This window comes from Watersipora subatra, chromosome 8, assembly GCF_963576615.1.
Source record: "Watersipora subatra chromosome 8, tzWatSuba1.1, whole genome shotgun sequence".
NCBI classification, from domain to species: Eukaryota; Metazoa; Bryozoa; class Gymnolaemata; order Cheilostomatida; family Watersiporidae; genus Watersipora; species Watersipora subatra.
In genome coordinates, this window is record NC_088715.1 from 52967434 (window position 1) to 53106098 (window position 138665).

The window sequence follows — 138665 nt, forward strand, 5'->3', positions numbered from 1 at the left end:
ATATGTATATATATATTTTTTTTTCTGTCCAACTGCGCAGATAGCACAGTTGGTAAGGTATTGGGACCGTGATCATTAGGTCCTCGGTTCAAACCCCAACAACTGCACTTTTCTGGTGGTCCTTGGACAAGACCCTTGCTTGTATAACGTCTTCAACCTCTATGACGAGTGCAATAACCAAAGCCATGCCAGCTCGGACGTCGCCCGGTCAAACAAGGTTCGCGCTGCCTGTAGCTGAACCAGGAAAAAGCAGTGAAAAATGGGCTACTGGTTCAAAACGGATGAAATGGACTTGGACTTGGACTGATAACACGGACCTCATGCAGTGCTACTTTATGAGTGAACCTCAAAAGTGGGGCTATATGGAAAGGATGCGTCAACTGTGGATAAACATGCGCCCTGAATTGCCACTAACCGCTAAGCAACTTGTAGCTCAGAGGAGTAACATAATCAAGCGACACCTCATATCGGAACTTGAGGTAGATGAAATTAGGGAACAGTTCACCCAATTAACCTCAACCAATGAGGAGTGCATATCATCACACACTGTCACACAAACACGATCATGTGTTGACTCATGGGTTGAAGAAGACATGCACTTGGACCTATTTTCCGCAAGCTCTCTCATCCAAGGGTGAAAGAGCTTGCGGAAAATATCATCAACAAGATGTCAGCTGCTAATGATTATGGAAGCAGGGTACCATTACGAAGAAGTAGCAAGGCCATACCTAAGAAACTGTTAGAAGACATTAACATGGCACTGGAGTCGATCTCAACTGGATCAATCAGTGAGACTAATGCCTTAATCATCCGTCATACAGCAACCGTCATCTTGGAGGAGATGGATATTAAGCCAATGCCAACAAGGCTTCAAGCCATTCCATCCTGGCAGCTGAGGCTACAAAATAAGATCAAGGACTTGCACAAGAAAGTTAGTAGGCTCAGTGAGAGATCTAACCACAGTTTGGAGCGTCCAAAAAGGGAAGCCACAATAGAAGCTCTAGAATCTGCCAAACAGCAGCTAGTAGCAATCTCGGCACGACTGAAGTGGTACACCAAAGAGCGGGATAACAAGAGAATGAACAAACTGTTCATCAATAATCCATCTAGAGTGTGTTCCCAGTTCAAAGGTGAACTGCAGAGGCCAATGTCTGAGCCTCCCCGATCTAGCACTTCAAAGTTCTGGAAGGACATCTGGGAGAAAGAGACTACTCATAACACCACTGCAAATTGGCTGAAGAGGCTTAAAGAGAGCCATCAACACACTGTGGCTCAGCAAGGACTCACCATCAGCAAAGAAGACATCAAGTGCAGAGTGCAGCGTATGAAGAACTGGGCAGCACCTGGCCATGACATGATTCAAGCCTTCTGGTTAAAGAAATTGACATCACTTCACACTAGAATGGCTAAGCAGATGGAATGCCTAATAGAACAAGGTGACCATCCAGAATGGCTGACCAAAGGACGAACTGTACTTCTGATAAAAGATCCAAAGCAGGGGCCGATTCCTAAAAGCTATCGACCAATAACGTGCTTGCCAACCACATGGAAACTGCTCTCAGGAATAGTTGCAGACAAACTGGAAGAGCACATGAGTCACTTTATGACCAGTACTCAGAAAGGAATTGGGAGCAACACCCGAGGAGCTAAACATCAGTTACTGGTGGATCGGACGGTCTGTCAAGACAGCAGGAGAACGCAAACCAATCTTGCCATGGCTTGGATTGACTACAAAAAGGCCTATGACTCAATTCCCCATAGTTGGATACTTGAGTGCCTCAGTATGTACAATGTTCACCCTGCTCTTGTGGCATTCATCAAGATGTCAATGACCAAATGGAAGACAGAACTGGAAGCTAATGGCAAAAAGCTGGCGAGTGTACAAATTAAACGAGGCATCTATCAAGGTGACTCCTTATCACCGCTGCTCTTCTGTTAAACCCTCTAAGCAATATGCTGGAGGAGACTCAATATGGGTACCAGTTTAAGAGTGGCACCAAGATAAACCACCTCTTCTACATGGATGACATCAAGCTGTACGTTAACAAAGAAAGGGACATTGATTCGCTAATACACCTCACTCAGGTATACAACAAGGACATCGGAATGACCTTCGGTATCGAGAAATGTTGAAGGCTAATTCTTAAGAAAGGCCATTTTATGCTCACAGATGGCCTAAGAATGCCAAATGGTACCATCAGAGATATAGAAGAAGGGTACAAGTACTTGGGGATTATGCAAAGCAACATCAACCACGAAGCTGAGGTACGTCACAAAGCCATTACCGAATACAAGAAACGCCTTCAGCAGGTCTTACGGAGCCAGCTCAATGCCAAGAACCAAGCCATGGCAATAAATACCTACGCACTGCCAGTAATAAGATATCCAGCAGGCATAATAAAGTGGACTGAGGAAGCCATCAAAAAAACAGATATAGCAACTCGTAAACTGCTGACCATGCATGGAGCACTCCACCAAAAATCTGATACTACTAGATTGTATCTTGATAGGAAAGATGGCGGTAGGGGACTCAAAAGTGTACAGCAGACAGTGAAAGAAGAGGAGCAAAGCATCAAAGCATATGCAGCCTCCATGGCCATCTCAGATAAGTTGCTAGCTGAATTTCAATCGGCTGCTCTTACAACGGACCTACGCCCTGATGATGAGGAAATTGACTGGCACACGAAACCTCTTCATGGTGCTTACCACCAACAAATATCTAAGGTTGGCGATCTTCACCAGACATATATGTGGCTGAACAAAGGAAACCTAACGGCCAATACAGAGTCGCTAATCATGGCAGCCCAGGAGCAAGTGCTCTCAACAAGGCAACTCCAAACGAAAATCTATCACACTAGAGACGATCCTAGATGCAGACTGTGCAAAGATGCACCTGAGACTATCCAACACATCATCACTGGATGCAAGCAGCTAGCAGGGAACGCATACACCGAGCGGCATAATCATGTCGCAGGTGTTGTGTATAGAAGTCTATGTGAGGAGTATGGCCTTAATAAACCACAACACTGGTGGGAAGCTCCTGGTAAGGTCAATGAAAATGACCGGGCTAAGATCATCTGGGACTTCTACATCCAAACTGACAAGCATGTCCTGGCAAACCAACCAGATATAGTGGTGGTAGACAAGGAGAACAAGAGGGCTACTATAATAGATATAGCAGTACCCAATGACTACAATATAGCCAGCAAAGAAAAAGAAAAGGTAGAGAAATATCTCCCTCTTGGAGAAGAAATTGAAAAATTCTGGAATGTAAGAACAACTGTAATCCCAGTAGTCATTGGGGCACTGGGCGCAATAACACCAGCGCATAAAATGTGGCTTGCCCAAATACCAACAGCAATCAACTCAGGTGAGTTGCAGAAAAGTGCGCTATTGGGAACAGCTAAGATCTTGAGGCGAGTGCTCAAACTCCCAGGTTTCTGGTAGGAGACCCAAGTTAGAGCAGAATTTACCACCCATATGGGGTATCCGGGGTGAGGAAACAATTTTATATATATATATATATATATAACATATATATATATAAAAAAAAATTGTTTCCTCACCCTGGATACCCCGTATGGGTGGTAAATTCTGCTCTAACTCGGGTCTCCTACCAGAGACCTGGGAGTTTGAGCACTCGCCTCAAGATCTTAGCTGTTCCCAATAGCGCACTTTTCTGCAACTCACCTGAGTTGATTGTTGTTGGTATTTGGGCAAGCCACATTTTATGCGCCGGTGTTAATGCGCCCAGTGCCCCAATGACTACTGGGATTACAGTTGTTCTTACATTCCAGCATTTTTCAATTTCTTCTCCGAGAGGGAGATATTTCTCTACCTTTTCTTTTTCTTTGCTGGCTATATTGTAGTCATTGGATACTGCTATATCTATTATAGTAGCCCTCTTGTTCTCCTTGTCTACCACCACTATATCTGGTTGGTTTGCTAGGACATGCTTGCCAGTTTGGATGTAGAAGTCCCAGAGGATCTTAGCCCGGTCATTTTCATTGACCTTACCAGGAGCTTCCCACCAGTGTTGTGGTTTATATATATATATATATATATATATATATATATATATATATATATATATATATATATATATATATATATATATATATATATATATATATATATATAGATATATATATATACATATCTATATATGTATATATATATCTATATATGCATGTGTATATATTATATGTATGCATATATATATATAATTATTCAAAATTCTTTTTTTCTTTGTTTTATGTATATTTTGCTGATTTTTTTCTTCAAAATAACAGGCAGCTTGGTACTAATAAAATCTAATATGCTGTGTACATTCCCTATAATTTGATCATGAGCTATGCATCAAGAAAATGATGAAAGCATCGTAGCAATTCAACAGCTAATACTCACTGACTACCCTACACAATAAAATATCAGATTGTCTACATTTAGTTTAAAGATAATTGATTTATTAACTTTATTTGAGTTTATTATGATATAAAGTAATGTGCATATATATATAATATAATATATTTAATAATATATATACTTTAATATAACATTTAAAGCTATTAATGCTCATCCTTATGATTTTATATGCATTTTAGTTCTAATAAAAAAGATAGAATCTTTTAGCTATTTTAGTGCTACAAGCTACAGCATTTTAGTGATACGAGCTGTATGCTTTGAATAAATGGCTACAATCAGTTTTTAACAAACATCAAACATTTGGTTATTAGTCACTAGTGTTGTTGTTACAGGCCACCAAGGTCATGTGCCGAAGTTGCCATCAAAATTGTTTAGGCAAGGCTGACTGCCAATGGTTTTTTGTTTAGTATGAATCCGTTTATGTTCCAGTTTATGTAGCTGTATGCATTTTTATCTTGTATGCTTTGAAAAAAGTTACTTTACCAAGAGGATTTATAGATACTTATTTAAAACCATTTGCTGAATGAGGACATGTAGATACATACATAGATCATAACTTACAAATGTGTGATGTATTAATAAGTACAGTAAGTCAATGTGAACCATGCATAAACATAAATATAAAAAGCACGAATGTTGAAAATTTATAAAGTATTTATACAACTTTCTTGATATAATGATAGCCTCACATTATTATAAATATGCTTCAGAATTGAATAATATGTATTACAACTACTCAATGGTTTTAAATTCAGCACCTGGTTGGAGTTGAACTTTAGTATATACTATTGGCTCTTGTAGACAGAGTTTCATTCTCTCTGAACAAGCTTCAGCTATCTGTTCATTTTTCTGTTGTTTGTCGCTTTCGCTTTTGGAATCAGCAGTTGTGTTCTCTTCTATTAAAAGTGCTGAGAGCTGATTGGTGCGCTTAAGGTGTAGTAGATAACTCCCAAAAAGAATTACCTGTAAATAAATTTTAACAGCTACTAGTAATGCTTTAGGCAAACTGTTTTTTGTACTACGAGGTTCTTATTATGAAGGAACTCACATTTAAAAATTGTCCTTTCCAAAACTTGAGAATGTCTCTAATATTATGCAAATCAAATGTAAATGCTTTTAAATGATCATGCTTTGATTAAAACTTAGTTGATTACAAAAACAAACTTTGAGTTACTTATTGTTGTTAAAATTGAGGTTTGGTAAACAATTTTCAATGTCTAAAGGTCTCCGATTTCCAGTCCAAGACCATTTGATTTATCAGAGAAACGAACTACATATTCCATTTGAAAATAGCTTACATGTAGCAATCTTGGGTGTAATAGTTAGTTGACAGCAAAAAACCTGGGATGAACAACTCATACAAACCATTAAAGCAATGATGGATGATATTACAGTTTGAGTCCACTCAAAACCAAAATTGTCTACAACAACTCCAGACAGAATTGGACCCAAAGTGCTGCCTAAACAGAGACCACTGTTCATAAGTCCAGTCAGCAATCCATACGTATGCAGGCTGTCTTCTGGATATCCATTTATACTAAAAAACACAAAAACTGTTTGATTAGCTTATACGACTGCCATGATGACCATTGTTGATGCTTGCACTAACATATTGCGCAATCTCCTGCCCTCTGATTACCACGTCAACATAAAAAATGTATTAGCTAATTCACCAATGATGAAACTGCTCTGCTTGCGTGCTTATTTTTCTTCTCGTTAGAAAATATATACAATATACTTTCTATATTTTATTAGCCTTTGCTCTGCTGCTTTTTATTTGTTTTAAATAGTATGTATTGTTTTTTCAGCCAGATCACTTTTTATTAATATTTTTTCTTGTAAGGCTCTAAGCAGAATAAGTGAACTGAATGTTTTACTGTTTCACTAAGTTTGTCAAAGCCCACACTGATACCAAATCAATTGTTTATCGTGGCCAGTCAGAATATTAACAGGGCTAGTTAAAAATGGCATTCCACAATATTTTGATAATATTAGACAGTCACCGTCAAGCTGATACAAGGATTAACAAACAAATAGTATTCATTCGAGAAGATGTTGCAGAGTCCAACTTTATTTAGTCAAACAGATAACTGGTGCGGATAATAATTTCTTTTCACAATATAGTTTGGTTAGTATTCAATTTGCTTTATTCAATTTAGGGAAGCTCATGGCTTTGCGATTGTTTCCTCTTTAAGGAGCACTAACAAACTTATTAACGTTTTTGCTGCCGTAGACACATTTATGCGTTTTCTATGGTTGAGTGCCGTAGATGCATTTTTGTGACTTTCCCAGCAATTGAATAGTAACTTAATTTTATTATCCGTTGATAACATTACCCACGGTCTTCATGAATTTTATGGTATTGACAGCATTGTCTGAAGATTTCTATAAAAATGGCCTAAAATAATAAAGCGATTTAAAATTTTTGCTTGCGAATTTTCCGACCTAGAAATGAACATTTTTTGTTAAGTACCGCGCGAGTCAGAAAACAGATAATTACTTAAGTTGATGGCATTATAGCCAATTCAGATTAAAATTTTCGTGATTATACAGATGCTTAAAGTAGCAGTGGTAACTTTGATGGCGGTGAGAGTAATAGTTTTGTAAGTGTAAGGAACATTGTGGAGGATCGTTTTAGCTTTGTAGCGATAGTAGCTTCACATAGCTTTATCATTGCACAAAATATACGTAGATACATTGATTTTTTTGCAAAGCAGTGTTGGTTAAAATTTTGGCAAAATAAAATACGTAACAAAAATGTTCTACATAAAGTTTGAAATCGAAAAAAATATTGTATACATATTATGAAGCAATATCGGCAATTTTCGGTAAAATGGCTGGCAGTAGGCCTATGGCTAAACTTGTACATGGACGGCAGTGAAAGGGTTAAGCTACAGAAAATATTTAGTTTTGGCAATAATTGCTGACTAATTCAACTATGGAAGCTCAAAAATGGTATGTGTCTTATGCCATTTGATTTGATAGCTTTTCAAAGTAAATGAAAACTTTTTTTTCATGTGTTCAAAACGCCAACACACTATGTTGGCGTGTTTGCCACATTGTTTGTCAATGATGAATTATGCAGATTGCAAGTCAGTTTTTTAGTTTAGTTTTTTTTCAACCTATTTGGAATAGTATTTCATTTGGTTTATAATTAGTTTACAATATATAGGTTGTTTTCTTTTTTAGAAAGTATTAATAAATTACTAATTAATTTTCAACAACTTTATAAATACTAAATGTTTTGTGCTGTCTGATTTAACAGTTATGCTAGAAAAACAAAAACTCTGTATTCTCAACTGTCAAATCTACATATTCTTTTGCTGGGTGGTTTGATTGAAAGGCTGTTTACCAATAGTTAGTTATTAGTGAGAAAAACAAAAACACCTTTCACCCTTTTTATTCCAAAAATGATTTCCTAAAATTAAGGACTGTATCTGGTGAGATGAAAACACAAAAAAATTTAGGGTTTTGCAAAAGCATTTTACAAATGTAGTTACATAAGAAACATTATCGAAAAGACAAAAGTTGTAAACTTTTTTATTATATTAGTAAGAGTTTCAAAACTTTATTTTTTGGTATTTAAGATATACGTGAAAACCTCTAATTGACCGCCACCTCTATTTGAACGCCACCTCCTATTGACCGCCACTATGAGAAAAGGGTTAAAAGATTGACTGCCACTTTCCAATTGGATGCCTATTCCATTTGACCGCCACTTTAATATTATTTGATCTTTACGGGCCCATAATATCAACTGATCAGTAGAAAAGTGTCCACAAAATCATATTAATAATGAATCAATTATATCTATAACAATTATATTTCTTGTTGTCCAATTCCAAAGCTTTTTGTTTCTTTTTTTGTTAATACTTTGATAGCAACACCATAACAATAACCAATAACGGTCTCAAGCTAGTAGTAGTTCTCTATTAACGCTGTCTTCCTACTTCGAAGTAGCCTACATATAAAATACGGCTTAAAGTTGTGATGGTAGATGAACTTTCAAAGCAACGCTAAAGAAATAATTACTGTCTCAGGCTAATATAGTTCCTTGTTTAACATGGTCCTGATACTTCGAACTACATGTGCATACATAAAAACGGTTTAATTTTGTGAAGGTAGATGCAACTTGGAAGGCAATGTCATATAAATAACTACTAACTGTCTCAGGTTAAGAGTTTATAGTTTAACGACGTCCTAATACTTCGAAGGACTTGCCTATAAAAACCGGTTCGCAAGTTTTGGACCAAATGTTATGTTTAGTGAGAAAACCTTTTACGCGTTGCATTAGTGCTAAATGCAGTGCACGAAAGCTTTGCTCTTCGAAAAAATTGTTTGGACGCTCACATCAACTAGATCAGCAGCGCAGAAGAAAAGTTGAGACCTGAAGATATTGTGGATGGTATTGGACAACTAAATGATGTTAGTTCCATCAGAAGCAAAATCTAGAGCGCAGCTATTTGAGCAAACAATAGAAATATTTTTGTTTTGAAAAAGTTAATTTTTGTTTCTGTATGTAATATAAGTATGGTTCATTTATGTAACTTGCTCATGAATAGCTAATAATCAGCTAATAGATTATCATTATATAACTTATAAACATGCTGATTGATAGCATGTTATTTAATAGCATCTTTGCGGCTATCTTACAACAGCCCACAATGGATCCATGCTCTTAACTCCACTTCTATTCACATAAAAAGCTAGGTTTGGCTGCAGACATATCAGTAAGTCCGATGAGCTTTTATTCAACAATGTTAAACATACAATATAAAGTATGCCTTCAAATTTAGAATAAGATAAAAATTGAAATACCAACAAATTGCAAAGAAGGACACAGGCTATAATATCATCGAAGGTCAATTGCGAGCAATAGATTGCAACTGGTAGAGATATTTCTCGGTTTCTCGATGCACATTTATTAAAAGATCTTTGAAAAGTTAGAGGTAAATTAACAGATTTGTTGCATTCAAAATGTTTAATATCGGTACATCAGAAAAAAAGAGGGAAAAATATAGGCAACATTCGCTTTGCCCATAATAGAGCTAAATGTATTTCTTGAAACTTCTGACGAGCCGTTGGAAAAATAGACCTCTAATTGACCGCCACTATAAGGGAAAGGTTGAAAAATAGAACACCATGGTATTCAATTAAGGGTTTTATGGTATATTATATGTACATTAGTAAACAATATAATTATTATATACACTCAAAATATTTTCGATTTTAGGTCGGCTTTGAATTTTTGAATAGACAAACTGGGTCGCGATCTCAGAAACCATGGTTAAGTCACAAATCACGAAGTTGAGTTATCCGATTTTGAAGCTGCACTAACTGAATTCATAATATTGGTAACGATTTTTTCAACGCATGCATCCGGACCAATCAAAAAGTGAGATTTCTGAATCTGAAGTCAGTTAGACCAATAGAAGTCTTCAACCCTCGGAAAAACCCTCTTAAACTGGTTGCTACGCTAAACAAGAAGTACTGAAAAATTGCGTCAGATGAAAGTAATCAATATTTTTTTGCCGATTTTAATGATAGCTTTGACATTTTGGCCACTTTTAATGAGTACTTTAGTATTTCAACTGATGCCAAAAGCATAAAAAGCAAATGGAATAACAATAATATATTTCTAACGATTCTTATAAAGTTATTATAAGATTTAATTATAAGAATAATTGTTCGATTTTATCAGATTATTATAAGATTTATTACCAAAAGAACTATTTGAATTTACAAGATCAGAGTAAATAGTGTTAGACAGTGTGCGATATGTTGCTGTTATTAATTTTTTTAAGGTTTTTTTGGTGACACTACAGCTGTGCCCAAAATCGCTATACTGCCCAGCCATTTTTAATGTCTGCAAAATTAAAAATGCGCAATACGTTTTCTGATAGATATACAGCTATTTCTATGACTGCCAGCTAAAGTGTGTTTAGATTTTTAAATTCAGCATAATTTTTGTATATAAATATATAAATGTAGATAAATATCACAACTTGTTGATATTGACTGCAATGACATTTGGAAATGTAAGCATAATTGTGCGTTGGTTTTCGTTTCTCAAACTTTAATACCAGTTTTCTCAGAACTATGTTATGGCACAAATGGTGAACGTGCATTCAGTATATTGACCATAAAATCTGCTGTAATTAAGCTAGAATCAAAATCTTCTTTGCAAAATGACTGTGAGAATTTTCTCCTTCCGCTAGTTTAGATAACTCCAAGTTTCACGCACCCGACTTAACCATGGTTTCTGAGGTCATGACTCAATTTATTATTGTAAAAAGAGTAACTATATATTTAAGCAGAAATTAGTCTTCGAAAACTCTGTTATTAATATTAGTATATGGAAAGAACTAGAAAAACTTCTAAAACTCAAGCTAGTAAAAAGTTTCTTAAGGAATCAAGTAAATACGACAGATGATAGGCTCTTACCGAGCAAGACGAAGGGCAACAGAGAAAGGAAGGATGTATAGAAAGCTTCCAGCTAAAGACACTATTCCCACTGCTACGGTTGTCATCATGAAATACCTAAAGTAAACATGTAACCTTTTACATACCTGAGTAAACAACTCATGCTTGATTTACTGATTTTTTAATCATATTCTTTATAATTTTAAATCTTTATGCTTGTGAAAGGATTTAATATTTTAAATTAATGTTTTGACAGTATATACCTGACATAGAGCAATTTTTAAATACATATTAAAAAAAGCCGATGTTTGAATCGTTAAATCGAAAGTTTTTTTCAAAATTTGCAAAAGATATGCACTTGTTAGATTTTATTAACTGTAAATTTAATTAATTCATCACACCTATGACAACTTCATCACATCTATGACAAGTTCATCACTTATATGACAAACTCATCTATAAAAAACTCATCATATCTATACAAAAATCCTCACCTATGACAAACTCATCACATAATTTTTATATAGCAGACTCATTACGTCTATGCTCGGTAGTTTACCAATCTAACTTTTTCCTCCATCCTTAATATCAATATAAATATTGTCTTTAGGTACAAAATAGAATCTTGATTTTAAGTGTCATAATTAATATTTTTCGTATTTTTCAAACAGAAAATAGCAAAACTTTAAGCTTTTGACTAAGAATAATCTTATAAGACCTCATAAAACTAAAAATGTTTACAAAATTGAATACTAACCGTTTGCCAGCAAATAAGTAGCTTATAGGTGGAGATGGCAGCACAAATACGCAAATAGGAATAAAAGCTATCCATGTCACCAACAATACATATGCCGCATAGTTCTACAATGAATAAAATGAAAAGGAGTTTTAATGCAGAAATGCTCATATTAATGCTTAAATCACACCTTAAAAATTTTAATCTAGTGCTACACACTAACTATGCAAAAATTTCAAATTCAATTCATTTCACACGCTTAAGCTCCCTTCAGCTCCACGCTGTTCATTGTTGTTTGTTGTGTCGTTACTTTTAATGCTTTATGACGGAGATTCATGTGAACACTTGACATACCTTGTTGACTAACTTTGTGACAGCTGTCATACCACCAATACATAGTAGTGACCATATACCATAGAGTACACCGACGGTAGTTGGAGATGTACCAAACTGTAATATAGACACAGCACTTATAGTTGCTTTAGTCAAACTACTTGATAATAATTGGTAATTGATATCTGTAACTATCCACTTTTTAGTGAAAGGCATGAAGGAGCACAAGCAGAATGTGTCGCATCTCATAGCTGTCGCAATATTTTTAAAAGACTATAGCTATCAAATTGAGTGAAACCATTTATAACACTTTAAACAAGTAAATATTTTTGAAAAACCAGACCGAACTAGGTCATTGGCTATTCAAGATTGATGGCATTCCGATAATCAGAAAAAAGCATGATTTAAATGATCATGCTAGAAGAAAAGGTGGCAGTTCAAGATCATGTCATGGTTTGATGCTCATACTTTGAGCAATGCCAGCCATAGTATTTTAAGACCGGTGTAAACTATTAGCTGCTATGACGTCATTTTGCGATGAGTGGCCAACGTAATGGTTACTAGCAACGATGCGATGGACTTTTAACATGTTGAGCTTAGAGGCCAATGATCACAACTGTTAAGCCTGGTTCCCATGTACATCGCAAAGCACCAGCGACAGACAACACCGCAGGCTATTAGCGGTGAAATGGGAACATACGCGCCGGGAACAGCATCTTGTTTGACTGCTTGTTGACCGCGTCAGATCCAATTTCAACAGTTGTGGAGACTGGTCTTAATTCATATTCACAAGCGTGGCATGAATTGCATAATCAGATAACTGAAAGATAACAAAATGACCGGTGATATCTCGTAAGCAATTTCGTAATTGGTTGTTGTTGTTGACAAGCAAACACCTACAGCTAATCACTCATAGTGTGTACACCTTATGGTTGGTGATGACTGTGAAAACAGCTAATCGTTGCAGTCCATCACACAGATAAACGTTGATTTGAGCGATAGCGTGCAAACTGCGTGCAAGGGCCTTTATGCTAGACATGATTTCACAAAAGTCTCTATGTGCCAAAGTGAAATTCTAATATTTGAAGGTCAAAAATCGGCGAAAATCACATGAACAAGCCAGTAACAAGGCTAGTAAAATTGACTGAGTAGTAGATTGGTGGAACGTCACAACTGAAGACCTTAAAATTGATATTGTTGAAAGATAGGCTATTCTTTAGTCATTACCATATATAAATGTTGAGCGAGTCTGTATTTACACAGCTACAATATTTAGCTAGCAAAGCGGTTCTTTGATCTTACACTTATACAACACTTTAAATAAGATGTAAATAGATTATGGCCTATTTTGGCAAGAGCGGTTACTATGCTGCTACTTTTTGAGATCAGATGACAATGCAAATGCAAGGCATTATTGGTTAAATAAAACTTTTATTGTAATAATATTTATGAAAGATATCAGGAATGACTAGCCAGCCATGTTTTTTGCTTTATACAGTGAAATATGATTAGGAAACTATTGTTAAAATTTTTTGTATCATTGTATTAAAAAAGTATTTGTTGCTGTCTAGTCATTAATAAAAATGATTTTAAAAATAATTTCAGCTGTTGGAATTCCCAAAAGCTTTATCTTTTTCTTTTAAAAGCATTACACTAACTTTATGTTTACGCAGTGAAAAGGCTCTAAACACGCTCTAGTTTTCATCTAAAACTTTTCATGCCCAAAATAATTTAGCAATATGTTTTAGACTGCACATTTATATAAAGTTTATAAGTAGATAAAGCTCTTGAAACTAAAATGAGGAGACTCACAAATGTAAGAGTTTTGATAAACTTAAATCTGACAAGGACTTACACGAACAAATAAATCACAGCATCTAACTGGCTAAAAATAGAAAAACAAGACTGAGCCATTTACATACAGGTTTTGTAGTCACTTACAGATATATAATAAAATGTTGTGAGCTCAGTGGTTCGGCTTGCTTCGGATAGCTTTATTGTAGTCCAGTTGAGAAACATTATAAACAGTCCAGGAATCATGAAGAATGATAAAAAGTTTTTACTTGAACTCCTGTTTTTATCTTCTGTAGAAAGAGTAAATGTAGAAGATCTTAAAAATTGAAGTGGGACAAATAAATATGCGGAAGCACCCAAATGGCTTGAAAAATTTATTGTAAATTTTAATCCAGCAAGCATAATATTGTGCTTACCAGATGTGAAATTCTAATCAAAAAATGCTACTTGCTTATATAACGCCTATGAAATGATTTGTAAATGAATTATTTCGTCATTATATTTGTCTCAAAAGCCATTTTATTAGGTTACCTATTTTTTTAAACTATAGCAGGTAAAATTTCTATCTCCGATGCTTAATGAGATATCACATTTATTTAGCTAGTAAACTAGCTCAACTGGAATGATTTGGTATATTAGAGGTGAATCAATAGTCTTATTCTATACTCGAGTGAAAGTAAGGTGACTTTCTAAATCAAGAACTGTATTAGTGGTAATATGATATAAGCTGAAGACAAAAATATTTATAGCCGCAAGCAATCAAGTATGATTTTCACTCACCAACTTTAGGAACAATGCAGCAGAATACAGGAAGTAGAATCAACAGACAGGCTCCAGAAATACAGAACATGTAAGTGTAGCCTACAAACTAAAACAGAAATTAGTTGTTCATCACTTGTTGCAATGTTCATGATAGTTATTTACTGGTTTATTAATACAAAGCAGATGCTGAGTTTGGTGTAGTTCAATCACTGAAAACCTTTCACAAAGGTGATAAGGTCAAACAAAGAGCTTCTGATGGTGCCATGTCATAATTAGGTTATGCAGTTATTTAGACTTACTTGATAAAGAAAAGCACCTACAGCAGGTCCCAGGGCATATCCAACCATATTTCCTGTTTCCACGAAAGCCTACAAACAGATGACTTAAAGATGATGAGACGATCAGTTATGAGGTGCCTTTAGGTGATCAGAGGTAGCTTATAACCATGAGTCTGACAGACCATCACCAAGCTGAGAAATAGTTGGTAAACTGATTAGGTACTTCACGTGACTCTACTGCTGGGTTATGAGGTTGCTAAGGTCAATGCCAAAGGGACTTTATAGCCAAATGAAAAGTTCCCCTTTAATGGTTTTTTATAAAATCTTTTATAAGTCTCATAATAAAATTATTTCATTAATCAAAAATGAATCAAACCCTTAAATGAACCAGCAGGTATCAATAGCTGGTCAGAGCAATAGTAATTACTACTGTTGTAAAATGATTCATTTAAAATTTCTACTGTGAACTTTATTATACAAAAATGTAGTTTTATGGCTCATGGTATTTACTACTGCTTCAACAAAATATATTATATATTTTTATCAAAGGTTTCAAATTTTTTACAGCTCTCCTAATTTATTAGTTAAAAAATCAAAGGTCAATAGGAACAAATATATTAGCGGTTGGCTAATATATTAGTCTTTGGAGTAAAATAAGCTGACTACGGGGAAAAGCAAGGCATCACAATAAGATGAATAATTATTCCTCAAAAGTTTCATATTCAAAATGAATTACAAATTTTTCAACTTATTGACACATATAGGTACTACAAGAATATATTCCTTATTAGTAAATCTTTTTGACTAAGTTCAAGCATAACAAACCTCTTATTAACATAAAAAAACATTTATAAAAAAGAACAATAAAAATTAAAATAGTAAATACGGGTAGTTTTTAGACAATTTACTCAAAGATAAAAGCAAGTAAACTCTACCAAAGTATAGTTGAAACTGTTGGTAGATACATATTGCTACATATGTGTATTTCTCACCACAATAGTGGGTGAATCGTAGCCTGAGGCCTTCATTAATAGGCTAGTTCCTGAGACGTTCAAGATAGCGGATCCTATACCAGCCACACATCTGATAGCTAAGCAGCTAATGAAAAAGATACTTGTGGAGTTGATTGAGCTGGTAATCCTATAATATAATTATTACCTAACAGTGTTAAATTGTGCTTAAACTTGGGTGGATAACCCTCAAACTTTGCAGTACCAGAAACTTTAAAGAAAAATGAATGATAACTCTTCTCGGTAAAGAGTGAAAGTTTTTGTATTAAATTGAGTGCACACTAATAATTAATAATATTAATTAATAATAACACTAATAATTTGGGCAAACTCATAATTTAGTAATCGGGTGGATTTGTCTAAATCTCAATCAGCTGAAAAATTGACTGAATTGACTTAAAATGGTTTCAACTTGAACTGCTGTTTAAACTTGCCAAAATTGCAACCATGTGTACATTTGCTCAACCAATCATATCATACCACTCAGTTGCCCAACCAATCATATCATACCACTCAGTTGCCCAACCAATCATAGCAATATGAGTACAGTTCAATTATATCTTACAGAGCAAGCTAGTGTGTGCTCATCTTTGCTACAATGAGAATCTGTTTTTTTCTTGATCTCTGACCATGGTGTCAGTCTGTTTGTCCATCAGAAGTTGCAAAGTAAGATTGTATTATGCAAGAATGATGTAGGATTGACTTTCACGAATGTAGATCGACGCGAACATCTGCGATACAGCACTTTCAAATTGCTGTATTGCTGTATTGCTGTGTGCACGCTTATTCACTGCGTTTCATCAGCTTTTGATGATTTCGCATGGTACACTAGACTGTCAGGGTACTCACCAACCAATAAGAATAGGTAAACACATTTGTGGGCATGGAATATTGGCATGTTCCTATAGATCTGTCAAAACAAACTGTCTGCATCGAAAAAACAGCTATAAGCTGACGTCTTATTGGCTAGGGTAAGTGATTACAGGCAGACTACAAGTAAATTACATTCAACGTAAGTGCTGGCATTGTACTAGTTACTAAGCATTTTGTTTGCATTTTAAAAATACTGACTTTTAGAAATTGACTCATAACAGCTCGTAGATATCCTTTGTGTATAAGTTTTAAATGTGTTGCTATGTATGCGTTCACACATACTAGTCATGCATTTTGAATTCAGCTAGCACCTGCGAGTTTGCGTCAATCACAGTAATATTCGTAGAAAGTGAAGTTCTGTGAACAGCATCTTGTATGCTTCTAGATGCAGGCGCTAAAACAAATACTGAATAATGGTAAAGTTGCAGTGCACATTTCAAGCAAAACAGTATACCAGGTACTACTGCGTGGTAATAATTAGTCCTACCCACAGTGCTACGTGAGCCACTGACTATGGTGTTTTGAACTAGATTTATTTGACATACAGTGGTAGTCTAAAACATAGAGATAGTTGGCAATTACTTGTATCATCATAGATATTAATCTTCACCTTACTTATATTCTATAATACCCAATTAAGACTTTAATCTGACCAAAAGAATTTCTGCGGGAATTCGCAAGCTCGGCTAAATGATTTATTGCAAAGTCACTTCGTCTTGGTTAAAAGTGTAAGATATGTTTAATGTTTACAGACTTCTATTAACTGGGTCAAATCTCATTGAATGTTACTACGGTATTATTTAAACAGCCTTAATCTGAAAGTTATCTTGTAGAAAATTACGCGTCTCAAAACTGTTTACTCAAAATAATTAACAAGAAAGCTTATGATTTTTTTGCTAATCCGCTATTCAACCTAAATAGAATTTTAACTACTAAAAAGTTATACAATTACAAAGTACTGGTAAAACCACGCAACACATTTTATAAAACAAACCAAAACAGGACGATAAGACATTTAACTACTCGTCAAACACGCATAAACCTAAAAATACCATTGCTTAAATCAAAAGCTGATCAATGTTGTTTGGATTATCAGGAGTCATTGCTATGGAATCTACTACCGGTTACACTGTGTTAAATTGTAAATGCTAATTCTTTCAAAAATGAACTGAAGCGCTATCTCAAACAGCCAGACTAGACTAAACTAACTAGACAGACTTCTGCTGACTCTACTTTCAGGTTCCGCGCCTTGATTAGCCTTGCTATTGCACACAGGAACCTCATCATCACCTTCCCTGGAATGACATTTTTTATTTTTTTATTTTTTTTGTTCTTTTATAGTGTAAGAAACACTCTTCATATTATTTTCTGTAGTTATATTATAGATGAAAATAAACAAACAAACAAACTTTCACTGCTGACCTGTTATTAGTCTTTTAGTGAAACAAAGTGATGAGATATTTACTATGTGTCTGAGAACATCGACCGACCTAAACTGACAATTGAAATTCCATGGAAAATGAATTCATCACTCTTTTGCGCATTAGTACTTCCTAGCTTGTTCTATGCAAAATATAATACTGTGTACATATTTTATAGCCATTTTTTTAAATACAATTTTATATGTGTAACTGCTACATTAAAAATTCTTTGGACAAAGGATAGCAACACATGTACATGTTATTTTTCTTAGCAACCAATTACAGGTTATTGTAAAAGTGAAAGCATTGTAATTAGAAATGATGAAATATTTAAAAAAAAGAGACTTCAGTAGAATTATAACATAAATAAAACTGCCTTTTGATTATTAGGCTAATGAAAGTTCTGTCAAAAGGCTATTAAAGACTAAAGACAAGTGAGCGTAGCACGGTAAAACTCCCATAGCCAACTTTATAAGCGTTACGATACATATGATATTTTACCATCCATATGAATGATATTAGAGCAGGCAGATTCCTTTTTTTGGAAAAAAAACTGATAATGTGTCACTGTTAATCAATTTGAATTTCAGTTAGAAATGATGTAATATTTCAGATCAAAAATGGTACCTAACCAGGGTTACTACAGAAATTAAATTAACTTCTGATCACTAAGCTGATGCGAATTCTGTCAGAAATTTATTAAAGAATAAAGAAATGGGAGAAAATCATGGTAAAGCAAACAAAGTCTAATTTATGAATGAATGATTTTAAATAGTATGTAAGAATGACAATGAAGCAGACAGATTACACTTTGGCAAAAAGGTCCTATATGTGACTTTGACTTTCATGATAATAGTGCAAAAATAAGCCAAACATTCTGATATGCATTTGATAAAGTTCCTTAAAAGATGTTATAATTTAGAGAGGACTAAAAGCCCATCAGATTGCAAGTGGAGCTTTTGAATAAACAGACAGCAACGACATGAAATACTGTTTTATAAATAAGTGCCAAAGTTAACTCTAACTAAACTTTTACATATACTAGGTATATGTCGCAAGATATTCCACAAAATCTAAAAATAAAGCATGATAGCTTTATCAAAAATGTATTAGTAAAACAACTGATAGAAAAGTTATCTAAAAGCATTCTTTGTCTTTTGGCTTTTATTAACATTTAATTAAAGGTGCCCTAAAATGAATATATCACTAGATGACTAGGAAGCAAGCGAATAAAAATTCTTGTCTAGAGGCAGCAAAGGTTCACCTTTTAGTACTCTACCAAATATTTCACGATTATATTCATGAGCAGTTACTCTATTTGCAAAAAAATCAAATGAGTATTTGAGACTTACCCGAAAAAGATGCACGCTGTCCCAGCCGCAGTCACACCTATGGCGCACAGTTTCTTTGGGTGGCATCTACTAAACTGAAAAAGCAATTCAAAACATCTTCAAATAATAACTTTACTGCTATAATCATACAAAATTGTTCATGTAAAATCATTTTTACTATTCATTCACAGTCATTTGTGAATAAAGGAACCGTAGCTGCTACCATACTGCGTAAGGTAATCAACCCTATTTAACAAGTCGTAAACTAAAAACATCATAGATTATAACTACCCACACAAAAAGTAAGGTTTTCTGTTAAAGCTCAACTACATTGAGCAGCACCGGTGCAAATGCTGTTGAGTTCAAGTCAACAGAAATTTAACAAGCTTAAATATTTTATTTGCACCCCTGTATTTTTCACTATTCTTGTATTTGTGAAACCCTATTAACTAACAGTCTAATAAGTATTTTTGATGTTCTGTCCACTATAAACAAAGCCTATATCTGAAATAATTTTTTAGAGTTCAGATATGTAGCTACACCTAATCTAAGAGTACATATAAAATCGTAATACTCAAAATAAATATGTTAGTTTAGCGCTAAATTAGTTGAGTTCTGCACTAAATTCCTTATCATTTTGTAGCAGTGAATGAAGTCAATCAATCTGAAGGTTTAAACTGTTGCAAAAAGGATGAAATATTCACAGGTAAAGTTTTATTTGGCTTGTTTTGTAGTAGTATTAAACCCAAATGGTAATTACCCTTAAGCAGGTAATACTCTGACTCAAATTTTTGTGTTCATTTCATAGCATTTAGAAAGCAATTTTGGCCTTATATTTGTTCACTTTCTAAGATCAGATTCACAGGTATTCTGTTTGGATATCAGACTACAATGAATTATTAGTTTAAGTCTTTTTGTGACTCAACTTACTCTGCAAATGATAAACTGACTTAATCACTAAGCTTTCTTATATAATGCGCGAATTGACTAACTTAACTTAATAAGTCCTGAAATATGTTGACATTTGAATCTTTCAACTAGTTTTATGTTATTTTAATCGGTTAAATTAACAATATATTTTTACTCAGTTTTTTGTATGTTTTGAACAATAACAAAATTTGTCTAATACAAAGTTAGTTATTGTTTCATACAATAACTATTTCCTATACAAATATTTCCAGTGTGTTTATGTAAACAATAATTGGGTTTTGTAAACTCATTCCAAAGTAACTTACCATTGATCCAGCGATTGGAGCTGTTACAAATCTAGCAAAATCGAATGCTGAGAAGACGACTCCAACCTCCGTTAGTAGCAAACCTTTGTTAAAAGCGACATCGGGGAAAAATGGAACAAGAAGAGTGTCGATGCAAAATGACAAAAATATCAAAGCTATAATAATTACAAGCATAGAGTTATGTTTATCTCTAACTGGTGGTAATTCTTCAGTTGAACCAGATTCAGTAATTTCAGTAAAGAGTCTTTCATATTCCTCCGTGTTATCTGCATCGTCTCTTTCCATATTGAGCTAGTGAGCAAATGAAGACCCTACTTTATGTTAGTTACTTCATGGTTAGAACTAGTGGTCATGCGGTTAATGAGCGTTAAGACTTCGTATGACTTATTGACCTGTACTTTGACACGGCGGCTGATTTATGTTCTTCACGATAGGTAAAATTATAGCTTAGAAAAGTTGCTAGCAACAGCTGTAAGAGCCTTGAACAAGTATAAAGTATTTTATGATTTGTGACACTCTGAGCTAATGATAAGTAATATTTAACTGAGTAAACCTTTAGCTCATTGCAAATTGGCAAAGATATTTTGATGGTGTTTAAGCTAATTTTACAGACCATCATAATTTGAAGGTTCGGCTAGCGGAAAGGTATTGACTTGTTTGGCTGCTTGCATTTTTCACAAGCTAATACTAAAATTATTAATTCGATAATTTCAGTGTAAGTGTTTATATGTTGTAATTGAAAATCAAAATGATGTTGCGGTTATTAACATTTAAATGATTTGTTTGCCAGCCACTGTAAGCTTAATGCATACAGCTTCATGAATCATCCATTCACTTTAATAAATGGATTCATATAGATACACGTCTGCCAACAAAAACGTCACAGCACTCCAAAACTATTTTTATTACCGTAAACTATCTTAAACAGTTAACTTTAATACAAAAAACTAATGCAATGATGCTACATTAGGACAACATATCCGAGAAGTTTGTTAAAAATTCATTCAAAATATTTGAAGAACGAAAAAGTCTTACACGTAATGTAGCTAAAAAAAACTTCTAAAATACATCATACATTGTACATCATGCATTGTACACACACTCCTATCTCTATCCCTATCTCTCCCTCTATCTTTCCCTCTATCTCTCCCTCTCTCCCTCTCTCTACCCCTCTCTACCCTTCTCTACGCCTCTCTACCCACCTCTCTTTCTACCTCTCTTTCTACCTCTCTTTCTCTCTCTCTCTAACTCTCTACCTCTCTCCCTAGCTTTCTACCTCTCTCTCTTGCTCTCTCCCTAGTTCTCTCCCTTTCTCCCTCCCTTTCTACCTCCCTTTCTCCCTCTCTTTCTCCCTCCTTTTCTCCCTTCCTTTCTCCCTCCCTTTCTCCATCCTTTTCTCCCTCCGTTTCTCCCTGCCTTTTTCTCTCCCTTTTTCTCTCCCTTTTTTCCCATCTCTCCATCTCCCCATCTCCCTATCTTCCCATCTCCCCATCTCCCCATCTCCCCGTCTCCCCAACTCCCCGTCTTCCCGTCTCCCCGTCTCTCCGTCTCTCCGTCTCTCCGTCTCTCCATCTCCCCGTTTCCCCAACTCCCCATCTCCCCAACAACATTTTTACATCTTAGTGCACTCTGCTTTCTAGATACTTTGTCTAGCCTGTATCATTTAAAAAATTTGACAACCAATGCTTTGACAATGACATTAATGACATTGAACATTGAATAATGACATTAGCAATGACAACCAATCATTGCTAACTAGAACTTGGATCACACCATTCAATACTTTGTAACTGCAGTTCTATGAAATAACCATATTAGTAAGCAATAAAAATAGTCCCTATGATAAAATAGCAGGAAATTTGCCTTGTCAGACCTGATCCTTAATTAAAATCTTATCCCACAGTTTTGTGATTTTTAATCATAAATTATATAATGCATATAAATTTTTAGAGGCTATATATATATTTCTCAAAGTATGTTTGTCATTCCGACTATAGCTATAGCACACGCGGATTGTTTTACCGATGCAGCCATCCGCTGTGATACCCCTGTTAAAGAAATACTTTGGCAAGGTTCAACTACTATAGCTGGAGTTAAGGCCAATCTTTCTCACAAAGACAATTGTATTGTCTCTGTGGGAAGAAGCTCAACATGGTCTCTCAGACAAAGACAGTACGATATCTCATTTTTACATTTGTACATTTGCATCAGTATCGAGAGGTACCAGTATAGTATTTTTTATAGACATACACACTTGTATGCACATTATTTTATTAATAATTCAACGTACTTATTCATGATTTTTATTTCATTTTTTTTTCAGTTTGCATTAATTATATCATTACCAAATCATCTTTTAATTTAATTGCAGCAAAACAGACTTAATTTAGCTATTACTTGCAAATTATTTCAAATTCACATCTGAATCTTTTTATAGTCGTTTTATTTTTTGAAATTCATTTGACCTGCACGAAACATTTTCTGCATGACAGGAAGTTTAAAAGTCGTTTGACAAACTTTGAAAACCTTTACAGTTGTTTTATTTTCTCTCTTAAGTTATTTCAATTGCTCAAAAAACTTTTCTCACGATATGTAGCTTGAAAGTTAGAATGGAAAATGTTGTTATACGTTAAAAACATATAAATTTTTTGTCCAAAGACTTTTTTATTACCCAGCTAAGCCGGGTTGTTCAGCTAGTGCTAACTTAAGGTGCACACTTTTGTCTTTCTACCCTAGCACCACAAGAATGCTTAAACCAAGTGCTATTGATTAAAGTTGATGTCTAGAACTTTGACTGCCTGACTTTTTCTCGGATTTGCTAGAACAGTTTCAAGACAAAAACATTTTCGAATCTTTTTTTTTTGAAAAAATCGGAGCAATTGACTTAAGACCTTGTTACAGTAGTAAACGGTTCAAAAAGTATGTCTTGCTATTTTATCTCCCACATCAAGTGATCAGTGAACCTTAAATACTCCAGCACCTTGCATGATTAATTACAGGCTTGTTTCTCCCAGTATGTGAGTGAAAAGTTATACTTGCCACACTAGTCAAATCAGTATATTGAACCACACCAGGTGCAATCAACTACTGAACAAGCATGAAGTAAGATGACTGCAGAGTGTTTCACCAGGCAAGTTAAACTATTTGGAAAATAAAAATGTCGTAAACTTGCAGCACATGCAAAAGATCTCTAAAAATTAGTTGCGTCCAATTGAAACCATACAGTTTTAAAGATCTACGTGATTTAATCAAAAAAGCAACTTTGCACTGCAAAGCCATAAATATAGTCAAAAACTGCAAATAAATAGGCGTATGAATAAATGGACGAATGATAAAACCAAAAACTAATGAAAGCAAAATAAATGTATGCAATATTTTAAATAAACAATTCATGGGACATGTCAAAATTTTAACATTTGGTTCTGTTTAGAAAGCGTAGCACTAGTATGTCTGCATTGTTAAAAAAGAGTCGAGGAATGATTAGGTTGAGACACATTTGCAGTATCAAAAGATTCAATGACTGCATTGTGCCATTTTATGGCCTAAATTATTACTAATCATCAGGCTAACTCCGATAAGTGATTAATGAACTTTTAATAATTTTAATGAATGCCTTATATATTTATGTGAGTGCAAAGTTACATTTGCCACTTATCAAGTCAAACTGCTGCACCGCACCTGACATAGCGAACTGCTGATTAAGTGGGAATTTTACTAACTGCATGTTTTATCTAGAGACTTGAGCAGTTAAGAAAGAAAATAGTCAGAGACAGGCACCACCAAAACAATGTGTGAAAGCTGCATCGATACACGTGATGTCATGCAATTTCGAAAATCCACATGATTTGACCAAGAAGTAGAGGTAAAATTTAACAAAAGATTCAATTGCCATGAAGTCATTCAAAAATTTAGGTGAAATGTTATTTGACTGTTGAATACTTGTGAGGAGCAGCTCATACAAACCATTAAAGCAATGATAGATGATATTACAGTTTGAGTCCACTCAAAACCAAACTTGTCTACAAAAACTCCAGACAGAATAGGACCTAAAAGGCTGCCTGAATAGAGACTGCTGTTCATGACTCCCGTAAGCAATCCATATGTATGTAAGCTGTTTTATGGGCAACTATTTATAGTACAAAAACAACTAAAACTCTTTCATTAGGTTGCATAAAAGTCGTGGTAAAATTATAACAGAAATAATTTTAAGATTTTAAAAGTGGTGAAGCCAAACCTATATATTGAGGTATTAAAATTAACTGTCTCTAAAATTGTTTTAATTTCAGAAAATTATAATGCTATGTAGCGACCCCTTTCGCTTTCAAATTGTCCAAGTCTGTTTACATCTAACAATGCTGCAAAAGTATGTCTAGGAATCGTTTTGCCACAGACATAACAAAAACTAAAATTTTTGAAATGTGAAGTTTAGTGTTTGTAAACAAAACTGGCGGTCAGCCACCTTTGTTTTAGAGAAGATACTGAAGCAAAAACGCCAAAAAGTACTAGAAATATATATTTATTTTATTTATAACTAGATGAATGCCCAGTGTTGCATGGGCAATAAAACAATTACCCAATGTTTTTGGGTAAATTACCTGGCAAGCCAGTAAAGATTAGCTTAGCTTTACTAGAACAATTACCAAGTTTGCGAACAACTTAATAATCATTGTACCATGCGTATCTGTCAGCTGTTCTAGTCAATGATCCCAAAAGGTTCAAGCCTAATTATTTTATCCGATGTAATGAATGTGCTCACAGCCATTGACAGCTTTGCTATTGCAGTATTGTGAATGACATTACTGTTCGCTGACCAGGAAGTTCTGAGGTCAAATCATCGGCAATGCAAATGTTTTATTCTCAGGTTTTAATTGCTACAAATGGACATGCGATGAAATTTGATATACATTTGTTTGAGAAGATCATAGCTAAACTGTGACTCTGTGCTGTGACCATCACTCTGACTTTACTTTTATGTTTTGTTATAAATTCATGCTTATTTCACCTACTTGTAACAGTTCAACCTTTAGTTTGCCATGCAGTTCGCGTATTTGCAAGGCAACTTGTCAATACCTGCATTGACATACATGTACTGTGTAATACGCCATTTATAGGTTGTATTTCTGTTTCATCTTTTCTTGAGTCGTTGTGCTTCATACATATCAGGGTGATACATAATTTCAAGTCTTTTCGGAAATATTAAAACGCTGGTGAAGTTAATGGGTTTAGGTGATACTTATTAAGATAGTGGCAATGGTGACTTTGGTGACTGGGTAGATAAACAGGGGGTACACATGGGTAGCGACATCTGCTATATAGAAGCAATTAGCAAAAGAGAAAAAAAACTATACCAAGCTAAAAGCAACACTGCTGACAGCATTTAGCATTGAATGACTTTACTGAATATGAGCAGAAAAGTTAAAAAACTTTGATGGACTGTGAAAGAGTTGAAGTGTATTTAGCTGATTTACAGCAGCTAGTGGCATTATTAGGACAATCAAATGCTAAGCTACTTCAGACGTGTGCGCTCATGGCTGAACTACCTAATGATGCAGCTTCTCAACAAAAGTCTATCAAAGCTGTTGAGAAAATGGAGCCCAAAAAATTAGTAAGCAGAGGCAGACTGTTGCTCACAACAGAGAAGTCTAGAAGTGTTACTTGTGTGACTTTGTAACTGATACACAGGAGTAGTGAAGTGCTACTATTGCACTATAGCACACAGATTATTAAATCAAAATAAACCCTGTATTAGCTAGCTAAATCAATAAAGTTCTAGTTCTAGTTACGCTGTTCTAGTTACGCGCCTGCTCTTCTTCTCTTCAAGTACAAACAATCTAATCTTTATATTTTATTAGACTGTGCTCCAGTTCTCCTCATTTTTTTGAAAAACTGTCTCTACTCTGGAATGCTAGCAAGCAATTACTGCCTGAAACTTTTATCGATATCTCTTGACTGAGCCATCTACATGTACAATCCATCGAATCTGCCATCATGCCATCTCAGTGAGGTAAGCTTAATGATTCGTTAAAGGGAATGTTGAGCCAGTTGAGGCCCTGAAAACAAGCAAAAGCAAATGTTTAAAGAGCCTCCTAAACTTAAATGTGGAGAGCTTATAGCTGTGTTTCAAAGCATGGACACGGCAGACTCAGAAGAGGCAGTGGGATCCTCCACTGAAAAAGAGTAGGGTGGTGGGGGGAGGCTTGGCCATGCTGACTCTGTGAGCAACCCTGATTTTAACAACAGAGAGATTTTCATTGGGTCACAATTAGTTGGCACTTAAACCTACAAGTAAACTCAGACTAGCTGCTTCCATGTTATCGGGGAGTTACTCCCTCGTGCTTATTTGTCTGTATTAGTAGCAGATGACAACTTCTAGTTTGCATTTTGTTTCTAGCCGATCAAGTTTTGATGGAAGGTGCTTTTATATACATGTTTACCTTAAAAAAAACTTGCTGAATCCGTTTTTCGGAAATAGGTGAGTATTATTTCAACCATTACAGCTTAAAACAATTATCCCTTAGCTATTACACGAGACTATTAGAGCAAAAACTCATATTAAAAAAATGCAAAAAATTTGCAACATATCTTTGTAACAATAACAAGCAGCAATAGGAATACATGCATTTCATATATATGTTATGAATATATTTCCTGGTGTTACTTAGGTAACAATAGGAGAAGCAATTTTACGTGTGTGTGTGCGTGCGTGCGTGCGTGTGTGTAATACACGCATTAACTTTCATGTGCATAATACACGCCATGAGCACGCCCTCGCACACGCCCTCGCACACCCACACAATCATGATGTACATATGTCATAAATATATGTATTTATGACATATGTATATCATATGTGTATATCATATACACAAATGATATATATATAACATATAAATACTCTTACATATACAATATAAAAGATATGTAACATACATATAACACATAGTATATATAAATATATACATTTATATACATACGATAAAAAAGTTTTTTAACCAAAAAATTATTTCTAATCTACATTCTTGTTTCTTATGCTCCACATTTGTTCCTGATTTAAAACAAGTTATAGGCAGTGACAGGTAATCTGGATGTTACTGACTAGGTTTTTTTACCTAGTGAATATGAGTAACTTAAGCTAGTAACATAAGCTAGTCTAAATCTTTACTTTAACAAGAGCTGTGTCTGAAGCCGGCATTAGAACATAAGTGCGCCATGAGCTCTTACGGAGTTATGATTTTGAAGCATGAAATATTAAAAATTAAACATTAAAGATAGGTAGGTATAATAAGTATGACCACAATTATTATGTAGTACAGCTAGATAAGCACATAGTGTAATGGACAACGCTTCTATTTGCCGTACTATTGTTTTCGAGTTAAATTTCAGTAAAAAGAGGGTTTTTTGTTTGTAAATTTTACTTTGCCTTCTCTGGAAAAATAAACAACAACAGATCAACAGACCAACAGACAAACGAACACTGAAATTTTTATATATACAAGTATCCATATTTGTATAAATACCTTACATGTATATATATATATATTTAACATATGTATATATATGAAACACAGCATAACTCAATACCACAATATGCAACACTGCCATATGCAATATCGTAATATGCCAAAAATGTGCTGCAAAATGCAACACTACAATATGCAATAATGCAATAGGCAACACTGCAAAATGCAATACTGCATCATATAGAAATGTTTAAAAAACCTGAAGGGGAGTTTTACAAAATATGATTCATATCCATATATATTATCAGTAGACTTATAATACTGCAAACACTTAAAATATTTTGTCATTCATAAAGTAAATTTTATTTGTGCTCATGGTAGTTATAAGTCGGCAAAAAAAAATTTGGCCATACACCGAATACAGCTATAAAAATTGTTTACAACTTTTAAAAATACTTTGATTCGCTAAGCAAGAGTTAATTTAAAGAATGAGCTCATCCAAACTGTTTACACAATAAATATATGCTATTTATTGTATTGAATTAAATGAAAATACACTTTATCTAATCAGTATCTGGTTCTAAATCTGGCTGTGGCTGAACCTTCATGTAGACTGGAGACCCATCTAGACAAGCTTTCATGCGTTCAGAGCAGGCCTCAGCTACCTGATTAGCTACACTGTGTTCACTATCTTCAGTGTCAGCAGCTTTATCATCTTTCCCTAATAATGTTGATAGCTGATTTGTAGACTTGAGATATAAGAGAAAACTTGCAAGTAGTATTACCTGTAACATTAGAAACTATCTGTAAGATGCGGCTTTTAGAGACATTATTACTTGACCTGGTAATAATAAACTGTTTTACTACCCAATAAGTTTTTTCACAATCACATAATTACATACTCAGAGAAACTTAATATTTTATATTGAAACACATAAGCTGCAAAGCTTTTTAAAACATTAAAGCTATAACCAAGAGTTTGATGCTTAGGTAATCAGCATAAAGTATAACATAAGCTGATTCTATAAAAACCTATTTAACAATGGGTTACCAAAATGAGATAAAACCATTTTTTGGCTCATTTATTTACTACTATAAATAACAGCTTGAGCATGTTCCAAGCCGACATAGTTATGCATTTTACTACAGTTCATAGAATTAGTATATTTTGGTTAAAAATAAAATAATCACTGTCACTAATACCATCCTTTAAAAGATAATCATCAGAAGTTTATTGATGTCAAACTTCTGGAACCTAATAATTTTCCCTTATAATGTTGATAGCTGATTTGTGGACTTGAGATATAAGAGATAAGTACTAAAAAGGATCACCTGCAACAGCATGAAATAGTTGCAAATTAAAAAAAAAGTAGAATTTTGATTCCTTTTTAGAATAAAGCAACTGAATTTAAAAATTCTATAGCCAACAGGCAAATAAACATTTAAATTTAAAACATAATATTATTAGGACTATATACATGTACATAAAATGTATATACTAACGGTACTACTCAGCATTGCCCATGTAATAAAAAAGCCTTTGGACAGAAAATTTATTTGTATTTACCATATAACAACATTTACCATTCTAACTTTCAAATTACATATCATGAGAGAAGTGTTTTGTGCCATTGAAATAAATTAAGAGAGGAAATAAAAACAACTGTAAAGGTTTTCAAACTTTGTCAAACAACTGTAATTTTCAAACATCATATCATGAGAAAATATTATGTTTTGTGCAGGTAACATACAGTAAATTAAAAAAAAATAAAACAACTATAAAAGGGTTTAAATGTAAATGCAAAATAATTAACAAGTAATAGCTAAATAAGGTCTGCTTTGCTAGGATTAATATAAAAGATGATTCGGTAATGATACAATTAATACGAACTGAGAAAACAAAATAAAAACCCTGAATATGTTGAATTAATAATAATAATTCTTGCATAAAAGTGTGTGTGCGCGCATGGGCAGATGTGTGTATAAAAAGGTTACTGTTCCACCAGAAGCTATCTATCAAAACTTGGAATACGATGATACTGGTACCTCTTGACACTGATACAAATGTAAAAATGGGATATTGCACTATCTTTGCCTGACCAAACCATGAGAGAATGTAGAGGCCATTCCTACTTGAGATTATAGAACAGTTCACATGAAAAGTATCGACCTTCACCGCGACTAAGCAATTGAACCTTCCAAAAACCGGAAATAGAAGTTCACGAACACACGAAAAAGCATCATGTTTCATAGAGTTTCAAATTATACATTATTTAGCGTGTGCATTTAGTGTGTACATTATAAGTTCTTTGATCAATATGCCTTATATAGCTCAGTGGTAGAGTGCATGGATTTGGATATTGCAATTGCAATCGTGAACTCAATCGTGAATTCAAATCTATCAGAATGCGGAATTTTAATCCTAAGATTTTAATAGCTATAGCGGGACAAACACAGAAACACAGACAGACGCACAAACTTTGAAAAAGAGCTATATCCACGTATATATCCATACCTGTATATATCTCTTTAGCTTTATCTATATACATATATATATATATATATATATATATATATATATATATATATATATATATATATATATATATATATATATATATATATATATACATATATAAAATAGATAATAAAAGAGCAGTGTAAAATTTGATAAAAAACTGTATAACTTAGAGTTTCGTGCTAAAAAGATGTTAAAATATTTAGCACTCATCAGACACTGATTAGTGTCTGATGAGTGCTAAATATTTTAACATATTTTTAGCATGAAACTCTAAGTTATACAGTTTTTATCAAATTTTACACTGCTCTTATGTTATCTATTTTACGATCAGCTCAGGAAACTTCGAGCACTTTTATGGACAACGGGATACAATTCTGATTATATATATATAATAGTATATATATACTATATATCTATAAATCTCAAAGTTTGTGTGTATGTGTGTATGCACAGGTGAACATACGCGCGTACAAGCCCATACGGTTATGTGCAAATTTATGTGCACATGTGGTTATGTGCGCATACAGTAACTTATGCGCACGGTTATGTGCACATTTGGGTTTGTCCGGCTATAGCTATTAAAATCTAAGAATTAGCAATGAGCCAAACTAATGGCAAATGGCAGGAAACTATCTTACTTGTCACTCCTTTTATAAGCTGATTTTGAATATCTGTGCGACGCCGGGCATTCCGCTAGTATATCTATATATAAATCTCAAAGTTTATGTGTTTGTGTGTTTCTGTATGTGCGTGTGTGCGTGTGTGCGTGTGTGCGTGTGTGCGTGTGTGCGCGTGTGCGCGTGTGCGCGTGTGCGCGTGTGCGCGTGTGCGCGTGTGTGCGTGTGTGCGTGTGTGTGTGATTTGGTTTGCCCAGGTATAGCTATTAAAATATTGGACTGAAGAATTCATATTGCAGAAGATTTGATCTTGAAGCCTCTGGTTCTCCAGACGATATGCTAAACCATTGAGCTACACAAAATTGATGAATTCGTTGGGTGATATATGTCGCTATGTGGGCAAAATACGCATACCGCTTTCTGTTACGGCGCAACATATTTTTATTCTTGCTCTCACGGCTCTTATTAGTAAGTTTAGCAATACTAGCTTACTCAAATGAGCCATTGGCAATGTGCCAAGCCGATAGCAAGTAGTAGGCAACTGCATTAACTGTCACTGATTATGAGCTGATTTCTAATACCTGTGCGACGCCAAGCATTCCGCTAGTCTTTAATAAAAATACAACCGTATTGTATTTGCATCAGAACAAAACAACTACTTCTTTATTAATTGACTAGCTAAATGCTTGGCATTGCTCAGGTAATAAAAAAAGTCTTTGCCCAGAAAAGTCATTTTCATTTAACATAATATACAACGTTTACCATTCTCACTTTTAAGCTTCATACCCTGAGCAAAATAATTGTTCAGTCAAAACAAAATTGAAGAAAACATAAATTACAAAAAATAAAAAACTGTAAAATGTTTAAATGTGAAACAATTAGAAAGCAATGACTAAATAATTTGTTTTGTTGCAATGATTACTACAGGAAATGATTTGATACTGCTACAGTTCACATGAACTAAAAAAAAAAAAAATCAGGAACATTTTGAATCAATAACAACATTTAGTATTACTACAGAGAAGTGCGCGTATAACAAATGACAATGGCAGCAAAAGTTATGCATCAAAACTTTGAATATGATGATACTGGCCTTTTCGATACAGGTTTAAACATAAAAATAAGATATCGAAATTAAACACATCAGTGAAGCGCACAAAAGTACTTCGTCTGACTAAATGGAGCGAGAATGTAGAGACAAATCCTAAAGGCAATTTTCCATGTGAAAAGTTTTTGGTTTTGCAATTTTTAGCAAATGTCCTTTGGAAAAACCGAAAATTGAAATTTGAAATTGTGTTGTTATAGTCACATATTTCAAACTGTGCCGTTATAATCCCACATTTAAAATTGCGCCATTATAGTCACACATTTGAAGTTGAAATGGCAGATTTGAAAATTGAAAATTACAAAAGGTAATGGTTATATTGTGAAAATATTTTTTACAAAAACAAACAAATGCAAAAGGTTATCTATAAAAAAAAAGCAGATTTTGTTTGTATTTAATGATTGTGAAATGCAAGATAAGCGCCAAGAAATCCCTATAAATTAATGTGCTGCAATCAGTATCAAGAAAAATTAAGTGTAGCTAAAAAAGTCTTCTAAGCAGGTGAAATAAATTAGGAGAGCAAATAATTGCAGATGTGAAGTAGATAACAGAATGTGAACTACAAAACAGATAGTTTGGTTATGATACAATTAATACAAACTAAAAAATCTAATCAAAATCTTTGTTTTAGTGTAATCAGTACAAAAGCTGCCAAATTTTTATTTCGCGAGAAATTTTTATTAACTTTGAACAGCAGAAAACAGATTCACCCTAGTATAGGGAAAAAAAACATCGTGCTGCATAGAAATATTCGTGTGGCAAAAATATTTTATATCTGGAACATCATAACGCGTGGGCGCAATGTATCAATTAGCATGTCGTTTATTGTGCAAAATCGGGGAATGGTATACAGTATATAATATGAGCTATAAAACTGTAAGAGTTCTTTTAGACTTAATGTTAGATGATTGCTTTACAAACATGCAGTTGCAATCTACATGAGTTGAAATTCAGCAAATTACGAGCTCATCATTGCCAGATAATAAGAGCTATAGCTGGACACACAGAATCACAGACACACAAACACTGAGATTTATATATATACATTAAGTTTTACATTGTTTTCCGGTTGTATTCTTACTAACTAGCAACAGCTTTATGGCTATGCAGGCTTTTTTATAGTCAGATTGTGAGCAGTAAAAGCTATGACCATTAATAATATAGTCCTATAAATCCTATTATATAATATATAATACCAGTAAAATATATAATATGGCAATTAAATCAACATAGTGGCCTTAGGGTTTCACTCTCAACTTTCATCTCCAAGGGCTCAATAAAAAAGGCACATTTTAGAGGTGTTTTTTGGTGGCCGGACACTCTAGAGTGTTTTCATATGAAAAGGGTATGTTTTTTTTAGCTTGGTGCATAGATAAGGGCCAAACCTGCCTCATTGAGTTTCACACAGTGGAAAGGGGTATTCATGAGCCAAAAAATAGGGCAATTGGTCTGTGGCGATGAAGTGATAAGATAGTTTTTGATTGATGTGTAAGTCAATAAAAAGGGTGAATTTTATAACTTCTAAGACTAGTCCTTGGAGATGACTAGACAAGAGTGAAACCCCTGGGCATAGTGTAAGACTAAAACATGACACTGACAGTGCTTAAAGTAAACTAACCATTATAGTATAGATAGCAGAATTCATAGTCTGAGTCCACTCGTATCTTGAATAATCTGTGATGATTCCAGTGATGATAGGCCCTATTGTGCTGCCTAAACAAAGGCCACTGTTCATGAGTCCAGTCAGCAAGCCGTAAGTGTAGAGACTGTGTTCAGGGTAACCATTCATCCTAACCAAACATCATAAAACATGCGGACTCCAGTTTTTACTAGTACAGTATATGTATTGTTAACAATGATCAAGTCATATAAATTGTCCGATCTTTTTTGCTTTGCATCCAATATGACATGCAAGTGTATGAAATAAATTGTAAACATTTAAAATTACCTTATCAATCTCTACAGTTCCTTAATTAAAATTTGATGTATTCATTAAGTCATTATAGCAGGAAAAAAAATTTCTCGTAATAGGTTTTTAGTTTGCTTGTGACAAAAAATCACACAAAAACGTAAAAAACATAAAAATAAGATGGTACTACTGGGTTTTTACTAGCTTTAACCTTTTAATATACATGTAATTGCAAAACCTATTAAGGTAGCTAAAACATTATAGACTTCACAAAATTAAAAAGACTCGTTTCAAATCATTTGGAGGTACAATTTTAGCCTACGAAGTTCCAAACCTTAATATGATGCTACAGGCAACATTGTAAATAAATTATATCAAAATGAATGCAACCATGATCTAATTTAATTGACTTACCTTGCCACTTGTTGTGCCACAGAAAAGCAAAGAATATGGAAGAAGCCAACAAAAAATGCAAGGATTGAAAGAACTGTGATGGAAGGTATATAGTACCTAAAACACAAACAAAGAGATGAGATCTTTTAAAATTGTAAATCCTAGATGTAGTTTTGTTTTAAAAAAATTATTTAGTGGGTTAAAAAGCTTTTGCTCAATCTTACATAAAGATGTACCTTCAAAGGTACTGCAAAGGGCAGTTCATAATTTGATTTAACCAATGAGCAATTTCTGGCATAAACCTTGCAATTACGACTTTTGTATGATCATAGTTGTACGAGTTCATGCTACAATAATGTCTGAAATCTTATAGCAGCGATAGAGATTTTTGAAAAGTGTATATATATATACAGTGTATACATATATATATATATATATATATATATTTATATATATATATATATATATATAGTGTATAGATGCTGGAAAGCCAATTAACCTTTTGTGGTTGCTTTCTCTACGTGTACATTTAAGATGGAAGTACATATTGTCTTACCATATAGAACAGTCAACAAAACCGTAATTATTTTTATCTAATATGTAATCACAAGTATCAAGTAATTACTATTCTTAATTAAGATATGACGATTAAGATATAGTTTGTAAAGTCAGTTGTGATAATGAAGCAGTGAATTATTCTAGCGATGCGTGTAAACTAAACAAGATTGGTCAATGGCAGAGAAACCCCAACTACAACCTTGTCATTATAGTGATTTATTCGGTCATACAGCGAGCTGTTCATTCAGTAACCAAAAATATGACGCTTGCGAACTTTAGCAACATGACAAGGCTAGCTCTACAGGCAACGCTATTAAAACAATTATGCTGATGGTAGTGGTCAAAAAGGCTTTAGCTCCATGCCTTGAATAGACAAAACAAGCATAATTTTAGCAAAGGTTTCTGAGAGTATTAAAATAAAACTGAATGAATCCCAAGTGAGGAAGGTGATGTATAAAATAGCTTTAAGCACAACATGGCACAGCTGGAAGCTAACCAAAAGACAGTGTTACCCGTGTTTGAAAAAGTTTGAAAGGCAAAAAATAATTCAGGAAGCTAAATTGTAGTTAATAAATAAGTCTAGGCATATGCAAAAATCCAGGTCTATGGTAGCAACTCTTTTGTAGTCAAGTATAACCTAGAAAGCATATTTTTGCAAAATTCTTATTGTGCTTCCATCTCTTCGTGAGGGTAAGATAAAAATGGAAGATCTAGAATTTTCTCCTAGAGACCCATCATTGACTTAATCCTTAAGACCTAGGTTACACAGTAGCAATATTAGGAGTGGTGATAGTAGTACTAATGATAGTAGTTATAGTGGCGCTAGCAGACCAAATGTTCTCTGATCAGCCAATCACAGCTGAGTCTAGACTTAGATAAGTTGCAATTTAGAATGCCTGCCTGCAGAGACACGGTAAGCAGTAATTGATAGTGGGAAAACCAGAGGGTAATCTAGATAAGGAAAATGCTTTTAAATATGGTGAACACTTGTGTTCCTCACTGTGAAGTAATCAAATATAGTAACTTTTGCAGTTTGAACATTTAGATTTTGCTAAAAAATAAGATGCATGTTGTATAATTGTTAAAGTAAGTGTCTTGGCTAAATCAATGTGAAAGACTATACCAGTTGCTTACATTTACAAACAATATAGTAGCGATAGTGTAGTATAAAACAGTAAGTCAGTGAATGCATGGTTGTAGAATAATGTTATAATGGGGCAAAGGAAAATGGGATAATGGTTAAAGGGAAAATCGGAAAAGCGAAAAACAGGCTATTTGGTAATGAATAACAAAATTCAGTTTTGGAAAAACAACACATGAGTTGCAAACTCCAAGTTGTAATAGAATTCAACTATTGTTTTAGTAAAACATAGTTGGACAATAGATGACATTAATGCCAATGATTAGGCAATGTGTAAATTCAAAGCAAATGTTCCTGTTAGCTTCCATTCTAATACACTTTCTCCATCTAGTTTCTAAGCTACATACATAATGTGACTACACAACACGACAGGCAATAATAGTGCAGGGTAAAGCAGGGTCCAAAAACGCTCAAAAAGGCTGTGACATATTAATATGTCTGACATTAACTTTTCAGAGCAGGGTTCTAGAAATACACTAATCGGGTTGTGCACACATTATAGGAAGTACGCTAGCAAAAAGTTTGTCACATAGCTATTTTTAAAGTAATTTATTTAAAAACTATCAACACATGCTCTACCTTCATAAAAAAAGATTTAGAACGAATAATGTTTCAAATAGTTTAGCTCAAAAATGAGCGATTTCAGTATAATTGTATAAATTCGCGGCGGTTTCCGTTCAGCAGGAAATATGTTGCGTTAGTCAAACTCTGATCACATGACAAAATATTTGATCAAACTATGTCATTAGGTATGGACACGGCAAAATTACAGCCAATATCTTCAGATGCTTGACATAGCAGTAAAAAGCAAGTATTTCAAAATAACAACTAAAGTTTAATATAACGCAGTTTGCACTATGTTTAACTGTACAATCTTTATATTGATAGTTGAAAGAGTTTAATATTAGAAAAAAGATTTCGAACTATATGTAGAATTGCCATTTTTGTTTGAACATTGTTTTTAACACCTACCCTTTGCCACCAAATAGGTAACTCATAGGCGGTGATGGAAGCCCCAATAAGACTAGCGGAATGAACAGTATCCATAGAGCCAACAACATGTATGCTGCATATTTCTACAATAGATGATAGCGGTTACTACTCTATTTTGAAAGTCATGGCTTACTTTGTTTAGATAAGTCATAGAACACAGTATTCATGCTGAGGGTTAATAAATTATCGCTTAACTCTTTGCTACATAATAAATCAGTTTTAAATGGAAAAACAATTACTTTAAGTTAGTATACACGTGTATGTAAAAGTACAATTTATATATAAACGTATTCATATATAAATGTATGCATATACAAATGTATACATATTTATAGATGTATATATACTAGAAATTCCACTGTCATACAGCCCACGACCAAAGTAATAATGGGAAAAAGAAAGGGTACTGTTGGTTGTTAAAAAAGTAGTTCTCAGCAGGAATTGACAGAGTATAGTGTATATGAGACTTGTTTGAGATGATATAAAATAAATTTGATGGAGCACGACCCTAAAAAGGCGCATCTAACAATTTATTTTGGAGGTAAAGTTGGGTTGAAACCAAATATACGAGTAATTGGTAAATTGTTGATATTGCAATATCTGTTATAAGTAAACAGTATCTGTTAAAGGTCGCGCAGTCTAGTCTCTCTTTTGCGTTGTAAGATTTGGTCATTGATAGCTAATTGAGTGATGCATTCCCTAGCAAAGTTGTTAAAAAGTAAGTCATTGATTTACGATTTGATTTACTCAAACTTATGTTTTACAATAATAAAATAAATATTAATTCAAGCTGTAGACCTAACCTACTATAGGTGATTTAACTAACAGCAGCAATAATGAAATATGTTTATTATATCTCTTATTATATTGAAATGCAATATTAAAAGTAAAATGGCAAGCTGCCGTGTAATATACAATTTGAAAGTTGGTTGTTGGTTAAAATAAATATTAATTCAAGCTGCAGACCTAAACTACTGTACGTAATTTAACTAACAACAGCAATAATGAAATATGTTTATTATATCTCTGAAATGCAATATTAAAAGTAAAATATATTGTAGTATACAGTTTGAAAGTTGGTTGTGTTGAATGCAGAACGGTTTTGACAACGATATGTAACAGAAATAAATATTAATGAAATAAATATTTAACTCTCTCAAACTTATGTTTTACAATAATAAAATAAATATTAATTCAAGCTGTAGACTTAACCTACTGTACGTAATTTAACTAACAACAACAATAAAGAAATATGTTTATTATATCTCTGAAATGCAATATTAAAAGTAAAACGGCAAGCTGCAGTGTAATATACAGTTTGAAAGTTGGTTGTGCTGTGAATGTAGAATGGTTTTGACAGCGATATGTAACAGAAAGCAAGCGTTGGCATTCACGCGTCTGGAAGTTTTATGCAAACTGGAGTGAAATAAAGAAATATTCTTGTCATAAAGGGGCATTGTAGTAACGCCCTACCTTGTAGATAAGATGTAAAGAAATCTGGCTGATGTTCTAGATAATTTGAAAAACCTTCGGTAATTGGACAAAAACGTAGGCTGATAAACTGTGTACCACATTTTCGTACCTGTAAATCGGTCTACGCCTCAAACAGTCTACGTTAATTACACAAACCTTCTGGGCAATTAAACAATGCCATAGACTGGTGAAATGAGCACGTTTTTCTCATGAAATGAGCACTGCTAAATAGTTCTACTATCTGTCGCACGGCTTTATTGGCGTATCGTAGGTCGGTCATAACTATTAATAAACCAAGCTTTTCAAGCGTTTTGTGGTGATTTTTGGCCAAATTAATTTGTCTATTTATGTATAATCCGATCAGATGAGTTAGTTTCAGGGTTTTGCGGTAACCTTTCAAAGACTTGGTAACATATTTAAAAAGGTTTGTATGTGTTTTGTATCGTTATTATATTTAAACGACTCTACACAACAATGGTTAAATTTGTTGATGAGATTTTAATACAAGGATTTGCGACGGCTGTGAATGAATAATTTTCAAGAGTTGTGTGCACATGTGCATTTATCATAAATCTCCCAACCAATTGCTTCGCTCTTGTTTGGTCGTGGAATAAAACAGACACTTACTAAAAACTGACATTATAAAAACTTACAAATATAAATGCCTAAATTTATAAAAAAATACATATATAACTACAAAAATACATGATTTTATGTACATAAATAAATATAATGTGCAGTGGAACCTTAGTTCTCGAACACTTTGGTTCTTGATTAATTCGGTTTCCAACCAAAAAAATTAAGATTTGTACGTCTCGAATCTCGAACATAAATTCGGTTCTCGACCAAACCGGAGCATACGCATTAGCATTAAACGTTCAAAACAGCTCCGAAAACATCATGAAAATAATCTTTAACATAGGGAGAAGCAAGTTACTCTTCATAAATTCTTTACCAGCAAGGAAGGAACCAGCTGTGGGGACTTCACTCTATCGAAGAGATTTGCTAGGAAGACAACTCCTCTAGTCGATTTATCCTAAATTGTTTTGGAGAAAGATTCTCCTCCAAATATGTGAAGTAAACGTGCCATTGCCGTTTATATTTTCTTTTGCACCCGATTTTTGATGTAACTGATCTGTTGCAATCATTTGCTGTTTCATTATCAATTTCTGCAATTTTGGTTATTGTATTTTAACCTAGAAAATTTTCGATGTTTCGAGAGCAAAGCATACAAAATGTTTACTTTTTGTTTTCTGTTTGTCATCATAGATAGAAAATCTTTTGTTAAAAATAAACACGATCTATATCTACCCGTATTTTATTTATAGTAAGTAGCATACAATACATTTTTTGAGTGTAAAATGTTTAAATATACTTTACTTGATTAAAATTTACATACATTAATTCTAATGGGAATAATTGTTTCGGATCTCAAACAACTCGGGTTTTGAAAAACCTTCTGGAACGAATTATGTTCGAGAACCGCGGTTCCACTGAATATATAATAACTAAAATGTTGGAGTAGGTTAAAGTTACTTATCTTTTTCCAAGTAATTTTTTGCTGGAGCTACTGAGACTCCAGAGAGAAACATCAACCTGGAAAAATATGAGTAACTATAACCTATTCCAACACAACTCTAGTTATTTATAGCATAGCAGTCAGCTTGACCACTCATCCACTAAATGTATGCATATAATGAATCAAAGTATATTCGTATATATGTATATATGTGCATACATGTATACATGCATCCGTGTATACAAGTATACGGCAGGCGGGTATGCAGGTACATGGTACGCGGTTCGCAGATTTGCGAGTACACGGGTATAGTTAACACTGTCCGTCATCTATTGTCTGCCCATCATCCGTTGTCTGTCGTCCGTCGTCCGTCATCTATTCGCCGTCCGCGATTGTCCATTGTTGTACGCCGTCCTCCATCGATTTCCATTGTCCGCCGTCATCTATTGCCAGTCGTCAGCCATCGTTGTCTATAGCTCATCCATCAGTCGTCTGTCCATCGTCTGTCGACTGTCATCTGTCATCCTCTATTGTCGCTTGTTCTCATTTGATGTATGTCTTAATAGAGCAATTGAAATTTAGCAATGAAAAATCTGGATTGCAATAAATTCGATCTCGCGACTTTCCATTTGCAAGGCAGCATGCTTAATCATTAATCTGCGCAAAAAGCAAAAGATTAATTGGGAAATATGAGTCATTATTTGGGTTAAAATACGCGTAACGACTTCGCATTACGTACAATGTCACTAAAGCTTGCTCTCACAGTTCTTATTAGTATGTTCAGCAATATGGATACTGGCTTACTCAAATTAGCCAATGACAACTGCTGTACATTACCTGCCAATGTTAGAACATTTTTTAATGTCCATGCTACACAGGACATTTAGCTGGTGTACATATTTATATATATATATATATATATATATACATATATGCACCGCTGCTCTTCTGCGTATGCCTTAACCCTCTAAGCAATATGCTGGAGGAGACTCAATATAGGTACCAGTTTAAGAGTGGCACCAAGATAAACCAACTCTTCTACATGAATGACATCAAGCTGTACGCTAACAAAGAAAGGGACATTGATTTGCTAATACACCTCACTCAGGTATACAGCAAGGACATCGGAATGACCTTCGGTATTGAGAAATGTGGAAGGCTAATTCTTAAGAAAGGCCATTCTATGCTCACAGATGGCCTAAGAATGCCAAATGGTACCATCAAAGATATAGAAGAAGGGTACAAGTACTTGGGGATTATGCAAAGCAACATCAACCACGAAGCCGAGGTACGTCACAAAGCCATTACTGAATACAAGAAACGCCTTCGGCAGGTCTTACGGAGCCAGCTCAATGCCAAGAACCAAGTCATGGCAATAAATACCTACGCACTGCCAGTAATAAGATATCCAGCAGGCATAATAAAGTGGACTGAGGAAGCCATCAAAGAAACAAATATAGCAACTCGTAAACTGCTGACCATGCATGGAGCGCTCCACCCAAAATCTGATACTACTAGATTGTATCTTGATAGAAAAGATGGCGGTAGGGGACTCAAAAGTGTACAGCAGACAGTGAAAGAGGAGGAGCAAAGCATCAAAGCATATGCAGCTTCCATGGCTATCTCAGATAAGTTGCTAGCTGAATTTCAATCGGCTGCTCTTACAACGGACCTATGCCCTGATGATGAAGAAATTGACTGGCACACGAAACCTCTTCATGGTGCTTACCACCAACAAATATCTAAGGTTGGCGATCTTCACCAGACATATATGTGGCTGAACAAAGGAAACTTAACGGCCAATACAGAGTCGCTAATCATGGCAGCCCAAGAGCAAGTGCTCCCAACAAGGCAACTCCAAACGAAAATCTATCACACTAGAGACGATCCTAGATGCAGACTGTGCAAAGATGCACCTGAGACCATCCAACACATCATCAGTGGATGCAAGCAGCTAGCAGAGAACACATACACTGAGCAACATAATCATGTCACAGGTGTTGTGTATAGAAGTCTATGTGATGAGTATGGCCTTAATAAACCACAAGACTGGTGGGAAGCTCCTGGTAAGGTCAATGAAAATGACCGGGCTAAGATCCTCTGGGACTTCTATATCCAAACTGACAAGCATGTCCTAGCAAACCAACCAGATATAGTGGTGGTAGACAAGGAGAACAAGAGGGCTACTATAATAGATATAGCAGTAACCAATGACTACAATATAGCCAGCAAAGAAAAAGAAAAGGTAGAGAAATATCTCCCTCTTGGAGAAGATATTGAAAAATGCTGGAATGTAAGAACAGCTGTAATCCCAGTAGTCATTGGGGCACTGGGCGCAATAACACCGGCGCATAAAATGTGGCTTGCCCAAATACCAACAGCAATCAACTCAGGTGAGTTGCAGAAAAGTGCGCTATTGGGAACAGCTAAGATCTTGAGGCGAGTGCTCAAACTCCCAGGTCTCTGGTAGGAGACCCGAGTTAGAACAGAATTTACCACCCATACGGGGTATCCAGGGTGAGGAAACAATTTTTTTTATATGTGGTATATAGATATATATGTGGTATATAGATATATATGTGGTATATAGATATATATGTGGTATTTAGATATATATGTGGTATATAGATATATATGTGGTATATAGATATATATGTGGTATATAGATATGTATGTATATATACTTATACATACTTATCTATATATCTCTAGTATATACTCTTTTTAATCATATAAAACTATATACAAAAAATATATAATTTCATATATAATATATGCTCACCTTAACAAGTATTTTAGTAATGACAGCATTACCGAGAGCTGCAGCGGCTGACCATATTGTAAACAGTACTCCTATCATTGTTGTGTTTGTGCCAAACTACAAAGAAACATTTAACTAAATTGTTGGCAAATATTTTTAAAAAGCCTATTTATTTACAACAAATTTTCTGTACAGAATTTACCGTCTCTAGTTGGCGGGATGAGTGCAAGTAAAGTATTGTCACATATCAAAAGACAGCAGCAGTAGTGGTGGATGTTTGAAAATTTTTGGTAATCTAATTCATTACATTTCATTTTTTACTAGTCACCAAAACCAACTTCACTTTATTTTTAGAATAAAAAACATAATAAAAAACTTGATGCAAAGCAGCTAAAAGTAAGCATGAACACATATAACACAGTTAAAATTGTAAAAGAATTGATGAATATGCTCTAAAAGTTAAAGGAATATAGTTTCTTGGAAGCTGGCAGAGCAATCTTTTAGCAATTTTGAGTCATTCCAATAAAAAATTGGTTGTTCCGAGATAGTTGTGAGAACCTGTGTTGTAAAATAATGTTTTAAAAATGTTATGTTTCTGCACAGAAGCAATTAAATAGAGTATTAAATTAGAGAAATGGTTTATTGCACACTCCAGAGACAACTGATTTGATAACAGAAAACCCAAGTATTTATATGTTTGGTCATAGAAAAGCTTTGTAAAAAGCTACAAGCATTATTAATAGCTATAATGAGACAGTACTATATAATATTAGCTTGTATAAAGCTTTAGCTAATAAGCATAATGTTTGTTTGCAAAGTACCAATAATACTTGGCACTTGCATGACACCTCCTCACTAAGCTAAAGGTTCTTTCTGGTTCTCTTAGACCTTCGGGGTTTGTCTCTGCTATACTCATCTCCATCAGGTAGACGAGGGTTGCGTGGTCTTCTTCTAGACGGAGGTTGCTCTGTTACAGTTGTAGGGGCTGGTAGTTGCAGTTTTGTCTCCTCTGTTATATCAGGTTTATCTCCAGGGTCTTGATCTTCTTCTGTTGCGTATCTTGGTCTGAGTTGTTCAACATGTCTTCTCCAAGTAGGTCCCTTTGGTACCACTTTGACATTGAGACTACGAGTTCCATATATCTTAGTAACAATGGCTGGAACCCATCTAGGTTGTCTGTTGCGTCTAGGTCCATGATACAAGGCATAGCATGGTGCTCCAAGATTGTAGCTGTGTATCTTGCTAACTGTCTTTTCTGCAGATCGGTTGACTTCTCTGGATTGATGAAACTGTGCTATGTGTGCGGGTGATGGCAATAGGGTGTCAATCTTGCATCTCATCTGTCTTCCATTCAGCAGCTGACTGGGAGAGTATCCTGTAGGAAGTGGTGTCCTTCTATAGTGTGAAACATTGGCTATTGGTCTCTCACTTCCATCAGGATAACGATGAAATGGTACAGCTCCCAGTCCAGCTTCTGAAGCATCACATGAGATTCCAATGTCAAGATCTGCGTTGAAGTGTGCTAAGACACTATCAGTTGATAGCATATCTTTCAGTTTGTTGAAGCTCTTTTCTTGTTCAGTGCCCCACTTCCAGGTCTCTCCTTTGCGTGTCAGTTTATGCAATGGTCCTGTGAGTTGTGACAGATTGGGTATGAACTTGCTGTAGAATTGTGTAGCTCCTAAGAAAGATCTTAGCTGAGTTAAGTCTGTTGGGACTGGCATCTGTTGTACTGCATCTGCCTTCTTTCCTTTAGTGATTCCCTTTGAAGTGAGTTTGTGTCCCAGATACTCTACTGTCGGTTGAGCAAAACAGCACTTGTCTTTTCTACATCTGAGCCCTCTTTCTTCTAATCTTTGAAGAAGTCGACGTAAGTTTTGTAGATGGCTCTCTGCATTGGCTCCACTCACTAGTATATCATCTAGGTATACTGCTACTCCTGGGAGGTCTTGTGTCAGTTGCTCCATGATTTCTTGAAAATACCCTGGTGCTGAGCTTATGCCAAAGGGCAACCTCTTCTGTAGTAGTACTCCTCGGTGTGTTGATAGTGCTAGTCGTCGTTGACTTTCTGGTGCCAACAATATTTGATTGTAGGCATCTGCTAAATCAATCTTTGTGTAGCAATAGCCTCCACCTAGTTTTCTGATTAGATCTTCTGGTAGTGGGATAGGTTTCCTATGTGTTTCTAGCTGATTATTGATAGTTTTGGAGTAGTCTCCACATACTCTGATCTTCCCTGCAGCTTGACCTGTTGTAGATTTGCGTACAGGTACAACTGGTGTTCCATACTGGTTGAATTGAGTTGGTTCCCATATGCCTTTAGCTACACCTGCTTCGTATGCTTGGTTGAGCTCTTCTGTCAAGTCTCCACATACTCTGATCTTCCCTGCAGCTTGACCTGTTGTAGATTTGCGTACAGGTACAACTGGTGTTCCATACTGGTTGAATTGAGTTGGTTCCCATATGCCTTTAGCTACACCTGCTTCGTATGCTTGGTTGAGCTCTTCTGTCAAGGCAATAGGAACTGGTCTGGGTCGGCAGAAGACTGGCTTTGTTGAAGGTTTGAAGTTTATCTCTAGTTCAAAGTTCTTGAGACATCCTAGCTCGTCTTTGAATATTTCCGGAAATTCTTTGCACATCTCCTTACACTTGATTTGTAACCTCCCATCTGGCTGGTTCTCTGTGATTGTTGATACAAGGTTCTGTTGTAGCTTGTCATCAATAGAGATGCCTAGTTGCTGTATAGCAGTTCTTCCTAGTAGGTTGAGATCTTGTACAGCACTAATCACAAATGGTAGTCTGACTTCTTTCTGTGCATCCAATTGGGCAGTTAGCTCACATCTGCCAAGCGTCTCTATGAGATGTCCTGAGGCTGATTTGTAGTTAACTGTAGTAGGTTTTAGGTTTGGCTTTCCTAGCTTCTCCCATATTGATTTACAGATGAAGTTGTCACATGCTCCAGTGTCCAGTTCAAGTGTGAAGTTGTCTCCCTAGTTTGATGTTTTCAGCAAGTTTCACCATCTTGGTTGATGTGCATTCTATCATCTTTACTGGTTTTTCTGCTGCAGATGATTTCTTTTTCTTGCATGCTCTTTCTATGTGACCTTGTTTAGAACAAAAGTTGCAGGTGGCTGCTTTGAATCTGCAGTCATCCGCTGTATGGTTAGTTCGGTCACATCTGTAGCATAGCTTTCCTTCCTTCTGCTTGTCAGGTGTAGAGTTGTTTTTCTGGATTGGTTTGTATCTTGATTTCTGTTGAGCAACCTTGTTGACTTTAAACGAGTTTCCATAAACTGTCTCTTTGGCAACTTTAGCTGCTTCTTCTGTTTCCTGTGCTACCTGTATAGCTTTGTTGAAGTTGAGTTCATTGTCCTTGACCTTGAAGAGAGATTTGAGAACTGCTTCATTGTTTACAGAGCAGATAAATCTTGTTCTGAGAGCCTCATCTAATGGATCTGTAATGTCTATGAAGGCACATGTAGTTGCATCTTGACGAATTCTGGCAGCTAACTCTTGAATAGTTTCTCCAGGTTTCCTCTGCATGTCACTCCAATACTTGTAACGCTCTCTAACAATGAAGCGCTTAGGGTCATACTGGTCTTTGAGAAATTCCAGTATTTCATCCATGTCGAGGTCGTTGATCTGCTTGGGTGCTGAAAGCTGAGCTGCCATATTACTAAGCTGCTTGTAGAGTGTAGGCTGTTGGTTGGTGAGAAAAGTGCCAGCAATCTTGTCTTGATGAATAGAATTTGCTGCAATGAATGTGTTGAATCTGTCTATGTAATCTGTTAGTAGCTCTGCTGTTGGGTCAAAACCTGAGAAGGCTGGAACAGCGGTTGCAGCTGTTTCTTGTTTCCGTTGTAGGTTTTGTAGTAGTAGCTCCATCAGTTTCTTATTCTCCTCCATTCTTTCATCTTGCTGACGTCTGTATTCCTCTTGTTGCTGCTTGAACTCCTCATGCTGCTGTTGTCTATGCTCTTCTTGCTGTTGTCTATGCTCTTCTTGCTGCTTTCTCTGCTCCTCTTGCTGCTGTCTCTGGTCCTCCTGCTGCTTCTGCATTAGCTTGATCTGCTCCTCTTGCTGCTGTCTCTGGTCCTCCTGCTGCTTCTGCATTAGCTTGATCAGGTCTGCTACTTCTGCCATTGTAGTGGTGCAATTTTGAACAGTTACTCTTGTAATAAACTAGAACTCTTTGTATCGATTTTATCAATGATAAAATCTGAACAACACTCTTTGTAACTGTTCAAAAGAGAAATCCTTGTTGCCAATTAGCTTCTGTTATGTTTCTGCACAGAAGCAATTAAATAGAGTATTAAATTAGAGAAATGGTTTATTGCACACTCCAGAGACAACTGATTTGATAACAGAAAACCCAAGTATTTATATGTTTGGTCATAGAAAAGCTTTGTAAAAAGCTACAAGCATTATTAATAGCTATAATGAGACAGTACTATATAATATTAGCTTGTATAAAGCTTTAGCTAATAAGCATAATGTTTGTTTGCAAAGTACCAATAATACTTGGCACTTGCATGACAAAAAATTAAAAAATTTGTAAAATATTATTCAAAGCATAATTGAAATACAATTTAATTGTTTTTTGCTGTCAGCAGTTTATTTGTTGGTAAAATACTAAAAGTGCATTTTGTAATCGTAACAGCTTTTTTGCCCAAAATCTGATTTGGATCATTTAAGCTGCGCATTCAATGCAAAATCTTTACTCAATGGTGATTAGAACATGGATCATACATTGTAAGTGAATCTGTTTTTTTGACATTCACCCATGTTAGAAAATTGAAATTGCGCATTACAGAGTTTTTATGCACACATGCCAGAGCTTTTCAAACTGTTTCATTATCATAAAGACCATATAGTTTAAAAAAGATCACAGTATTGCTTTTATAAGGTTGATGACACTGCAAGATGCTCTTATAAGATGCTTTGAATAATTGCTTTACGAATAAGCATAAATACACAGAGAAAAATATAATAAGTTTGCTCATTGTCAAGCAATAGAAGTACTCAGCATTAAAACATAAAAGTACTTACTGTTAAATAATAAAAGTTGGCCATTCCAGTAGTTCTGGTGGTGGCAGAAAACTTTGTCACCGCCCAACCCAAAAACATGAGAAAAATTCCTGGAATTGCAAGAAATGACAAAAATCCACCATGGGTCTCAGAACACTTTTCTTCTACAAAAATCAGAACATGCAATTTTGAAGACTGTTTGGTTGTTTCTATTCAAGAACTAAAACTTTCTGCAACAACCCAGCTTTAATTGGGACTGAAACCTAATATATAGTCATAAATTTGATTTATAATAAACAAAGTTTAACAAACTTATCAAGAGGTCATGAAGATAATATTATGAAGATGATATATAGGCACATTGGCAGCAAAGCTGATTTTGTCAAATTAACCCAATGTACTATATACACGTATAACAACTTACCAACTTTAGGAACTATAAAATAATATATTGGTATTAGAATCATCAAACAGCCTCCAAGTATACTGAACATTGGAATGTATCCTGTAAGCTAAAAGAGATATATTGTTTTAGTAGTGTGTTCGTTAGGTTGTTTTTAGGTTCTCTCTAAATATACGCTAAAATTAGCTTGAAATTCAATTTCGAACCATGTAATTTTAAGAAAACAAGATTAGATTTTTTAACTGAAGTGAGTGACGGTCCATGATAGCTAATTTAAGTTGAATGTTGAAGGATTAATTTTGAAACATCATTGAGAGCATAGCTCAAGATTTTTGAAAATATTTCCATGGTTTTAGCCAACGACACCAAAAATTCATTTTTAAATATTATTTATTGTTGTTTGCCTACTGAACAGATTATACTTACAACTACGTGATGGTAAGCAAAATCAAGGAAACTCCACATAAAGTTGATATGTAATTTTTGCTGTAAAGTTTGCTTAAAAAGAAGCCTAGGGTAAGCTACAAAGAGGTAGCTGAGAAGAATTTAAAATGGAAACAGATCAATACAAACTCATTACAGACTATTGCTTGTAATCAAACTGGTTGGTGATCTGCTACTATACACAACTCACAACTATAAACAGTCTCAGTTGCCTCGACTGAGTGAAAAAAATGACTAAAAATTTCTCCTTCATTTATGTCTTTTTAGATTCGTTTACAGGTTGTCAATAGAGTAGTTACTAGTTAGTAGAAGATAATTCTATAGTTTGTCAATACGCAAATAATAAGTGATTGCTTGACAAGCCCCTACTCTAAAATAAACATTTTTTAATCTTCTGTCATCCATGTTTATTTAAGAAATGCATAGTGAATCAAAAAGCATCATGAGCTTGATTGTAGAATATGCGATGTTCTTTTCAAGAGCAGAGTTCACTCCAAACCAAAAAACTTGCACTCTTCATCAAGGGCAGATTAAGTAATAATGCATAAGAAAAAATTTTATGGTGTGTGTCCTTATTCATTGAAACCTTTTCTGGAACTCACCTCATAAAGGAATGCTCCAACAGCGGGCCCAAATGTATATCCGACTTTGTTAGCCGTCTCTACCAAAGCCTAAGAACAAATTAGTTTGTGTGAGCAGTGCACATTGTGCACGGAGAATAATATGCAAACTGCTGATTTGTTAGTTACAATAAATGGTAAAGTTTATTTAAAGCTCCTTAACTAAGTAAAACTGAAGCAAACAAGAATGTGTTAAAGTTACATGTTGATTTACAAAAGGTATTTGCTTATTTAGCTAATATCAGTTCTTTAGCAACAAACTAACATTGGTAGCTAGTTGAAAATATGTATAAAAATAATTTGCATATTCAACTGAGGCTTGTGTATAAAGTTCCATAAATGCTTTATCCTTGCTTTGGCACTGAATTCCTGTTTCGAAACTTCAATGTGTAACAAATACGTATAAGTTATAAAAACATAAATTTAAATAATTTTCCACTTAATAATGCAAATTCTTAAATTACTAGTCTCTTATCTTCTTTCTTTATGCAGCAGAAATTTCTACAATCACTTTTATAGCCAAATGAAAAACGTTTTTGCTACAATTTTTGCTTTGCTGTTTCGTTATTCAATAGCGTTGTGCAATATATTGGGAAAAAACTTTTTATTTAATGCTATATTGTGGAATGCTTGTAGATACACACTACAGTTTTTCAACCAATTTGCTCATAGCGTAACCATTTTATGCAATTGAAATTTGATATTGACATATAAATATTATTTAACGTATTTTTCCATATCATCCAAACACTTACGTGTAAAAATGCTGCAACATGTTTATACATTTTGGTACAGGTAAATAAGAAACCCTATACTGGTGTGCGTCAATATCATACTATTTTTACTATACAAAGGCATTGCTATATTATATTCATAAATATTTCAACTAGTGACAATTAGTTTGTTTCTCTTAGTTATTAAATGACAGAAAATTTTGGTTCAAGGCTGATTTTTTTAGGTATCCCGCTGACAAAATAGAGACAAATATTTGTTTAATAAAACAAACAATTTTGCTAGTGATCAAGTTTCATCAATTTTATTCTTAAAAGATCCTGGCAGTCAGTTCACCTCAAAAAGTAAGAACAATCGAAAATGATAAAAACACCAAAACTTTTTGTTAAAATCTAATAAAACCTTGTACAAGATCATCATTAAAGGAAAATAAAATTTAAAAATGCTCTCACCACGACAGTTGTTGTTTCGAAGCCTGATGCTTTCAGAAGTAGGCTTGTTCCTGCAACATTCATTAGCGCTGATCCAACACCAGCTATGCATCTGATGAGAAGACAACTTGCAAAGAACAATTCCTTTGAGTTTGCTAGGATTGTAAGGCTATAATAATCACATATAAAACGCTTATCAGCATCATAAACCAAGATGTGTACAGAGCAAAGAACCACAAAGCTATGTAAGTGTCAGGTCATCAAGTAGGTTTAATGATGAAAAGGCTTCAGGTGCAAGTATCTTAACATTTTTCAATGCGTAACATTTACTGAAGCATTCTACAGATGTTACATACAGCTAGTAACGTATTGTCACCTGTACATACTTGTGCACATATTCGTACACTCATACATGCATACGTGCATACATACATTTGTGTGCACATATATATATATATATATATATATATATATATATATATATATATATATATATATATATATATATAACGTATGCTTTGACAAATGTATGTATCAACTTTAATTGATGATAAAATGGAATGATTCCCATTTTGTGGTCTTTTGGATTGCATATTTCTACTGAAGCAAAATTAACAGATTACTTGACCTAAATTAAAGCTTTCAACATATTTTCATGTGATCAACGCTATAATGCAGGTGCTATGGTAGACTTTATTCTGATAATTTTAAAAATAACCATGCATGTGAAGAAACAGATAACTGCCAACATCAGGACAGGAAATGCTAGAACTGGTTGTTTGAGAGTTTGCTAGTGAAATCTTACAGTCATAATGTGTGGTTGAGTTGTTATGCTGGTTTATTACAATTCGCTAGTTTTAGGAGACAATCTTGACTTTTAACTGACGTGTAGGAGTAAGCCAGGATCATCAAAGATTAGTCTACAGACGTAAAAATTCCTCGATTAAAATTTACCTAATAGCTTTAAAGATTGAGTACAGTATAATCTATTGTTGCAATTTTTACTAGTTAATATATAACCTTTCACAAAATCATTCTATTTTGATCATGTTTATCATGTCTCAGTCTATACATTTATATCTATTTCAGCAATCGTTGTAGCAGTCATGGTTGATTCATTTAAAAATTGATAGCCTAAATTTCATTTTGCTCTGACCACCGATTGGGTTTTAACATTTATTATGATAATTTGTCAATAAAACTATATTCTTATTTAGCTGAAGTCTTTTACTGTTTTCATCACTTTGAATTGCTGTAGTTGATAGTTGGCCAAATTATGCAGATCATTGAAATTTGGTAGTAGCACTTGTATTTAGACATTTTCTATATATTGTTAGGTGTGGTGCCAGTAAATGCTGGTCAATTTTACTGGCCTGATTTATCGACCTTTAATTGACCAAATTTTTTTAGTGAACAGGGTCTCTTCGAATCAAATAATTTAAAAAACTTGGAAAGCACTGTAGAAGTACTACTAATACATTTAAAAAAGCAATTTTACCAAATTCTCACCCATTGGGAAACCAACCATTACTTCACAATAATCCATATTATTCCATATATATTCATGAGTATGCAACAGTCTCGTGCGCTGTAAGAGCTCATTGTTTGTGATAAATATATGTGTGATTATCACATTGTTGAGCAAGATGATTGGGTAGTGCAGCTGGTAAAGTGTTTGGCTAAAAATCTGAACATTTGCGTTCAACTCCTGATTGTTGGGCAAACGTATATGCCTCTTTTTATAGTATATATGATGGTAAAGATTGTATCAATTTTTCTAGGTTCGGATGCTAAACTTCTCCACATTTTATTATAATCTGAAGCAGAAATAATTAATATCATGTCCAGGTAAGGTTGTACAAAACATTGTGGCTTCGTAGATGAAGGTAAAGCAGGGTGACTAAAATGGATCAAGCATAAAAAATTAAAGGATGGAAAAAATTAATTTTCATGCTAGGTTCATCACTCTTCAACTATACGTGACCAACATTTACGAGAACAGACAGAAAATAATTTTCTTTGGTCAACACACTATTTTCCTACCAGATGTTTTGCCAACTGCTGCCTTATGAAATCTTGATAAGTTATTACTTTTTGTATTTTTCTCAAAGATTAGTTATCAGAAGACATGAAAGGGTATAGCATCAAAATCTTTGGTCTTGCTACCAAAGCTTGATATAAAACTTGCAATTTTATGAGTTACTTAATGCATCACGGCAAAGTCTAGTCCAATGTTTAGACTATTCAATCTTAGCTCAATGCAGACTTTAAATTGATTATACATATTTGTAACAGAAACCGTGTTTGCAGCAAATTAGATTTGCGCTAGACTAATTCTATGTCTGCATAAAACTCTAGAAACAAATGCTATTTTGATACATACCCAAATGAGATACAGGCTGATCCAGCAATAATGGCACCTATGGTACACAGCTTCTTTGGATGACATATGTCAAACTAAAACAAAACAGTATACACTTTAGAAAAATACTTTTTCCATGGCTTATATATGCCTTGAGAAAGATCAGAAATATATTTCCACTGATTTTTTTTGAAAGTCTAGCCTTATTGTGAAACATATAAATCAAGATTAGCACATAGGTGGTGACAGACTCTCCTTATAGTACCGCAAGCAATTGCACAAACAACTTGTTTTTGACATTAGATGAACTGGTCTTGAGCTGTATGTTCTGGTTGGTGAGCACCAAGAATGATCCAGAAACCAAAGAACCATTGCGTTCACAGTTGAAAAAAACAAAGAGCAATTTAGGAAACCCAAATTAGGATCTGAAGAACCTGCCAAAATCAATATAAAAGTTGAAAATGATAAATGTCCTAATCTGACCAGAAAGCAAACAAAATCATACAAAAATATTTTATTTATCCCCGTTTAGAACTAGGTTATAAAAGCTTCCAAAACCAGAAGCTTCCTCAACTGCTGCAAAAAGTAAAATAGTTGTTATTTTATTAGTAGCAAGCAAGTATATCATTGCCAGTGATAATCTTTAATATTCTCGATTAGGGATTGATGTCTATTCAACATTGACATTTGTGACATGCAATTTTCCAATAAATCCTTGATTCTTTTACACGGTCCAGTTGTGAAGAGATTTTATAAAATTGGCAATACCAATAACTGAAATTTAAACATCTTTTAATTGTTCAATAAATATGTCTTTTGTGAAAGGAGTAGTTTCATAAGAACTCATGCTATGTACGTGTTTTGTCTGTGAGTCAAGGTTACACCCAAACTCAATTCATGTTTATGACTTTATCTGATGCTATATACATTTTCTGCCTGTAGGGTCAAGGTTAAACCTAAACTATTCTCATGCTTATGACTTTGGTGAACATGAAGAAGTGATCCAAATGATGCTGGATGTAAGGAATGCAGCTAAAATGTTTTTTTAACCTAAATAGCAAACCTGCATTTATTGCGCTTTTAAAATCAGCTTACGAATGGAATATTTTAATTTTCTGCTTCAAAAGAAACTTATTTAAATGCTTAAAAACATTTTTAAGCAAAGCATTTCTTTATTTTTAAAGTTTGTCTTAAAAAGCTGTACAATGCCAGAACTAATAACAAATGTAATTTTTAAACTTACCATTCTTCCGGCGATTGGAGCTGTCAAAAACCTGGTCAAGTCAAAAGCGGAAAAGACAATGCCAGTTTCAGAAAGTAGTAATCCTTTGTTTGTGCCAACTTTAGGAAAAAATGGAAAAAGCACAGAATCAATGATAAATGATATGAATACTAAAAAGACTAGAATGAATGTCATTGGATAATGTTTAACTTTAGGAAACAAAGAGTTTGTTTCCTCCGGTTTGTTAATGAGGCTCCTTTTTTCCTCCAAAGAATCCAATGAGTCCGTATCCATTTTGCATAACCAATTCAATAAAAAGTCCTATATTTTCTTTCTCAACTTTTTCTCAAGACGAAACACTCCTTAGTTACTAAACCTAATGCTTGATGAGAAAATCATCCCACCTGATGTGTCGCAGCAAATCCGACACGCATGGGCAAGCATAGCTTTGCCCACACATAATTAAAGAAACACTCTGGTATTTAATCATATAATTTATTCGAGTAATCAGGTTCGTTAATCACCTGTTAATTTATTCAGATGATTAATGAAAATATAAGCCATAAAATGGCAACGCATTGTTGCTAAGATTTTCATTTTTGCAAATACGTGTTAAGCTATTGAATTTCCAACTTTTTTCAAAAGTCAGAAAGATATTTTGAATTATTGAGTAATGGCTAAGGCTCGGCAGTTTTGGGCACCAACAGTACACTGAGACCGCCCCTGTTTAAACCTATACTGCACAGCATACCAACATTGAGAGAACACCTCCCAAAAACATGCAGTTCGGTTTACACACCAACAAATACCGCAAAATGAGACAAAAGCCGTATGAATTTTTGGGAGTTGTCTTCCACCTACCATTGCTATGCATCACTCGCCAGCTTTTCAGAGGAAGGCAACTACAGCTCTACATTACTGGAGTACATAGTGTGCCTTGCACAAGGGATGACATTTGGAATGCACAATCCACCTGTTGGTTCATTCCACCTAACTCTAAAACTTTAAAGTTGGATTTTGCGTATTCTTTATTTTAGACAAGCGTGTAGAAAGCGAGCATAGAATACAGAATCACAGGCACACATAAAATCATGTACTATGTTTGTTGAGAATAAAACCAGTTTTTTAGCAATGAATGACAATTTATTTCATTTATATACATGCAATTACAATACCGTATATAAAACAACATTCAACTTGACAGCGTTGACTGCAATCCATCTACAAATAAATCACGTGCTGATTAACATCTAACATGGAAGAAGTAAGCAGCGTGGTTTCCACTTCTAATGTAGTGGAAAAAAGTATTGCTGCATTCAACACAAAAGTATACAAAGTGGCAGCATCAGCTGGACATGCTTAATGCCAATTCGTAAATGTTAAAAGAAATACATAGAAATATTCCATAAATGCAAAAATAAATGCATAGAAATAATCATTTTATTGCTAACCTAATGCGCATAGTTGCATTATACACTGCATTGTACGTGTGCAAGCATGCATGAAGCAGCTTGCGTTTTGTAATGTTATCACAATACAACTACACTATACTGCGCAGTGTAGTTTAACAAGACACTATAATTTTACACTCTATAATTTACACTGTTTACACTCTATAATAAGACGACTGGAACTAGCCTACAGACATGACTAGCATAAGATACTATTACTAGCCTACGGTCATGACTAACATAGATGCTGCTACTAGCCTACGGTTACGACTAGCATAAGATACTATAAATGTCCTACATAGATTGTGTTACTAGGCTACGGTTAGGATTAACATAAGAGAACCACTGGTAGCCTACTGTTAGGACTACAATAAGATAGCCTATTGTTAGGATTAACATACATTGTAAAATGATAAGATAACTACAACTAACATATGGCTAAGCTTCATCCTGAGACCTGAACGGTTGGCACACTGTATAGCAAGATTGGAAAGAAAAAAAGAAAAAAGACATTGCGCTTTCAATAATATGAAAGACATGCGTGCATAAATTCTAACAGCCATTACTCATGACTATTGGTAGCTAGAAAAGTGAGCATCGAAACACCAGCATCGGAACATCCATTATCTGTTTTCAGCGATGTCCTATGCTTGTTCACAATAAAGCCCGCTTTTGAGAAGAGGCACTCGGAGCTGCAACTTGTCGCCTGCTCTGCCAAATAAGACCTCGCCACAAGATGTAGCTCAGGCAACATTTCACCATAATGTGTCCACTACTCGCAGGGGTCATCATCAAAAGACAAAGCGTGTTTTTTTGCCAAGGTCTTATACGTTTCCCACTGCGTCAACGCCAATTGCTCCGGTGTACATTTGTCAGTTGCAGAATCGCTGGGCTCCAAAGATGCCATAAGAGAACCGAGTCTTGACTTTTTCGCAGGTATTGCATTGTCTACTCCAGGTGCTGTAGTAGCTGCTGCTGAAAGATATGACTTTATACATATAATTATTACTGAAATAGCTCTTCAACAACTCAATCAATGATGCAGGTGATGGCTTTTCCCTAGCAAAAAAGGAAGGAGTGGCCTCTGTTTTAGTAAAGACAGAGTAACAAAAAGTACAAGTAGACTACTAACTATATGTTATGTAGTTATCTATGCATACGAGTCCAATCATGTACATGTACGCAGTGATGATAGGCTTAGCTAGTGGTAGTGGTACTAGTAGTAGTGTAACTAGTAGTGGTACTGGTAGTGGTAGTAGTAGTGCAGTAGTATTGTTGTTATCAGGCATTCTGGGTTTAGATAGAGTTCACCACAATACTTTTGCAAAGTAAGAAAGAAGTATGATACTACACTGGTTGGACAAGCTAACGCTGCCATAGATAGTACTTATAGTGTACAATACAAGAAATAATGAGCATTATTTATAATTTATTTAGCTTTGATGTGAATTTTTTCAATGGTTGGACATTGGCACCAGACTACTATCTGACTACTATCTAGAAGTAATAACGGCTTGCGTTTGTCGAAGCTGTAGTACACAGTAGTACTTGTAATGTAAGCCGAGTTTGATGTTACAGATTGGGACTCTCACCCTATGAACATCAAGGACATAGCTATCTTCAGCTCTTGCAACTTAAGCAATTCATTTTCTAGAGGGTGCAACACTTTATAACAGTTTGACTTTGAGTTCGAGTCTCGAACAAATAATATTCTAATTAATTTTGCTGCCTAGCTAAAATTTCCTTTCTATTTGGATTTATAAAAAAATAGCACGGACACTAAAACTGCAATAAATGGCAAGTCAATGTTCAAGTGTCTATCCGATTAGCATCAATCTTTATTGAATCAAAATAAAAAAAAAAAAAAATGATGATCCGCACCCATTCATATGATAGATTTAGACTTAGAGATTAGAACAAAAAAATCAATTGTCTCTCAGCCATACCAACTAATGCACCAAGTTCAGACATAAGTCTAAAATGTGACCACTCATGGCCTAATATCGAGTAAAATAAAAATTAAACAATGGAAGCATTTATCTTCTATGATACTCTCGCTGTCTATTCCGGGATGACTACTCTTCTTCTTGCAATGGATTGCCTCCTGCGACGAAACATCATCTTCATCCACCAATCAATCAGCTCTATTTTAGCGCAACTTTTACCATCTGACAACAGTCGCTCGGTCTACTTGGGGCGTACCGACACAGCATGAACGCTCACATATTTGTTCGGTATCCTCGCTGCGCGAACACCCGAACCGCACCGCGCGGTTCCATTGTGAGGTTTTGACCACTCGATTTTAAAAGCAGGTACCGCGAAAAAACGGTAATACCTACAAACCGCCTAGCTTTAGTAATGGCACAATCTTTTAAATTTCTTATTTACATGGAAAAAATTATGAATATTTTACTTCCTAACTTTTTAAGTTTTCAGATGAAACACTTTACCGACACTAAACTTTATATTTTATTAGCTGTTTTCTGCAGCTGGTGTAGCACATTCCATTGACCTGAAAAGTGTGGCAAGTATAACTTTGCACTCACATATTAGAGAAGTATGCCAGCAATTAATCATGTCAAACGTTGGAATTTTCAAGGTTCACTTATCGTTTAGTTTTACTACCTTAATGTGTTAATAATGTAGGTGACAAATGGCAACTCACAGCTAGTAAATTGCTTGATACTGCAAATTTGTCTCAAGCTAATGAGTTTGCAACTATTTTTCAAAAATATGAAACATTCAGAAATGGTCTTCAAAATTGCAGATTTAAGATTTCTTGCAGATTTGAAAGAAGGTCAAACATTCAAGATTCTTATCACCTCATTCAATTAGTACTTGATAATGCTAGGCACACTATCTTTACTAAAAAAGCTAGTTGGTTATGCTAGCTGATACTTGTTAACTAAATACTAGTTATAGTTTCTCATAACAGCCATTAAACATGAATGTGTTATTGGCTTGCTAACATAATTAACAAGTACCATTGGTTGCAAGTTCGTAAAAATGTATATAAATAAGTTTAATTTGCGCTAAATAAAAACAATTTCTTTTATAATAGAAGATTTTGAAAACAATCTTTAGCCAGTGGCACTTCGTTCAAGTTTTCTGTCAGTGCACCAGTAGACAAAGATATACACTTTAACTCAAAATAGTTCAAAGCCTATGAAAAAATATTTGTAGCCTATCCTTTTATTAATGACAAATCACAAAAGTTAATATCAACTTCTAAATAGAAGCCTGGTCAGATTCAAGCTGATTATATTTTATATCACCAAATGAGCTATTTTCCTTTCCTACTTTACGACTATTCCATTCAACTACAGTTCTAAAGTAGTAAGGGCGTGTTTTTATACCTAATTAATAATGACCTAGTGTGTGAACTGCCTGCATTGGTTGTCAAATTCTTTATTGTCCAATGCAGCCGGCATATGTAAACAGCAGGGCAAGATAGGCTGTGAAAAATACAACTAGTATTTGTTGACAGTCGCACTGGTAGTTTATGAATTTGCAACAGTAAAGTTAACATACAAAAATGTATGTAAAGTACAACACAACTCGTGATTCCTTAGGTATAGTTTAAAATGACTGTTGCGCCAACCAAAACTGAGTATTGGCATAAAATGAGACATGTTTTGAAATTATTGTAAATTCAAATAAAACGTAACAGTGTATCTGCTCAACAACTTTCTGACATAATGCAATCATTGATAAAAGCTGCAGCAAACAAAAAGCTTATGACTTAAAGCAAGTCATGATGATTTGCAGATGTATAATAAATGTTCAGTTTCAGTTTAACTTCCAGAAGTTAAAACTAAAAGTGTTCTCCAGAAGCAAATTGACAACCTAAAATGAATTGCTTGTTGGAGCAGTAACCGTTTCTAGTTGCTTCTTTTTCAAGTGAGCTCTGCCTGAAGAGAGAATGATACGGCTCAGATGTTTTAATAAATTCAAATAAACAATTAATCAGTTTATTGAGGTAATAGGTTATTATCTTTCTGTTTATAGTTCAGCTGAAGATTAAATCATCTGCTTTTTCAACATTTAGGATTGACCATTTCAGCTATGTGTGAAGTTGTATACCATACATACTTTAGCAAATAATGCCAATAATTTGAAATTACAATACTGTTTTACAATTTATATGTTTGACTAACACAGAATGAACTGCTCACAACCTTTAGTACAGTTTCTAACTTTTATTAAAGTATCAAACATAATGGTGAAAACTATTCCATAACATGAGAAAAAAGAAAGATTGAGTGAGAGAGAGTGAGAAAATCGCTATATCTATTTTACTAAAAAATAGATATAGCGATAAAAAGAAAGAGAAAACGGGAGATAGAAAGAAAGGGATAGAGATGGAGGGAAAGTCGCGATTTGCAGTTTGTTTAAAATAAAAAATGGGAATGTGAATTTTTGTTCTTTCATCATTTTTCTACTGTGTACCTACTGCAGCATTCAGTTGATTTTCATGATTATCGTCACTATTAACAGACTGTAAGTTCACTACAGACATAATTTTAAAAAGAATAATTTGACCGTGCTGCTCTTGCTGTAAGAAACGAAAACGATAACTTTTGATTTGATTTTTCTATTGATCTATTATCTTATCTATGATTTTTTTATGATTAATATAATGATCATAATGCATATTATACAAAATAATAATATAACTGTGTATAGAATAAATGATGTAACTAATATAATTTGTAGAAAATTCCAAATGATAACCGAGATTGATGATTGATATAATTGATTCCATTTATTAGCTATAGTTAAAAAAATCTGAACAGCGCTAAAGATGAGTCTGAATAAGGAAGCTAAGTAGGACAACAACAAAACTGAGCTGAACTAGCAAGATAGCGAAATGTTGCGAAATAATAAATGCGTGCAATTATTTTATGCTAAAACTAATCTACATGCCAGAGGGACTGGTTCAGAATTCTCAGAGCAATGATTGTTAGGCCCAATTTGATTGTTCTATACTTCCAGGGATTAACCAATTAAAACGCCGTGATTGTTATGGGAGTGCGCATTAGTTGGCTTAATTGACCAATGGCACACAAGTCGATTTCATACGTCATATATTGATGATTACCAAAACACTTATGTTTTTTGGTAGACCTGTGTTTGGCTAGCTATATCTCAGCTTCTGGTTGGTCAATCTCCTTGATTCTTTTTTTAGAACATCAGTCAACACCTCAAGATAAATAATAAAACATAATAATCTTATGTTTTTCCTATTCTTTAATTAAAGTTTTATCATTTATATGTTTCTGAATTTGTTTTTACCATAATGGATAATGCTGAAATTGCCATGGCAAGCAACATATGTTTCCAAATGGCATATACAGTCAGTAGAAAAATTGCCAAATTTAATTTCGAGAGAAATTATTGTTGATATCGTGTGGCAGCAAAAATTTGCTCTTATTGAAAAGCATTGTGCTTTATAGATTAGGCAACAAAATTTTGAAGAGTGTCATCTCATTGCATGGGCGCGATTATTAAATAATACGTATTTTAGTGCGTGATTTCAATATTCGGTATATGATAACGACTCGGATTAATAAGGCTTGTATAACTAAGTAGTAAACGGCATAGTTTGAAACTTGTGGTTGCAATATCCATGAGTTCAAATCCTGCAAAGAGTGAAATTTTAATCTTAAAATTTGAATAGCTATAGCTGGACATATCGATGGACATACATACACACATACAGACACAAAAACTTTGAGAAATATATAAATATAGATTAACTTATGCTAAAGAGTTACTAATATCATGCTTTATACAAAGTCGTATCATGTTTACTAGAGTAATAGTGAGAGATAATTGCTTCAACTCTGATAAAAAGCTTTGAAAACTACAAGTAACATATTTTGAGTTTTTTTTTACAAACCTGAGTGATTTGGTCAAAATTGCATGCAAAACAACGCTCATTTTTAGGTTTTGACATTTGCAGAGTCTGTTATTACCCATAAAATTACTTGAAGGTTAAAAAACTTTTAACAAATAAAGTGCCTGATCTTTCTTACCAGCTGGATTAAAGTTTTCACTAATTTTTTCAAATTGTTCTCGTACCTGCACAAGTTTGTTTTAATTATTGACATTTTAATTCTCTCCTTTACAGAAGAAAAGACCAAAAATCCAAGTAAAGACTTTTTGTCATTTTTGGCAATTCCTGGGTTGTTTGTAATGTTTCTCATCTGGGTTACTATAAAGTTATCAGAGACCAGTCGAACTACTGAGCTCACACCATTCTATTATATATCTGTAAGTTGACCAAAAACCTTGATGTAAATGACTCAGTCTTGTCCTTGTTCGATCTTCCTATCTAATGAAAGTATGACATTTATGTGCCTGCGCCATCTAATCACAGATAACGAGCTATAAACTTAGTAAATATTTTAAATACAAGCCAATTGCATTTCAAACCACTCAAATATTTCTTGAAATTATTTTTTTCAAGAGCAATGACAGCTGCTAGTTCTCTATTCTAGTTAATACAAAGTATTCAACATTTTTATTTCAGTATCATAATCATCTTCTACTGTATATAAAACAACATTGCTAGGTTTCTCTCTCTTCTTAATAAGTTTCATAAACATGTTTGCAATAAAACCGCTATTTCATTGTGTTTCTAAAGCAATTATTTTGCAATATGATCTCAAAAAGGCAGTAAAAATTGGCCATGCATTTTTGTAAAAAGTGAAACAAGTCTTTTGGCTTTATTTCAAATTTTACTTAGCTGTGATAAACATCATTACTATAAAAGAATTGTAGGCGTCTGAGTCAAGCTTGCTATCTAAAAGATGTTGGGCACCAACTCTATTTTGCCAGAAGTGTAATGATTTGATGGGGTTCTTCTACAACATCGCTTACGATATGTCTTCGGTTTTAACTTTCTACCACTCTATTAGCTAGTGATATTATAACTAGCTTTGTCAATGTTTGCTAGGTGTAATTATTCATCATTGCAGTTATTTATGATCTTAAAATAATAAGATTACAGTTTGACAAATAAGGTCTGTTAAAAATTCTCGAGTAGCATAAACAAGTTATAGGTGGAATGGCTCAAAAAGCGTTCGACCATGACCTGACCCTGAACTGCCACCTCTTTTAGTAGCATGATAGAAGACTTTCAGATGCGATCTTTTCTCATCAGGAGGAATAGCCCTAGTTGAAGATCAGCAAACACAAAATTTTAGAACATTATGTCAGAAAGTATCGGTAATTGTTATCATTTGCAATTGTTTTTTGATGTGTGAGATAACTTGACTACCAAAAATGTTTCAAGATTAAAATACGAAAATTCTTAATATTGGTTAAATGCTAAAAAAGTGCAAAAAGGCATTACTGGCTTTTATCGTTGGAATAGACTATATTGGCTATTGAGCTTAAGTTGCAGCGCCACTCGTCTGGGCTGCGTCGGACTCTGCAGCTACAAACTTCACTTTGTTTGATCTAAGAGCATAACCGTGATCAAGTTTTTCCAGCTTTAATCTTGAAACACTTTGGCAGCCAGGCTATCTATCTCAAACACTAAAAGGAATGGCAAATAATAACAAATATCAATAAATTCTGATAAAATTCATTAAAAAATTGTTTAAGTTTATTTATCCTTAAGCTGTAGCATCGAAAATTTTTTTAAAAAGCAGTCTAAAGGTTTGGTTTGAGTTGTTTCCTTACAAAAATATTACTCAAACCATAATTTGTGTGTTTCTAGTGCTTCTGTTCATCTTGATAGAAACTATACTAGTTGGGAGTGGTAATAAATGATTAATAAATAGCTTTACTAAATGAGTATAATTGCCTGATCTATCTTGCAGTTTGGTACCTCTCCTTCTATTATTGGTATACTCTATTCCATATGGGCACTAATGAGTACTGCTGGTATAGCGGTTGTGACAAAGATTGCGAACTAGGTACGTCAGACATTATCAAAAATAAAATTAGTAGTATAATATAGAATATTAAAACAGAATGTTTTTGCATATAAATAATAGAACGCATTTGAATTTTATAGAGTAATATTATTAGTATATAGTTAACAGTGTTAGCATTACTAAAATTGATAAACAGCTTTATGCTGGAAAAAGCATATTATTTATAAATAATAAAGTCATATGTACTTTTTCCAGGGCAGTATGTAGCACTAGTCAAAAATCTTCAAAATCAAAAAAAAACATTCAACTATTATTAGTAATAACGCTGCATTAAAATGCTTTTTATTATTCGTTGTAGAAAAATGTGCCATATCTAATGTTGGCAACATGGATGATTATTGTTCCACTTTGGTTATTTATTCTGCCATCTCCATCTGTAAACTACTTCTTTGGTGGCAAACGGTTAGTATATAGCACTGTAAACGCTTCAACGTTACCACATAGCTGACACATAGCTGACAGATATATTTATGGACCTTTGTTTAGCTCCAGAGTGAGGCTACTCGATCATTTGATGGTTGGCAAAGATCTGCCTTCACAAGACCATGATGGCCTTCTTGAAATCATTCAACTATCAGAATGACAATAGTTAGATTGGAATAGACAATGCACAAAGGAAAACAATAATAGTTGCAAATAATTGTCTCATGCACTAATTTTATTTTATTTCATAAAAATCTTGGAAATAGCAATCAAGAGCGAAGCATTTTTGTTAGAATTATTGGAAGATACTTTCCACAAATCTGATAGCTTTGACGTACACCTTGCTTAAATTTGGAATCCTTCAGGAAGGTTTTTGTAAGGGTGTGATGCATTTTTATACGTAAATTTTAGGAGTTAGTCATTGGTATAAAAAGTTTATCATATACTTTGTATGTGTTAAGTTTGTCATATATACAATAAGTTTGATATATATGTATTAAGTTTTTCATACACTAGGTGTAATGAGTTTGTCATATACATGATGTTTGTCAGAAGTGTAATAATTTTGTCATGAGTGTAAAGAGTTTATCATGTATGCAATAAGTTTGTCATCTATATGATAAGCTTTTGTTATATGTGTGTTGAGTTTGTCATAGGCGTAATTAGTTTGTCAGAAATGTAATGAGCTTGAAATAAATGCGATGAGTTTTTTCATAAAAGTAAAGACTTTGTCATAAATGGTATAAGGTTTTTCTCGATGTGATAAGTTCCCAAAAGTGAAATGAGTTCATCATAAATAAACTCATTCAAAAAGATTTAATTGACAATTCAAACATCTTTTTTTGCAACAAATTTGAAAAACTTTGTGTAGCAGTTATAGACGTCCACACACATAATTACATACATTTACTTTAAATACTGAACGCTTTCTCAAGCATAAACTGACTTCACAGTTACAATAAATAAGATGAGAGAATCAGTATATTGAACATAGGATGTTGTTTGACTATATCAATGAAATTAAAGGCTTACTGTTATGCTTTAGGTATTTCGTGCTGACATCCGTAATAATGTCGATAGTGTCTTTCGTCGCTATCCCACTCTATATTCTTCCCTTCTCGATTGCCCTTCGGCTTGCTAGGTAAGTAGCTAACATACTTCTTCTTAGGTTGCTACTTCAACACATGTGGTCACTTTTTATACAGTTATCTCTTTATAATTTCTTTCGTTTTTATTAACGTGCTAGTACCAAAATCTTCGCACCCATGGACTATTTTCTGCTAAATTATATAATAGTTGTAACACGTTGTACAATTATTTATCTGCTAATAATTTAAAGCAGTCTACTTCTTTAACAGTTGATTCTTGTTTAATATTTAAATATCTCTAACAGCACTTCTAAAAGTTATTGATATTAGAATTAGATTCTTTTTGTAAAGTTCATGTTTTTTAGCAGTGATAAATTATGCTTGTAAAATGTTTTAGCAAAAACTTTAATCTTTCATGCAGCGTTTAGTCTCACTATATGTCTCCAGCTTAAAATAAATGTTAGACATGAAAAAGATAAAATTTACTCAAATTCTTTTATCTATTAACTAATCAGTGAAAAACTCTGGGGATTGAACTGGCTCTGCACTTTTGAGTTTTTATTTATCAAAAATAATTACCAAATAAATTAGCACTGAGCGTTTATTAACTTGGCGGCTTCATAATTATGCGGTGCAACAGCTGTTGCTAAAATGGATTTATTAGTGATCTTTAAAGAAAAATCAACTTCACCACGACACTTTTTTAAAACTAAAAGACCAAATCAAATGCAACTAAAAGTGAATTTAGAAAAAACGTTTTTACTACTTGCACTAGGAATCTGCTTAACTAGCCAAACCTAAACATTGTTCCTTTTTTTGGAATCACTATTATTAGTTGTGGCTTAATATTTTCACCATATTCTAACCATAAATAATGGTTAAAAGGAATAAATAAGGTTTATTCAACATGACTTTACAACAAACCATAAGGAGCAAAAGCTTGTCAGAGTAACAACATTGGTATGTTCAATCCGTATATGTATAATTCTAAGTTTTTGTCTGTCTGTCATCAGTCGTATGTCCAGTTAATAGTGATTGGTTGATACGTGCATACTTACAGCGCTTGCTAGAATGTTTACAGACCCATACACTATGAAAGATCCTGATGTGTAATAACTATATGCACAATTAACCCAAAACAAGGCAAGGTATTGTGCTTGGCTTCACATCCGTGCATCTGGATATACAGGTTTGATTCCTGTGAAATGCAATCTTTTTTTTAACACTGGCTTCAGACAGACACTGCTCTCATTTTTGTAAAGATTTAGACTAGCTCGATTTACTAGCTTAAGTTACTCAAATGCCTACACTACTTGCCACTATTTATAAGTTGTTTTAAGTTTTTGGCAAATATGTAACATGATAGTTAAGAAATGTTTTTCAGCAATCTGTTTTAGGTGTGCTTTGAGCTTTCAAATATTTTGATCATGCATTGACCTGACATACACAAAAGTAAACAAGCACCGTCATTTAAAAATTAGGATGGTAAACAATGTATTAAGTAAAGCAAAATGTTAAATAGTTATATATTTCACCCAAAACCTTTTTATTTTAACCCTGAGCATTCAACTAGTTTCAAATAAAGCTTAATTTTTTTAGCGGCGTTTGGTTATTAAACGCCGTTAAAAAATTGCGTTTTGGCATTTGGCTAAAATGGTGTTTTAAATCAGTACCCTTTCTAAAAACAAGTTGAACTGACTGTTGACTTTGTTTACAAACACCAAACTTTGCATTTAAATTTTTTAAAATTTTCACTACATGCATTTCTGTAAAAAAACACTCCTAAACAGATTTTACCACATTTTAAGATTTAAATTTGCAAATTGTAAAACTAAAGCCTTTGCCTATAGAATTTGTCTTTAGAAACTTTTTAGATCATTTTTTTTTTCTCAAAGTACATTTATACCAAAAAGATTTATTGGAGTTGCTTAACCCCTGAGAAAGGCAGAGATAGAATGCCTTCCTCTCTGTTTACGACTTAAATTACGTTTTTACAGATACTTTACACCCAACCAACTCAAGCTATTATTATACAAAATTGATCACTTTTTTAACCCCTGGAATACAAAATTGATATTTATTCCATTTTGATCAATTATCACCATGAACACAAAACAGAAGTCACACCTTTGCTACATATCATATACATACTAATATTTATTTTATTTAAAAATAATAGTAATAATTTAATACATCTAATTTCAGTTTTTGCAATAATTGAACAAAACAAATGACTTGGATGCGGGTAGTTCTAGATAAAAATTGTTGCTACAACTTGGTTATTAGTTGCTCAGTATTTAATAACTTTACCCCCAGTTTGAGTAGTCCTTTAAGAGAACAGGATGCACTACTACTTTTCTATGGTGATATTTTTAGCGCCGTTGTGAGATATGATTGGTAAAATTCTTGTTATATTTGTTAATGACGGCTTTTACAAGTGCACAAACATAGTAGACAGCATTTCATCAAACTTGTGTAGGTGATTGGAACAAAGCCATTTTTACAAACAGTTTGTATTTTAAACCAAACTGAATTCAACAATGTTGAAGCAACTTCAAAAAATTGTTCTGGTGTAAACAAACATTTATTCTTTTTCAGGAAACTGTTTAGATTATTTTTTGGTCTTGGTGCCGCTTTTTGCTCTAAACTACAATCATTTATAGTCATCTGAAACTAAAAACATTCTAGAGATATTTAATACATTTTAATATAACAACAAATTAATTTGTCTTTACTTATTTACGATGTACAGTTTTAAACAGTCTAAAACTGAATTAGTTTACTAAACATGTAGCTTAGTGAAACAGTTTGTTGTTTTTGTAGCATAAATGGCTACCCAGAAAACAGTCTACATACTTATGGAATGCTGACTGGACTCATGAACAGCGGTCTCTGTTTAGGCAGCACTTTGTGTCCTATTCTGTCTGGAGTCATTATAGACAATATTGGTTTTGAGTGGACTCAAACTGTAATTTCATCTATCACAACTAAAACGGTGTGTATGAATTGCTTATCATTAGTAGTTGTGTGTCAAAAAACTATAACACTTCAAATTTCTAAGTGTATAATTTATATATATTTTTAATTTATAATATATATTATAATTTTCAAGTGACTATTAAAATTTAACACTCAGTTTATATCTTTTAGGGAATGAAAATCTTGCCACCTTAATAGTAATATGGAAATTGTTTACCAAACCTCCAATTTACACAAGCTGTAGTACAAAGTTTTATATTCACTCAACTAAGCATTAATAATAGATTGACTAGATTTGAAAGTATTTCCATTGAAAATCTGTGATATTAAAAAAAATTCAAAGTTTTGTAGAATACACTTCTAGGTGTGCACTCTTTGATAACAATAATGCTGTAGGGTTTGGAACATAGAATCTAAACTTTAATGAGTAACTGCTATAATGTTGTTGCAGGCAATTATTTTTGGGAGTTATCTAATACACCTTAAGTGCACCGATCAGCTTTCAGCTCTTTTCATGGAAGAGGAAACAACTGCTGATACCAAATATGAAAGCAGCAAACAACAGAAAACTGAGCACATAGCTGAAGCCTGTTCAGAGCAAATGAAACTTTGTTTACAGGAGCCAATAGTATATACTGAAGTTCAACTTCAACCAGGTGCTGAACTTACAACCGAGAATTAGTTGATTAGAATTAGAATTTTAATGCTAAAGCAATATTATTAATTTAAGGTTGTCATAATTTCTAGCAGCTAGTATAAGTACATTAAAAGCCTAAATCTTAATCTCCACAAATTGTACATTTTATGTACGGTTCACACTGATCTATTGTGCATATGTGTGCAGCAAAACTTTTAAAGTTATGATCTACATACCTACTCATGCGGTAAATAACTGTATATTTTCATTTATAAATCATCTTAGTTATTACTGCTTACAAAAAAGTAAGACATAAACACTTACATAGCTATATCAATTCAAGTGAGATGTGGTTTATACTAAACCAAAAATAAATATGGCCTACCGAGCTTGTCAAAGAAACCTGTTTGCAGCCATGTTTGAAGTTATCTTTGACTTGAAACTCCAAGTTTGATTATTGTTATTCATATTCTAGCTATTTAGTCTTGGTATATACTAACTTGTAGCTTGTAGCAACACAATAAAATAGCTTAAAACATAAAAAGCTGTGAGAATGAGCATTAATAGCTTTAAGTGTTGTAATAAAATGTGCTCACTATTTGGTATCACAGTAAACCCAGTTTCAACTGATTGAAAATTTGTTATCTCAAATACACATATGTAAAACATTTTGCTTTAAATATGATATAGGAGAGTCAGTGAGTAGAAACTATCAAATTATGTGGTGCTTTCATCTTTATATTTATCTTTCTCTTTTATTTTCTTGCATAGTCTTCTACAAACATTATAATAAAACAAAAAAATGCTAAAAAACCATCTAAAAGTATGTTTTAAGACTTATGCAAAATATTTATCAAACGTCATGAATAGAAAATGAATTGCAAAAAATATCAATTATCTATTAGCCTCCTTGCTACATGTGTCACAAACTGATGCATAGGTTTTGAGAAGTTTCATCCATAGCTACAATGACAGGCACTTTTGTGGAGCTGCAACTGAATAGGTAATAGATTAAAAAAATATTTGAAAAGTTCTAAGCTTCTAGGTAAAAACATACTGTCAGAAAATTCTGTTTTGCCGCCTCCTCCATCAATCTAGTCATGGACAAATACTCTCTAATGCAATAGTTGCATAACCAGCCTGAACCATTGTCACACCACAAAAAACAAATATTGATGAATGGGGAGATGAGGGAAATTTAAAAAGGGACCGTGCAAAATAAATAGCTTGGTATAAATTTATAATGCAGTTTGATGTTATGCTTTTGGCTATGCAAAGAAAAACCAGCAACAAATAAAGTAAGATAATTTTGTGAGCAAAAAGTTATTATGCAGCAGAAGTGGCAACAATGACATATCAACTTCTTCTTCGCTGCTAATCTTAATCTCTTATGGCATTACACGCCTGCGACTCGATTCTGCTGCCAACACCTGTGCAAAGTCCGATAAATAACTGTAGCCTCACGATGATATCTGTCTACCCAGACTACCACATGCTGAAGGTTTTTTGAGGCTTGAAAGGAAGAGTACCCAAGTTCCAAAGTTTATTGCTCTCTTTCAACTGGCTTCTTTTTACCTCATCACTGGATCGCAGTTGTTAATATTGTAAGTTTGTTAGCTAGTCTATTGGCTTTTAGTACGAGCTTATTTGTAATTCTGGCAAATCAAGTTAAAGGTGGCCTTTACAATAAATACAGACTTTCTCAGGTGTTAACAAAGTATTTGAAATTGTTCAAGTGATATATAGGCTGTTACCTGTGTCAAACTGCCGGTTAATTTTTCAAAAAAGGAAAGCTAAAAAAACTGTACAAATTGCAAAAACATGCATTTTAGGCACTACAAAAACAATTTAGATGATCAATCTAGCATTTCATGTAAAAAAATTTTTTTTATAGATATGACTTTTAATATTTTTAACAACTAACTATAATATATTATAAATGGCTCTTGAGTTTAAAACCTGCTGTTGGGGATGTACCTGCAATGACGGTGCTCATTAAACATGCTTTGCATTTTGCATGTAAAAATGTATTTTTCAAAGCGCAATAGAGCTTTCTTTAGCCTTTGTGGAAGTTGACTAAGCACTAGGACTAGGACTGATGTTTAATCATCTGATGTAAGCTATGATCTAAAATCTGAATGGAATCAGTGCCATACTTTAAGAACATTAGTACAGGTACTTTATGAGCATTTTACTTTCTTTACAAAATGACGTGGTTATAGATGATTAAGATAGGACAAGAGAGTTTTATATACTGTGTACTCAATTTGCTAAATGAGCTCACATTAAACATATTGAGCTCTTGCACTTCAACATAGCACACAACCTATGAAAAAATATTTGTGTCCTATCATTTTGTTATCAAATGATCGCAAATTACTTCAATGAAAGGTGAATTAGAGGTCAGAAGTGGTGGGATTAGCTTCATCAATGGCAGTATTTCTATTTCATGCTGTTATGATTATTTCTTAGAACTACAGCTACGAAGTAGCAAAGAGTGTAAACTAAGTCCTAGTTATTAATCATCAATTGAATGACCCACTTGTTTTGGTTGTCAACTTCTTAAAATAATTCAAGGTGGACTGAATATATAAAATAAATATATAATAATATAATATAAAATAAAATTTTCAGAATGGGCCGAGAAAGTCTAATTGAACATGTACAGCAAGATAGTCGACTCTACCTGACCCAGGTGTTTCAACCCATAGTAATAGCTTATGAGGAATACATTTGCATACAAATAATTTGCATAAAGCAAATATGTTTCAGATGCTTCTTTCTTTTCTTTTAAATCTTCTCCTTTATATAGATTCTTAATTTCTAACACCAAACATCTGCATCTGAGCTGACTGGTCTTTTGACTGTATCACCTATTCAAGCTGGCCTGACTGACAGCCACAACAATGCATAGTACTCCGCTCACAGCAGCCACCCACGGTATTAAAAACATGCCAATAATATTTGCTGTCAGTAGCTCTGGTAGTCTAACGAATTTACAAAGGGAAAGAATGTTAAGCTACAGAGGGGTGTGTAGAGTACAACACTGCATATAATTCCTGAAGCATAGTTTAAAATAAATATTGTATTAGTCTAAGTATTGGACTTTGGCACAAGTTTGTACATCCTCTATTTACATGATGCAAGTTTATGGTTATTTTATTTTCTAACTTTTCAAGTTTTCAGATAAAACACTCCGCCATCACCTAAATTTACGTTTTATCAACAGTTTTCTGCATCTGGTGTGGTGCATTACATTGACCTGACAAGTATGGGAAATATAACTTTTTACTCACATACTTAGAGAAACATGCCAATAATTAATCATGTTAAGCATTAGAATATTCAAGGTTCACTGATCGTTTGGTTTTTTTACCTTAATGAACAACGATAATGTAAGTGACTAAATGGCAACCCACAGTTGGTAAGTCTTTTGATACTGCATGTACGTCTCAAGCTATTTAGTTCGCAACTATTTGTCAAAAGTATGAAAAATTTAAAGATGGCCCTCAAAGTCGAGAATTGAAACTTTTTGCGGATTTGAGAGAATTTTGAGCAGTCGATATTCTTTCTACCTCATTAAATTGAAATTGGGAGATGATAGCCTGTCTGGTAATTTATTGGCCAATGTACACTGAGCTAATTATTACTTAATAATGTTAGTACCATTAGTTTGACTAATAATGCTAGTTAGTCACAGTCTCTCATAACAGCTGTTTAAATTATTTGGGTTATTTGCTTGCTAACATGACTAACAATTACCGTTGGATTCAAATGTGTAAAAAATTATATACATAGTTTTAATTTGCTCTGAATAAAAAAACTTATTTTATTAAAAAAGATTTTGGAAACAATTTTCAACTAATAGCATTTTTTTCAAGTTTTTATTCATTGCTGGCGCCAGTAGGCAAATGTATACACTTTTAATCATAATAGTGCAAAGCCTATAAGAAATTATTGGTATCTAATCATTTTATTATAAAACAACTACAAAAGTTAAGATGAAATTTTGCTTTAAAATCATGTCAAGCAAAGCTAATTTCATTTTATATCAGCAAAGAAACTATTTAATTTTTTTGCTTTATAATTATTCCATACAACTACAATTACAAAATAGCAAAGACGTGTTCTTATGCCTAATTATTAATGATCAGGTGAGTGAACAACCTGCATTGGTTGTCATATTCTTTACAAAAACAGCGCAGCCGGAATGTATAGAATGCAAAGCAAGGCAGGCTCCGAAAATGTTTTTGACATTGTATAACACTCTGATAACATCGGTTGACAAGATTACCAAACAAATACAACTAATATTTATTGACAGTCGCACTGGTAGTATATGAAATTGCAACGAAGAAAAATTAAAATGCAAAGGGGTATGTAAAGTACTGCACAACGTGTGATTCTTTAAGTGTAATTTAGAACGACTATTGCACCAGTGTAAGTTGAGTATTGGCATAAACTGGTACATGTTTTGAGGTGATTATAAGTTGACATAAAATATAACAGTGTATTTGCTCAACAAATATCTGATATAATATATTCATTGGTATAAACTGCTGCAAACAGAAAGCTTATTACTTACAGAAAGTCTTGATAATCTGCAAATGTATGATACATGTTCAAGTTAATTTTGACTAACAGCTAGAAGCTAAAATAAAAGCGTTAATAAGAACAAATTGACAACGTAAAATAAAATGCTCGTTTGAGCAGTAATCGTTTCTGGTTGCTTCACTTTTATGGAAGCCTTGCCAGAGGAAAGAATGTTACGGTTAAAATGTTTTAATAAATGAGCAACTAATCAGTTTAATGAAGCTATCAGGTTCTTATTCTTCTACTTAAAGTTCAGCTGAAGATTAAATCATCTGCGTTTCCAACTTCCAGGTCTGATCATTTCAGCCAGGAGTGAAGTTGTATACCATACTTACTTTAGTTACATACTTTACTTAATATTGTAAATAATCCCACGACCAAACGAGCAGAGCGAATGTTTGAGAGTTTTTATGATAAATGCGTGTGCAAACAACTTACGAAAATTATTCATCAACAATGTCGCAAACCCTTGTACAAAAATCTAATTGACAAATTTAACCATTGTTCTGTGGAGTCATTTAAGTGTAATAACGATACAAAACGCATATAAACCTATTTAAATATATTACCAAGTCTTTAAAAGGTGTCGACAGTATCTTAAAATTTACCCATCTGATTGGATTATACATAAATAGACAGATTAATTCTGCCAAAAATTGCCACAAAACGCTTGAAAAGCTTGGTTTAATAATAGTTAAGACCGGCCTACGATTCGCCAATAAAGCCGTGCGACAGATAGTAGAACTATTTAGTAGTGCGCATTTCACGAGAAAAACGTGCTCATTTCACCAGTCTATGGCATTGTTTACTTGCTAAGGTTTCTAATATTTTTGTTAGATTTAATTATAAGAATTTATTCAAAAGTTTCTGTAATAAACGTAGACCATTTGAGGCGTAGACCGATTTACAGGAACGAAATTGTGGTACACAGTTTATCAGCTTATGTTTTTTTGTCCAATTACCAAAGGTTTCATTAAGTTATTTAAAACGTTATCCAAAATTCTTTGCAACTTATGTACAAGCTAGGTCCGAACTACAATGCCCCTTTATGACAAGAAATTTTTTTCATTCTGCTCTAGTTTGCAAAAAACTTCTAGATGCGTGAACGCTCATACTTGCTATCTGTTAAAGATCGCTATCAAAACCATTCTACATTCAACACAACAAACTTTCAAACTGTGTATAGTACACAGTAGCTTGCCATTTTACTTCTAATTTTGCATTTCAGAGTTATAATAAACATATTTCCTTATTGTTGTTGTTAAATTACATACATTACAGTAGGTTAGGCCTACAGCTTTAATTAATATTCATTTTATTGTTGTAAAACATAGGTTTGAGATAGTAGTAGATTAGGTGAGATTTTTTGTGTGATTAGGTGTGATTTATTGTTGTAAGACATAGGTTTGAGATAGTAGTAGATCAGGTGTGATTTTTTGTGTGATTAGACGTGTTTTATTGTTGTAAAACATACTTTTTGACAACTAGTTTTTTAACAACCAATTTCTTTTTCCATTATCACTTGTTCCATTATCAGGTCGTGTGCTGTATGAGAGGGGAATTTCTAGTTTAAAATTACAATTGCTGTTGTACAACTTATCTCTTTGACTAACGCAGAGCAAATTTCTCAGAATTTTTCAGCACAGTTTCTAACTTTTCTTAAGGTATAAAAATTTCTGTAAAAGATGAGAATAAAGAGATAAAAAAAGGGAGTTGAAATGATCAAGCTAGAGAGAGAGGGTTGACTGCAGAAAAAAGAAGTTGAAGAAAGAAAAGAAGAATTAAGATAAAAAAAACAGGAAAAAAGGGAGGAGGGAAATAGAGGGAGAAAGTGAGAGGGAGGATATGGGATGGAAAAATGGAAAAAAAGAGGAAAGTGAAGGGGAGTGGAAGAGAAAAAATGATATAGAGAGAAAAAGAAAAGAGAGATTGAGAAAGCAAAGAGGAGAAAGAAAGAAAAAACATCTCCCATTCAGATTATTAAGAAGGATAAAAAATAATCAGATAAACAGATAGGCTCATATGCCATCTTTACACAAGTGACCTTTAAGGATTAACATATAAACTGGCTTGCATATACTGTATGCCTGAATTGAGTGACTATTATGTAAAATCATAGATATATATACCTATATATATATATAGGTATATAGGTATATATATATATATATATATATATATATATATATATATATATATATATATATATATATATATATATATATATATATATATATATATATATATATATATATATATATATATATATATATAGGTATATATATAATAGGTAATAGGTATATATATATAGGTATATATATATAGGTTTATATATATAATAGGTAATAGGTATATATATATAGGTATATATATATATAGGTTTTGATATATATATACCTATATATATATATAGGTATATATATAGGTATATATATAGGTATATATATCTATGTGTAAAATGCTTTGCAGTAAATGGCTGTTTATTTCCTAGTGATATTTTAACATGCACAAGCGCTTTTCTATACTTATTTAGCAGTACAAAGGTTTACCTCAAGAAACCGAAAGTTTTATAAAATGCTGTCCGACTAGATTCCTTACTAAATCAGACCAGAAATATTATAATATAATATTATATATATTACAAATATATATTATTATATTATATATATTTATATTATAATTCTAACTTCAATGTTACCATAAAAGTTATAATTATTAGTGGAAAAAAACAAATTGGCAAAACTTGGAGTCTCTGATCTTGCTGCTTTAGTTGGAAATATTTTCATTCATATATCAATCTATTCATATGGAGTTGCACATAGGACACCAATGCCAAAAATGTTTTACTGCAGATTTTAAAAATTTTTTCCTCTTTTTCCACTTAAAAAAACTCCTACTTTACACTCTCTGGAGTTTTATTTTTCATCATGTTGATCACTATCCGACCAAAGGGTTATTCTACTGTCATAATAAATGTGACACCAATAACCCTAGAGATCTTGTGCTTCAGTCATTGTTTCACGTCTACCAAAAAAGTGTGAGACTAAGTTGTTGCTACTCTCTGCAAGGCAAGGCTACAAGGCTAACAAAGAAATAAAAACATGCGTAGTCTGTGGCCATTGGAGAATGCTGACGATGAATAAAAAGAGTGCTTGGTAGTCTTAGTCGTATGCATTACTAGCTCATTGCGCAATAAGTTTGCGAACAACTTAGGAAGTCCAGTGTGATTTCATGCAATACGCTCTGTCATGACAATCAAAATGTAACTCGGTCACTTATTTAGTATTGCCTAATGTAGCCACATACCAAAGACTTTTTATCACACTCTGATACTGGTATTTAAGAAGTAAGATGTAAAATACTAACCAACAGATTTCAGTTCAAGCCTTCAATTAAAAATATTTTAAACAGCTCAAGATTACGGAGAGAGAGTGTAAAAGGAAGATCACAAGCAAAAAGGAGAGAGAATTTTTAGTATTACCTAATTTAGCTACATGCGAGTGACTTTCTACTACATTGTGATCTTTTTGGTTATGAAATGGATGATGAAATACTCACATACATATCTTAGCTAAAGCCTCTTATTATGAACATCTTACGGGTCATTAACCACAATTAATAGCAATAACTGACAGTCATGGAATTAATGAATGCATTCTTACCATGATGATTTAATATTGCAGCTAGAGTTGTATGCTTTCACTCGCTTCTTATCTTATTAAGTGCTCTGTTATTTTACTAAATAATTATTTGCATAAAAGTTGATCTTTTAATCATATGCAATTCGTTTTTATTTTGTAAAGTGAATTTGTCATCGATTGTTTTGTATTGACAATGCATTATTTATGCACAGGCAATGATAATTGACCCTTATAAAGAAAACCAAATTTTTCAATCTTGATTTACACATTCTGGTAGGTAAGCCTCAAATGTGTTTCAGAAATTTGTTTCTACAAAGCACTCTCTATAATATGCGTGTCTATTTTAGGCAAATTAAGTGATTTATTTTAAAATGATGTCTTTGAATAGCTCAAATTTCAGAATAATGTTTGTTAGCCAACTTTCCAACGCTATTAAAATTTATGTTTGCCCTTGTAAACACTTTATGCCGAATGTGTGTTATTACAAATTTTTACGAGCTTTTTTTTAGTCAAAAAAACTGATCATAACAACTTTACTCACAATATGCTATTATTGTCAAGTTGATTTTAATCGAAGTATGATATTTTTTTAATTAGTTATGATAAATTTTTGTTCTGCCAATAATTTAAATCCTCGCTTGATGCGGTAGTTAGATATGTGATCCTAATGTAGCCTTACTGCATTATTAGTGTGTTATGAAGTAAATTATGTAGGGTAGTTTAGTGTTAGTGAAAGCCTGTAACTGTGCGGTGAGATAATTAGCAGACCTGTACCAATTGAAATTCATTTATTATTTGCTGAAGCAAATGAGTGCTTTATTACGCTGTATACATTGAATTTATGGTAGGTGTCAAACAGAGCCTGTGGTTTAATCTTAGAAAGTAAAAAAATCTATAGATCTTTTAAATTTTATATGATACTGGAACTCTATTTTGAGTGTAAATAAGATATTATCATTGTAATAAATAAACACTTTAGCATTCATCTTTGAGATTTATTATTTTAGTATTTAAATACCAGAATGCAATTAGCCGGAAAGACCCTTGACACTTGTTGAAGGCTCTTACAGTTGTTGGTTACGTCTTTGAATCAGCCAACCATGGTAAGATATGTATCTGATAAATTATGAATGGTCTTAAGCCCCATTAACTGCATAAACAGTTATACTAATCATAGAATAACCGGCATAAAATAGAATCTCCATTTAGTTACTAGCTCAACATGCAAAGAGACGAGTCAGCTAACACGGAGGAATATGAAAGGCTGTTTACTGAAATTACTGAATCTGGTTCAACTGAAGAACTACCACAAGTTAAAGATAAACATAACTCCATGGTTGTAATTATTATAGCGTTGATATTCTTGTCGTTTTGCATCGACACTCTTCTTTTTCCATTCTTTCCCGATGTTGCTCTTAGCAAAGGTTTGCTACAAGCTGAAATTGGAATCGTCTTTTCAGCATTTGACTTGGCTAGATTTGTGACCGCTCCTATTACTGGATCAATGGTAAGTTACTTGGGAAGAAATTTACCTAACTAGTTTGTTGTGTGCATAAACAAACTGAATACGTTTGTGTAAGAAAAGTAGTCATAGCCACCTATTGGTCAAAAGGCATAAGAAAGGTTTGGTATAAAGGTATAGTCTTGCTTCCATAAAGTGAAACGACATGAACATAATTAAAAGAGTAAATGGTAAATGCATACAAGATACGATTAAAACAATTTAATAATTTCTATTTCACCTAACTGAGCTTAGTAAGTAAACCATTATTATAATAAATGTATTCCACATGCAATTAAGTAAATTTAATATTTGTTTATTTTATCTAAGTATACTTAGTAACTAATTAGCATTAGTTATTATTTAGTGAAATAAGTTAAGTAACAGCAAAATTTAACTAACACTCTATTGTACCAGTGTTCTGATATCTAAACAAAATTTTGGTGAATTTGATCTTAAAAAATATGCACCTATAAAACAAAAATTTATCACTAAATAAATTGTAATCAAAGTTAAAACTTGATTCCCAATATGTTTAACTTAAATGTAATCAAAACCAGCATTTCAAACCCCTTCAAACAAAGAACAAAGCACAACTGTACATGTAAGCAGTAAATCTGTCTTGCAACTCTATTAGCCTCAAGCTTTATTGACTATAAAAGTGGACATAATATTAAAGGGAACTTAGTTCTGAGCTAACACATTAACCTTGAGTATTATGATTCTATAGATATTTATAGATTAGACACAGCTAAAATATGAATCTCCAAAGACTAACCTAAATATAAATGTTTTTTACAGTTGGCAGAAGATTATAAAAACTTAGTAAGCAGTTGATTGGCAGGTTTCATAAAAATGAGATATATATTCAGTTTGTTAAATAAAAAATCTTGTTAGCTTTGTTCTGACTTGGACTTGACAGCATCTACTATGGTGCTGTTTTATGTAGTTGAGCTTTAACAGAAAAGGTTCTCCCTTGTGATATTGGTTACTAACTATGACACTTTTTCTTTATCACTTCTGACATTGGATTAGTTACTTAACAGAGTAGTAGTCCTTAACCTAGTAGCAGTTGTGGTTCTTATAGTCACAGTTGACCAATTAGAATAGTTAAATTGACTTTTTTATTTATAAATTTAAATGGTTAGAGCAGTAAAGTTAGTTTTTGAACTTGTTTTAATTTTTCTATTCAGTTTAGTAAATGCCATCCGAAGAAAATGTGTGTTATAGGAGTAACAGCTGCTGGGACTGCTTGCATCTCTTTTGGGTAAGTCTCAAATACTCGTTCAGTAGTTTTGTGAATTGTTGTAACTGCGCTTGAATATATTTGTGAAATGTTTTAAAGAGTATTAAAGTATGGGCCTTTGCGATATCTAAATGCTAAACTTGTGTTTGCTTGGTTTCTAGGTATCTATTAAAAAACTGTTTTTATAGCGAGTGTGAACGATTTGCAAAGTTCATATTCCTGCAACTCTGATGATCTAAAGTGCTTCTTAATTTATAAAACCTGCATACGACGATAATAACAATTGTATTCTATATAATTGCTATTATTGTTATTATTATTATTATATATATTATAACAATTAAATTCTGCTTATCAAAATATTTGGCTTTGTTTTATTTATTATTATGTTTATTCAGTTTAATATTATCACTTTATTTATTATAATGTTTATTATGTTTAATGTTGTCATTTTATTTCTTATTTTGAGGGGAAAGGCCACATATAAGACTTCGATGCCAATAAAGTGATGTATCTGATTCACTATCAGTCATATCTACTATTTTACACTATTTTGTGAAACATTTACTAGCTTATTAACAAGCAAGACTTTGCTGCCTGTTGATAATAATTTTTATCTGCTTGTTTTCTAGTTATCTGAAGATAACTGCTTCTCAGTGAGTATTTAATTATAAGTAAAAGACTAAAAAATTAAGCCTTTTAGATAACTTATTTTTGTTAGCTTTTTTTACTAATATATTTTGATAAAACTCCCATGCTTTATAATTAATTTTCACCTTTTAGTTGCATCATTTATTTCTAATTAAAAAGAAATCAGTTTTACACTGACCTCTCATTTGTTAATCAGACTCACACTCATTGTTGTCCTTACTTTGTTCATGAAACTTCTAATGTATCAGTTACACATATCAGACTGTTTTGGAAAAAAATTTGCATTAAACCCAGTGTACGTTCTTTTACATCGAAACTGTTACTATTTTCTTCTTTTTTTTATTATTTACCATTTTGCTGCTCAATGCTTTATGCACCTTATCCAATAATCAGAAAGACTTTGGTAAAATCACATGTGGACGATCAAAGTTGAGAACCATTAATTTTTTGATCAACTAAAGATTTTCAGCATCAAATTTTATATGATTGTGTTCACAAGCTAAAGCTTGTCAAAACAAGCTAGAGTGTGCTAATAAGCAATAAGGGTGATGAACATATTTTTCTACAGAATGTCAATCGATAGCATACTAGGCTGGTTGATACACTCATATGCAAAGTAAAGGTATAGGTGAATGCAAATTGACCAAAGGCCAATATTAGGTCATCAGTGTAAGTATAAAATATTTTATCAGTTTAAGGCAAAATTATGCTAGAAATAAGTTTTAATTTAATAGCCTTTAGCAAGAGTTGAGCCAGTTAAAAGCAGCTTAATTTGGATTAGGTCAAATATGCGCTACAACTTTTTGTTAAAAAAAAATACATACATGTAGGTCAGAGATCATTACATAGTACTTGCTTACTTCATACAAGAAATCTAATGATCAGCTTAAAGTCTATATTAAGTATTATAAAAATGAACATTCATATCTATGTATGATGAATCAAATTGTTGGTTGCCTACTATATTCATGTGACAGGCAAACGCTGAATGCCTAAAAATCACTGGCTCAAAACATAATAAAGAGTATCTTATGTAACGCTTTGGGCATAACTTACTATAACTACTATTGTTACTATTGTTTGATAACTTCTATTATCAAACAATAGTAACTAGTATACTATTTTACTTGAAATGTGCTCTGCAATTTTGCCAATATTCAGTATAAATATTTATCATTTACAAGCATCTAAAGCATATGAGATCCAACATCTGAGATCCAAATTTGATTGTTGTAGATACTTTTATGAATGTTTTTCTGCAAACCCACAAAAAGTTAGTTAAGCTAAAAATGGATCACCAATATGTGGTATTACTGATAAAGTTATATATCTTTAATGTAAATGATGGCAGATCGACTTTAAAACAGAAATACTTTATGAAAACCATTGATAATAATTTTTCAAAAGCCCGCTTTTGTATACAATGCAAAATAAACAGCTATATATTGCTTGTTAGCTACCAGTAGAACAACAGCTCTTGGGTTGTTTTTGCTCTAGCCAATAATATGTTAATAGCTTTTAACTGGTTTTTGTGATAAAAAATGTTTTTTGTAAGAGATTACACCGACTGACCTACATGTCCACAGACACTGCCGATTGATATCATACATTCATAAATATGTTCATTTATTCTTATTAATCATTAGCGCACGCTAGCTTGTTCACCATAAGAAAATAGAGCTGCACCTGACTTGCTGCGGTTGGTTGAGCAAATCAACCTGATGATGATATTGGTTGCTCAACTGTACCATTGATTAATGCTTTAACAAGCTCAAGCTGCAGTTCAGGCAAATTTTCAAAGGATTGTTGGTCGACCAAAAATTCAATTTTTCAGGATGTGCCAGCAGATAGCTATTTTGGAAAATCTGCCAAATTTTTGACCAGTTCACGCTTAATACTAAATGTTTCACTGGTTACACATACGATTTATCATGCATTTGTCATCAAAATAGCTGTCACTGCAAAGTTTGGGAGTTATCCACCAGAGTTTAAGCGAACTTTAACACTATTAGCTGATAACTCTATTGTAGGGTTACCAGCTCAATCAAATCAACAACTATCTTTTTCATTAGCTGCCTAGCTATCAGATGCGTGGCAGGTATAGGATCCGCCATGTTAAATGTCTCAGGAACTAGTCTATTGATGAAGGCCTCAGGCTATGAATCACCTACTATTGTGGTGAGCAATATATCTAACTAGCAAAATTTATCTAACAACAGGTTCAGCTATACTTGAGTAGAACTTATTTTCTTTTATCTCTGAGTAAATTGTCTGAAAACTACTCACATTTACTATTTTGATCTTTGTTATTCTCATTTCTAGAGGATTGTCTCTCTTTTTACATAAGATGTTCATTGTTGATTCTGACCGAAAGATGAATTAAGTTTCATGAAGTTTGAATCCAATGGTATACTCAAGTTTTTCATTGAAATTTCCAACAGCTTAACTGTACCCAACATTGACATGATTTATATAATCAAAGGTTTACATCTCTAAATATATAGCAGACGACATTATAGTTTTTTACTGATAAGCAAAGCACTGGTCTAAAAATTAATATAAACCACACAATGAAGAAGCCAGCTTTTGTCTGAGCTAGGCCCTGAACAGAAAAGAGAAACTTCTCATAACACCATAAAATCTCTTTGGTAGATAGAGTAGCAGAAGAATCATGTGACCTACTTGGAAATATGCTGTCAAATCACAACTATTTTTCAGATTTGAGACAGGGTGTTAAACTCATATGCCATACGCTCGCGCTGGTTACCTAAATGCACCATTAAGTTGAATCATATACTTACAGGCTTTTGTGGAAACAGGAAATATGGTTGGATATGCACTAGGACCTGCTTTAGGTGCTCTTCTCTATCAAGTAAGTCTAAATAGCTGCATCGTCTGTTTACGGCATCAACCATCACTATCAAAATTTCTCTATTGGACTGTTTCACCTTTGTAAAAAGTTTTTCAGTTGTTGACTTGAAGCAGACTCAACATTTTCTTTGCATTAATAATCCAACAAAGAATAATCCTAAATATTAACAATGCAGCAACTCATGAAAAACTATTTTTTGTTTAGTTTGTAGGCTACACATACATGTTTTGTATTTCTGGAGCCTGCCTACTGATTCTACTTCCCGTGCTTTGTTGTGTTGTTCCCAGAGTTGGTGAGTGAAACGCATACTAAGTTTCTCGAGGCTATAAACATCGCTGTTATCAACTTATGTCATATGGTTGCTAATATCATTATTTCTACTAAGTCATCTCATTTTAACTTGAGTAATGGTATGAGTTGGTTGTTTCAACTCTAATATACAATATTATATAGCTATAAAAAAACAGTTGGTCTCCAGACAGTCAAAATCTTCAGACAGTTTGTCTTCAGACAGTGAACTTTTGATCGCTAGTGTAGTCAATCAAGAATAGATGAGTACACTTAAGAGTATTGGTCATCAGTAATGCCATATCTGCCTAATAGCATGCTAGAAGACTTACATCAGATGAAAGTTCTGTGTCATCAGTATTATCATGGCTGACTCACAGCATGTCAACAGTCTTATAGCATATCTAGAAATGAATGCCCTAAAGGCTGGTCCACACAATATCGCCGTGTCTCGGCATATCTCGGCGTATCTCGGTGTATTTCGGCGTATTTCGACGTATTTCATATCTTCAATTATCTATAATGACAATTCTGATCTTAAACAGCGGAACAAAATAATACTTTATTCTCCAATGCATCTGAAAACACATTATTAAAGTAAAAAAATCTGGCTACTGTTTAAATAAATGCGTCTGAAATGATACTTGCAACGCAATACATCTTTGAAAAATTCAAGTAACAATTTGAGTTGTTCATTTGAAAATCTGAGTGATTTAGCCAGAACTGCATGAAAAAATACTCACTTTCAAGTTTTGGAATTTTACTAAATTTATTATTGCTCCTAAATCTACTAAAAGGAAACACTAGAAATTTTCACATAAATTACCTAAACTTTCTTGCTAGCTGGATTAAAGTTTGCACTAAATTTGTTAAATTGTTCTGGTACCTGCGCAAGTTTGTTTTGACTAATGATGTTTTTCATTCTCTCCTTTACAGAAGAAAAGACTAAGAATTCAAGTAAAGATTTTCTGTCATTTCTGACAATTCCTGGGCTGTTTATAATGTTTCTCATCTGGGTTACTATAAAGTTATCAGAGACCAGCCGAACTACTGAACTCACTCAATTCTATTATATATCTGTAAGTTGACCAAAAAACCTTAATGCAAATGACTCGGTCTTGTCCTTGTTCGATCTCTCTATCTAATGACATAAGGAAATTATGTACCTGTGCAGTCTATTTGCAAAAAAATGGTTTTCAACTTTGTAACCATTTTAAAACTTATACTGGTAATCTTTTGTTTCAGCTCACAAGCTTCTCTTAAGTTTATGAATTTCAGAATGTAAAGAAATTTAAAATACAGCATGTTTAATCAAAGCTAGTATGTGACTAAAACTGTTTTATCTGCAGATTTGTAAGTTAAATTTAATGTTCTTATGGAGAACCTACTCCTTGTATAATTGCTAGTAAGGTGAAAATACAAGCCATTGGCAACTCCAACGGCTCAAAACTTTTTTAAAGTTATTTTCTTCATGAGCAATGAAAACCGCTAATTTCCTATTCCTATTTGCTAATTTCCTAATTTCTATTTAATATAAAATATTTAATATTTTGATTTTAATACAATAATAACTTTTTATTGTGTATAAAACAACAATGCTAGATGCCTGCTTTTAATTTTTTTCATAAACATACGTAAAAACCTGTTTCATTAATTCTGTTGCATTTTTAAAGTAACGATTTTGTTACCTGATCTAAAATAGTTAGTAGACAAATGACGATGCATGTTAGTGAAACGTGCAAAAACCTTGTGGCTTTATTTTAAGTCCTGGTTCGCTGCGATAAACATCATTAGCATGAAAGAATTTTAGCGGTTTTGGTCAATCTTGCTGTCTAGAAGTTTTTTTTCACCAACTCTAATTAGTCAGAAAAGTATTAACTTTGAAGAATTTTTTTTCTACAACATTCTTTATGATGTCTTCATTAGAGGCGGTCTACTATCCTATTAGCCAAGTATTTTTCACTAGTTTTGTCACTGTCTGGTATATGTGGTTTTTTAATCCTTGCAGTTATTTTTGATCTTAAAATGATAAGATTACACATTGACAGATGGGGGTCTGTGAAAAGCTCACAACTAGCATAAAAAAGTCGTGGCTGGTATTGCTTACAGTAAAAGCCTTTAACCATGACATGATTGAAGACCTTCAGATGCATTGGAATTTTGCCAATAGTGGGTAGTCAAGTTAAAAATTAACTTACAGAACATTTTTAAAATTATTATCATTTCCAATTGTTTTTGCTCTGTAAATTGTTTCCAGATTTAAATGAAAAACCTTAATCCTGTTTAAAAAAGCTCAGAAAAAAATGTGCGATTTAAAGTTACTATCTGCTATCATTGCGATAGATTATATCGACTATCGCGCTCAAGTTTCAGGGTTACTCGTCTTTATTCTGTAAGTTTCTCCGCAACTATGAACTTCACTTTTTCTTGATCAGACTGTTTAACCGCAAACAAGTTTTGTTAAATTTAATCTTGAAACATCCTTGCAGTCAGACTACCTCAAACATCCAAAAAATTTGCAAATAGAAAAATATCAGTAATTGCTGATAATATTCATTAAATTTTTGTGTATGTTCATCTCTACACGATAGCTTTAGCAAAGGTTTTTGAAAACATTGTAGTTGTTTTAGTTTGAGTTGTTAGTTGTCCTGGCGTAATAATATTGCTGAAACTATGATTTGGGTGTTTTTAGTGATTCTAATAATCTTGGTAGAAACTGAGCTACACGTAGTTGTGAGTGGTAATTAATGCCTAATAAATAGCTTTAATGATTGAGTATAATTGTTTGGTTTATGTTACAGTTTGGTACAGCTCCTTCTACTATTGGTATACTCTATTCCATATGGGCACTAATAAGTACTGTTGGTATAGCGGTTGTGACAAAGATTGCTAACAAGGTAAGTCAGGTATTACCAGAGTAAACATTAATAACATAAAAATGATTATTATAACATACAGAAATATTCTAACATATAACATAATAGAGTACATAAATATATTATAGAGTAGCATTATTAGTATACAGTTAACAGTGTTATACATGTTGTTAAAAGTGTTAGTACTATCAATAACAACAGATAGCTTAATGCTGAAAGAAGCATATTATTGATATTAAATGAAATAATTTGTAGTTTTTGTAAAAGTCATATGGAGCACCAGTCAGAAACTTTGCGAGGTATGATTGAAATGTTGCTATAAACATTCAAATATTGCTATAAATATTGCTACATTAAGATATGTTTTGTTATTCGTTGTAGAAAAATGCGCCATATCTATTGTTAGCAACATGGATGATTATTGTTCCACTTTGGTTAACAGTAATGCCATCTCCACCTGTAAGCTATTTCTTTGGTGGCAAACGGTTAGTATATGACATTGTAAACACTTCTATGCTACCACATAGCTTAGATATAGCTGACAGATTTATTTATATACCTTAGTTTAGCACCCGATTTAGGCTTCTTGCTCACAGACTGGCAGAGACCTGTCTTTACAATACCACAATGACCTTCTTGAAATTATTCCAATACCAGACCGAAAGAGGTAGATTGGAATAAACAATGCGCAAGAAAAGATCCTAATAATTGCAAGTACTTGACTCATGCACCAATTTTATTAATGATAGACAGCACTAACTTAGAGGCAAAGCGAGAAATGCATTACATATTTCATACAGATTATTATAATAAAGCAGCTAAAGCTTTATTGAGCTTTGCACTGATGCTAGTACAAAAAAATGTGATACATATATTAGGGCCTCTTAAATTCACTAAGGTGTAAAAGATTTAAATAGACACGAGGTTTTCCAGTTCTCAATTTTTGCAAAACGGTTGTTGAAATTGATTGTGGTAAAATATGGTACATGATGGGTCAGCCAGGTTAGCTTTGCTTGTAGTTTATAAGCGCATGTTTGATGATGCAACGTAAATAAACTGTTCTAAGATTAGTAAAGAAATATTTTAATTGCTTCTAAGCCATAATGACCAAATGCTGACATAAAACGTATATGCATATGGTGTAAACTAAAATATTTCATTGGGTTCATTCAGTGAATATCAATTAAGTGATGATCTTTTTGGTCCAATCTCTAAATTAAAATTATTTTTGCAAATTTAAAATCTTTTCAGCAAGATCTTGAAGGTAGCTTCAAGCTTACGAGTTCAGACAGAGTTTAACTTATAGTACTATTGCCTACAGTAGCCATAACAAATTATAAAGCACCCTAAGCAGCCCTGAACTAACTATCTGTACACAACTCAAGACTCTTAACACTTTTAAACAGTTGCTATTTCATTAGCTCACTGGACTGCTAGGGAAAATCTTATCACCCACATACAGGAGAAGACAACTTTTATAATGCATAGAAAACAGTTTTGCTTAAAAGGCGGCACTTAGAAAAAAACTAATGTACCTGTTTGGGAAATTTATGTGAAATCTTAAACGAGTTTTAGAAATTGAAGCAGAATTAACTAGAAACACATTATCATTAAATATTAAAAAGAACACATACTCAATCTTCCAGAATTTATCTACATCAAATTAGATGGGCCAAAAAAAAGGAGTGCAACAACCCACAAAAAAGATGTTGGAACCCTTAGCCATGATGACCATTACTATCTTGTCAGACAAACAAACTGGAGCAGTCGCTAGTGGCAACTATTGCAAACGACAACTGCCCTTTGAAATTTCCAGCAAGAATGCAATCAAACTATGCTTCTAAAAGCACTTGGTAATGTAGCTGTGCTGTGATAAATTCAAATGCTGATACAATTTTTTAAACATCAAGAGTGACAAGCACAGAGCAACAGTAATTCAGAGCATAGCATTTCGTTAGAGTTATTTGCTGGCACTTTTCATGAATCTAATAGCTTTGATATTCCCCTTACTTAAACTTGGAATAATTCAGAAAGGGTTTTGTAAAGGTGGAATGCGTTTTTATGGATGTTATACATTTGTCAGAGAGTTGATGAGTTTGTCATGAGTGTAATGAGTATGTCATAAGCTTTATGAGTTTGTTATGAATTTGATGCGTTTTTTTTAGAGATGTAATAAGTTTCAAGGAAGTAAAAACTAACAAGAGCATGTTTTTGCAAATTCAAAAAAAATTCAATTGATGATTCAAACCTTTAAAAGAAACAAATTTGACAAACATTGTGCATCAGTTATAGACAGTTACACCATTTAGTTTAAATACCGAACGCTTTCTCAAGCATAAACTGATTTCAAACTTCTAATGAATGAGATGAAAGAATCAGTATATTATGCCCAAAAATGCTGCTTGATTATATCAATAACTGTAATAGCTTACTCTTATGTTTTAGATATTTCATGCTGACCTCCATAACAATGGCCATGATGTCTTTCTTTGCTAGTGCCCTTTATATTCTCCCTTTCTCGATTGCTCTTCGGCTTGCTTGGTAAGTAACTAACATATGTCTTGTTTGATTGCCTTCTGAACACATATTGCCATATTTTTACTTAGTTATCTTTTTAGAATTTGAATCATTTAAATTAACTTGTTAAAACTAGTTTTTACTCAAGTAAACTATTTTCTGCTTAATTATATAAGTCTATATGTTTTGTACAGTTATTTATTTGCATATACTAATCTCAATGTCAAAGTATATATAAACTCGGTTCGTGATTCGGTCTGTCCAGCTATAGCTATTAAATTTTGGAATGAAGAACCCATATCGCTATTGTATCGAATCCGAATGCATTAAGCTTTGCAAGGTGCATGAATTCATTGGGCGTTAAATTACTATCTAGGCTCATATAGTGACTGTGTTACGGCGCAATATCAGTAAAGCTTGCTTTCACTGCTCTTGTTATTAAGCTTAACAATACTGGTGCTAACTTGCTCAAATTAGACATTAGCAATGTGCCAGGCTAATGGCAAGTGGCAGGCAACTACATTACTTGCCACTGTTTATAAGTTTTTTTTAATATTCGTGCAACCCCGGGAATTCTACCAGTCGGTTAATAAATATAAAGCAGTTTAGATCTTTAAAAGTCGATGCATGTTTAGCATTTAAATCTTGCTAGTAACATTTCTAAAAACTATTATTATTGGAATTGAATTCTTTTCATAAAGTTCATGTTTTTAGCAATGATAAACAATACTTTTGAAACGTTGTAGCAAATATTTTACTCTTTTATATTGTGTTTAGTATCAATATACACCTCCAGTTTAAGACACAATTTTAGGCATAGAAAATAAAAAGCACTCAAGCTCTTTTAATTATTATCTAACCATTAGACCCAAATCTGGCAACCGAGTATGCAGTTTTGGCACCTTGGAGCATTTATTGATCAATAATATCTGCCAAATGAAACATCATTAAGCATTTAGTAACTTTAAGGTTCCATAATTGAGCAGTTCAACAATTATTGCTAAATGAGTTTAATAGTACTCTTTAGAGAAGAAGCAACTTCTCCACCGCAAACTTTCCAAATCCGAATAGATTGAATCAAGCGCCATCAAAAATAAATCTGGAAGGTTTTTATCAACTTGACTAGTCTTTTGCTTAACTAGCTAAACCTGAACTTGGAGTGTTTTAAAAAATAAAATTGTTAGTTTAATGAGCCTTGTATCAGCGTAATGACTGACTGTCTAAAACTTTTAATAAATCTTCGAATGCGACCTTTTGTTAATATTCTCAGTAATTATAAAAAGTACGTTTTATGCTTATTGGCTTTGACCAGCCGATGAACCAGTTAATAGCACATATATTTTGTCATACACAAAGCTTAGTAAAAATATTAATGCAAAGTTGCTTAAACGAGAGAGACAATATACAGACTATGTAAAAACGAATGGGTAGAACTGAAAAAGTCTAACAAAAGATAAATAGTTGATTGCATACAGTTGGTGAGAGGGAGAGTAAGTGTGTAAACAGAGCAGGTCGCTGCTACTGAACTATAGCTATTACATAATTTATGTTGACCTGGTAATCTACAGACAGCTTATTATGCAGCATGACATGCTGTCGGAAGCATTGAAATGATGTGACAAATAAAAATACAAATGTAAAAATACAAACGAAAAATTACACTATTTAGTTCATGCGCTTCAGATGAAAAAAAATCACTGTTATTAGCAACAGCTTTTGCAAGAACTAGTAAACAATTACGTTTTTACTTTCCTGCCTTTGACAGTGTATGAGGTAGAATTAATAACTTGCCTTTTAAATGTATTAGAAATGAAACAGTTTGAATCATTAGAAGCCTGTAGAAGTGTGATCAAAAAACCTTGGAACAAATGAAATCAAGTTAGTTTAAGCTGTTAGCTGCATGACATGTAATGCGATATTTGATATTTTAATCTGCAGACTTAGCTTGCAAATGTGTTTAAACAATAAAAAACTTGCATATGTAAAAATCAAAAAATAAATAGTAAAATTAGTAAATATAATATATATATTGAACAAGTATTTCAGCTTCTCAATCACAGCCAAGTATCTTTTTTGCATTCTAACCAAAATAATAGTTAAAATGGGTCAATAAAGTTGAATCAACATGGTTTTACAACAAACCATGAAGAGTAGGAGCTTATCAGAGTTTTACTATTTTCAATCTCTATATATAAATTTTACATTTTTGTCTGTCTTTTATCGTGTTCATATGTACAATTAAAAGGAATTAGTTAAAATGTGTGTAGTTACAGCTCTTGCTAGAATGTTTACAGTCTAGTTCCTACCATGAGAGATCATGACATGTATTAAGTATACACACAATTATTCCATACCAAAGCAATGTGGCTGCGTGGCTTAATGGTAGTGTGCTTGGCTTTGTATAGGTGCATCTGAGTATGAGGGTTTGATCCCTGTGAGGAGCAACCTTTTTTCCTAACGCTAGCTTCAGATGAACGGAGACAACTCTTATTATTGTAAAGATTCAGACTAGCTTAAAGGTTTTATATCGAGCCTTTTATTAGCCTTTAATTTCACGTGATAACATAATGTGTCAAAACAATAACCAATCTGTTGGAGTACATCAGCCAAATATAAAGATTCCAAGCTATGGCATTTTTGTGATGGCTGAGATTGACTTTGATTTTGAGCTTTTAAGAGCTTGTAATCACAATTCCACATATTTTACACCTACAACACAGCAGAGTAAGACATGGTGAATCTTTTGATACCAAATAAATGTAAGGGGAATTTTGTTGCAAGCAAACCTTCTAAAGAAACTAATGCTAATAGCAACTACATTACTTGCCACTATTTATAGGCAGTTTTAAATCTTAAGTGAATGTGTGGCCTAAGAATGCAAGAATGTTTTTTAAGATTGTGTTTTTGGTACGCCTTGAGCTTTTAAATATTTCAATCATGCATTAAATGGACACATGAAACAAACCAACACTAACTCAAAAGTTACAAAAAGGTAAAAAATGTATTAGGTAAAGCAAAACATTAAGTACAAATATATTTTTGGCTCAAAAACCTTTTTTTTTCTACCTGTACAGCCAGGCGTCATCTAGTTTCGAATAAAGCTACGGTCTTTTAGCATTGCGTTAGCTAGGTTTTAGATCCTTAAAACAAAGTGTGCTAACTGCTGAGTTTGTTTATAGATACTTGAGGTTTTATTTAGGTCTTTTTTGAGAACCTTGTTATTTTTGTAAAAAATACTCCTTAACAATTTTAAAAACTGTGGTGACAATTTTTCACCCCTTGTCAAAAAACCTTTTCAATTATTTTTTATCTTAAAGTTCATTTACACCAGGGCAATTTATTGGAGTTGTTTCAACTCCGAAAGAGCCAGAATTGGTACTGATATTTGTCGGTTTGTGATTTGAAGTACATTTTTTCAAAAAACTACATCAAACCAGCTCAAATCACAACTACACAAAATGGATTTCCTCTTGTAACCAATGAAATATAGCATTATTATCTATGCGTGATGACCACTTACCATCAATAAAGCTAAACATTATGTCACACAGTAGATGTGGTGACACCCCGAGTTCTTATATACGACCCCTTGTGCGGGTCTATCAAGAGAAGATTAAAACTTTTCACTAGACGTTGCCTTTATTGCAAGTGAATAATGAATGTCACTAGCCAGCAGCAAGTCAGTCTTTATATACTAAAACATTATTCCAGTAATTTCCAGAAAAAACAGCATTATTAGTCGGTTGCTAAAAATAGAATATTGCGTAATAACTGAGTAAGTGAACTGTGTTAATAAAGAAATAGTATGACTCAACCATGGATTGCGCAATACTATGTAAGGAATTTAACTATTGCGCAATGCAACATTAGCTATTCAACGATTGCGCAACATGCATGTACAAAGGTAACAGTCTGATGCAGATTATATTGACATCCCCCTTTTTAAGAGGATTTCTCTAGAGTTGGAAATCCTTTATAATCATAATCTGCAGACACACGGCTCATGAAATCGGCTCCAATGTTATCCTTTCCTTTGATATACTGAATCCGCATCCGATGTTCCTGTATTGTCATCGCCCATCTCATGATATGCTTGTTATCAAACTTTGCGCTATTCATGTAGGCTAGAGGGCGATGATCAGTCTGTAGCACAAACTCACGTCCGCTCAGATAAAGTACAAACTTTTTGATAGCCCAAACTATCGCCATACATTCCTTTTCAATAGTGGCGTACCGTGTTTCTCGTGGTAAAAGCTTCTTACTGGCATAGCTTACAGGGTGACAAAATTCCTTCATACTCCTGCATGAGGACAGCACCTAGGCCTAGCTCTGATGCATCTGTTCTCAAGATAAACATCTTATCCGGTTCTGGCAACTTTAATACTGGGGCAGTCAGAATGGCATGCATGAGAGAGTTGAAAGATTTTTCTTGCGGCGTTTTCCAGCTTACAATGTTTGGCATTCCCTTGCGAGTAGTGTCAGTAAGAGGAGCTGCTATCGTCGAGTAATTAGGAATGAAAGATCTATAATAGCCGGTCAATCCGAGAAACGAACGAATTTGCTTTTTTGTCTTAGGGCGATGCTGCCTTCTGACTTTTTCCACGTTCTGCTGAGTGGGAGTTAGTTCCCCAGAAGATATATGATGACCAATGAAGTCCAAACTGGACGAAGCAATGACGCATTTAGACGGCTTTACTGTGAATTTCTCTTCTTTCAATTTTGAGAATAACTGTATCAAAGCAAGCTTATGCTCTTCCCATGTTTCAGTGTAAACTAAAATGTCGTCAATGTAATTCTCCACATTCTTGAGTCCGTATAGCAGCTTTCTCATTGCCCTTACAAATGTGGCACCTGAATTCATCATTCCGAAGGGCATTTTGAGGAACTCGTACACTCCAGAATGGGTAGTGAATGCTGTTTTTGGCACATCTTGTTTTCGCACCGGAATCTGCCAATAACCTTTTGAGAGATCAATTTTGCTAAAGTATTTTGCTTTCCCGAGTTTTTGAAATAGACCCTCTGCTGTTGCCATCGGCTCAGGATCAAACACTGTTACTTTATTTAATCTTTGATAATCCACACAGATGCGTTTAGATCCATCAGGCTTAGGAACGAGTACGATCGGCGCGGAATAAGGAGACTGGGATTTCTGGATGATACCTAGAGTTTCCATTTCATCGAGGTCCTTTTGTAGCTGTTCCCTTAAGGCGTATGGTACCGGATATGGTTTCTGTTTAATCGGTTCCTCACTCGTGAGATTTATTTTATGCTCTATTATACTTGTACTACCAGGTATATCGTTGAAGACTTCTTTGAATTGGCTCACAATTTTATAAACTTCCTCTTTCTCAGATGAGTTGAGTTGATACCCATAATTGAGTGCGTTTGCACCTTCGCGATTTAAAGTAGGAATGACGTCTTCATATTCGTTTGATGAGGTATTCTTGCTAGAAAGGTCGGCACTTGTAATCCTGGCGCACAACGCATAATCTGCCTTATCCTCAGCTCGATCGTAGTATTTTTTTAGCAGGTTAGCGTGAAAGGTTTTCTCCTCTCCTTCCATAATACGAATCAAATAGTTGTTAGAACTGTGATTAGATTTAATGATGGAATAGGGTCCTTTCCACTGCATCAACAGCTTGCTAGAGTGAGTAGGTAACAGAACGAGGACCTTATCTCCATTTTGAAATTTTCTGTCCTTTGCATGTTTGTCAAAGTATAACTTATTTCGTTGCTGAGACTTTTTTAATGAGCATTGTGCCAAATTCATCATATCATCTAGCTTCTGTCTTAGCTCCAGCACATATTTGTATGTCGTCATAGTTTTTTCGTCTTGATTCTCTCCTGACCATAGTTGTTTTAGGATTGACATGGGTCCTTTAACAGTTCGTCCGTATAACAGTTCAAACGGTGAAAAGCCTGTTGCTTCTTGAGGAACCTCCCTATATGCAAACAATGCCGCGTTGATAAACTGGTTCCATTGTTTAGGATTGTTGGCACACAGCCTCTTCAGCATAGTCTTCAAGGTCCCATTAAACCGTTCTACGAGTCCATTGCACATTGGATGATAGGGTGTTGTCGTTAGCTGCTGAACTTGAAGAAGACGAGATACTTCTTTCATGAGATCTGAGGTAAACTGTCTGCCCATGTCACTTAGGATTTCCTCTGGTATTCCCAGTCTGCTGAACATGTCAAGGAGTGCTTCGGCGACTGCTTCGGTTGAAATGTTTTTCAATGGTATAGCTTCTGGGTATCGGGTCGTATAATCGACTAAGGTTAGTATATATCGGTGTCCGGATTCACTTGCTGGAATAATGGGTCCAACCAAATCGACAGCAACTCTTTTAAAGGGTGTATCAATGAGCGGCATCGGGACTAGCTTAGATCGAGAAATGTTTCCTTTCTTGATGGTTCGTTGGCAAATATCACAAGACTTGCAAAATCGCGTCGTGTCGCCATGCATTCCTGGCCAGTAAAACTGTGTCTGTATTCTGTTAATTGTTTTCTTTACCCCAAGATGTCCGGCTAATGGTCCATCGTGCGCCAACTGTAAAACTTTACTCCTCAAGCATTGTGGCACCATTATTTGAGCTACCTCTTCCCCGTTGTTGTAACTTGGATGCCGATAGATTCGGTATAAAAGTCCACTCCTTGTAGCAAATGAAACGACTTGGTCGCCTTTGTTGATGGGATCCATTTTCCAGTATTTGTTCATCTCTGCATTTTCCCTTTGCATTTTAATGAGTTCTTGGCGAGTTATGTCAACCTCCCTGATAGGTTTACCAACGTTTAGTGGTGACAACGGTTTTTTAATAACATTCTTCTGTGATCTAGTGGTGATAGCTGCTTGTTCTGACCAGTCTCTATCAGGATTGTTGTAACATCGAGCTCCCGGAATGTTACCAATTAGAAGTGGGTAGAGTGGATCTTTAAGTGCGAGTGCTTTAGTTTTTCCACTGTAATAGGGAGAATTGATTTCGATCACTACTTCAGGTGCTTTTACAACACTTCTGTCTGCCATCTCTATCCATTGATGTCGCCCAGTTCGTTGGTCTTTTCCAATCAATGCTTCCTTAATAATTATTGTTGAGCAACCAGTGTCTCGCAGTACATCTACTAGCTTCCCATTGACTATCCCTTTGACGGGTTGAACGCCTCCTTGCTCTGTGAAGCTCTGGTCAGAACAGCATGCCACGGGTGCATATCTTTTCCCATCTAAGGTGATAACATTATCCTCTTCTTGCTGGTCGGCTTCTTCCTGGAGTGCTGCTGCCCGCTGCTTATATCTTGGCTCAAGGGGTTTTCTTTTACACTCTTCTAAACCATGCCCCCCTCTTTTACAAAACGTACACCATGTTCGGTCATTGTTTTTCTAGTTAGGACAATTGCTAGCTAAATGTGTAGTTGATTGGCATCGGAAACATCTTTTCTCTGTTGTCAGTGTTTCTTTTTCTCGTTTCTCCTGATAGAATTTTATTTTATGTGCATGTAAAAAACGCTCTGCTGTTTCTGCTAGCCTGGGAAAATCGTAGTTGAGGTCTTTTTTCTGCTCGTTTAGGTGACAAGCTAGCTCTTTTGGACAGGCTCGGATAAACTGTTCTCTTACCGCAAGATTTCTTGCACTCTTCCAATCTTTTGCCATTTCTGTCATTTCGAACCATTTGTCATAGTAGGTTGTGATCCGTACCAATAGTTGGCTAGGACTTTCATCTGGCAGGGGCCGAACTGTGCGAAATTTTATTCTGTATCCATCTTCTGTAAGGTCATACCTCTTCATCAGTTGTTTTTTTAAAATGTCATAGTCTTGAGCATCCGTTTCATTCAACCGTGAGTATACTTCCAGTGCAGCTCCAGATAGCAAAGCACTGAGATACGTTGCCCAGTCCTTTTTATCCCAGGCTTGATTTGTTGCAAATCTCTCAAACCGCTGTAAGTAGCTATCAATAGTGTCTTTTCCATCTACAAACACTGGCAGCTTCGGGAGCCTTCTGGTAGATTCTGTTGATGCTGTTGAATTGAGTCCTGGTGAGTGTGAACGTAATTGTTCGTTAAATTCAGCTTTTTTTAACTCAAGTTCGTAATCTAACTCGATTTTCCGTAGCTCAATTTGTCTATTTTTGTCTCTTTCTTCTGCTTCTCGCTGTTTCTCTCTTTCTTCTGCTTCTCGTTGTTTCTCTCTTTCTTCTGCTTCTCGCTGCTTCTCTCTTTCTTCTGCTTCTCGCTGTTTCTCTCTTTCTTCTGCTTCTATTTTCAGTTTTTCAAGTTCTCTATTTTTTTCCCGCTCTATTCGTTGGAGCTCTTGCTGTTCTTTAATAAAGTTCTGCAGTGGCTCTGCTTCGTATCCCATTTCTTTTCCAAGTTTGATGAGTTCTGATAAGCTCGCCATCTTGAGTTTAGCTCAGTTGAAGTAATTTCTAGTTTTTCCAGAATAGCTCTGGCAAAGGTAAAACGATTCCAATCGTAATGATTCGTAGATTCTTGGATGTAATATCCACCAATGAGATAACCTACTAGACCCCTGGTCCTCAGAATAATTCTGGCTAAGGTAGATGATCCCGGTCAAGCCCCCAAATATGTCACACAGTAGATGTGGTGACACCCCGAGTTCTTATATACGACCCCTTGTGCGGGTCTATCAAGAGAAGATTAAAACTTTTCACTAGACGTTGCCTTTATTGCAAGTGAATAATGAATGTCACTAGCCAGCAGCAAGTCAGTCTTTATATACTAAAACATTATTCCAGTAATTTTCAGAAAAAACAGCATTATTAGTCGGTTGCTAAAAATAGAATATTGCGTAATAACTGAGTAGGTGAACTGTGTTAATAAAGAAATAGTATGACTCAACCATGGATTGCGCAATACTATGTAAGGAATTTAACTATTGCGCAATGCAACATTAGCTATTCAACGATTGCGCAACATGCATGTACAAAGGTAACAGTCTGATGCAGATTATATTGACACATAAGTCACACGTTTGGTACATATCATACACACACTAATTTTTGTAGTATTTAGTAGTAATAGTAATAAATTAGTTTGTCCAAAGTTGATTTTGCAATAGTCAAACAAGACAAATTATCCGTATGTGTGTATTTCCAGATAAAAGATTGTAGCTGCAACTCAGTTATTAGGAGCTAAGTATATATTAATTTAATGCCATTTTAACTGATCTTTTGGGGGAACAGGTTGCGCTAACATTTTTCTATGCTTGTATTTTTGGTGCTATTGCGAGATATGATTGGTCAATTTCTTGTTGTACTCAGTCAATGACGATTGTCATAAACAGGCAAACATAATATGCAAGGTTTCACTGATCTTGTGTCGATATCTGAGACAAAGCAGTTTTTACAACTGATTTGTATTTTACAATACACAGACTTTAACCTATAAATAACAACTTTTTATATGAATATCTGATGCGGTATTTTAGGGCTAGCAAGCTACATTATTTTATAACTATCTGAAAATAAGAAAAAATTGGAGTTAGTTAATAAATGTTAATATAACAGCAGATGAAGTTGTCTTTAATATTTTACAAAGCACAGTTTAAAAAAATGTAAAATTGAACTTTTTTACCATCATCCAACTTAATGAAACAGTTTGAGCTGTTTTTTTAGCATAAATGGCTACCCAGAAAACAGCTTACATACTTATGGATTGCTGACTGGACTCATGAACAGCGGTCTCTGTTTAGGCAGCACTGTGGGTCCTATTCTGACTGGAGTCATTGTAGACAATGTTGGTTTTGAGTTGACTCAAACTCTAGCTGCATCTATCACTACTTTAACGGTTGGTATAACTCATATATGAGTTGCTCATCACAAATAGTTGTTTGTCAAATAATTATAACACTTTTAATTTTTAAGTGACTATTAATATTTAATACTCAAGTACTTACTTTGGGAAATCAATTTCTTGCAACTTTGGTAATGATATTGAAAATGTTTACCAAAACTAATATTTGCACAAGCAGTATTCCAAAGTTTTATTATATTCACTCAACTAAGCTTTAATGATAGATTGATTAGATTTGAAAGTATTCACATTGAAACTCCGTAATATTATAGAAAAAAAATTAAATTTTCGTAAAAGACACTTTTATGTGTGTATTCTTTGATAGCAGCAACGCTGTGGTATGTGAAACATTGTACCTATATCTTGACTAGTAACTGCTAAAATGTTCTTGCAGGCAATTATTTTTGGGAGTTATTTACTACACCTTAAGTGCACCAATCAGCTCTCAGCTCTTTTCATGGACGAGGAAACAACTGCTGATACCAAATATGATACCAAAAAACAACAGGAAACTGAACAGATAGCTGAAGCTTGTTCAGAGAGAATGAAACTCTGTCTACAAGAACCAATAGTATATACTAAAGTTCAACTTGAACCAGCTGCAGAACTTACAACCATGGAGTAGTTATAACATGATTTTGTTCAATGCCAAAGCATAATTATTAATTTAAAGCTATCATAATTTTTAAGCAGTTTGTATAAATACTTTATAAAAGCATCTTTTAATATTCACGTCTTGTATATTTATGTTTATAAACGATACACATTGACCTATTGTACTTATAAGCGCACCTAAAGTTTAGAAGTTATTTATTTATTTGATCATGAGGTAAATAGCTGTATATCTTTATTTATAAACCATCTTAGTTATTACCATTTACCATTTATTAACATTTACAGAAGATTAAGACATCCAAACTTATACAGCTACACAAATTCAAATAACAAATGATTTACACTAACCCAACACTAACACTAACAAAATAAATATTGCTTACCAAGATTATCAAAGAAGCCTTTTTACAGCCACCTTTGACGTTTTTATTGACTGGTGTAAAAATAGCATCAGTAACCAAAACTCAAAGTTTGATGTTTGTTATCAATGGCTTTAGTCTTTAGTCTTGATGCATACAAACTTATAGCTTGTAGCAACACATTCAAATTCAAATGAGATGTGGCTTATACTAAACCAAAAATAAATATGGCCTACCAGGCTTGTCAAAGAAACTTGTTTGCAGCCACTTTTGAAATTTCATTGACTCATGACTTGAATTTTGATGTTTATTATCCATTATTTTAGCTATTTAATCTTGGTATATACCAACTTGTAGCTTGTAGCAACAAAATAAAATAGCTTAAAACATAAAAAGTTGTTGGAATGAGCATTAATAGCTTTAAATATTGTAATAAAGTGTGCACATATTTGGTATCCCAGTAAACTCAGTTACAACTGATTGATAAGTTGTTATCTCAAATACATATATATAACACATTATGCAATAAATACAATATAGAAAAGTCAGTGAGTAGAAACTATTGAATTCTTTGGCGATTTCATCTCTTTTGGTGTTTTATAGCTCCGGAATATAATGAGTGAACTTCACATAGAAGGTACAAAGTTCTTTTTGATTCTTTTGCCTTTTTTTTCTAAAAACTTTATAACAAAACAAAAATAATAATGCTAAAAGAAGAAATAAAAATATGTTTTAAGACTTATGCAAAATATCGTTCAAATATCATTAAAAGAAAATAAATTACAAAAAATAATAATTGTTTGTCAGCTTGCTACGCGTGTCACAAAGTGATGCATAGATTTTGTGAAGTTTCATTCATAGCTACAATTGCAGGCACTTTTGTGGAGCTGCAGCTGAATAGTCAATAAACTAAAATATATTTTAACAGTTCCAGGCTTCTAGTTAAAAACAGACTGTCAGAAAGTTCTGTTTTCATGGTTTCTTCCACCAACCCAGTCATGGACAAATACATCCAGTGCTACCATTGTCTGTCAAACAACAAAAAAACAATATTGATGAATGGGGAGATGATAAGACTTTATTATGAAACTACGCAAAACGCATATCTTATGATAAATTTATAATACTGTTTGAGATTATGCTTTCGGCTTTGCAAAGTAAGATCAGCAACAAATAAATCAGGATTATTTTGTGACTAAAAAAGTTACTATGAAGCAGAAGCAGCAATAATGACACGCCAATCTTCCCTTCGCTGCCATTCTTTATCACTCAGTGTTACCTGCCTGCAGGACAATGGCTACAATTAACCTGACCACCCTACTGCCAACACTCGCGCAAAATCCAATAAATAGTCTTACGAGGATCTTTGTCTACTCAGACTACTACATGTACATATGGAAGAGTTCTTGGAGCCTGAAAAGAAGAGTACCCAAGTTCTAAAATTGTTCTCTCTTTCAACACGCTTTTCTGTACCTCACCACTGAACCACAGTTGCTAATATGGCAAGTTTGTTAGGTATTCTATTGGGTTTTAGTACAGGCTGGTTTGTAGTTCTGGCGAATCAAGTTAAAGGTGGCCTTTGCAATAAATACTGAATTTCTCAAGTATTTACATAATATTTGAAATAGTTTATGTGAAATACATGTATAAGATGTTGCCGAACTGCCTGTTGCCTTTTAGAAAAAAGAAAAATTAATAAAAATGTACAAATTGCAAAAAACATGCATTTTGGCTCCTACCAAAACAATTTAGATGACCCATCTAACATTTTATGTAAAAAATTATTACTTTTCTCAATCAGTTATATATTTTAAATGCCTCCTGAGTAGAAAAGATATTAGAGATGTATTTGCACTGAAAATGCTCATTAAACTTGCTTTTCATTTCGCATGCAAAAAAGTATTTTTCTATTCATCATAAGGCCTTCTTTAGTTTCAGTAAAAGTGGTTCAAGCGCTAGGACTATTATTTACTCATCTGATATAAACTACAATTTAAAACCTGAATGACATTAGTGAAATATTTTATGAACGTTAATACAGGCACAAGATCATCTTAGATTTTTTTTTACAAAATCACGTGGTTCTAGATAATTTTAGATAAAAGAATTTTGTATACTGTGTACTCTATTTACTCAACATGCTTACATTGAGCATACTGAGCTCTTGCGCTTCAACATAGCCCATAAAATATAAACAAATTTGTGTTTTATAATTTTGTTATTAAATAAACACAAAGTGTTTTAATAAAAGGTGAATTAGAGGTCAGGATTGGAAGAATTACTTTCGTCGATGGCAGTATTTCTATTTCATGCTGTTATGAATATTTCTTAGAACTACAGTTACAAAGTAGTAAAGGGTGTGAACTAAGTCTTAGTTCTTAATGATCAAGTAAAGAGCTACTAGCTTTGGTTGTAAAATTTTTGAAATAATCCAGCATAGACTGAAGATATAGATCGATGAGCATAATAGGCTGGAAAATTTTTATTGACAATGTACCGGAAGTCAGCCAACTCTTTATCTGCCCACAAAAATGTTTCAGAAAAACTCATAGTGTCAGCTTATGAAAAACATATCTGCATAAAAAATACTTAGCATAGCACAAATGTTGTAGTATTAGATGAATTAAAAAATGTTTCTTTCTTCTTTTTCAAATCTTCTTTATATAGACTCTAAATTGCTAACATCAAACAAGGTGCCTGGTCAATCGTAATTCAATCTGCATCTGAGCTGGCTTGTTTTTTAGCTGTACCACCTTTTTGAGCTGGCTTGACTGACAACCACTACAATGTATAGTTCTTTGCTCTACTCAATATAACAATAATTATATTGAATATTACCTTACAAAGAAGCATGTGAAGTAAAACGTAGCACATAATTCTTGAAGTATAGTTTAGAATAGCTATTGTACTAGTCTAAGTATTGGATATTGGCATAAACTGTACATATTATATTTACATAAAGTAGGTTTATGGTTATGTTATTTCTCAACTTTTCAAGTTTTCAGATAAAAAACTCTCCCGCCACTTAGCTTTTTGTTTAATAAACAGTTTGCTGCACATTGTATGATAGATCATATTAGCTTGAAAGCTGGGGCAAGTATAACTCTGCACTCACATACTTAGAGAAACATGCTAGTAATTAATCATGCAAAACGTTAAAGCATTCTACTTGGCAATGTGTCTTCAGATACAACACTTTGCCGACATTAAACTTGATACTTTATTAACTGTTTTCTGCAGCTGGTGTAGCGCATTACATTGACCTGACAAGTGTGGCAAGTATAACTTGGAACTCACATCCTTAGAGAATCATGCCAGTAATTAATCATGTCAAACGTTAGAGTATTCAAGGTTCACTGATTGTTTAGTTTTATTAATTTAATGTGTAGTGATAATGTAGGTGGCAAAATGGCAATTGAGAGTAGGTAAACTTTTTTGATACTGCAAATATGTCTAAGCGAATGAGCTTGCAACTATTTTTCAAAAATAAGAAAGTTTAAAAATAGGTCTTTCAAAATTGGAATTTTAGACTTCTTGCAAGTTTGAAAGAAGGTCACTCATTCAAGATTTTTTTCACCTCATTTAATTGAGATTAAAGGATCACAAGCTGTCTGGCATTTTATTGGTCAATGTAGACTGAGCTAATTAAACTCCTTAATAATGTTAGCACAACTAGTTTTAACTAATACTGCTAGCTAGTCACAGCCTATCATAACAGCCATTTGACTTACATGACTTATTCACATGGTAACATGGTGAGCAAGTAGCATGCGTTTTGAGTCTTGAAAACAAATTATGCACAAATTTTTAGTTTACACTGAAAGATAATAGTTGTTTAGATAAAATAAGTTTCTTTAAACAAATTTCTGCTGAAAGTACTTGGTTTAGAACTTCCTTCAGTGCTAGTGCAAAAAGGTAAAATATACGCAGTTTAATTCAGGATAGCACAGATACTATAAAAAGTTCTCTTCATCCTAGAATTTTATTATGAGAGAATCGCAAGCTGCTGTGATAAGAGTGGCATGAGGCGTTGTTTTGCAAGATCAAGTTCATTCTATTTGATCAAATTTCTATGGAAGGAAATATCATTACTATTTTACTATCTCTATTGTCTGCCATTATAATTCTTCTTTGGAACTACATTTTCAAAGAAGGAATTTGGTGTAATATTATTCCTTTTCAGTAATGATCGGATAAGTGGCTAACCTGCATTAGCTGTCAAATTCTTGTACAAATACAAAGTGGATTGAATATATAGAATAGAGGGCATGACGAGCTGATACATTTTTTTATTGAAAGTTTATACTACTCTGCTCCCCACAGCTGACCATATATTACTAAGCCATGCGACTGCTATTTTTTGACAGTTGCATAGGTTCTCTGATGAATTTAAACATAATAAATATTAACTTACAAAAAGGGATGTAGAGGACAACACAACACATACTTCCTTAAGTATAGTTTAGAATAAATATTGCACTAGTCAAAATATTGGATAATGGCACAAAATAATAGATTTTCCGAAGCAATTATCCATTTATATAAATATCTGCAGCTACATTTTTGCCTGACAAATTTTTGATATAATTAATTGATTGATTATTGATATAGTTTGCATCTGTAAACAGCTGTTACACACGAAAAGCTTAAGACTTTTCAATCAGTAAACTTACTAACATTAATTTGTTTAGCTTCTAGAAACGCTTATTAATTATGGAAAGCACTGATAATCTGCAAAAGTATCATAAAAATATGATTTGATTTTGGCTAACACAAAGTAATGCTAAATGTGCTAACCAGAAAGAGTGTTTGCTAGTGTTTGGTTGTGTTTGCTTAGGTGACCAATTGTTATTTTAGTTGAAGAATGTGTCATTTATCACCTAAAATGACACATTTGTTGTATCAGTAACCGCATCTAGTTGTATATTCTGCAAATGAGCTGAAGGAAAGAATGATACCATTCAGACATATCATAATACGTGATCCATTAATCAGTTTAATGAAATTAACAGGTTATTTTCAATCTATTTATAGCTTAGCTAGATATTAAATAACCTGATTTTCTAACTTGGAGTCAAACTACTTCTTCTAACTGTGAGGCTGTGTACCATTCATACTTCAGCAACTACGGTCAATCCTTAAAAGTCAATATTACTGTTTCAGAATCAACACCTTGACTAAGACAGACTAAGGTAGAAACAGTTTTTTTTTTTTTTTTAACAATATTCTAGACTTTTGTAAGGTATCAGACATGATCGCGAAAACATGTTCTACAAATAGAAGAGCATAAGGAAATATTTAAGACAGGGGAAAAATAGAGGGATGGAAAGTGTCAAGCAGGAACTAGCTTTAATGACCCCGGCCAGTACATAGTCAGAAGTTTACCTTAAAAGCAGCAGGGCCAACTTTCCTTAGGCTCCCCTTTCAGACTCAACTGACACCTCAGATAGCTACCCTGACAGATTCAGAAGCGTGCACCCCAGAAATCTTGCCTCTTGAGGCAAGGGTACTTTGGTACTAGTATCATGCAAATGGAAGACGTGACTTAGGCATAAATTTCGGTATTACCTAAACTATCCAGAGGCTAGTCGTTTTCTGTCACACTCTGATCTCTTTGGATAGGAAATGGAAGGTGAAGTACTAACTATCAAATTTTAGTTTAAACCGCCAATTAAGATAATCTGACGTGTCTGAATCACTGTTAATATTTTAAAGTTGCGGTCCCGTTGATGTACCATTGTTGCACTATTTATATGTAATAAACTAAACTATCTATGATAGCCTAATTTTCATAAAAGTAGTGTTTGTTACAGTGCTTGGACATAATTAGCAGGCTTGTACTAACAATACTTCCTCTACCATTTGTGAAAGCAACTTGGTGCTTTATTAATTGCTTATTTTTAACTTACAGTGGCTCACATAAAAACCTTTAGTCAACCTTTTTAAAGTGAAATTGTTTAAAGGTTGTGTTACATTTTGATATATTACTGCAAATTATTTTGGTTGCTGATGAATCAAATTTTACTGTAGCAGATAAATACTAAAACATTTAGCTGCTATTTAGTTATTTGGGTGTTTACTTGTAAAAATGCAACCAGCAAGACAGACCAATAGCTTTATATCAACCTAAATCTAAATTTATGCTGTTCTTTAAAATGAGCTTAACCCCGCCATGCACATTGTCCACATATGTTTACATCCACTTTAAACTTGCTTGTTTTATGTATGATTTGTTTTCTCTTGCATTGTGGAATCTCAATAACTTTTCAAAGGTTTTCTTCTTTTGCTAGTGAAGTCTGTTGTCACAAAATAAAGTTTAAGCTTTTGAAGTAAACTTTAAGTATCTACAGCAAAGGTGAGTACATTTGAGTTATTGAACTTTTTAAGTTTATTTGGAAGTAGTAGTTAAATGTTACTTATGGTGTTATTTTGATATTTTTCTCTTTAGCGCATGAAAAAGAAGAATTTGGTTTATTTGAAAAAAATGTTTAATTAAGAAAGTTTGGTATAAACTGTTTGTACGCATATGTGTACATTGAGCATTAATACTAACAAGGGGCTGTCCCCATATGTATACATTATGCATTAGCATGCTTGGAATGTCAATGCTCCATTTTTGTATTGCTTAAGTTAAAATACTAAAACTAATGTTTACTAGCATAAGTTACATAATAGATGCTCTTATAAAATATTATTATTTTGTTTTTTTTTCTACCCATTTTTACTGTTTGCAAAACTAGGCAATACCAATTCAGACCATTGTGACACTGGCTAAAAAAACTAGATAGATGCATTGTTTGGGCCGGTACAATGCGCTGCAAGCAATATTTGAAGATGAAAGTAAAGATGGATTGGCTGATGATGATTATGACAGTGATAGTGATTTAGTATGGGACAATGAAGAAGCATTCAACAACACATCACTGCTTGAGACACTAGCGACGTTAGGAAAGCGGTGATAAAGCTGAACCCTTGTCACTACATTCCAATGGGTTAGCTGTGGATTTAGCATCACCAAGCTCCTTACAACAGGCAGTACTAGATAACCAATGTTTCACATCTGGAACATTAGGATCTATAGCTACATCTACACTCAAACAGAAATCACAAAAAAACGCCTACAAAACAAAAGCAAGATGTAAAATGGAGAGCCCAAATTGATAATAACCATTCTAATAACATAATTTCATTTCTAGGTGATCACAATTAAACTTGAATATTCCAATAACTGAGCCCGTGGAAATTTTCTGTCACTTATTTACACACAGCCTTCTTGCCGAAATTGTCGTTCAAACTAATTTACATGTGTATGCTAATCGGCATTATGGTATAAACCCAGTAAACCTCACAAAAGGGGAGTTGATGATTTTCCGAGGAATCAATGTAATTATGACATATATTCGCTACTTAGGAGTGCGCATGTACTGGTCTTCAAATGTTGGATTGAGTTGTAGCCTTTTTGCTGATGCAATGTCACTAAATAAGTTTGAAAAAATTGCATATATCATATTTTGCAGACAACACAAAAATTAAAGTATTGATTATAGATCTGGTATAAGTTCTGCCAGTACTTGATGCATGAACAAAACTTTTAAGTTAGCATCAGACCTTAAAGAGAGCCACAGTGTAGATGAAATGATGGCACCATTTACCGATAACAGCTCTCAAGCAATATATTTGAAGTAAGCTGATGCCATGGGCTATAAAGTTTGGGCTCGATCAGGTCTTTCTAGTTACGTTTATGTTTCTGAAGTGTACCAGGGAGCAAATGGAGAATGTCCAGAAGCAGAACTTGGCTCATGTCCTGATGTGGTAATGAAACGTTGGTAATGGCTTGAAGAAAAGCATCACAAAGTTTTTTTAATAATCTTTTTGCAATGATAGATCTGCTCAAATCTCTTTGAGGCAAGCAGATTCTATGTATCGACACACTAAGAGAAAACAGGCTGCTTAGTGCCGACAAAGCCTTGGCAGCTGAGAAGAAGATGAAAGACTGTGAAAGGGCTAGTTAGGTAACTAGCAACTGTGGAATAACTGTGGCCAAATGGAATGAAAATAACTTTGTCAACACAGCTAGCAATTTTGCAGGAATGGAGCCAATTGGTATTGTCTCTCATTAAAATAAGAAACAGAAAACAAAAGTGGATGCTCCTAGGATTTTTGCTATTGAAGTGTACAATAAGCATGTTGGTGAAACATATCTCACAGACTTTTTAGTCTCTCGCTACCACCATACATTAAATCAGGAAAGGTGGTACATGAGAGTATTCTTTCACTTTATGAACTTAACTTTGCTATAAGAAACGGTGTGATCATTCTAAAATGGCTGGATCCCACAACTATAACTGACTTGCTAGCAATTAAAAGTGGTATTGCCTAGCACTGTTAACTCATGGATTGAAGATGAATGCATGCCGAGGTTGTAGATGGCCATGACCTCCTACTCTTTAGTTACAAGCAGCTAAAGTACTACGGGCGATGCCTGCTGTTCGTACAGACTTGAAACTGGGCCAATTTCCTGAAAAAAAGAACAAAAGAGTGTCACACACTGCAAGTTTGCAACTTGAAACAAGCAAACGCGATACACATATGTGGTCTGGAAAGTTTACCTACTCTCAGAATGCTTCAAACATATCACATCTAATAACTGTTCAGGTACATGAAAAAAGAATGACTCAATGTTTTGATTCATTCCTATTAGCTAATTTTTTTATTGTTTATTACACACTGATGTATTGTGCCAATCCACACTTCACTAAGTTTTCTTACCCGGTTTTATTTGTAACTACATTGTAAAATATAAAATATAAGACAAATGACAAACAAAAGCAAATGTATTTTTGCAAAAAACAACATTGCTTTGCTGCTATAAGCGCATTACTACACTTTATATCTACAGTATAGCAACAATCTGTTTACAGATGTGTACACTGCAAACTGTCTCATTATTGCATAGTGTAAACAAATGAGTGCGTCATCAAAGGTTTTGGCTTGATGTCAGCTATAAAAATTTAAAAACACATTCTGGCACTGATTTATCAAACTTCTATACATAAAAACTGAAAATAATCAGAGTATTTAATAATAATTTGCACAAGAAATGATTAGATACCACCGTAACATATATTTATATTTAAATTCATATTTATATATATAGATATACAATATAATTTTATATAAATTATATATATTTATACTTATGTATATATATATATATATATCATATATATATCAATAAATCTCAGTGTTTTTGCTAATGCTTGTGCCCAGTTACAACAATTGAAACCTAGCAATAGAAAATCCTCATAGCACTGGATTTGATCGGACACTGGACTTGATCTCGGGACCTCTAGCTATATACCTCTATATCTAGCTTAACCGTTAAGCTACACTACATACAATGTATTTATTGGACAAATAGTCATTACATTGGTTAAGATACTCACACCTGAAGCACTTTTTGGCAGTTTATAACTAGCATTGTTGAACGTTACATGTAACCATTGTTAAGCTGGCCCTAAACATGGATATCGTTTTAGAAAATATTTTAGTAAAGATTTAGCTTTTTAGGGGAGTTACTCAGATTCATTGGGTCATTATTCCATTACTTGGGCAACATCTGACATGCAGCTAGTCTAGATATATATAGTATGCATATATAATATATATTATATATCTTATATATTTATACTTTGCTATAAAGCAAAACATCAATCATTTAAACTTGGTGACACAAAGCGTTAGAAACCATAAAACCTTTGCTTTTGTTTAAATAGTTGCTAGGAGCATTACAGTAGTAGTGTAGTATTGTAGCAAGATTGTAATTGAACATGAATCAGCCAACCATGTCAATATATAGCTCATCAATCATTGAAGGTGGTAAGCCTCATTAACCACATGAATAATTATAATTTTAGTTTTATACCTCAATTTATGATTGTCTGTAAAATTAGCTTAGTTACCATAAAAATATCTTTGCTAATTTGCAATGAGCCAAAGGTTTACTCAGTTAAATATTATTTATCATTAGCGCAAAGTGTCACAAATCGTAAAATACTTTACACTTGTTCAAGGCTCTTACAGCTGTTGCTAGCAACTTTGCTGTAACTTAACATATTGTATTTCAATTAACATAATTCATTCAAAAAGTGTCAAAACATAAGTCAACCAGTTATACAAAGTCTCAGTGCTCATTAATCACGTGAATACATGTACTTATACTAACCGTAAAGTAAATAACATAAAGTAGGCTGTCCATTTACTCACTAGCTCAATATGGAAAGAGACGATTCAGATAAAACGGAAGAATATGAAAGACTGTTTACTGAGATTACTGAATCTGATTCAACTGAAGAACTATCACCAGCTAAAGATAAACATAACTCTATGCTTGTAATAATTTTAGCTTTGATATTTTTATCATTTTGTATCGACACTCTTCTTGTTCCTTTCTTTCCCGATGTTGCTATTGGCAAAGGTTTGCTACAAGCTGAGGTTGGAGTTGTCTTTTCAGCATTCGATTTTGCTAGATTTGTGACAGCGCCGATTGTTGGATCAATAGTAAGTAACATCTACTATAGTAACGTTATATGCAATTGAACTTTGACAAAATAAATTTCATTTCTTGTTAGGTTAATTACCAACTTTCATGTTTTGGTAAATCAACGTAGGATTGAACACCCAATAGAAACTACTAACATTGGTGGTTCTAATAGTCCTAGATGGCTAATTAGAACAGTTAGAATATTTTTTTTACATTTTACAAGTTTAAATGATTGCAGCAGTTGTGTAGAGTCATTATTTGAATATGTTTAAAATTGCTTTTTCAGTTTAATAGATGTCATCCAAAGAAACTGTGTGCCATAGGAGCAGCAGCGGCTGGGGCAGCGTGTATCTCTTTTGGGTAAGTCTTAAATACTCATTTGATAGTTCTGTATAACTGTTCATGAATATAATTGTTTAACAATTACAGCTCTATTGATTACAGACTGCCTATCAGAATATTCAGTTTTATTGTGTCTTACTATTATGGAAGTGACGACTACAGATTAACCAGCACAGCTGCATTACTCAGTAATGCAACAATGCATTACTGAGTAATGCATTGTTGATGAGCTTGCAGCCTTTATTAGATAAATGCTGCCAGATAATCTTTAAAACAAAAAGGCTATGTGAAAGCTGTTGGCAGTTATTTAAAGAGGTCAGCATTCAGTCAATGAACAATATAAGTTTTTATATTGCTTGCTGATCACCAGGAGGGCGCCAATTTAGTTGCTTGTACCCCAGGTAACCACTTTTCATTAGAATTTAGCTGGTCTTTAAGAAATACAGTTTCCTTTGAAAATTAATGTATAAATTTGTATCAAGGTACCGATGTATCAATGTGCCAATAATTGACTGATCTATGTGTGCATTGTTAGTTGATACTAACTATGCACAAATATGTTTGTCTATTCTTATTGCACACACTGGTTTGTTCTACATGAGAAAATAGAACGGCAGTCAAATATCTCTAATTGTTTGAATAAATGAATGCTGCTTTATGATAGGTCAGGTAACTGTAGGGATGGTTGCAACTTGAATAAGTTCAAACTACCATTTTGCCAAATTTTCACATTGTTTTTAGCTGATTAAATTTCCAATTGTGAAATTTATTAGCTGGTCAATATTTTAACAAATCTCTCTATTCATTAACAAGTGTATACAAGACTTACTACAAAAAATCTTGGTTGGTTACATTAAGGAGTTATCAAGAATCAGTCATGAAGATTATTGATATGCCAAAGTTTGAGAGTTATTCACCTATCTGTAAATGCATTTTAATTAGCTGAAATTTATGTTGTAGGTTTACCATCTCAATCAACTCCACACGCATCTTTTTCATTAGCTGCTTAGCTATCAGATGTGTGGCAGGTATCGGATCAGCAATGATGAATGTCTCAGGGACTAGTTTATTGATGAAGGCGTCAGGCTACAAATCACCCACTATAGTGGTGAGCAATAAATCTATGTAGCAGCATTTACATGTATCTACCAACATTTTTAGCTATAGTTTGGCAAAGTTTATTTGATTTCATCATCGGCCAAATCATTGCAAAACTTCATGCATTCACGGTCTTTGCCTTTCAATTCTTGTTAATTAAAATTTCTCTGGTCATAAGTGTTTTGTTGTGTTTGACTCTAGAGGACAGATGATTTCTGCTGAGCATAAATTGAAAACTTGAAAGACATGCTGCGTTTAATCATATTTTTTCACAACACATTGAGCAGAACTGGAGCTAACTTTAATGGCAATAACACAATGCAGAACACAGTCTGTTGTTAAGACAACTCTTAAAGTAACAGATTACAATTAATAAAACTGACAGGGCAAAAATATTATGGTTGTATGATTTCATGTGATTAAATCATGAAGATAACTAAATAAAACCATGCATAATAGGCACTAAACAGAAAGTTGGTAATATAGGTGTCCTAGTTGAATACCCGGCGTTACCCGGGTAATAAAAAAGTATTTTCACAGAAAGTTTATCTTTATTTAACATATACAAAATTCACCATTTTAACTTTTAAACGTCATATTATGAAAGAAAAAAACACATTTTGCACAGTTCAAATGAATTAAAAAAAATAAATAAAACAACTGTAAAGGTTTTCAAACTTTTTCAAACAACTGTAAGTTTGAAATTTCATAACTTGAAAGGACTGTTTCGTTGAAATAAATTAGGATGAAAAATAAAAATTTGAATGTGTTTAAAGGTTGACTTGCAACAGGATTCACATTACAATTATTTGATATCAAAAGGTTCACCATGTCTTATTCTGCTGTGTTGCGGGTTCAAAATATGTGAAAATGTGATTGCAAGCTCTTAAAGCTCAAAAACGAACATTTAATTGCAGCCATCACGAAAACGCCATAGTTGTGAAACGCCAAAACAATAACATTGTGGTTATTGTTTTGACACGTGATGTTATCATGTGAAACGAAAGATCAATAAAAGGCTCAATATAAAATGTCTCGTAGCACTAATTTGTGACAAACACTTCAGGTTCTACGGAAAAGCTCGTATTAAATATAGATGCTCGTTACTTTACAGATTTGTTTCAGCTTGGTCAAATCATCTAGTCGTAATCTGATCATATGAACCATACTTCCAGCAAAAAAACACAACTAATTTCTGCAGCATTTTCTGACTATTACAGGTGATCAACAGGCTTGTCATGTTTATCAGAGGATGATATGCAGTTCTTCGAGCTAAGGTTAAAAAATTCATCGAATTTTTACGGGAGGTTTTGAGATATCAGTGCTCAAAATAACATCAATACAATGATGATAAAATTGATGCTTAAGGACAACATACATGGTTTTATTGAATGCATGAAGTATATTTGTGAAAATATTTTAACGAATGAGGTTGCATGAAAGTGTGAACCAAAATCCTAAAGTTCATCTACCTTCCATTTAAGCCGTTTTGGAAAGGGATTCAAGCCTATGGCATTTTTGTGATGGTTGCAACTAACTGTTTGTTTTTTTTTAGCTTTTAAGAGCTTTTAATCACATTCCCACATATTTTGCACTTACAACACAGCAGAGTAAGACATGGTGAATCATTTAATATTGAATAACTGTAAGGTTAATATTGTTGCAAGCCAACTTTTAAACGCACATATGAAATCATTAGCAAGTAAAGGCTAAATTTAGTATGTTTGGCTTGATCACAATGAAAAATTATTTGGTACGCAATTATATGATTTTAGTTCGTTTCAGTGTTGGCAAGAATTAATTGGTTAATTAGTGCAGGTGACAGCATTAGTCAACCAAGCTAAAAGTCCATTTTGAGTAGGTTTATATGTGTTTTGTATCATTATTATACTTAAACGACTCTACACAAAAATGGTTAAATTTTTTGATGGGATTTCGGTACAAGGGTTTGGTAACGAACATTAACGGACAATTCTTTTGGGAGTTGTGTGCGCATATGCATTTATCATAAAGCGCCCAAACAATCGCCTCGCTCGTGTTTGATCGTGGGAAATTTTTATCTTTTACCTGTTGCGAATCTGTTTTTACTATAACGAATACCGCTAAACTTGCCATGGCGAGCAATGTATATCTCTTAATGATGTATATAATCAGTAGACAAATCGCAAATTTTAATTTTGAGAGAAACGATTGTTGATATTGTGTGGCAAAAAAAACTTGTGCTAACGAAAAAATAACAAAAAAGCATTGTGTTTCTCAGAGTTTGGCAAAAAATATTTTATAACAGAAGCATCGTAATGAGTGAGCGAAATGCTCAAATAATACGCCATTCAGCTTGTGCATACGCTATACAGTATATGATAGTGCCTTTGAGCAATGCAGCTTGTATAGCTCAGTAGTGGAGTTTTAAAACTTGTGGTTGCAATATCCTTGAATTCAAATCTATCAGAATGCAAAATTTTAATTTCAAGACTAATAGCTATAGCTAAACAGACGGACCGATATCCAAACAGACAACGACAGACTACCGACTTTGACAAATATATATATGGATAGTGGAAACTGATTACTAATGATGGAAGTATCTGCATAATCAATGCGTGTTTTATTGCATAGAAAAAATTAAAGCCTTATTAAAAATTTATTTTGCAGTGAAAGGTTGTCTATTTAAAATAAACACATTCAAATAAATTCTAATAAAATAAGTCCAAATAATTTCTCTTAAGTAAATAGTTTTTAAACATATGTAAAATAGCTTCTCCATCAATATAATATATATGTTTTTTAGTAGCATTGCGCTCCGTCTATTAAAAATGGTTATATTATAGATAATTATGGTATGTTTTGTAGAAGCAGTGTTGAATATTTAAAGTTACAAATTTAAATTTGTTTTTAATAAAATATTTGTTTGCTTGTGATAAAAAATGAAATGAAAATTTGAAAGAGCTGATTTACAGCAGTTGGCATTATAAATATTATAAACAACTTTTGATACTTGCTGGCTCATTTTAAGAAGAATTTTTTAATGAATTTTCTCTACTATATATAAGAAACAAATGCTACCAAAGTCATTTTGTAGCAAATTGTATAAAGATCGCTTTTCATAGGGTCTAATTAGTATCATGGGCATTGATATTCATGACCTCATAAATTATCATTAGAGAAATGTGACACAATTGACCAGAATAATAACTATCACAAAGTTGTGTTATATTGTAACAAACATACATGGGTAGATCCTGCGCACCCTTTGACTAACGTTGATCACAGTTGGATCACCAAGTTTAATCATCTATTTATAGGCTTTTGTGGAAACATGCAACATGGTTGGATATGCTCTTAGTCTAGTTGGTAGAGGGGGTCTGCGTGCACCCCCCGGAAATCAATTTCTAATTGATGTCTTCCTATGGGGAAAAATGTGTAGAAAACAGTTTGCTATGTTAAAAATTTGAAATATTGTCCCACGTGCCTATTTTATGCAAATTAAGCCGCCATTACATGAAAATACTAAAATCGCTATAACTCCGCCAATACAACAGATAACTGCAAAAATAAGGTGTCTAGACCCAGGTTTTGAGGGTCTAGCATCAATATAAGACCAGTCTCATAGTGACCACATGTGTTCCTGACATGTAAGATATGCAAATTAGTGCCGCCATTACTGAAAAACCTATTTTTACCATATCTTTGCAAATGTTATAGCAATCGTGAAGAACGTGTTGTCTGTACCCTTGTTTTATGGGTTGATGTTTATTATTAGACTATATTTGAATGTGCCTTTTGCTTATTTGTTTTATTATAATGAGATATAGTCAGGTAATGAGAGATTCTGAGGGTACTTACCAATTAGTGTTTATTAAGCAGTGAAATATTTTTTATCATTTCATCATAGGTGGCAACACTTTACTGAATAGGAGAGGATGTGATTCATTGAATCCGTGTCATTTATATTGGATGAAGCAGTGTGTTTTTCAGCAATTTATGAATCATTCTAGGTTTATCTTTTCTAGGTTTATCATAATTTAGTCTGCTTATAGTCAGATAGGTAAAAGGTGTTTATATAATCTCTCAAGCTCTATTTGATAAGACAATTAATGCAATTACTTGCATGACTTAGTGTCATTGGTAGTAATATTTCAAAACACTTCATCATGTTGGTTATAGGCCTATACTTCTCATTTCAGAGTAATAGTTTTGGTATAAGTTCGCCATCATGCCAGAGCGAAGGAATGCTGAATCTGCCAGCACTGAACGCACCAGCCTGAGCAAAAAGCCTGCTTCACCTGCACCTGTATGCATGCTTCATGTGTTATCCATCTCTGATCATGAGCCTTTTACCCCACTCAGTAGAATCAAAGGAACTGCATTTGATAAACTAAAGCACCTTCATGAAATCCGGGACCTGCGGCTCTGTCAGCCACATGCATCTCCCTATCGTATGCAGTCTGTATGCGACCAGATTCCTGAGACTGTCCCCGAGGACCTTGAAAATAATGGGTATCACCGTCAGTGTTATCAGCGGTTCTCTGGCAATCTGCATCTTATAGAAAATAAAACAACTGAGGAACCACAGGCATCCACCTCGCTATTGCATTCACCTCGTAGACATTCAACTGGACCTGTCTTTTCAGAGGAGTGCATTTTTTGTGAGAAAGTAGAGATCAAAGGTGCTGATCGAAAAACTGTACGACCTGTCCATTTCTCATCTTGGAGAAACAAGGAAAATGCATGGGAACAAATTGAATCGAGAGCTGAAAAAATGGGCATGTTTCGGCTTCATAGACGTGTGAAAAATGTAGACCTCTTTGCTGTAGAAGCAAAACATCACCCATCATGTTTGAGATCATTCCACACCACATTTGCTAACTTTGAACGCGGGGTTAACAGAGCAAATGACCCAAAGCGCACTAAACACGCAAAGATTTCGGCCGCTTATGAGAAGGCACTGAATTTTGTACGGGAGCACATTCGAACTCATGTCATCCAACGGAATGAAGTCCTGCGTCTAACATCATTGCGCTTGCTCTATATTGAAGAACTGAAACGCAATGGGCAGGAGAATGAAAACTACCGCTCAGAGAAACTCCTGAAACGTCTACAAAATGATTCAATCAAGGAGCATGTGTCCTTTCTGAAGGTTGATCATGACAAACTTGATGCAATTTCATTTTGGCTTGTGTACAATTCCAATATTTCGGTTAACGATGCTTTAGCACAAGCTTACACGCTTGGTAGCAAAGACAAATACCAAAACGCTGCTCTGCTTCTTCGCAGTAATATTCTACAGGCTTACAAAGACTCCAAAGTCCTCCCATGGCCGCCAACATTAGATGATATGAACCTCAGCTGTGATGATCTACTACCATCTGATCTCATTCGTTTTCTAAGCATGGTGATGTCAGGAAAAGAAGACATAGATACAAGTGAAAAGATGAAGCGACTGGTATTCTCCATTGGGCAAGACATTTGCCGTGCAGTGTCAGATGGAAAATGGAAATTACCAAAGCACATGCTACTGTGTGTGACCGTTCGACACTTGTTTCGTAGCAAGCAGCGCACCAAGGTATTGCACCGACTTGGTCACTCCGAGACATATGATTTTGGTTTAGAGATGGAAACTGCACTGGCCAAGGTCCTGGATGAGGTATCAACCTATCTCACACCCCAGATTGTGACAGGAGAGGGCAACATGGTATTTCATTGTGAGTGGGACAACCTCAACAAAACTACAATGAATGTTCATGGCAGCAATATTGTCAACAGTGCTGGGGGAATCATGGTACAGGAGGTCAAGCCCGGGATCCAAAATTCAAATGTCCGAATGCTTCCAATGATGGATAAATCCAAACAGCGTAGCTTGAAAGTTGATACACCAGAAACCCTCCCACCCCTGCACTTCACTCGTATTGGACCAGTGTTTCCAGATGGCTCTTCATTCACACCACCTGTTAAAAATGAAACAGTTTATACTACCAAGAAAGAAGAGTACTACGTCTGGCTCTTCAGCAGGTATATTGGAAGCAGTGGTGAACAGCCTGTGCCTGGACTAGGGGGTTCATCTCTGCAACTGGAACTCCGCCACCAAGGAAATCAACTGTTGACTACTTTACACCTATTCATCAACCAATAACTGACAACACAGTCGTTCGTGAGCTACTGAAGCGGTCTGAGGCAGCCACAGCCGAGGTGGCTCAGAAATGGGTCCTCAATACATTTGACCTTGGCGTTTGAATGAAGGCACTCCCCATTATTTGGCGTTGGCCAGAAGAGTTTGCCAAACATGTTGTAATGATTGGCCCCTTTCACACATCCATGAACTTCATCAGCATGCTCACAGGCCACAAAATGAAGGGTTCAGGATACACTGAGATTCTCTTAGAGGCACAGCTTGTGACAAGTGGATCCATAAAAGGTGTTCTTAGCGGAAAAGCATATACCAAGTCCCTGTTTTGCATTAAAACTGTTTGCGAAGCAATGGAAAGGCTGTTGATTGAACAGTTTGTTCAAAACATTTCTTGTTCTCAACTGACAGCTACTTTCCCGGATCCATCAAAGCTCAGAAAAGACTTCGACGTGGCAGCTCAGAGAGGATCATTCTTGCCGGACCAGCAACAAGAAAGCCATACGACTTCAAGGTGTTCCTTGCAAATGACGACAACAAGAAGCAGCTCTGTCAACTCATGCTGCAGGTATGGAGTGGCCAACAGGCGGCATCTAGACTGGAGAGAACCGAGATGGCAGTACTGATTGTCGAGGGGAGAGCTCATCAGTTCGTTTCCAAAGAAGGCAAGGTATGTGAAATTGCACTTTTATTTTTAGGATGACTACATTCATTTACATGTTAATCCAAAATATGCTCAATGACCTTTTTTGTTTCAGGTCGAGGTGCTTGAGATGCCCACTATATACAGTAACCAGGAAGAGACAGATACGAGAGTGGTGTTGTACCTACATCATGCTGCTGCTCTTGGTTACAAGAATGCTGTGGTTAGAACCCCTGACACGGATATCTTCGTGATTCTACTCTACCATGCCCATGCTATCAAACTGACTGTGTACCTTGATACAGGATCAGGAAAGCAACGTCAGCTCATCAATGTATCTGAGCTTGCACAATCATTAGGGGAGGACTACTGTGCTACCCTTCTTGGCTTCTATGTCTTCACTGGGGAGGATTGTACCAGTGCTTTCAAAGGAAAAGGGAAGGTCGGTCCACTAAAAAAGCTTGAGAAGAACCCGAGATTCCACAAGGTGTTCAGAGAACTTGGGAATGACTGGAGCATAAATGGCCTAATGTTGAACCAGTTAGAACAATTCACTTGCTTGATGTACAGCCAAAGTCGTGATTTGTCTGTGGATGCCGTCCGATCTAAGATGCTTCGAAAGATGGTAGGAGAAAATGAAAAATTAACATTGAAATCTAAGGTGGACTTTGCTCGCCTCCCTCCATGTCTTTCAGCATTGAAGCCCCATGTCCAGCGCGTGAACCACCGGGTTTGTTTGTACAAACGAGCTAACAAACCCATTTGTGAAAAGCCAAACCCCTACGACGAGGGCCAGGGATGGATAAAGACAGAAGAAGGCATGCTGGAACCATTGTGGTCATGTGGTCCAGCACTACCTACCTCACTAGTTGATCTCCTTGAAACTATTGATGATCAGGAGGAAGCAGAAGATAATTGCAAAAACAAAGAAACAGATTCATTTGACTTCGACAGCGATGAAAGCGATGACGATTGAAGCTTGTGATGACAGGGAACATTTAGATGATTTCCAGAAGCATCTATATCTTAATTTTTTTTCTTCTTAATGTGCAAATGACACTTGTAATGAAAAAACGACTGGTCTTATGATGTTCTTTCACCCTTAAAATACGAGTACAGGCAACACGTTCTTCACGATTGCTATAATATTTGCAAAGATATGGTAAAAATAGGTTTTTCAGTAATGGCGGCACTAATTTGCATATCTTACATGTCAGGAACACATGTGGTCACTATGAGACTGGTCTTATATTGATGCTAGACCCTCAAAACCTGGGTCTAGACACCTTATTTTTGCAGTTATCTGTTGTATTGGCGGAGTTATAGCGATTTTAGTATTTTCATGTAATGGCGGCTTAATTTGCATAAAAAAGGCACATGGGACAATATTTCAAATTTTTAACATAGCAAACCGTTTTCTACACATTTTTCCCCATAGGAAGACACCAATTAGAAATTGATTTCCGGGGGGTGCACGCAGACCCCCTCTACCAACTGTACTATCTGGGACCTGCTGTGGGTGCTCTTCTCTACCATGTAAGTCTAAATAAATGCATCACCTATTTATGGCATGGCATCTTCAAGAGTGTTTAGTTTGACCATTTCAACACTTTGATATGTATTTCTGTAGTTGACCATAACCAGACACTACATGTGCTTTGTATCAACTAACCATGAAAGAATTATCATAGTAGCTTATATCACAATCGATTACAAACAAACCTTTTCTGTTTTAGTTTGTAGGCTACACATACATGTTTTGTATTTCTGGAGCTGGTCTGTTGATTCTACTTCCTCTGTTTTATTGTTTTGTTCCTAAAGTTGGTAAGTACAGCTTGTACTAAATCACTTGTGAACACCTTTAGAACTTTTGTTAACTTATGTCACAGTTTCCCTAACATAAAAAAGTCCTCTCACCTTTACCAGAGTAACGCAAATGGATTGTTTGTTTTAATGTCTGATATCACTAACTCATCTAACTATGGTAAACAGTTTTCTCTTCAGGATATCAGATCAGACTTTTACCTAGCGGTATGTCTTGCAAATTTGACATGCATCTGTGGTTCATATTCACTAGGACTTTAGATGCTATCCAACTAATGCTTCTTATACTACAAAAATAGGTCAAGGTTGACACCATGGCTTCTTTCATAAAAAATACTCAGCTTTTGTTTGTTTTGTGTTCCTTCAGTCTATATAGTTTTAATTTGTTTTTCTGATTCTGATTCTGATTAAAAAGAGTCTCGAGACCTCAAGGAGGAAGTGGAGACCGTTTGCATAGATTGTATAAGAATAAAAATTTATCTATTTGAACAAGTGAATTTAAAACATCAATTAATAAAACTTTCCTGTTCTAATGATCTCCCAATCTAATATCCCGAGAAGTTCGTGGAATGAAGCTGTTAAAATATGTGTTTGTGTTGCAGGCGATTGCCTTTGGAGCGTTAGACCGAGATGATCTGGTGTCATACTGGTGTGGTTGGGACATTAAAAAATTAAAACTTTCAATTAGCGCTGAGTGTGTGCTATTAGATAAAATGTTTATTAAAAGGTTGAGTCTTGCTCGTTTTCTTCTGATCTCTAAAACTTCCAACTGGATATTCTCTCGAGCTTCCGTTACGCTAGCAACTCCTTTCAAATTACATATAAATCTCACGGCTCTTCTTTGTATAAATTCAATTTGAGATATGTGTTTGACTAAAAAAGGGTCCCAGACCTCACAAGCGTACTCCAAGGCGGGTCTACATAAAGTCAAATATGCGATTTTCTTTACTTTATTAGGAGCATTAAAAAGAACCCGTTTTATCATTCCCAAGGTTTGTAATGCTTTGGTACAAATCGATGTTATATGGTGGTCCCAGCTCAATGTATTTGTAATAATCACGCCCAAATATTTAAAGCTATCCACAACTTCCAGATTGGTATTATAAAGGTTGTACTCAGCTGGGACGCCAGAGTCTGACGTGAAATTAAAATTTACAATTTGACACTTTGTTACATTAAAAATCATTTTGGACTCAGAGGCCCAATTTTCCAAGGCAGTGAGGTCAGACTGAAAATTTATGCAATCATAGTGATTATCAATTCGACTGTACAGAAGAGCGTCATCAGCAAACAGTCTGATGGTGGAGTGTTTTAAAACTGATCCGACCTTGTCAATATATATTAAAAAGAGTGTGGGCCCCAAAACGGAGCCCTGCGGCACTCCAGAGTGGACTTTTAAGGGTGCTGATGCATGACCGTTTATAATAACTTTTTGAAATCGGTTGCTTAAAAAATTTTGAATCCAATAAACAATCGAATGATGGACCCCAGCACCTAAAAGTTTAACTATAAGCAGAGAATGTGATACCTTATCAAAGGCCTTCGAAAAGTCAAGAACTGCAGCGTGTATTTGCTGATTTTCATTATTTGCATCCATAAGATCATGGACAACAGTGACCAGTTGAGTGGTACACGACAGTCCATGCCTAAAGCCGTGCTGATGCGAGGAAAGATTTAGGCTCTTATTGATATAGCTCAAAATGATGTGTTCAAGCATCTTGCACGCTATTGATGTTAGTGAGACAGGGCGATAATTTCCGGCGAGAGTCTTATCGCCTTTTTTATAAACTGGTGTGACATTGGCTAATTTCCATGCAGAAGGTAAACTTCCGGTATTTAAAGAGTATTGGTAAACCAGTGTGAGCATTGCTGACACTGTGCTGACGTCAACCATGAAGTCCTCTTTTCTTAAGCCGTCGGGCCCAGGGGCTTTGCCCTTTACAAGACCTACGATCATTTTCTCCACGCCCTCACAAGTGACTATTATTGGACTGGTGCTGGTATCCGGTAAATCGTATTCAGGAAAAAATTCATCTGCCTTTGTGAAAACACTTTGAAAAAACATGTTAAAATTATTAACCATCTCCGACTCTGATTGCATATTAGCTAGTAGGGCGGAGGGGCTGTTCTTGCGACCCTGAGTGCGCCTCATAAAAGAGAAAAAAGGTTTGCTTATGCCAGCCCGGAGTGGTTCGTACAAAACTCGATTATAATAATCCTGCTCAATTTTGCGAAACATCTTTTTATTTTCGCGTCTCATAATTTTGTATTCGGCCATCAAGTCAGGAGAGTGTGTTTTTTTAAACTTATTGTATAGTTTTCGTTGTTTGCACACAGCCTTACGTGCCTGAGAGTTGAACCATACTGGTTCCCTGTTATTTCGTTGTTTTATTGTCTTTTTAGGAACAAAATCACTGACAGCAGATTTAACGGCTTTCTCAAAAATATTCCACAATTGGTCAATATTGTGTCCTGTTTTTATCGCGTCCTTGATGTCTTCCAAAGCTTGAAGTAAAAATTTCCTGATTGCCATGGCATCTGCTTTTTCATATACAAAATAAAAATCTTTGCTAGCTACCTTGTCAGTTTTTGATATGTTGAGCTCAACTTCTACTAAAAAATGATCACTCAGACCAGGTTCCACAACCTCAACTTTTTCAATAAATTCTGAGTCCGATGTTAAGACCAAGTCTAAAATATTTCCTTTAAAATGTGTCGGCCTATTGACCATTTGTCTAAGATTACACTCCGCCAAGCAGTTCAAAAAAATTTGATGACAACCTTTATTGTTTGAGCTTATTTTTGTCGAATAAGACTCCCAATCAATATCGGGAAAATTAAAATCACCCATGACTAATATCTGTGATAACGGAAAATGTGAAAAAACAAACTCAAAAAGCTGATTCAGGCCTTCAACAGATCTAGATGAGTTCCCGGGTGGCATATATACGCATACGATGACCAAGTCTAGAATAAAAATAGATTGCTTGGGTATGTGCACTGCGACAACTTCAACAGGGTATATCGACAAACTCAAAGGAATCAATCTCGAATCAATTTCCGAATTTACTGCCACCAAGACTCCACCACCATGAAGATTTCGATCTTGTCTATATATTTGCTTATCAGTGTGGAAAAGTATTAAATTATCATCAATTGAGCTGTCCAAGTGAGTCTCTGTTAAACAAAGAATATCATGCTGGTAAGACAGAACCTGAATCTCGTTTATTTTCCCCTTAACCGATCTGCAATTCGCTAACACTACAGTTATTTTCTTACTTCCACGATTTCCTTGTTTTTGATTTTGAAAGTTTTGGTTGGTTCTTTGCTCCTGATCTGTTTTAGCTCTTGTCGAAGACGAAAATCCTCTTCTTGTTCAGATTTATTTAAATCTAGTCGAGCAAAGATCCCAGGTTTTTTCAAATCATTAATGGCTTTCAAGATGTCCCATTTTTTATGTTTGCCTTCTGTGCACAGTTTCACGGGCCTACACTTATTAGTTTTTTCCTTTTGGTCATATTGACCAAGTCTGAACAAAGAATCTTTGTTTACTGTGGTTGTTAGGTGACATTCATCCAATATGGATTTAACACTTTCCATGGTCTCATCAATACTGGATTCTTGTATACCAAAGATAATAACATTTTTGTCGCGAATGTTCTTAGACTCGGTTTCCTCTTTTTTGATCGAGGTACTAGCTGCCTTGGCTATGACTGCTGAGTTGGTCTCCAATTGGGAGACTGCCTCAGCGTATGTTTTCTGAATGTTATTGATCTTACTATCTATTGAATTGCTAATAAGTTCATGTATTTTATCTACTTTAACCTCAATCTGCTCTAGCCTATCAGCATGAATATCACACCTTGCACAGAACCAGTGCAAACCTTTAGTACTCAACAGATCCAAGAGACTCTCAGGGACATCAACACATAAACCGTGGAACCAAAAATGGCAAATCTCACACTCAATGGATGACCCTGAACTTTCATCTATGGCTTTTTTACACTTGCCACACAGCTCTGCATTAGCATAACCACAGCCAGGACCTGATGTTGACATGGCTTTTTTCCTTACAGTGTGTTTTCCACCTGCCATGATGATCACCGAGTTTAGTAATAAATATTAAAAACTTGGGACTTAAAATTTAAAAAGATCCCACTCAGTGTCATATACCTGGTAGCGCCTGAAACGGCCGAGCTACCCTTAATGTGTTATGTTAGTATAAAATATAAATCAGGATAAATAAAGGATAATAAAAAGGGGTAATAAAAGGTATGTGAGAGAAATATAATAAAAATATATTATTGTTTAACAATAATATATTTTTATTTGCTTTCATACACATCTAAAATATTTAGGGAAAACTGCATGTTTATAAAATAGTCAATTATAATATTGGAGTTTTAGATAAATTTGTTACGACTCAAAAATCTACTAACACGCCAGCAAAATTGTGCCACCAAAGTACATGTCACTTGTTGCTAACTAAATGAAAATTTGTACTAAACCTTTATCTGTACTAAAGCCATTTGAATATCAGTGCAACCGTATTCATTTTCTCTAGAAGGTTTACAGTATGAGAGCGTCTACTGTAGTAATGTAAGGGAATTTGCCGGCCTTTACTTAGGCACGATCTAGACTGTTGCATAAAGAAGAGAGAATATGTATGGATTTTTCGTTCGTGCTATTTATGAAGGGAAATCCATTAGTTTAGGAGCTTACAAATACTGCTTTGCCCTCTCATTGAGCGCGCTCCCTTTATATACAAGTATTTACTCGTTCCGGATAATGGAACTGAGTAAGGAAAGGCCCTATAACAATTAGTATAAATGAAGTCGCTAATGCGTTGGCATGGCTATAATACATTACAACAGCGATACAATATAAACGAAAGCAAAACATAATAGCAACAAGTACAATGAACAAGTTATTAACCAAACAATAGAAAGCGCAAACATAGCATGCAGGATATGTACATATAGAAATATTTATAAGAATAAGAAAGTCATGGCCTGGCATCCACCACAGTTTTTTAAAGGGGTAATTTTAGTAAAAATTGTTGGACTCATTAACCTAAACAAAGGTTAGTATTTAAAGTACATATGACTTGTTGCTAGATGAATTCAGGTTGGTACTAATTTTTCAAGTTGTTTTGGGTACTTTTGTACCCAAAACAACTTGTACCCAATTTGTACTTTTGTACCCAATTATTGTACCTGAGTAAATTTGTTTGTCTTTATTTTTTCAAGATTTTTTGATTTGATCATTTACAGAGGAGAAGAACCTGAGTTCAAATGGAAACTTCCTATCATTTTTGACAATTCCTGGACTGTTTATCATGTTTCTCAGCTGGGTCACCATAAAGTTATCAGAGACCAGCCGAACACCTGCACTCACTAGTTTTTATTATTTATCTGTAAGTGACTACAAAATCTATATATATCTATAGAGAAAAATCAAAATATATAGGCCCATATCAAAATCTATATATATATATATATATATATATATATATATATATATATATATATATATATATATATATACATATATATATATATATAGATGGCCAGGCCATTTTCTGGTTTATCTGATTAAACGCTGTGTCATTTTATGTCTATTCGTGCAACTTTTTCCCAAAGAAAATTTAACACTTGTAAGTTCTTTAGTTTTTTAATATTTAGTGAATTATGTATTTCCATTTAGTGTAATAATATTTACAGTAATATTTTGACTGCAATATCATAATCTTTTTTGTTTATGTAAAATATTCAGTTGCTAGGTATCTTTTCCCCGATGAGTTTCATAACGATAATTGCTATAAAACCTATATTTCCTTAATAAAGCAGCGCTTTTCATGCAACTATTTTGAAATCTGATCTAAAAAATAGTATAAAATTGTTCATGTATGTTAGTGAAAGGAACAAGAAAAATTTTCATTTTATTTGCAGTTTGGCTTAGCTTCGATAAACAGTATTACTAGAAAAAATGGTAGCCTTTGGATGTAAAGTAACTACTTAAAATATTATGTTACATATAAAAAAACTATCAGAGAAACTCTAACTCAAAATAAAAGCAATGATTTTGAAGCATTTTGTATTTACAACAATAAAATATGTATTCAGTTATAGCTTTTACAAATTTACTAGCAAGTGGTATTATTACTAATCTTTTCATCAAGTTCATGTGGTCTTTTTTAATCTCTTTAGTAAATTATGACCTCAAGTTATTTTAAATACATTTTGATGGATAATGTCTGCTCTATGTTTACAATTAAAATAAATAAGTGATCATAGAAATTAGTTTTAAAGTATGAGCATTCAACCCTGACATGACCATGAACTGTCACTGCGTGAAGCATAATCAAAGACCTTCCAATGAAATTGTCTCTTGTCAGTCGCAAATAGCCTAGGACACCACAAGCTTTGAAGAATACTTCTGAAAAGGCTTTTGAATGTTTTCATTGAAATAATTGGTTGTCTCTTTTTAATGACATTAGCAAAAACTTATATTTTAGTGTTGCCAGTACTTTTATCCTTTGGGTAGAACTGATGGTTAGCAGTGATAATTAATGGTTACTAAATAGCTTTTTGAATCAACTAAAACTGCTGAGTTTATATTACAGTTTGGCACAACTCCATCAACCATGGGAATACTCTATGCTATATGGTCACTACTAAACACTGCTGGTATAGTGGGTGTGACAAGGTTTGTCGATAAGGTACGTCAATTGTTAACTGAGAGTTTTCATAAATAAATGCACATAGCGGTACACAAAACAATAAAGAACCTAAGGATGAAGGAAGCATATATTTTTGTAATGGAATAAATTTTTTTCTGTGATTTGTGCACCCATAGTATGTAGCAGAAGTCAAAAATCATGAGGTATTATTGTAACATTACCATATAATTTTGGGCATCAAAGAAAATGTTATTTTATTAATTGTAGAAACATGCATCATATCTGTTGTTGGCAACATGGATAGTTTTCATTCCAATTTGCTTATTTCTGCTGCCATCTCCGCCTGTAAGCTACTTGTTTGGAGGCAAAAGGTTTGTAAACCATTTTGTAAACACTTGTAGGGTTATTCTCTAGCTGACCCATAGTTAACACATTTACTTATATTTCTTATTCCTTAACCAAAGTTGAGGTTATCATTCCTTCACAAGCCTATTAAGGCCTCCTTTAATACTATTCCAATATTTGCTGACAAAATTTAAATTGCAATAGATCATGTAAATGACCAAATGCTACAATAATTGTTATATATATATAGGTACTTTTTGGATGCACCTATTTTAAAAATGCTTGACAGCACAGAACAAAAATTGAGAATACATATCTTAACAGACTGGCTACAGAATAACATATTCAAACGCGCTAATATGTTATTGAGATTTATTGCAGTGCTAGCAAAAAGAGTAGAAACACTAGGGCCCTTTCAAATCCCTTAGCGGCAAGGCACAAAAGACTGAGGTTGAGATGTTGTTTTCCAATTACAATTGCACACGCAATATTTTACGGCCATGATTGCTCCACAAGTCAGTACACGATAAGTTAGTTGAATTATGCTCATGGTAAATTGCGTATGTCTGGTAATGCATCATTAAACACTGTAGCCTAAAATTGGTACAGATATTGTAATTTTTTTAAGCTTTGATACTCAACACGCCTTAATATTGCCTCATAATTATTAAAACACGCTGCTATCAACTACGTATTAGAAAAACACATTTCTATCAGCAACACTTTATCAACAGAATATTGATGAAGCCAAGAAAGCTGCCATGCAGCTACCTACATTAAAGCAATTTTAGCAGCCATTATTGGGTACTAGTTCAAACAGCCTTTGCCCTTAAAGTTTTTTTACCCACGCTGCAAACAACTTTTGCTTCTGAGGAGTTTTTGATATTTACAAATTATTGCAACAAACTTGAACACTAGTAAATTTTATTAGGTATCAAGATCGACAAACCAAGAATAATAACAACTAAAAACATAATTAAGATTTCAATAGGAGCTATTTGGGCTCACTTTTCACCCATTCAATAGTTTTATATATACTTACCATTTTGAATTAAACTAAAAAATTGTGTTAAGTGCAATGAGTTTGTGATAAATATAATGAGTTTGTCACATATTTTGGAAGTTTGTCATATAAAGAGTTTGACAAAAATATGGTGATCCAGTCATAGATATAGGAAACTTTTCATAGATGTAATGAGTTTGTTATAGATGTCATGAGTTTGTCACAAACGTGATAAGTTTTTTTGTAGAAGTACTGAGTTTTTTTGTAGTTGTATGGAGTTTGTCATATATATATGAGTTTGTCATAGATGTGATGAGGTTTTCATAAAAAATATATGTTTGGCATAAATATGGTGAGTCAGTCATAAATATGGTGAGTTTTCATAGATGTCAAAGACTTGTAATATATGCTCTGAATTTATTACAAGTATTATGAGTTTATCATGAAAATGAGTTTTTTGCAAATGTGTTGAGTTTTTCAAAGATGTAATGAAGTTGCCAAATACCTGGTAAGTCCTTCATAGTTGTGACGTGTTTGCCACAAATGTGATGACTTGGTAGTATGTATGGTGGGTTTGTAATTGAAATGATGGGTCTTTTTATAGATGTGCTGTGTTTGTCATCAAATATAGAATGTTTCCACATGCTCAAAAACATTACTTTTATAATAAACAACTAGAACCCATAATTTGAGCATAAGATTTCATTATCAATATAAATCTAAAAACAAGCTTTTTTGGCTTTAGGTATTTTGTGATGACGTCAATAACAATGGGAATACTTGCTCTGTTCGCTAGCTTTTTCTACATCCTTCCTTTCTCCATTGCTCTGCGGCTGGCATGGTAAGAGTTTATCATTTTTTGAAAGGTTTTATCTCTAACCAAAGTAGTAAGCTTTTACTTAGCTGTTTTAAATTTCTTGTGTTTTTTTGACAATTTTATGTGAAAGTCTTTGCAGACTATTTTCTGCTATACTACATGTATATACACATAGTTTGCACTGAACAAAAATATGTTTATTCAGAGTTTCAAAACAGCATTAAGCCTACACTTGAAAATATTTTCTTTCTTTTGCATAGCATGTAAATTTTATATTAATATACAAATAGATAACTTCTATAAACTGTGATTATAGCAAAAAAATCATTTTATAAAAAAAATTTTGCATCAATTGCAAATAGTATGCGTATATTACCCCTTTAGTTTTCTTTACTCGTTTAGGCAACTTTTAATGCACAAGAAACCTTTTTTCTAAGAAGTCATTTCTAGCATAAGGAGAGTGATAGGTGCTCAAATTTTTCTCTCTGGTAACTTTTCTTAGTAAAACATCTAAAACAAAACTACCACACAAATAAATAAGCACTTCTATCAGTTCAGACTAAAAGTCTTTATTAATCCAAAGTAGCTGTCAAATAAAAAATCACAACAAATCTAATTTTTTAAATATTTGCGACTTAATGATAATTATTAGTGATTCTTAGCGAGAAAGGAACTTCACGCAAACAAATTTTCCAAATAAAATGGATAGAATCTATTGGTACTTAACGTCCATTAGAAAAAATTTTCTATTATCTGCACCAATAACCTACTCAACTAATCAAACTTGCACTCTTCATGAAATTCTGGAATGATTACTACTAGTTTAACCAGCCCTGTATCAGCCTAACGGTTTAGTGTCTAAAATCATTAACATATCGTGGAATGTCTTCTTCTAACTAGCTGTGTATACATGTATATTCAAATGATCGTGGTAAATACTTCTTGTCTCTTTTATTTTTTTCCGACTAATAAGCCAGTAAAACACTCAATCTGGTTGTACTGCACAAAGCCTCGTAAGAAAACATTAATGAAATTTATTTTGAGTGACCCTAGCAACAAAGACTAAATAAAAACAACAAAGAAAACTAATTTAAAGCATACTCTAATAAAATAAAAGCAGTACATTGTATATAGTTGCCAAAAGAGAGGACAGGTGCACAATCAGAGCAGTGCTGCCACTACCGAAATAGCTGTTACATCTTTCAGGTTTACGCAAAAACCTGTAAGTAACACATTACACATATGTCAATGCCAGTGTATATGACATACGTCATTAATTTTTGTACTGTAGACATAATTAACGGTTGAAATACGCTAAATAGCTTTAATCAGCATAGCTTAACAGCACAAAAATAAGGAGTAGAAACCTGTCAGAATTACATATTAGCAAGGTTCAATATCGATTGAAGTCAAGGTCTTTTTATAATTCTTTGGCCAGGTTAGGCATCAGTAACATTTCTAAAAACAAAATGAGCTGACCCTCAACTGGGTCTACAACTGACAAACTAGCATTTAAAAAATTTAGATTTTTCTCTATCTTTGGAGTGACGGGATTACTAACCTTGCTTAGAAATTTCAAATGTTAATGCCATTGATTTTACTACTTGACTTTACAAATATTTCAGATCAGCTCTAACAGTAGGATAATTGCTGTCTCACTGTTTTAAATAGTTTCTTTTATGATTAGCTTATGCAATAATTTAGTTTTTCCCCTACCTAAAACGTTAGGTTCCATCACAGTCTCTTAGGCTAAGAAATTGTTGGAGACAGGACATTAAATATTTCAATTCTGCAGACAAAATTGACTTTACCATTTGAACGACTCCAGTTTAAAACAGTCTAAAATTATAGTTGTTCACCTGTCTTTTGCCTACCTTGATGAAACAGTTTTAGTGGTTTTTTATAGCATAAATGGCTACCCTGAAGACAACCTACATACATATGGATTGCTGACTGGACTCATGAACAGTGGTCTCTGTTTAGGCAGCACTTTGGGTCCTATTATGTCAGGTGTCATTATCGACAATATTGGTTTTCCGTGGACTCAAACTGTAATTTCATCCATCACAACTCTAATGGTTTGTATGATTAGCTCAATACAAGTACATGTACATGTAGTTGTGATTCAAAGAGCTATTTCACTTGAGATTGATAGTGATTGTTGAAAGCGAATACTAGGTAATTATTGTGGGAAATCAAATTGTTCAGGTATTGAAATCAGCTTTAAAATTATTTACCAAGTTTGAAATTAAAAACCATCAGCCAAATATTAAAAAAATATCTTATAATTTGTATTATAAAAGAAAGATTTTATAATATATAATTATATTATATATTATAAAATCTAAAAATTATAAATATTGCCCCTTGAAAGTATATACACTTGAGCTCCATAATATTATAAAATAAGTTCAAAGCAGAGAGACAAACTTTTTAGACTATAATATTTGCCAATGAAAAAGCTGTGGCGCACTTTACAGTGTAACCAAAGCTAAAACTACTAACAGCTACAATTTAATTTGCTTACAGGCAATTCTTTTTGGGAGTTATCTACTACACCTTAAATGCTCCAATCAGCTTTCAGCACTGATCATGAAAGATAAAGCAACTATTGGTCACAAAAACAAACCCAAAAAACTCCCAGAAAGTGAACAGATAGCTGAAGCCTGTTCAGAGAGAATGAAGCTTTGTCTACAGGAACCAATAGTATACACTAAAGTTCAACTCGAACCAAGTGCTGAACTTACAACCAAGGAGTAGTTTTTTTTATAGCTCAATTTTGAATTCTGTAATATGAGGTTATCATAATCTCTAACATGCTGCAAAATATATTATAAGTCTATCTCTTAATATCCAGGACTCGTACACTTATGTTGTTCCATGGTTTCTATTGACCAATTACACTTACATGTTTAAAAGCATCTTGTGTCTATCGGTTATGATCTACGTATGTATCTAATAATGCCGTAAATGACCGAAATAATCTTTCTATGAGTTGTGTTAGTTTTATAACCTATTAAACCAGGATGCAGAATAAAAATAGCAATAAATTTGTACATAAACTTATTTGACTAAAAAATTTGTTGATCACATTTTGCATGACCTTGATTGTCTGTAACGATAAGAATAGTACTACAAACTTTCTTTTAAAAAATTGCTTTTACACTTAACGTAAATATGCCGGAATGCCCCTAGTTACTCACCTGTAAACAAATATATCAGTTTCCTCAGTGTTTGCTGGAGAACAGTTGAAAAGAAACCGTTTGGTCTTTTTTCATTCTCATATGTAAAATTGCTTGATCAGGTAAGTTGATCTGTGAAATAAATTAGAAAGAATATTTTGCCACAAGGTAAGCCTCTTTTTTGCCAAAAGTGAAAGAGCTTAAAATTAAGCACATAACTTTCTCCTGGTTATATTTGGATTATCAAGATAAGGCAATCAAACTGCTGGTCTCAAGGCTCTGATTTAATTTTATTAAAAAATAATAACATAAAGATTTGAAAATACGTTCAGACCTAAAATAACAGAATCTTGGCTGAGCTTTATATACATTACGGTTAGCCTTTTTCAAGGCTGATTGTTTGCCAATATTAGTTAAATCCTTAACTTATTTTTCAAACATCGATTGGAAAACAATGTTATTATATTTTTATGATTATGTTGTTAGTATGTACAATAAAATACAAATAAACTGAAGGGAAACCTCAATGCTTGATTCAATTTCTTACAGGTTTCTTAGACAAAAAGAAGGGCCCAAAGACTTTTCAAAAAGCTGAACTTTGAATTCATGCTGCAATTTTATCTAAGCAAACCAATTGATTAGTTGTTGAGTACCTAATAACTGAAGAGCATTAGCTACGAAGGTATCAGTCCTTGTCTGAAAACTTAATTTAATGGTAACCATAGCTGTAACCTCAAAGTGACTCATCTCTGTCAATTCTCCCAGCAAAGCTTAGCAATGCATGATATGGTAATCAAAATGTATCTTATCAAAAATGAAGCTTTGTCATTTTAATTTTTCTCGAAACGCGTTTTACTGCGAATCAACCAAGCTCAGTGGAATATAATTTAATTGATGACATGATGATTATCTATTTTAAAATAATTTTAACCTAGCTTGGAATGACTAGAGTAACTTGATAAAGCTTGCCTAAATATCAATATACTTGATAGATCCATTGTTTTGGTCAACACCAGTTTTACTAAAAAGGAACATATATATATATATATATATATATATATATATATATATATATATATATATATATATATATATATATATATATATATATATATATATATATATATATAAATATATACATATATATATACTTTACATTGTATATATACATATATATACTTTACTTTATATGTATATACATATATATATGAGTATACTTATATATATGCTATATATTTATATATATTGATGTATACTAGTTGTACTACCCGGCATTGCCCAGGTAATAAAGAGTCCAGACAGAAAACTTATTTGTACTTAACATATTATAACATATGCCATTCTAACTATTCAAACTACATATAATGAGAAAAGTGTTTTAAATAATTGAAACAAATAAAGAGAAAAAATAAAAACAGCTGTAAAGCTTTTCAAACTTTGTCAAACAGCTGAAACTTTCAAACTTCATATCATGAGGAAAGTGTAATCTACAGGTCAAATAAATGAAAAGAAAACAACTATAAAAGGGTTCAAGGTTAAATTAAAAATAATTAGCAAGTAATAGCTAAATTAATCCTGTTTTCTACGATTACAATAAATTATAACCTGGTAATGATACAATTAATACAAACTGAGAAACAAAATAAAAATGTTGAATGTGTTGAATTAATAATAACAATTCTTGCATAGAAGTGTGTGTGTATAAAAAAGGTAGGTTACTATTCCACCAGAAGCTATCAAAACTTTGAATATGCCGATACTGGTATCTCTTGATATTTGGTGCAAATGTAAAATTGAGATATCGTTCTGTCTTAGTCTGACCGAACGGAAAGAGAATGTTGAGGCTCTTCCTACGAAAACAATACAATTTTCCGCGTAAAAATAATAGGCCTTGACCGCGATATAGCAATTGAACGGTACAAAAACCCGAAAAAAGTTCAAGAAAACACAAAAAAGCATCGTGTTTCATGGAGTTAATAGAATTTCAAATAAAATGTCATTTAGCGTGTACCAATGCTACACAACGTATTATACGTACACGCTACACGTGTACAAGGCTATTATAAGATAATATCTTTGATCATCTTGTGTTGCATTGCTCAGTGGTTGAGGGCGTGGGTTTATAACTTGTGGTTGCAATCTCCTTGAGTTCAAGTACATCAGAATGCAAAATGTCAATTCCAAGATGTTCACAGCTATAGCTGGACTTATCAAAGGCAAGACAGACGACCAACATTGACACACGATCAAAGTCCGTGTGTCGTGTGTTCGTCGGAAATCTGGCTATAGCTATTATTAGAACAGCTGAGCTGGACAACAATACACACTCAAAGTCATGGCTTACCATGACATAATGTAGCATTGGAAGCCTAACCATATTAACTAGCTTAGTGGAGTTTTCCATTGACAATATGCCAGGCTAATAGCTTGAAAGGTACAGTTGTTTGACAAAGTTTTAAAGCCTTTACAGTTGTTTCTATTTTTCTCTTAATTTATTTCAACTACACGACACACTTCTCTCATGATATGTACTTTGAAAGTTATAATGGCAAAGGTTGTTATATGTTAAATACAAATCAATTTTCTGTCCAAAGACTCTTCTATTACATCGGCAACGCTGTGTGACACAGCTAGTATATATATACATATATACATGTATGCATTTATATATATATATATATATATAAATATATATATATATACTGTATATATACTCATGCTACAGACAGTACTGTCTCGGCTATTGAAGCCTCATAAGTGCAGCTCATAGCAGGCAAGGGACACAAATCTCATTACCAATGAGAGTTGACTTCCTGCCATGAAACAACTAAGTTCCCTCACAGACTTCAAGAAAGTCAATGTGCTGATATCAGAATTCTCAAATCACAAAAGTGATGAGCTATGCATGAAGGCTAATAATGCCGCACCTCTCACGGAAAGCTTAACTAAACTGAAGTAAGGGAGCATACACTCATGCTACAGACAGTCCTGTTTTGGCTATTGAAGCCTCATCAGTGCAGCTCACAGAAGGCAAGGAAGACAAATCTCATTACCAATGAGAGTTGACTTCCTGTCATAAAGCAATTAAGTCACCTCGCAGACTTTAAAAAATGTTAATATAATAATATATATCTATATATTGACATTTCTTAAAATCTGCAAGGCAATTTAGATGCTTCATGGCAAGAAGTCAACACTCATGGTAATGGGATTCTTATATATATTTTACATATATAACAAAAAATTGTTTTCTCACACCGGTTAACCCGTATGGGTAGTAACTTCTGCTCTAACTTGAGTCTCTTACTAGAGATCTGAGGGTTTGAGCACTCGCCTCAAGACCTAAGCTGTTTCCAACAGTGCACTTTTCTGCAACTCACATGAGTTTATTGCTGCCGGTATTTGGGCAAGCCACATTTTATGCGCTTCATAAAATGTGGCGTATATATATAAATATATATATATATACATATATATGCATATATATTAGCTTTCTTTCGTATCTGAAGATGAACTCCATGAATCACACTTCTCCATTGGCCTCAATTTTTACTGAGAGATTGCCAGCTTCAAGCGGGTTTATTTTTGTTTTTTTATGTTGCATCAAACAGTGTCTTTAAACTTTAATTTTGGCATGCCAATGTCTTGAACATTCTTTCTGAGTTGTGAGTAAAAGATATGTTTGGGTACTCTGATGTCCTCCATTTTGTGTACATGACCAGACCATCTTAGATTCTTGTGAATGAGAATTTCACACACGTTAGGTAGGTTGGCTTGAGCTATAACATCCTGATTTGAATTGGAATTTCGCTACTTCAAAATTAGAGTCTGATGTAAATGTCTCATCATGTACATGTAAGTGCGGTATCTGTCAGCAAATAGCTTGTATACTGGCCAAGTCTCTGCCCCATATAACAGAGATGATAGAATAATGTCCCGATATGCAGAGCATTTAGTTTTGAACATCAGGTCATTGTTATACAAGACCTTTGTCTTTAGCTGTCCAAAGTATAATGCGGTATTATCATGTAACAGCAGCAGGTGTGTACAAGTGAGCATGCATGTGCGTGTGCGTGTGTGTTTGTGCGCCTGCGCGTGCCCGTGTGTGCATGTGTGTCTGTGTGAGAGAGTTATATGGAGTAAAACAAAAAATAGGGATTAAGGAAGTAGAGGTGAGATGGAAGCTAGGAAAAACAAAGTGAAAAAGAAACTGCAAGAGAGAGAGATAAATAGACAGAAAAAATGAAAGAGAGAGAGAGCTACAAAAATAGTTCAATTAATAATAAGAGCTTAGACAAAACAACTAGTAAAGAAACATATTAAGAAGTCATATTTATGCAACTGACAGTAAACTAGGACAAGTAAACATTTAGATATTATAACGCGTAATACTCTAAAACGAGTTTTTACTATATAAAGAAACGTGTCTTAATCTTTTGCCAATTTTTTGGTAATCTTTGCATCATACACAATACTCTGTTTTGCATAGATCTAGATGTACAAAAGACAACCTCTGGATCATTCAAAAGAATGTCTTGCTAATATTGGTTTTACTTCTCCATAACAAATTTAATATTGAGATAATAAGATCATAATAATGAAAAACCAGTTTGGATAACTTTGAAAACATTAAAAATTTTGAAATGTTGGCTTGAGTTGTAATTATTTTGATTAACAAGTGGACATTTTGAAATAGTGATGTGAAACCTATTTTACACTCATTAGTGTGCACATTTGTAAAGTTATCTCTTCTCTTTTTAATAAAGGAAAACTCTTGTTTTTAACTTCTCAAGTGATTCACATACTGAAAAAACTAATTATCACTATCCGAACTAATGGCTTATAAGCCCCTGTGATAAGTTTGGCGACTATGGTTCATCGCTTAGCCATACCAAAATGCTTAGCAACAAAAGTGTGAGGATTGAGCTGCTTGTACTCTCTGCTAGACTTACAGGCTAGCTAAATGTACCAAGGTATTGGTACTATTTTTCACTAGTAAACGCTGCCTATGACAAACATGATTTTACCAATTTCAGTCTTTTCACCTGCTAGTTAATAGTTTAACCACACATCAGATGTTCAAATCAATAGCAGAAATGTTCAAAAATTACAACGTCAAAATAGTGGAGAGTGTGGTAAAACTGCTTTTCAATTGGCAACCAGCCACCAAACTTTTAGTATTTTTATGGACAAAAAATAAATATATTACTAGCTAACTGTGCCATAAGCCTGCAGGCACTACAGGAAATCGAGGGTGTCCCGATGCAATATGCTCTGGCATGCGAATGAAAGTGCAACTCATTTATTGCTTTCGTTCATGTAACTGCCTTGTTTTTGTGTCAAATTACTTTAATTTTACCATAATATTACTCATTTTATATTACAAATCTCAGTTTAAGCCTGTAATTAGAAAAATATTATGCATCATAAACCTCTAAATATTAAACCCTAATAAAATTACTCTTAAATCACTATTAATATTCCAAGTGATAGAAATGTGAATGGCAGACACATTCATATTGTAATGATGAAGCATCACAATAAATTTTAGTTTACTTTCACTTACTTCCTGTTCTGTCCCTATTTATATCTATTTCTATTTCTATCCTATAAGCCTGTTAAATACTATTACTAATTCTTCCCTTACTCAGAAGTCTGGTCTTTCCCTCAAATATATGCTGTTTTTATTTTATAAGTTGGCTTTGTCATTGCTTATTCATATTAAAAATACATATAAACTTGCAAGCAATGAAAATCTGCACTTATATAAAGAAACCATCTTTTATAGTGACTATTTACTCATTCTGGTTAGAATATTAACAATGTCGCAGAAGACCTTGTTTTACAATACAAAGCACACTCAGTGGAGTGTTTATTCGATACTGATGAAGTACATTATGTGAAAGCATTATAAGTCTTTTAATAGAGGGCATTTTGAAACAAGATTTGTGACCCAACTTACCGAGTTTATCAATATTTATGTTTTTTAAAATAAATGATTACAAATGGTACAAATAATTCCTTGATTGATTGATTGACAAAGATTGATTTTAATAATTCTACTCAAAATTATGTGGTTGTGCTTAACTGACTTTAAAAAATGTATGATATGTTTTGGAAGTTTCTTTAGGTCAAGTTAGGCATGGGATTATTTTAGTTCTACAAATAATTAGAATGCTCCCATATTATGGTAGTTAGATTCATTTTTCTAATATAACATTAGCGTCCTATTTGTCTGCTAGAAAGTAAACAGTCTAAAGTCGTT

General features: G+C 33.8%; 7 protein-coding genes across 9 annotated transcripts; 3 read left to right on the forward strand and 4 right to left on the reverse strand.

Annotated features, from left to right (window-relative positions):
* Nucleotides 1–4745: 4745 nt before the first annotated feature.
* Nucleotides 4746–20926, reverse strand: LOC137401762 (MFS-type transporter SLC18B1-like). The gene is made up of 11 exons (XM_068088243.1): nt 20622–20926; nt 19408–19481; nt 15744–15891; nt 14773–14841; nt 14492–14579; nt 13859–14001; nt 11939–12034; nt 11606–11709; nt 10870–10965; nt 5791–5962; nt 4746–5388 (listed from the first exon to the last, which is right to left on the reverse strand). The coding sequence occupies exons 1-11, from the start codon at nt 20904–20906 to the stop codon at nt 5158–5160; spliced, it is 1506 nt and encodes a 501-aa protein (XP_067944344.1). The 5' UTR covers nt 20907–20926; the 3' UTR covers nt 4746–5157.
* Nucleotides 20927–21917: 991 nt separating this feature from the next.
* On the reverse strand, nt 21918–22217 carry LOC137402723 (rRNA 2'-O-methyltransferase fibrillarin-like). The gene has a single exon (XM_068089227.1). The coding sequence runs from the start codon at nt 22215–22217 to the stop codon at nt 21918–21920; it is 300 nt and encodes a 99-aa protein (XP_067945328.1).
* Nucleotides 22218–28125: 5908 nt separating this feature from the next.
* On the reverse strand, nt 28126–54665 carry LOC137401732 (MFS-type transporter SLC18B1-like). Of its 2 annotated transcripts, none has more exons than XM_068088193.1 (11): nt 54335–54665; nt 53113–53186; nt 50751–50898; nt 49549–49617; nt 48524–48611; nt 48121–48263; nt 43093–43188; nt 37298–37401; nt 34648–34743; nt 33943–34114; nt 28126–28802 (listed from the first exon to the last, which is right to left on the reverse strand). In XM_068088193.1, the coding sequence occupies exons 1-11, from the start codon at nt 54605–54607 to the stop codon at nt 28755–28757; spliced, it is 1311 nt and encodes a 436-aa protein (XP_067944294.1). In that variant the 5' UTR covers nt 54608–54665; the 3' UTR covers nt 28126–28754. The 2 variants fall into 2 exon arrangements, with proteins under 2 accessions (XP_067944294.1, XP_067944293.1); XM_068088192.1 differs by having other exon boundaries at nt 28126–28866.
* A 9360-nt stretch (nt 54666–64025) lies between these two features.
* Nucleotides 64026–99699, forward strand: LOC137401607 (MFS-type transporter SLC18B1-like). 2 transcript variants are annotated; one of them, XM_068088040.1, is made up of 4 exons: nt 64026–64115; nt 65182–65277; nt 68048–68219; nt 99221–99699. In XM_068088040.1, the coding sequence occupies exons 1-4, from the start codon at nt 64030–64032 to the stop codon at nt 99449–99451; spliced, it is 585 nt and encodes a 194-aa protein (XP_067944141.1). In that variant the 5' UTR covers nt 64026–64029; the 3' UTR covers nt 99452–99699. The 2 variants fall into 2 exon arrangements, with proteins under 2 accessions (XP_067944141.1, XP_067944140.1); XM_068088039.1 differs by lacking the exon at nt 99221–99699 and adding an exon at nt 68655–69014.
* LOC137401888 (MFS-type transporter SLC18B1-like) lies at nt 78297–98841 on the forward strand. Its single transcript, XM_068088363.1, has 8 exons — nt 78297–78581; nt 83276–83344; nt 84013–84118; nt 84569–84711; nt 86434–86529; nt 86890–86993; nt 88954–89049; nt 98649–98841. The coding sequence occupies exons 1-8, from the start codon at nt 78297–78299 to the stop codon at nt 98839–98841; spliced, it is 1092 nt and encodes a 363-aa protein (XP_067944464.1).
* Nucleotides 93284–97411, reverse strand: LOC137401889 (uncharacterized). The gene is made up of 2 exons (XM_068088364.1): nt 96523–97411; nt 93284–96342 (listed from the first exon to the last, which is right to left on the reverse strand). The coding sequence occupies exons 1-2, from the start codon at nt 97409–97411 to the stop codon at nt 93284–93286; spliced, it is 3948 nt and encodes a 1315-aa protein (XP_067944465.1).
* Nucleotides 99700–125378: 25679 nt separating the features above from the next.
* Nucleotides 125379–131978, forward strand: LOC137402724 (MFS-type transporter SLC18B1-like). Its single transcript, XM_068089228.1, has 7 exons — nt 125379–125454; nt 125645–125787; nt 126997–127092; nt 127321–127424; nt 129147–129242; nt 131125–131296; nt 131748–131978. Exons 1-7 carry the CDS (start codon nt 125379–125381, stop codon nt 131976–131978), a joined length of 918 nt encoding a protein of 305 aa, XP_067945329.1.
* The last annotated feature ends 6687 nt before the right edge of the window (nt 131979–138665 follow it).

Coding starts and splice junctions, on each gene's coding strand:
- LOC137401732 (XM_068088192.1), bottom strand. CDS start 54,607: ATGGATACGGACTCATTGGATTCTTTGGAGGAAAAAAGGAGCCTCATT. Junction 43,189..48,120: donor CCAACTTTTATTATTTAACA/GTAAGTACTTTT, acceptor GTTTCTTTGTAG/TTTGGCACAAACACAACAAT. Junction 34,744..37,297: donor TACCTATTTGGTGGCAAAGG/GTAGGTGTTAAA, acceptor TTTGTGTTTTAG/GTACTATATACCTTCCATCA.
- LOC137401607 (XM_068088040.1), top strand. CDS start 64,030: ATGTTGGCAACATGGATGATTATTGTTCCACTTTGGTTATTTATTCTG. Junction 65,278..68,047: donor ATTGCCCTTCGGCTTGCTAG/GTAAGTAGCTAA, acceptor TTGTTTTTGTAG/CATAAATGGCTACCCAGAAA. Junction 68,220..99,220: donor CATCTATCACAACTAAAACG/GTGTGTATGAAT, acceptor ATGTTCTTGCAG/GCAATTATTTTTGGGAGTTA.
- LOC137401762 (XM_068088243.1), bottom strand. CDS start 20,906: ATGGAAAGAGACGATGCAGATAACACGGAGGAATATGAAAGACTCTTT. Junction 15,892..19,407: donor ACAGCGTGCATCTTTTTCGG/GTAAGTCTCAAA, acceptor ATTATATTATAG/GATTACCAGCTCAATCAACT. Junction 10,966..11,605: donor TACTTATTTGCTGGCAAACG/GTTAGTATTCAA, acceptor TGTTTACTTTAG/GTATTTCATGATGACAACCG.
- LOC137402724 (XM_068089228.1), top strand. CDS start 125,379: ATGGCCTGGCATCCACCACAGTTTTTTAAAGGGGTAATTTTAGTAAAA. Junction 125,455..125,644: donor ACTCATTAACCTAAACAAAG/GTTAGTATTTAA, acceptor GATCATTTACAG/AGGAGAAGAACCTGAGTTCA. Junction 127,093..127,320: donor TGACAAGGTTTGTCGATAAG/GTACGTCAATTG, acceptor TATTAATTGTAG/AAACATGCATCATATCTGTT.
- LOC137401889 (XM_068088364.1), bottom strand. CDS start 97,411: ATGGCGAGCTTATCAGAACTCATCAAACTTGGAAAAGAAATGGGATAC. Junction 96,343..96,522: donor GCTAGCAGAAACAGCAGAGC/GTTTTTTACATG, acceptor GGCATGGTTTAG/AAGAGTGTAAAAGAAAACCC.
- LOC137402723 (XM_068089227.1), bottom strand. CDS start 22,217: ATGGGGAGTTGGGGAAACGGGGAGATGGAGAGACGGAGAGACGGAGAG.
- LOC137401888 (XM_068088363.1), top strand. CDS start 78,297: ATGCAAAGAGACGAGTCAGCTAACACGGAGGAATATGAAAGGCTGTTT. Junction 86,530..86,889: donor TGACAAAGATTGCTAACAAG/GTAAGTCAGGTA, acceptor TATTCGTTGTAG/AAAAATGCGCCATATCTATT. Junction 86,994..88,953: donor TATTTCTTTGGTGGCAAACG/GTTAGTATATGA, acceptor CTTATGTTTTAG/ATATTTCATGCTGACCTCCA.